The 144,179-nt window shown below is 38.6% G+C and overlaps 4 protein-coding genes across 10 annotated transcripts in view; 1 reads left to right on the top strand and 3 right to left on the bottom strand.

Annotated features, from left to right (window-relative positions):
* Positions 1-42,002, bottom strand: part of LOC108279892 (kinesin-like protein KIF21A) — a 53,229-nt gene extending 11,227 nt beyond the window's left edge. Inside the window, exons 1-25 of one of the 5 annotated variants that reach the window (XM_017494498.2) lie at positions 41,629-42,002; positions 21,086-21,308; positions 18,858-19,040; positions 18,146-18,295; positions 17,674-17,805; positions 16,566-16,733; positions 16,077-16,192; positions 14,512-14,707; positions 14,119-14,308; positions 12,225-12,288; positions 11,808-12,002; positions 10,207-10,254; positions 9,536-9,611; positions 8,809-8,917; positions 8,269-8,457; positions 7,386-7,585; positions 7,049-7,156; positions 6,854-6,922; positions 5,766-5,911; positions 4,776-4,920; positions 4,460-4,654; positions 4,116-4,217; positions 3,648-3,813; positions 3,432-3,452; positions 1,330-1,365 (exon numbers count right to left, since the gene is read on the bottom strand). In XM_017494498.2, coding sequence (XP_017349987.1) covers positions 1,330-1,365; positions 3,432-3,452; positions 3,648-3,813; positions 4,116-4,217; positions 4,460-4,654; positions 4,776-4,920; positions 5,766-5,911; positions 6,854-6,922; positions 7,049-7,156; positions 7,386-7,585; positions 8,269-8,457; positions 8,809-8,917; positions 9,536-9,611; positions 10,207-10,254; positions 11,808-12,002; positions 12,225-12,288; positions 14,119-14,308; positions 14,512-14,707; positions 16,077-16,192; positions 16,566-16,733; positions 17,674-17,805; positions 18,146-18,295; positions 18,858-19,040; positions 21,086-21,308; positions 41,629-41,672 — 3,271 coding nt within the window. In that variant the 5' untranslated portion in view covers positions 41,673-42,002. Of the gene's footprint in view, positions 1-1,329; positions 1,366-3,431; positions 3,453-3,647; positions 3,814-4,115; positions 4,218-4,459; positions 4,655-4,775; positions 4,921-5,765; positions 5,912-6,853; positions 6,923-7,048; positions 7,157-7,385; positions 7,586-8,268; positions 8,458-8,808; positions 8,918-9,535; positions 9,612-10,206; positions 10,255-11,807; positions 12,003-12,224; positions 12,289-14,118; positions 14,309-14,511; positions 14,708-16,076; positions 16,193-16,565; positions 16,734-17,673; positions 17,806-17,987; positions 18,027-18,145; positions 18,296-18,857; positions 19,041-21,085; positions 21,309-41,628 lie in introns of those variants that run through there. The other 4 variants (XM_017494499.2, XM_017494500.2, XM_017494501.2 and 1 more) reach the window with 4 other exon arrangements.
* A 2,494-nt stretch (positions 42,003-44,496) lies between these two features.
* LOC108280146 (ATP-binding cassette sub-family D member 2) lies at positions 44,497-62,933 on the bottom strand. Its single transcript, XM_017494926.3, has 10 exons — positions 60,471-62,933; positions 58,990-59,170; positions 58,426-58,547; positions 52,414-52,582; positions 51,396-51,490; positions 50,944-51,089; positions 49,613-49,758; positions 48,866-48,950; positions 48,641-48,766; positions 44,497-47,200 (listed from the first exon to the last, which is right to left on the bottom strand). The coding sequence occupies exons 1-10, from the start codon at positions 61,422-61,424 to the stop codon at positions 46,984-46,986; spliced, it is 2,241 nt and encodes a 746-aa protein (XP_017350415.1). The 5' UTR covers positions 61,425-62,933; the 3' UTR covers positions 44,497-46,983.
* Positions 62,934-63,327: 394 nt separating this feature from the next.
* Positions 63,328-74,190, top strand: LOC108280144 (uncharacterized). Of its 3 annotated transcripts, none has more exons than XM_017494923.3 (14): positions 63,328-63,639; positions 63,780-63,819; positions 64,975-65,119; positions 65,235-65,367; positions 66,163-66,226; positions 66,403-66,594; positions 67,688-67,791; positions 68,155-68,261; positions 71,267-71,336; positions 71,429-71,480; positions 71,908-71,938; positions 72,018-72,139; positions 72,567-73,236; positions 73,436-74,190. In XM_017494923.3, the coding sequence occupies exons 1-14, from the start codon at positions 63,617-63,619 to the stop codon at positions 73,663-73,665; spliced, it is 1,983 nt and encodes a 660-aa protein (XP_017350412.1). In that variant the 5' UTR covers positions 63,328-63,616; the 3' UTR covers positions 73,666-74,190. The 3 variants fall into 3 exon arrangements, with proteins under 3 accessions (XP_017350412.1, XP_017350410.1, XP_017350413.1); XM_017494921.3 differs by having other exon boundaries at positions 68,155-68,267; XM_017494924.3 differs by lacking the exons at positions 71,267-71,336; positions 71,429-71,480; positions 71,908-71,938 and having other exon boundaries at positions 68,155-68,267.
* Positions 74,191-74,399: 209 nt separating this feature from the next.
* Positions 74,400-136,935, bottom strand: LOC108280145 (proton myo-inositol cotransporter). Its single transcript, XM_017494925.3, has 10 exons — positions 136,073-136,935; positions 124,910-125,069; positions 119,488-119,696; positions 100,673-100,781; positions 81,215-81,378; positions 80,346-80,466; positions 76,864-76,989; positions 76,514-76,632; positions 76,153-76,305; positions 74,400-75,626 (listed from the first exon to the last, which is right to left on the bottom strand). The coding sequence occupies exons 1-10, from the start codon at positions 136,650-136,652 to the stop codon at positions 75,400-75,402; spliced, it is 1,968 nt and encodes a 655-aa protein (XP_017350414.1). The 5' UTR covers positions 136,653-136,935; the 3' UTR covers positions 74,400-75,399.
* Between the last annotated feature and the right edge of the window lie 7,244 nt (positions 136,936-144,179).

Here is a 144,179-nt window from a genome sequence, read left to right as displayed (position 1 = left end):
CAGTTAGCCCAAACACATCCTCATGTATGCACACATTGGCCCACATAGCATTAATTGGTGCATTTTTGAGAATATCCTATTACCATACAATAGCTGGGTCTCAATAACTACCAACTCAGGGATGAAAGCTAATGTGTGGCGGTCTGGGGAAACCTGCCGGATGTCCCTAAAGCTGAATTCTGCTAAATTGATGGCAACTGGGTTTTGACCCAATTTGAGATTTTCTGCCAGTAATATACTTTGAGCACTCTATTTTAAGAAAACCTATAGATATTTTACCAAAATACTCTCTGTATGCAAAGATCATAATGGGTAAGGAGCCAGCTTAACAAATGCTGGTGTGGACGATGCTGCGGACGAACCTGTGATAACTCATTGTTGACCATTTCTGAAAAAGGCCAGTAATGTTTTTCCAGAAGTAGTTTTTACTTTATAAAATGTAGAGGTAGGTGGAGCATCTTGAACTGGAATTGGAATAAAACCTTTCAATGCAAAATTCTCCCTTTTGACTTTTGAGTATTGAGAATTTACAATGCTAGAACTACTATTTGAGACAAAGCCTGCATCTTTTCAAACTGCTTCCCATGCACATCTTAGGTAAGCTGAAGTCAATTGAAGGAGAACACTAACTAAAATCAACAAGAAGAAAAAGGGACCATCCTTCCCAATTTGAGGATAGGGCTAGTTATATTCTATCTATATTCTAACTGTCCATGGATAGCTGTGACATATTTAAGACCGATATTGACAATGAAGCTTAGTTGCATGAGTCAGGATTCCAGCTGGTGCATTTATGAGGTTTGTTATTTTGGGGTAAACATATGGAAAGTTTGAGCAAAACCAAGTTCAAATCCTGCATACATTAAAAGAATTGTTGATAACAGATGTATACAGTTTTACACTTACCTCAAGCCAAGATATGTTTGGAGCTACTTTCTTCACCTGTTATTTGACCCCAGTTTTAACCCCAGTGTAAAACTAAAAACAGCAAACACCAGTCACATCTTGACTGATTGCCTACATTTGGTGGAAGGTAAAAAAGTGTCTATTTTCTAAAATTAATTCCCCCTCTAACGGTGGCTTGGTAGGTAGCATGTTTGCTTTGCATCTCCCTGGTTTGGGGTTTGAATCTCGCCTCTGCCCTGTGTGTGCTAAGTTTGCAAGTTTTCTCCATGCTTCAGGGGGTTTCCTCCAGGTACTCCAGTGTCCTCCCCCCAGTCCAAAAACATGTCCTGTAGGTTGATTCGCACACTACTGACAATTTGGAAATGCTAATGTGTATGTGATTGGATGGCACCCCGTCCAGAGTGCCACCCGCCTTGTACCCACCGTTCCCTGGGATAGGCTCCAGGCTCCCCCACGACCCTGTGTAGGATAAGCGGTATATAAAATGGATGGAAGGATGGATGGATGAAATTCCCCCACTTACAGTATGTTTGGGTGGAGGGGTTGGTATTTGCTGAATTTATTACTTTAATGAGGTTAGCTGCTTTGAGACTGAGTGTTAGCAGAATGTTCAGTTTGAAAGAAAGCAAAGGACATAGAAAGACCATCTAAGTGCTGCATTTATATACATAACACTGAGTCATTGGTAAAGACAGTGGCAGTGAATCTGAATTCAAAATCACTTTGGGGTAACAGTGTCAGCTCATAACATACAGTTGCAATCAAAACTATTCAACCCCCCATTGCAAATAAGGTTGTTTTTTTTTTGGTCAAAATTTACAGACTTTCAGCTGTTTGCAATGAACAAATTAAACAAAAGCAATTGAAATAGTTCAACACAACAAATTCTGCGGTTTCCCCAAATTCAACTGAAAATACAACTCAATGATTTCTCCAGTTTCAAAATTATTCAACTCCCTGAATAGAATCCCTCACAACAGCACAAATATGCAAAACAGGTGTTGTCTCAAGCACACCCGATGCAACTAATCAAGGGCTTCATTAGCTACACCAGGTGTGCTTGAGCTGGAACACATGAAATACCTGAACTGGTTAGGGTCAGAAAATACATGGAATACCTGGATGGGGCAGAAAAAGGAAGCTATTAACGGATGCCACCAGATTTGTGAGAAGGCAGGTTGTGATAAACCTTCGAGTGACTGCAAAAGACCTGCAGCAAGACCTGGTGACAACAGGCACTGAGGTTTCAGTGAGCACAGTAAGGCACGTACTAAACACAGAAGGTTTCCATGCCAGAACTCCAAGACGTTCACCACTACTGACCCAAAAGCACAAGAAAATTCGCTCAAAATCATATAAATAAGTCACAGAAGTTTTGGGATCCTGTTCTTTGGAGCTATGAAACAAAACTGGAACTTTTCAGCACGATGGATCAGCGGTACGTCCGGAGGAAGAAGAATGAAGAAAGAACACTCTGTCCACAGTCAATCATGGTGGTGGCTCGGTGATGCTCTGGGGCTGCTTTGTATCCTCTGGCACTGGAAACCTGCAGCGTGTGGAAGGCAAGATGGATTCAGTGAAGTATCAGAAGTATCCTATGAGAAAACCTCATGCCGTCTGTAAGGAAGCTGAAGCTTGGGCGTCATTGTTCATTCCAACAGGACAATGATCCCAAGCATACCTCAAATTCCACCAAGGCTTGGTTGCAGAAGAAGTCCTGGAGGATTCTACAGGGCCGTCACAGTCACCTGACTGGAACCTCATAAAAAAATCTCTGGTGGGATTTGAAGAAGCCAGTTGCAGCATGCAAACCCAACAATATTACTGAACTGGAGGCCGTTGCTCATGAGGAATGGGATAAGATTCCTCAGCAACACTGCCAGAAGCTATGCATCTCATTTGCAGAAGATCATAACAGCAAAAGGGTGCTCTACTAAGTACTAAAGATGCTTGCCATGAAGGGGTTAAATCATTTTGAAACTGGAGAAATCATATTAAGTTGCATTTTCAGTTGAATTTGGGGAAACCATTTGAAGCATGCGTCGTGTTTTCAACTATTTCAGTTGCTTTTTGTTTGAAGCGTTCATTATAAACAGCAATAAAACCTGATTTTCAATGGGGGTTGAATAATTTTGATAGCAAGTATAAGGGTGCAGATTCAGGTAGTCAAGCCAAGAGAAGCCAGTAACCGTAAAGTTGTTAGAAAGTCACTAAAACATCTACTACACTATGTCCTGTATTGAGTCTCTGAGGGCAAGCATTCTAACCACTGAAAAGAGCTCAGTTGCAAGCACAAGGCAGAAACTATAGCACTTGGACACCCACTAAATCCCAACCATTACCATACTAATAAAGAGCAGAAACTCAGAGCCCCTATAATGTGTTTAGCTGGTTTAAATGGTCTAAAAGGTAAAAATGTGAGGTTTTGGGGAAAGGTAGACTCCATGCACATTAGTACTTTTACAGTTTCTGGTTAGATTGACGGAGATGCATGTACTCACATACAGTTTTGGGGGCTTACTTACCATCTGCTGTGTTACCTAGCTCTGTTTGGGTTTGGGTGAGAAAAAGATAAAAGTAAATCAAGATCAAACTCAAAAAGGGCAGGCTGGAGTGTAGAGTATGAGAGCCATGCTAGGTGCTGGGTGAGGTAAATGCATGAATGAGTGAGAGTGTGTGTGTGTGTGTATGTGTGTGTGTGTGTGTGTGTGTGTGTGTGTGTGTGTGGAGGTGACTTGCACCTTGCAGAGCGTTCCCCAGTAGAGCGTCCAGCTCCGGGTTGAGCTCAGCTTTCTCCTTCAGCATGTGGAAGAGAAGTTGGTTCTGCGTGGCACTGTTGATCTCTGTTTGCTTCAGCCGGCCCTCCATTACTTTGATCTGAGACTCTTTCTGTGCTGCCTGCAGGCCCTGGGGGTGGAAAATGCACTCTCAGTACACATGTGTACACTCTGCCTTTTTTTAAGACACATTTTCCCCCTGAAGCAAATGGCTAATTCCATAAATATTGGCACCCTCAGTAAACCAAAAAAATGTTTCTATCAACATATCTGCATACTATCATTCAACGGCAACATTTATACCTACAGTCTGGTCTAAAATCGAGGTAAAATAAATGACAAGGCCTTGGGAGTTGTCCACATTAGCAACAATCACAATTCCCAAACATGAGAGTGTGTTTTTGAATTAGTATGTTTGTGTGTCTTCTATACCTTATTGATGGCCAAAGAGAGGAAGTGGTCAAGTAGGAAGCGGGCCTCTGATAGAGTGCAGGAGCTGATCACAGCAGCGACATCCACTGTGTCACCCTCCTCCTATAGAACATATATGACACACATATACAAATGTCTACTCATGCCTTAAGCTCCCATACATTATACAGTGACTATTTTGGTAGCCTAGTCTTAGACTTAAACGTTTTAAAAAAAAATTATGCAAAGAAGGTACGATTTGGTCCAAAGCTATAAAGTCAATAAATAAGATTATGCAGATGTTCGCTAATACAACAGCTGACTGACTATAATTATATTTATAACATGATTATAACTGTGTGTACCTTAGCTTCTTCCATTTGCATGATGTTGGCTTGGCATTCAGCAATGCTGTCATTGATGTAGTCAATGTTGGCTGTGAGAGACTCCATCTCCTCATTGAGAGACTGGATGGTCCTGTCTGTGTCAGTGCCCTCTGCTACAGTCTTATCCCTTTTCTTAAACACCTTCTCTTTGCGCTTGGTCAGCTCTTCCCGTTGCTGGAACAAACACACAATCAGTTTAAAGAATAACACAATTTCAGGTCCCCCCCCAACAGTTTGTCATATGAGGATTCTTGAACTGTAGCACAATGACTAAGCAGTCTATTGTAGCGGTCACCTTGAGGAGACGGTTCATATCTGACTCCATGTTGGAGATGGTCATCCTTTGCATGATGATGTCACTGACACGGCGATCCAACGACTGCCATTTGGCCCGTGCTGTTTTGGTTGAGGAAACCGCCCCTGACCGCATTTGGTATTTCCTGTAACAGAGGAATTATGTAATAGTAAGTTCCAGTCATTTTAACCTGAAAGAAACACAATGAAAAATGACAGAAATGCCTGGGGTTTGTAAATTGATCCAAAAAAGGACGTTCAATTCCCTCCATCTCTTATTTACTCTCCCCTGTACACACACACACACACACACACACACAAGCCTTCCATCAAGAGAAACCCCAAGCATGAGAAAGACCTTTGTGGGTCTGAGATGAAGATAAGATACAGGTGGGTAACATATTAAAAGAATAAGCAACAAAATGAGTCTTAAAAAGGTGCTTGGTCAGAAGAAGCCTCCAGAACAGCTTCAATGCACCTTGGAATAGATCCTATACATCTCTGAAACTGTAGAGGACGCATGAAGACCATTCTTCAAGAAATATATTCCCTCAATCTGTGTTTTGATGATGGTGATGGAGTGCGCAATCTAACATCACTCCAAAATCTCCCATAAGTTTTCAATTGGATTTAAATGTCATTCAAGTCAAGGCCTATGGTTTACATAATTTTCATACTCCGAGTCCTCATGCTCTGTGGATTGGGGCGTGGTCATCCTAGAAGAAACCACTGCAGTCAGGGTAGAAATGTTTGATCACAGGATAATGGTGTGCAGTAAGAAGAACTTTGTATTGATTTGTAGTGACTATATCCTCTACGAGAACAAGTGGACCCAAACCATGCCAGCAAAATGCTACAGCATAACAGAGCCAACTGGGCTAATGATTTAACAGGGGAGTTAAAAGTATTATACCAAATACACTTTTGAATCCCGTATTAGAAAGGAGAAAAAGTGGAGAGACTGAATGCTGGTGGACAGTGTGGACAGCACCTTGTTCCGTTAGGTGCACTACTCCCAGCAGTTTGCGTTCGGGTGGGTCCGAAACGTGCAGCAGGCTCGTGTAAAGGCTCAGGCAAGCTGATCTTCCGGTTTACCTTTCCTGAGGCGGGTCGAACCTGCTTCCTCAGAGCAGTCACCTATAGTACACACAGCAAAACAATGAATGATGACGTGTGGTGAAATATTGCAATGTATTATACAGCAGTGCTGAATTCCTGAATCTGATTGGTCAGAAGGTGTTGGTTAATTTGATATAACCAACCAATATGCCGGAGGCATATCTCCCTGCAGTTCTCGCCTGGTTTCCAGGGATGAGCCTGGCCAGTACCTTGATGGGAGACCTCCTAGGGAAAACTACTGCAAGGTTGCTGCTGGAAGTGGTATTAGTGAGGCCAGCAGGGGGCGCTCACCCTGTGGTCTGTGTGGGACCTAATGCCCAAGTATAGCGACGGGGACACTACACTGTAAAACAGCACCGTGTTTCGGATGAGACGTTAAACCGAGGTCCTGACTCTCTGTGGTCACTACAAATCCCAGGGCACTAATTGTAAAAGAGTAGGGGTATATCCCTGGTGTCCTGGCGCAATTCCCCCGTTGGCCCTTCTCCATCATTGCCCACTAATAATCCCCATCTCTGAATTGGCTACATCACTGTCCTCTCCACTAATAGCTGGGGCGTTGTGGGTGTTCTGGCACACTATGGCTGCCATCGCATCATCCAGGTGGACGCTACACACTAGTGGTGGTTCAGGAGATTTTGGAAAGAGTCTCCAGTGTAGGCTCATTATAACATGCAGAGGTAAAGTAAATATTATTCCTCACATATGCATTCATCATGACTTATCGCACAGTACTTCAACTGACCTATATGACTGAAAACCTTCAGAGACGTTGTTGCACTTCAGTACGGTTAATACTATATTTCAAATTTGCAGTGATCTCCACAACTCTATTATAAACCACTGCTATGTCTTGGCTAATCAACTATATTTGAGATGAAAATTGCACAACTTTCGATTTTCATTAAACTATTTTCTGCTCCTCTGTTTTTTTTGTTTTTTTTTTATCATTTCCCTCACCTCTTCTGTTCTCCTGCGCAGGATGAGCTCCTGTTGTCTCTTCTGAGCCTCCAGCTGCCGTAGCAGGTGCTGTACAAGAGAACAGAAATGAAGACAAGATATTCATCTTGAGACCGTACATTTACAAGACTTTGCAAGTTTTTTTTTTAAGCTCTCGTTCTGCGCTTGTATGAAGTGAGAGCAGAGTCTTTATACCTCCTGTCTCCGCTGGTCCTTCTTGAGCGTTGCGATCTCCCGGTTGCGGCGGGTTTCTGAGACACGGCTCCTCTCCTGCTGCTCCTTCATTTGCTTCATCAGCCCAACCTGAGCATGACATTATTAACATGATGCTAAAACACTGCTTAATTCTGAACCCTACTGAAGTATTACTGACTCAATCAGTGTCTTTCACATTCGGCATGTACTTTAGACGTGCACTTTTTATTGACGTTAAACAGACTAAATTAGCTTAGACTGACCACATTTGGGGGAATTTGCAATTGGTTTTTGTTTTGTTATTTCTACACATTAAACCGCATACATGTATACATACCTTCGTCTTCTTCATCTCAGAGACCTCCTGTTGGAGCTTCTTGAGCTGTTTCTCGTACTGTGACTGGTTCTTTAGCAGGCGTGCGTGCTCCTTCTGAGCCGAATGCAGTTTCTGCAGCTCCTTATTCATTGAGCTCAGCTTTCTCTCGTACTCCGCCTTGATCTTCTTCGCCTTCTCCTCCGTGCCCGACTCCACCGAGCCTGCAGGAACATGCCATCTTCAATATAACACTCAAGCGGTGGTACATTCACAGATTCTAATGAGGCTATTGATGAATTAATACCAGCAAACAGATCAAGCAGAGCAGGTAGTAATTAGCACGTAATTAGCAAGCTAGAAATAAATGCCAACTGATGTTTCATTTTTAGTAGTCATGCAGAACTGTGTAAAAAATAAAATAATAAATCTAAAAATATAATTGTTTTCTGTTCACTCTGCGTTGCTTTGTCTATTATAAAACCACTCTAATAAATATGGATGAATGTGTAATTATGGATGAATATGTAAATGTGAATAAATATGCAACACTGAATTCACTAAAGGAATTTTATTGTGCACAGATGCACGCAGCCAGAAGAAATGAAATTACCCCTTGGCATATTATTTGATTTAGCAGAAGAAAAAGACTGACTTTGTATTTGTATCTGGCATGTAATAACAAGCCCCATGTCGCCATATGGGAAGATAGATTAAATTTCAGAGTTTCTGTGCCTGTGGTTTCAAGCAAAGCGATCTGTGGCTTTGCCTGTCTGAAAATAAGAACAGCAACACTGATAACAATGTTGCCTGGATTGCGTTGCTATGCCTCAGTAATAAAATATAAAAACGTTTGTAATTTGATTGTAAATAATCATAATCAGGTGTTGTGGACAGAGTGGCGTACCCATGCCGTGCAGCACCCGGTCTCTCTCCAGTTGCGTGTCTCGGATCTTGTTCTGCAGCATCGTGAGTTTCTGCTCGTACTGCTGTTTCAGTGTGTGTAGACGCCGCTGACTGTTCTCCAGTTCATCGATCAGCTTCTGTTTAATTGCGATCTCACAAGTAATGTTGGCCAGATCTTCTTGGACGCTGTCTGTGAACAATCACACACCATATAATCCATGCTTGGAAAACAGGCACTTCACTGATCAACAGATGTTTTCCAACAGCGCAGGTTAACTGACTTTTTGGTTCAATAAGGACTAAAACACAATGATTAAAAGGAAAAATAGTCAACAACAGGGTGGTGTGATGCAGTCCTTTACCATTCTATTCTACTAAAGAGAGACAAATCATGCTTTTCATTCAATTATGTTGTGGAAACTCGATAACAAACTACACCAACTACGTTTGGTTTTGAGTAAAAAGAAAATTCTAAACTATTTCCTTGGCCAAACTTTGCCTTTAGGGAGATTTGCTTCTAGGAAAATGTGTATGTTTTTACCTTTCTCATCCAGCTCTGAGTCTGACTCATCCGAGCTCTCGTCTGCCTCCATCTCATCCTCCTCTTCCTCTCCCTCACAGTCATCTCCTTCCTCATGATCGCTTCCTTCCTATACAATCAGTCAAAAGTGGCAAAAGTGGCAAATCAAATTAACTTTAGAGATCTTGCAATCATGTGATGCTTAAAGTAATGCAGTCATGCTGCTTCACAAAATGAATATAAATGTATATCAATAGCAAAGATAAAAATTTAAATGCCTAACCCTGTTGTGGAAAAAAACAATAGAAACCATCACAGAAATTCGAATGGTTTCCACTACAAATACCATTACAAACCATCAGATAACCATTACTGGTCCTTAAGGGTAACCACTAGACATAACATGCCACCAATAGAAGTCAATAAATTACCAGTAGAGGCCCATAGGAACCATTACAGTTTCCATTAAAACCAGTATAAATTCTGAGGGTTTCTATTGTTTTTTCAGAAGGGAAATCATTAATACTCATTAATACTAATTAAGTGTTTTTCCCCAACCTAATCCCTAGCTACTACATCTACACTGCATGAGCAACCTATTATGAAATGCATTATTTTCTTTGAATAAGAGAAACATGGTAAATAGGAATTAAACTCCAAAAAATTCTGGAGTATTTATTTAACATATGGTTTAACAGTGGAAGTGTTGAAGAAAAAAAAAAAAAAAAATCAAATCAATCAAACATACTCCCTCTGGCTCCTCAATGGTTCTGTCTGAGGACTCTTTGTCTTGGTCATTGTCAGGCCCCTCCTCTTTAATGACACTGTAAGAGACATAAATATATATGTAACTAAATGAAAAATATACATTTTTAAAACCACAAATCAAATATAACTGGCAATCATGCCCCAACTCTTCTGATTATGGAACAGCACCTGTTTTTTCAATAAATGAAGATGGTTAGTCCATAAATCACCAAAATATACAATACAGGAAATGATTAAAATGATCACTAAGCAAGTTTTAAAGTTGTTTACTGATTTTTTTTTTTTTTTTTTTTAAGTTGTTGTCAATTTCTGTTTTTAGTCTGCATTTTTGTCACAAGTTAACACACTCTAGGAAGTGAAGATCAATCATTCAGCGATTAAACAGTCAGAAACCCGTGGATTCTGAAGAGACACAAATTATATGAAGGTCATTCTGAATGTTAAAGCAATGGAAAATAAGTGAATAAGTTAATCGATAGACCAGAAGCACTCATTTAAGACTATGGATGAAAAGCAGAGTAACTGAAGTTAGAGGTGAATTAGAGTATAAGGGTGGTCTGTTTCTCCCAAGATGGCATCCACCTGCAGGTACAATATACATTCTATAAAAAGTGATGTTAAAGGGTTAGTTGCAAAGTTATGAAATCAAACCTGTCTTTGTCAGGGTCGTCGTAGGCACATTTTGCCATCTGCCGTAGTCTTCAGATGAGGAGAGTGAGTGAAGGTGAGAGAATAGACCAAGAAACACGGGTAAGTGAAAAATTTTTTGCTAGATTATCTGTTTCTGAGGTGTATGTATTATTAAGTTCACATATGCCAGATCTTTGACACTGTTTATTTTTAACCCATACATGAACTCAAAGGCATGTCCTAGAAATATTTCTATTTAGCTGCCTTAACGTGTAGTTTTAAGAAGTTTTCTCAGGTATTCCGTAAAATTTAATTAGATTAGGCAGCTAGCTAGTATTGGCATTAGCAATAAAGATTAAAAACTGAATATAGCTCAAAATCCTCTCAGAAATCCTGTCAGGTTTGCTAGCTAGCTAGTGTTAACAGTAAAGAGTATGAATCTTGACATCCTCTCAAAAATCCTGTCAGGTTAGCTAGCTAGTGGCAATTGTAAAGAGTATGAATTTTAAATTCCTTTCAGAAATCCTGTCATAATTTATGTTTTAATTTATAGTTTAATTTGTTTTAGTCAATTAGATATTCCTCAGATATCCTGTCAGGTTAGATCATGTTAGTTAGCTGGCTATAATATGTCTAAAAATCCTCTCATGAATCTGGTCAAGTTATATCATTAGCAAGCTGGCTAACAAAATTTGTTTTAACTACTTGCAGGGTTGTTATCCTTTCATTGTGTAAGAAAAAATAAAATTTTTCAAGACTTTTCTCAGACTGTTTAGTGTTTAAGTTTTCATGCTCTAGAAAAAACATTCACTGGGATGAGTGCATTAGATAATGTCTGATTCATACTTTTTTTTTTTTTTTTTTTTTGACAACAAAATGTTTGGTAAATTTGCTGAGCTAAGGCCAGTGGTTAAAGTCCACTGCCAGTGAGCAAAAAGGTCCTGTACTTAAATCCTAGGCCAGAGATCCACTTTTAAGCTTTTGAACAAGGCCCCCAAGTCTGAATTGGAGTAGATAATTTCTCATGTGTAAGACAGAAAAAAAACCCCCACATAGCTAATAAAGACATAAACATAGCTATTTATGTCCTGACAATAAGAAGCAGCTAATATTCTGCTTACAGTACATATATCCATTTGGCAGAGACCATAGCAATGTACAAGTGAGACTGTATGCAATATAACATACATGTGAGTTTATGGCCAGAGATCCACTATTAGGCATTTGGTTGGATCGAATAGTGTTGCTATGGTCTCTGTGAAATAAATAAATAAAAACAGTATATTAGTTTTGTATTGTTGTCAAGACAGGAAGTATTCAGGTTGTTAGCTACATTCATTTAGTCTAAACTTTGCAAAGATTACAATGACAACCCTGAATACACATAACCGCTTACTAGGGCTTGTCAAATGAATTCCATGGAGAAAATAATCACTGTCTGGTGTTATAATCACAGCTGTCATTCTCTGTAATGAGGCATTATAAAAGTGACTCCAGCAGGTGTGCACAGAACCTGGAGCTTAGAGGGGCAGGGCACAGAGCTAATAGGTAATTACCCAAAACACACGAAAATAACATGACTCTGAAATCCTGTCAACCTGCAGGTGTGTGAGGAGGCTCACCTTTTCTTTTTCCTCTTCTCTTTCCTCTTGAGTTTTTCCAGGTTCTTCTTGGCGATCTCGATTATGTCAGATGCCTCCTTCTCTGGGCCGAGGGGGAACGGGGTGCTTCCTCCGTATAGAGAGGAACGTGTGGCAGCACGGCTGAGGTTCTTACGCAGGCTCTCACTGACTGCCTCACTCTCTAACAGTTTGGCCCTGGACACCATAAAAATATCAACATACACACATGAAAACAGTTTCAGCTCGATACACAATGATGCCAAAAGGGGGCGGGGGCGGTGGGGGGGGGTTGTCGGTGTAATCACAGACATATAGATAGAGCCCAATACACACACACACACACACAAACACACACACACAGAGTAAAGTTTTGGACTTAAAGTACACCGAGTGATTATAAGATACTATGTACACTACCTGAGCTCCTCAATTTCTTTGATATAATTCTGGATCATGTTGCCAATTTCCTCATTTCCTTCACCTGCAAAACAGCAGAAAATCCCCCCCCCATTCATTTGAATCATTAAAAGCTAGAATGCAGTTGCTAGGATACTTACAGCAATCTCAATCTTAAAAAACACCTTTCATTACGTGACCCCATAATGTACAGTTAAGCACAAGGAATTAGGCACTTTTAAATCACATAAACGAATGCAGTGGAGTTCAGTACAACAGTTTCACGTCAAGTTTAAGCCCAAGTTATTTAAAACCAATGATTATATACCACAGCCCTGTTCAGCTCTTTAATCTGACTGAGGAGAAGGTGTTGATTAATTTACATGGACGTAAACATGGCACTCCATGTAATCCAAGTCTGATGATAAACTGATTAAAACGTGTGTTATTTAACAAAGAAAAACATAAGGTGAAGCCTTATGTAATGAGACATTTTTGGAATGTATTGGAAGTTTCCAATATCAGTGCTTTGTAACAGAGGTAAAGCTGTTTTTAAACATATTTCTCAATCACTGAAAAGTCTTCAGGACTTTTTTTTGTCCGATTGCAAAAGAAAGTGAGGAAACCACTGTTTACAGCTGCCAAACTGCAAGTGATCACAGGAACTGCCTTCTTTTTCAGATGTTTCATATCATTCAATCTAACTATAAGTAGTATGACATGTTCGTTAATAAATAAAAATATAATAAGCCACAATCAATAAACTCCAATATGTACAAAACGCTGCTGCCAGGATCCTGACTGGGACCAGGAAATACACTCATATTACTCCTGTTCTGGAGTCCTTACACTCGCTCCCGGTCAGGTTTCGTGTCGATTTTAAAATTATGATGCTGACATACAAAGCATTACATGGCTTGGCTCCTCATTACTTATCTGCTTTATTAATTCCTTACACCCCAAATCACAGGCTGCGCTCCTCACAGTGTAATTTGATAACTGTTTTTTTTGTAATTTGATAACTGGCTTTTTCTGTCCCTGCTCCTTCCCTCTGGAACTCAGACCTTTGGCATTTTTAAATCTCAACTCAAGACATACTTTTTTAAACTTGCATTTGACTGCTGATGTCTACTTTTATTATTATTCTGATTAACTTTTATAATTCTTTATTTTTTCTGTGTACTGCTTATTTTGTGTATAGCGCTTTGAGAAGCTGCTTTTAAAGGTGCTCTATAAAATAAAGTTTATTATAACTGCTGGCAAAATGGTACAAGAGCAATGAAATACTTCATGATTCATTGTGTTTTATTCCTTACATAATACTACTGGAAACGAAGGACAATTGATAGAAATGACATGTTTAAAATGCAAACCTTTTTTTGAATTTTTTTTTTAATGAACCTCGTATTTAACAATGAAATAATTTTGAGGTAAATTAATAGCTTTAAGGGCTTCAAAATAGGGCGGGGTGAAAATCTCGATATCATGATAATTGTTTATGCGGTACACTTTTCTGAGGTATTGTTGGTATGGTAATGTATTAAATTTATTATTTTTTTTTTTTTTTACATTTTTAATAACTACAAATTAAATGGTACTGAATGGATGCCGTTGATTTGATGTAATTGTTTTTTTTTTTTTAAATGTAATCTTCCTTGTCTTTGTAGGTATTAAAGAAAAGTATCGTCAAACTCAGTCAAACCTATTTTTATTTATTTTACTACTGTTTTGCAGACAGTTTGTTAGCTAAACTATATATCGTGATACACATTGTGCATATTAAGTATGGTATGCCCAGCCCTACTTCAAAAACATTTCAGCTGTCTTCAAAAGCATATGACACCTCTGTATGCTCTTTATGGTTGGGGTGGGTGAGGTGCGAGGTGGTATGGAAAGAGGATCTGTCTCAGGATACCTGCTTTAGCGAGGAACTGGTTGGCCTGTTCAGTCAGCAGCTGTGTTAGTCGAGCTCTCTGAGCATCGATGGTCTCCTGCATGGCCTTAACACGGATACGCAGGTTCTGGTTCTCCGTCTGTAGCATAGTGTTCTCGTGGACCATATCGTTAACACTTTCCAGGCCGTCCTCGCCTATCATGCGCTTACCCTGTCCAAACGTGCAGAACAACAGAGATATTTCTTCACTGACTGCACCAAATCATTTTCTCTATCTTTGAATCAGCTATCATTAACGACACCTAGAACAGAGTATTACAAAAACGCTCAGCTAAGACGTTATTCAGAGCTACACCTTAACAGCCCAAACCCTTCATACTATTTGCTCATGCTTTTTCTTCCCTTCTCTCTCACCGTCTTGTACTCCATGAGCTCCATCTGCAGCCGTGCGATCTCAGTCCTGAGGGCGCTGATCTGCTGGCTGGCTCGGTCCTGATTCACCATGACCTTGTTCTTGATGTTACGTGCCCGGTTAGCATACTTCAGAGTGTTCAGGGTTTCCATGAAGTCCCGGTCCGAGGGGCTGATACAGGCTATCATCACTGTCTGACTGGGGGGGTGGGGGGGGGTGGGACAGACAGACAGACAGAAAGAGAGAGATAAATATAGAGAGATAAAAAAAATATGATTGTAAATTCAGGGGGAAAAAAAGACTCATTCTCACTAAAAAGCTCTTTGAACAAAAAAGCCTCAAGAAAAAAGATGCATAAACTAATATTTAATATTTATATGATGCAGCTTACTTTCTGATTTATTTTTTTTTGCAAATAAAATCTTTGGGATAAATTTTCAGACAAACTTATACAGATGGAGGTGTCTAAGCTGTTCCACTCAGTATTAAAGCTGTGATGAAGCTGCATTAAAGGTGCATTAGGTTAGATTAGTCAAAATAAGTCAAGACTATGTTTCTAGTCATTAAGTATGTGGAGTTTAACAAAGTTTTTAATGTTTTATTTTTTTAAATCCTAGACTTAACAATAGTAAGGACTGTCATGACACCACTTTCAAATGCACTCGGTCATTCAACTGCTCGAAAGCCGATTTATAACACTACAAACATGCAGTATTTGGCTCGCCCCGATTTATGAGAATCAAGAGTCGAGGCTGAGAATGCCTGTGCTGTCCTGTCCTTCGCTTAGGCTGTCTTAGCATTCTTAGCTGCACAAGAGTTAGCTAGCATTATATCCATTTCTGCAAAGATGGTTCAGCCAAAGCACCGCCTTACCTGGCTCGCTAAGTGATAAAACAACGACTGGCAGAAGGGCCATGTAAACACAAAGAAGTGCTCCAGTCCATAACACAGTTTTTTTTCAACCACATAACATACTTGTGCTCAGGACATAGCTTAAACAATATTTAAAAAAAAATTTTTGTGAAAAAATGTTTAACATTGTTAATCCCAGATTAAAATGGCATGAACATAATCTTGATGATATAACTATGATTATTAAAAAAAAATAAAATAAAAAACAAAAAAAAAACATGGCTGGGCAATATGACAAGAATATCATTATGACACTTGAGGACAATACTATGATACACAATGTGCATCACGATATATAATTTAGCTAACAAACTGTCCGCAAAACAGTAATAGATTAAATTAAAAGCGGTAACGACTGACGATACTTTTCTTTAATGCCTACAAACAACAATTTTTTTTTAATGCGTCAAATCAACAGTGTTCTTTCAGTACCGTTTAATTTATAATGATTAAAAACATAAAAAAAAAACATATCACCAAACAAAGGATATCTCAGAAAAGTGTATCAAGTAATCATTTATCAGGATATCGATGTTATATTGATATATCGCCTAGCCCTACTGTACAATGTCCAACTGAGGAGGGGTGATAAAAAAACATTTCACTTTCACTAATCCATAGGCTAGGCATAGTTTAACAATCTTAAAATGCAGACCTGTTCCCTCCCAAAGAGTCCTGCAGGAGACGGGTGAGCTTTGAGTCACGATACGGCACGTGTGTTGAGCGCTTGCTCTTGTCTCCCAGAGCGCTGATGACGTTACCCAGAGCGAGCTGTACAAAACACACCAACGACAACAAAATAAAAACCCCAACTTATCACAGAGGTGAACTGCTGCTGTTTATGTAAAACACCACCAGATGGCGATGTACACCACAACTCTAGGAGCAGGTGACAGCCTGGAATAAAATATCCGGCTTCTCAAAAAAAAGATTCTTATCAGGACTGAACATCATCCCTGGAGAAATATGTGCGCTTTTGTTTAATAAAACAATACATGGCCCAAAACTCGTGGCTCTAAGGAATCTTTAACAGATGGTGGAGTTGTTACTTGATTTCCTTTTTTAATGAAAAATGGTATACATCAGCTTTCTTATCGTTAAAATGTAAAACACAGTTTAAACACTATACCGCCCTGAATCATACCAGTCCACAGTTGATGGAGATGCCCTCTTTAGCTCTATCCCCCGTCGCTCCTGTTCTCTTCAGACGCTCTGAGCCAGCCAAGTCCACAAAGTGAAACTTGGCGGTGAGCGTTTCAAACTCGTTCATTTCTGAGGAGCCATTGGCCAGCCTGTTGTCGGTCTCGGTGTTCTAGAGAAGGGCGGAAAAATTAAGACCCTATCAGATAAAGGAAATCGAAAAGGAGAACACAGTCCATCTATCTAGTATCTAATTATGGGGACTGACTAAAAATAGCACCGTGACATCTATACAAAAGTCCTTGTTATGAATTATGGCTAGGTAACATGACAATGCGATAGTGCTATTGTGGGAAATTACATAATATATGTTTACTGAGGATATCAACAGTACTTTCATAACATTGAACATTGGTAGATATCATTGTTACAGCAATAACTAGATCAATGAAAATCAATATAAATGTTCATACCAAATGTTTCTTTTCCCCAACCTTATCCATGTTAAATCTTTTACTGTTTAACTAAATATTGTTGTAATATTGTGTATCAGAAAAATGTCACAGAAAGTATTGATATGGTGATAGTCATATAATGCTGCCATGAATCAAATTTCCATTAGACTTCAAAATTCTTACATTTAATAGGAAAAATTTTAAAAGGGTGTATAGTGAAATGTTTAGAGGGAGAAGATGAGGTGTAGTGTGGACTCAGTGAGGAGTCCGAGGGAGAAGAAGAGGGTGAACAGTGAGGAGTCTGAGGGAGAAGAAGAGGGTGAACAGTGAGGAGTCTGAGGGAGAAGAAGAAGGAGAACAGTGAGGAGTGTGAGGGAGAAGAAGAAGGAGAACAGTGAGGAGTGTGAGGGAGAAGAAGAAGGAGAACAATGAGGAGTGTGAGGGAGAAGAAGAGGGTGAACAGTGAGGAGTGTGAGGGAGAAGAAGAAGGAGAACAATGAGGAGTGTGAGGGAGAAGAAGAGGGTGAACAGTGAGGAGTCCGAGGGAGAAGAGCGTGAACCGTGAGGAGTCTGAGGGAGAAGAGGGTGAACAGTGAGGAGTCTGAGGGAGAAGAAGAGGGAGATGACTGTTGCTGGTGTGTTAATGGTGCCACCTACATTGCTGGAGGCACAGACCCGGACTTGGCACAGGTGAATGGTGAAGATGGCATGGGAGCGTGAGCTCTGGACGTTCATCTGTGTGCTGGCGGTAGTGCGGGAAAAAGCGCCCAGCTTCAAACACTGCATCATCTGAGCTCACAGAAAAAAAATTTGATAGATTTGCATCTATAAATCCCTAATCTACAACAATGTTAAGACTGTGTGGCCTGTAGTTGCACCAAAAAGTTTTTGTTTTTTTTAAACAGGTTTTTAAAAGTGTATTGATACTCATTATATCAAAAATGGTAAAGAAATCAGCTCTGTTCACTTACTCATGTAAAGATCTTAATTGAACAGTGTTGTAATTATAACTGGAAAAGTAAAAAAATATGAACTAGTAAAAAAAAAAAATAGTCCTGGATGGCCTAATGCAGTAATATACAACAAGAATACACACACTCAGCAGTCATACACACACTGTAACCCTAACCTCAGCTGCAGTGGAGACTGTGCGTGTGCTGACTCCCACTGTGTAGATCCCTCCACTGGCATCCTCATGGATCTTAATGTTCGATTTCTGCTTTCTGGCTTCTACATCCCGTGTAGTGTCAAACAGGTCCAGCACTTCTTCATTATACAACTACAAAACAAAGAAAAGTGTTTGATAAGTGTTTCTAAACCATCGAATGTCAGAAGATTAGCTTGTATCTAACCTCAGGACATTCAGAACAGGCTCACAAGGAGGTATTCAGACATTCAGACATATGGTGAAGGACATATGAGGAGTTGAGGAGGACAGTTGACACGGTTCTCGGTCGAATGCTTCAGATCACCACAGTAACGTAAACGTGCTTCTCAGAATCACATTAAGTGAAAAGATAGTGTTCTGCATACAGTGTGCTTTTACAGAATAAAACACTTTTTATGTGTTTGCCTTTTTTCAACAGTGAAACAAACAACCGAACAAACACATAACTCGACAAATCACTGAACTGACAAAAGGATCAGATTAAAGTCATATTTATATTTGTTACTGCTGAAAAAAAAGTAAAGAACTCCATCTGGGATAAACGTTTTTTTGTTTTTCTGCTAGTCAAGAGCAAAAATGAATGTATAACCAATTTTAAAAACTTCAATGGTCTCCAAAGGACTTATCCAAAGGGCTAATTAGTTTGTGAGGTGAGAAAAATAGCCATGCTCACTTCTAAGAACTGGGCGTTGATCTTGAACTCGGGCACAGGGCATCCCTGCTCCCTTGCGGCTTGCTTCCTCTCCTCGATGCCCCTGAAGAGGTGGCTCACTGCACGTGGGATAATGCCAAGCTCATCTTCGTTGATGCTCACGTCAAAACCCGTGCCCATGGTATAGGTCTTCCCTGAGCCAGTCTGGACCGAGGAAAGATGGAGCAAGCAAAAGTGACTGACCACATTGGCAGGGCTAGCATCAGCTGAATGGTAGCTATGGATGTAGTGTAACTGTACCAATTATTGTAAGCTAATATTTAAATAAACTCTTCTTTTTTTATATATATATATAATCAGTGTACTAGTATTGCATTAACCTTTGTAAGATTTCAAACATTTCTTGTTCTTGAACAACACTGTATTGCTGCCCCTTCAACTGTTTTCACATTTTGTAAGGATAAGAGAATTTGACTAAATGAACTAAAAATGAAAACATTATCTCCAATACAAATATTCATTCATTCATTCATTCATCTTCGGTAAGTGCTTTATCCTGGTCAGGGTTGTGGTGGATCCGGAGCCTATCCCAGGAACACTGTGTGCAAAGCGGGAATACGCCCTGGATTGGATGTCACACACTCATTCACACCTACAGGAAATTATGCATAGTCAAGCCACCTAATGGCATTTTTCTGGGAGGTGGGAGGAAACCAGAGAACCAGGAGGAAACCCACATGGCGAGGGGAACATGCACAGAAACTCCACACAGACTGTAACCCAATCTCAGCATACAATATTTTTAAATTTGGATGATTAATGGAAGCTACCAACTAATAAAGGCTTACACATAATAAAATAATACAGGCTGTCCCAAAAGTCTCTATACATTTGAATTTTTAGCAAAATGTCTTCCAAACTTTTTCCTACTTTATTCAAATTATATAATTTTTCACATGGAGTTTAAGAATGCCTTTGACAAAAGAGGAACGTACTGAATTCATGGATCGGGAAGCTGTCACGAGGTTGTGATGGACTTTAACAGGAAACATGGCAAGCAAATCACACACACACGACAGTGCTGCCGAACTTATTGACAAATTCAAAAAGACTGGAAGTGTTGCGGACTGACCAAGGAGCACAACATCCGCTGACGAAGGCACAACAGACGTGGTGCTGGCAAACATAATCCCCTGTTTATGGAGACTTTTGGGACACCTTTTCTAAAAAATAACTTGATTTTATTTGTATGTTCTATTCTACTTTTAATAAAATAATAATAATAATAATAATAATAATAATAATAATAATAATAATAATAAAGTGAGTCATTTTGACCCAAATGTCAAGGGTTAATGCCTAACTTGCATACTTTTGATTACTCAGATGGTGAAAATCGGCTCTTAGCAGTTTAAACGCAATAACCGTGGTGTCATTAAAGCTTTTTGAGCTGCAAAAAACACAAAACCACACGGTTCTGTCCGTGCTAAACTGAAGCCTACTATGAGCTTGGACACCTCTGCAAGGTCAGACAGTGATTGACGGTTCACTACCATTAGTTTGACATATAAAAAGATGCAAGTAGGAGTGTTTCCTTTGTCTGGCGTGGAGCACTGGCATAACCAGGCAGACACAAAAGGGGCTCGGGAATCGTTGTTGTCATGGCCACAGAGAGAGGAATGTGATGGTGTGTCCAAATTCACAAATCACCCCCCTTAAACCTCCTATGCCCCCCCTTCCCTCTGTGATGAGAGAGGATGAGATTTGGGGAGAGAAGGTAGAGCGTCAGGCTTTCCTCCTGTGGAATTCCTGGGTGCTTTTGTAATTGGGATTTGAAGAGCTCTGTACTTAAGAGAAAGAGGAAAAGTCTATCTGACGGACACGTGACTTCTAAGGAACAGCCTATTTGGTTAATTTATCAGGCCTATAAACACACACCCCACAGGCTCACTGTTGAAACATGTCCGATGTTGCACTGTTGACAGAGGTTTCACGGCTTGTTTGCTTTTCTTTGTGGCTGATATGAAATGAACTGAAAACAAGTAAGCACCTTTTATTGTTAAATGCTGTTAGACATGGAACAGACAAGGCAAAAGAGGAAAAAAAAAGATCCAGGCTTGTCATCTCAATAAAAACGTAGCATATGAAAAAGCTGCAACATTTATGTCATCAATCGCTCATGTAAGTGTTTTAATCTCATGCAGTTTTGTGAGGATTACCCATATTAAACGATGTTTGGCATGCTTTACCTGACCGTATGCGAAGATCGTGGCATTGTAGCCCTCGAAGCAGCCTTCAATGAGCTTCTCAGTGCAGTTGCTGTAGATGGCATCCTGCTGGGAGTCCATGTCAAACACATAGTCGTAGGTGAAGGCTTTGTCCTTTCCCAGAATCACCTGGGGCTCTCCAGGGGTCACAAATGTGCAAATGTGACATCCTTCAATCTTCTCTTTTGCCAGCTGAGGACGGATCCTACAGAAGCAGTGAGAGACAGCGTGAGACAGCGTGAGACAATGAGAAACACGGATGGACAGAGAGAGACATAGACAGAGTGAGAAACATAGTTGGACAGAAAGACACACAGAGAGAAAAAGACACTCAGAGAGAGACAAACCGAGAAAAACAGAGACAAACAGACAGAAGGAGATAGACAGAGTGAGTGTGTGTGTGTGTGTGTGTGTGAGAGAGAGAGAGAGGAGGAGAGAAATAGAGAAATACAGACAAACAGACAGAGGAAAAAAAGATTGTGGCAGAGAGACCAACCGAGAGAGAGAGAGATAGAGAGAGAGACCAACCGAGAGGGAGAGAGAGAGAGAGAGAGAGAGAGAGAGAGAGAGAGAAAGAGACCAACCGAGAGAGAGAGAGAGAGAGAATTAACTACAAAGACAAATTAGAAACAGACAGAGAGAGAAACACTGAGAGGCATAGAAAGAGCAGTATAGAGAGAGAGAGAGAGAGACAGCAATACTGAAGGCATAAATATGAATAGAAAAACAGAACTGAGAGCTTTAGAAATGAAAACGCGTAACACTAGTTTACACGTGCATATGACAGATGTCGGGAGTTTTCACGGTGATGATAACGGCAGTAATCACGTGTTGGTCTGTCAATGAACCTTATTAAACACACTTAACGTGCTGACAGTTTGACTGCAGGTATGCAGCTGTTAGCAGTTATGGGGCTGGGAGATGCCCTGGCAAGGCCTGGCTTGCAGTGGTTTAAGTGCCAGGATCCTCCTGAGCACATTACTGCACATTACACTACACCCTGGACAGAGACACTAACATTACCGATATGCAGACAACCGAAGTGTCTAGTAATAGTCAGCGGCATCGAATATGCCTAGATGTGCGCATGAGTAAACCGAGATGTATATACTCAGCTGCTATTTTATTAGAAACAGCTTCTTTACTTGCCCATGTTATCACATACTGCACACCTTCCATAAAGTCACTTTGTAGATCACTTTGTATAGCCCATGTGTTGCTATCACGATTTGGTGGAATCTCTGCATTTGGTCCATCAGTGTAAAGGCACCATCATAGGAGAACCACTGACTTGATATTTGAATGAGCTGCAGGTACAACTATGCTTATATATGTGTATATGTATATTTATTGTGTGGCTGCATAAATTTCCCTGTCTGCCTACTCGTCAGACATGGAAACTAGCGGGCAGCTGTGGCTCAGGTGGTAGAGCGGGTTGTCCACTAATCGGAGGGTTGGTGGTTCGATTCCCGGCCCACATGACTCCACATGCCGAAGTTTCCTTGGGTTAGCGCCTTGCATGGCAGCTCTGCTACCATTGGTGTGTGTGTGAATGGGTGAATGAGAACCAGTGTAAAGAGCTCTGTATAAAAGCGCTATATAAGTGCAGACCATTTACTAGTCTACTGCAGCAAAAATCTCAATTTGTACTAAAACATTGGTGTAACTCAAGGTGAGTTTTAGTCGAGTTAACTGAACTGTTTAGACTAGCAAAATTCGATAATTCTCTCTTTTTTTTTTTTCAATGCTGTCATCTGATCCCAATGTTACAATGGTAATGTTACAAGTGTAAACATTCATTCATTCATAGACCTTCAGTAACATCTTCAGTACTTCATCCTGGTCAGAGGAGAATTGGGCACAAGGCTGGAATACTGTATACTGTATACTTGAACACCCTGAATGCCACGCCTTCTCGCTTAGGTGTAATTTTGCGTAGCCAGTTCACCTAGTGGCATGTTTTGGTAGATTGAAGGAGAGTCGAAAACCCACAGGAAACCCACATGGACATGGCAGAACATACACACTGCCCGGAGCTCAGGCTTGAACTGGGGATGCAGGAGCTGTGAGATGGCAAAACAACCTGATGTGCCACATCCTCTATTAAAATGTTTTCTTTTCTTTCCTCTGAAGCATAAAGCAATTCTTCCTTTCTGTATTAGTTTTTTTTTTGCAGCATGAAATGTTTAATTCTGTCATTGATCGCAGATTTTTTTGGTCAGCGTAGATACCTCTACAGCCATCCCTGCTTAAAGGCCACATTATTTGGGTGTAAAAGTGTAGGTGTACAGGTAAAAGCGGCAGGGGTAAAATGGACTTCAGTCAGTAATTGTACACTTACAACATAAACTCAGTATACTACATAGTACAGTATATACCTAAAGACTTAGTAAATGCAGGTACACGGCAGTAAACTGACCACTAAGTGTACATATGTGGCATGACTGCGGTCCATGAGACAATACGTCACAGTGCTGCACAGCTAATGTTAACCGGCATATGAACAGAGCATTCACTGTTCTGAGAGTAACATGGAAACTCTGCATATCCGTTGAGTACACAGTCACGCCCTGCCTTTCATTAACTCGTTCTGTTTGTTTTTATTCATCCGTTTTCCTACCAAACTACCCCTACTGTCCATGTTTCTCCGAGCCTAACACTGGCCATCCCAACATCCCAACATCCCCTGTCCATTTTCTGACACTTCATTCATTCCAGTCTGGAAACTGAAGGTCTGATTCACTGACTGCAATAAAGCAGCACACACAAGTAGTATTACCACAAGAGTGTCATTACTACTCACAGCACTCATTCGTCGATAAGCAGTGAACGAAAACTCCAGCATTCACTCTAGACTCTGTGTGAGAGGTTTTATTTAGGAATCAAATGCATTATTCATTTACAGCATAGTATCAGTAACATGTCAGTCTTGATGGCTTGATGCTAGCTGCTAACTGGATAGCAGGTTAGTGTTGCAGGTCCTGGCACTGCTTGGGCACGAGCTACAGTAGTAACAGTTCACTGCCACAGAGCTCTTATTGTGTGCCAGTGACATCAGATCCCAGTTATTTAGCATCGCCGTTCTGAGGACCCTATCACCAAGGCCGTGGATGGGAGGAGAGAAGAAGGATGTATCGGGAGGAGAGCCAACAGAAAGACAGGCTGACACAAAATGAACTTCTTAGAGCGATTACACATTCCACACAAGAGCGAAGGTCCAATAACCTTCTCAGATTAACACCCTTAAGTGAGTTTAAAATCATTGAGTTTCTTATAACCTTGTAAAGTGCTTTTGCAACACTATAGCACTACTTGTGAGAGCAGTGTGGTACCTCAGCTGTGGTGTAATGAAAAGCACAGATGAATGAGTGATTGGAAAGTCATGCATGGTGTTTATTTGACACCTCTCTCTAAAGAACTATGGGGTTGGTGGATACTATGGATTAGTGTATTACGCACAAGGCTTAATTAGCATTAATCTTTTCGCTCTGGTTCCCTGAATGCTATGAGGCCATTGCAGTTTATACAGCATACAGGAACTTCTTTTGGGTAGCTCTTATTCTGGCATCAAACTAGAATTTGATATGTGGTTTTTGTTATGTGTCATGACATGTAATACTCTGTGGGACAGAACTGAATCCCTCAGCTTTAGTGTTGATTCAGATCCACAATTTTATTTTACTGTGTTTTTGAGCATCAATACCCTGGTGCTAAAATGCCAGACTTGCATTATCTAAATACACTACATGGCCAAAAATAAGTGGACACCTGAACATGACCCCCATATCTGGGCCTTTCCCAAACTTTTGCCTCAAAGTTAGATGGACATGATTGTCTAGAATGTATTTGCATGCTGTAAGAGTATGATTTCACTACACTGGAACGAAGGAGCAGAAACATGTTCTAGCATGACAATGCCCCTGTGCCCAAAGCCAGCTCCACGAAGACATGGTTTGCCAAGATTGGAGTAGAAGAACTTGAGTGGCCTGCACAGAGCCCTCAACCCCATTGAACATCTCTGTGATGAATTGAAACACGGGACTGAAGGCCAGGCTTCATCTCCTGACATCAGTGCCCGACCTCATTAATGCTCTTGTTGCTGAATGGACACAACTGCCCAAAGCCATGCTTCAAAATAAAGCGTAAAGTCTTCCCAGAAGAGAAGAGTGGAGGCTGCTATAGGAACAAACAAGGGGACAAACTCTGGAATGGGATGTTCAACAAGCACATATGACTGTGACGGTTAAGTGTCCACATACATTTGGCTATTTAGTGTACATAGTTACACACATGTCCAGGGGACATATAGGGACAGCATGTGGGCCCCGTTGCCACCTCACAGCCCAAGGGTCCCTCCTTGTCAAACCTGAGCTCGGGTTACGGTCTGTGCGGCGTTTCACATTAACATTCTCCACGTGATTGGGTAGGGTTATGTTTTTTGGGTTGGACAGAAACCGGAGAACCTGTTTCCTCCCATCTATAAAAAACCTGAAAGTAGGTGGATTGGCTACTGTGTAAAATACCCCTAGGTGTCAATGTGTGTGTGGATGATGTCTTGGGATGGAGTGATACCCATCCAGGGTGGTGTTGTGCAGTGTCTCTCTTGGTCGATCCTTCAGCCTTTAAACACCTAATAAAACCTCCTGGTCCAGCTCTTAAACTTGGCCTTTAGTTAAAATTCTGAGATGGTAATAAAAATACAGCCATTTCTTGGCCTGACTCTCCACATGGTGTTCATGTAGCAACTCTGGGGCTCAAACACAGGTTTCAGATTTAGGTTTAAATGTAAACAAAACACTGCCAGGACCAGGATAAGGGCTGCCTTCATGGGTCTTTCTATACTTTACCCTGCTGAAAAAGCTGGATTGAGTGAGGCCTTTTCAGTCCTTCTCTTGTATTTCAGTCATCATACTATTTTCATTTAACAACCAGAATTAGTAATAACCATATGCTTTTAACTAAAACATAAAGCACTATTAGCATTTTGCTATAGCAGGTAAACCGATTTGAGGGAAAAGAGGTGAATATTGAGGGAAAAGGTGAGCTGTATAAGGCTCTCAAACCTTCTAACCACTAACCCTGAGATGGGTTTACTAAGTTTTAAGCTACAGGCCTCATTACAACAATTACAGTGACCGCTAACCTCACTGAGCTTCCTCTTCTCAGGGTTTGAGCTGAGCTACAATTCTATAAATGTAATGTTTGTTCTGGATTATCTCATTTACTTGCTGATAACAGATAAAAGTAAAACTCTTTAATAACTTAAAGATGGGATTCCCTGCCCACTTGCTGGTCCAGTGACAATATCATGTTTGTCTTTTTCCCGGAAACAGGAACACGAGTAGGAAGTGCGTATACACAGACGTGCAGGCAGCCAAATAAATCACACCCTTCAAGATCCTAAAATTTGAGGCCAGAAAAGTGTACAAAAGATATCATACCCTCTTATCCCTGAGGAGTGAGGAGTGTCTGATGCTAAGACTACTTACTTACTAACAATATAGTTAATATTCATAGAAATAACTGTGAGATATATTGGGTAATAGAAATAATTTTAAAAACACACTTTATTGCTATACAACTTCTATAGTTTAGGACTGCAGGTACAATCCTTGCGCGCCCAACACGTTGCCCTACCACAGGATGTCTCATGCAAAGTCATTTCCATAAATACATATTTACATATTTAAATCGTCAGCTTGAATCTACAACACAGATATGCTACATTATCCAAGCAACTTCATCATTTGTGTAACAGGCTTTCAGTACAACTCCACCTTCACACAATGGTAGCCTGAGACATGGAATAAAACTCCTTAACTCACTGTGTTTGCATTGCAAATTAAAACAATTTTGCATCTGATGTACAAATGCCACTGAAATGTCATTTCAGTTGTCCAATGTTAAGAGAATAGAAGACTTTATTTGTTAGCAAACATGCAGTGGTGCTTGAATGCTTGTGAATCCTTTACAATTTTCTATATATCTGCTAAAATAATGACCTAAAATATCATCAGATCTTCACAAGTCCTAAAAGTAGACGAAGAGAAACGAATTAAATAAATGAGACAAAAATATTATACTTGGTCATTTAATTATTGACGAAAATGATGCAATATTAAATATCTGTGAGTGGCAAAAGTATGTGAACCTTTGCTTTCAGTATCTGGTGTGACCCCTTTGTGCAGCAATAACTGCAACTAAACATTTTCTGCAGCTGTTGATCAGTCCTGTACATCAGCCTGGAGGAATTTTTCACCCGTTCCTCAGTACATAACTTCAGCTCTGGGATGTTGGTGGGTTTCCTCACATGAACTGATTGCTTCAGATCCTTCCACAACATTTCTAAAGGATTAAGGGCAGGACTTTAACTTGGCCATTCCAAAACATTAACTTTATTCTCCTTTAACCATTCTCCTTTAACCATAGAATGACTTGCAGGGTCATTGTCCCACTGCATGGCCCACTTTCTCTTGAGATTCAGTTCATGGACAGATGTCCTGACATTTTCTTTTATAATTTGCTGTTATAATTCAGAATTCAGTGTTTCATCAATGATGGCAAGTCGTCCTGGCCCAGATGCAGCAAAACAGGCCCAAACCATGATACTACCACCATCATGTTTCACAGATGGGATATGGTTCTTATGCTGGAATCCAGTGTTTTCCTTCTCCAAACATAACACTTCTCATTTAAACCAAAAATTCTATTTTGGTCTTGTCCGTCCACAAAAATGTTTTCCATTAGCCTTCTGGCTTGTGCACATGATTTTTAGCTAACTACAGATGGGCAGTAATGTTCTTTTTGGAGAGCAGTGACATTCTCGTTGCAACCCTGCCATACACACCATTCTGGTTCAGTGTTCTCCTGATGGTGGACTCATGAACATTAGCAATAGCCGATGTGTGAGAGGCCTTTAGTTGCTTAGAAGTTACCCTGGGTTCCTCTGTGACCTCATGGACTACTAAACATCTTGCTCTTGGAGTAATCTTTGTTGGTTGACCAGTCCTGGGGAGGGTAACAATGGTCTTGAATTTATTCCATTTCCAGTCTGGTGGAGTCCAAACTCTTTAGAGATGATTTTTAACCATTTTGAGCATCAACCACTCTTTTTCTGAGGTCCTCAGAAATATCCTTTGATTGTGCCATGATACACTTCCACAAATATGTGTTGTGAAGATCAGACTTTGAAAGATCCCTGTTTTTTAAATAAAACAGGGTGCCCACTCACAACCATTGATTGAAAACACCTGACTAATTTCACCTTTAAATTAAACTGCTAATCCTAGAGGTTCACATACTTTTGCCACATTTGCAAACATTTGATCCTCTTGGAAACTGTGTCTATTAATAAAGTTGATTCTAATTTTAAAAATTTGAAGGTGTGATAAATGTGGGGGTTTACTTATTTTTTCCATGTGACTGATCTTCTTCTTTCATAATATAAATTGTGAAAATTATTACAAAAGGGCAGTGATAATTAATGGGCACTGTTTCAAAGATGATCAAATGTTTGCTTGTCCAAGTATGTCAAAAACGCCAACAATTTCCATGGGGTGTACTTATACATGACTGTATACTTAGGACATGTGGAAAACTGTGTAAATTTGATTTCACCAAAGTGTTCTTTTAAACCCTTACCTCAGCCGTGAAAAGACAGAAATAACTATATCTCCCACTACTGCTGGCTATTTTGACCTTTGCTAATCTCAGGCCTAATGGAGGCTTATCTAGCACCAGGGCTTTAGGTGTCACATGTTAGAGAGGCCAATATGGAAAATAACTTAGAAAGTAACTAAGACTAATCTGCAGGAGCAGTAGCTGTATCATAAGTCTCTGAGTCATGCACATGAATCGATCACAATGATGCTACTGATCTGAAATGGGTCTCTAGAGAGGACATGGACATTATGGGCGATTTGATTTCCTGCTCTCATTAGCAGCTGACTCACTGTCTGTCCCAGAGATGAGAGCTCTTCTGTAGCTGACCTCATCTTGCATCATTTCTACTAAAATGATTTTGTAATTACTATGCATTCCAACATCACATGATCCCTGAAGAACATTTATGAAAAAGGGAGACCAGCTCCTTTTGTCAAAGTGCACTTAAAAGTACCAGAGGAAGGCCTGCTGTTATAGGAAAATCAAATATGTGCTACTGTTAGATGATTCCAGTTATTTCCTGAAGTGTTTGCCAAGGTTAATATATTTGTATTTAACAAATGGCATACATTTGATCCATTTATAGGTATATTTATAGTCATATTTATTGTGACTAAACATCAGCTAAACAAGTTAATTCCTGTCATCACTTATGTTATATGAGCTATAAACATTCTTCCTCAACAGCTTCTTTCTCGGGTTCTTTTTTTCCCCCTCAATGTTGCTGTAATTCTCAGTAATGGGTTTCATAAAGGAATTGCTCAGTCAGTGATAACTATTTTACAAGCAGTACTGAGTGCTTATGAATTTCAACACATCATCTTTTCAGTGTGCTTGCAGCCTCCATGGATGATGACTCATTATAGATTTATTGCTGAGAGGTGCAGTATGAGAACCCTGATGAGCTGTACAAACCCTTAATAATAAGCATGCACACAGCAGCCCATCCAAGTTATTACTTTGTCTAATAAACTAGAATCAAGATATTTATTATCTTAATAAACATCATTGAAATGGCCACTTCTTGATGCACCATTATTTAGTGATAATATGCTTTTCACGATTTACACCTTGCCTTGATCAAACCCTACTTTTAACATAAAACGTTAATGGAACAAAGAGACTGCAGGATGTGTGTGCGTTTTTTTTTTTTTTAAGAACTGTCTTAGATTGCAACAGAAGCTGTACAATGCTGCATAAGTGTTTACCTTACGTGCTTACGTACGATTTAGTCAGGATGAATTTAGGTTATCTAAGACAATCAAACTATTGTGTTTTACATAGTCAAATGTTGGTCTGTATAAAAGTCCTAGACCCATAACTGAGCCAAATCTGTTATGAAAGAGCATGTCTTACATATCGCTTAATGATTTAGGAATTAGAATTATTTGTGGTGGAGAGCTGAGGCTTAATGGGGAATAAAGTCACAAAGGAAATGAAAATTTGTATTTCAGTTTTGATGACTAATTTTCAAGTTAGTTATACTATAAACAGCATAGCAGACCAATTATATGTTTTGTTATTCAATTCCTACACCAATTATACATCTGGTCATTCAGCAACATGTTTGTGGGCATCATCAACCTATGTGTGGTGAAAAAATCATAGTATGTAATAAAAATTGGAAAAAATTGGACCTCTAAGTGAGAAATATATATTCAGAAAATATGTATTAAAATGGAGCAGTACATCTTATACTCTACTGTGCAAAATGTTTGTACTTCTGAGGAAAAAATGTAAAGTAATATGAAAGAAAACCATATAAACTATACTACATAGACACTATATAAATGAATCTATACTTGGTGTAACCAGCATAGTGTATAAAAGTAGTATATTACTTAATATGTTACTTCCTTTAACATACAAAAGAGTGAGGATTATGTATAATACATAATCTCTGGATGCTCCCAAAAGTAAGGGAAACATGATCATGGTTCTCTTTTGTGATATAGTGTTGCTTTCCTCTCCTTTCTCTCACTTCCAGCTGAACGGCAGGGTCACTTTTCATTCATTCATTCAAACACACCAACAGTGGTGTCTCATCTAACCTGCTCCTCTGAACTCAGGAAATGACGGCCACATGAAAAGGAACGGGGGGGGGGGGGGGGGGGGGGGACTGGATGTGAAACTGGCAGAAACTGGATGTGAGAATTTTCCCCTTGTCAGAACATCTGGCCCCGTTTGTCATTCCTACTGTGATTTCAAAAAGCCCTGCTTACCTGTGCGACACCACACGCCCGAGACAAAGGCCTTCTCAAATTTGTGGTGTTTTGAATTGAGGCTAAGCTGCTGTCGACATGTTCAGTGGTTGGTACTCGGGGCAGTTTACCGTTTTTAGTTCAAGGGCCACTATTGTTAAGACGTAGAGGTAATGTCTGGAACGATGACATTCAGGAACAGGTACAAACAAGCCTCTTTCAGCCCTACAGTAAATGTTCAGGGGACATATTACATTCAACTTTCCATGATCCCTTTACAAGGTACAGATTCACAGAGTGCTGATGCTAGATGCCAGACTTCATAAGACAAACCACAGAAGCATGTAGGTCTACACTGATTCCCATTTTTCCATCGTAACACCAATATCAAAGATATGAATCGATCCTATTTTGACAAAAACTGAGGTCATGCTGTCCAAGTGAAATGTCACAAGCATTATGTACAAGTGATGTTCGCATGCATTAGGTACTGTAAGAGATGTTTGAGTATAATCATTTCTCCCCAGTTTGATTTTTTGCCAATTCCCACCCACTAGCAGGCTCTCCCATATTATACAACGGCTACCAATTTTCCTCCAAAACATGTGAAGACAGCACAGCATGTTTTCAAACTGATGCTCATGCTGTGTCACAAGGCAGTGTAATACACTTGGAGGAAAGCACTATCCACCCTCTCAGACATGCATGAGCTTACAGATCCTCACAAATGGCTAGTGTATCTGTGATTGAAAAGGGCGAGACAGTATGCCATCCGTCCCACCCAGACAGCACGGCCGACTTTCCTCTCCTGACTCCAGTGGCTCCCAGCCAGGGTACTTGGACATGGAACGCTTTTCTGTTGCATCACTCAAGAACTTTGAGTATTATTTAATAGTAATCAGAAAAGTTGCATGACTAGTATGACTCTAGGAAAGCATACCATCAAAGAAGGTGTGTGGCTGCTGCTAGGTTATGAAAAGTTGCAATGTTGATTATCTCACTATTATTATTATTATTATTATTATTATTATTAGCAATAGTTGCATTAGAATTATTATCAGTATTATTATATAACATATTTTGTTACTGATTAATTCTATGATTAAATAATAATGATAGCATCACTATGAGCTAAAGTCACACAGGTAGGGAACCGTTTAAGATTTTTTATCGTATCACGGGTGAGTGTGGCTATAGAGTGTTAAAATAAGCTCCTACTGCGTAGTGTCTGAAACACACCGTTTATTTTCAGTCTTTTGCCTAATGCTCAAGTTAAATACCCCAAGGCATTATCTAGCTAACGAACATGAACTGAAATACTATTTTTACAGAGCTGGGAGATAAGATTAAAAGAATGTGTCAAGCTTCAGATCTGCTAATCGTTATGAGCGCTTTTTTGTGGCTGCTTAGTGCTCTTTATAGTGCTGCAATGCCAGCTTTGCAGTCAAATTACATTGCTAATACTACTCTGAAACCCTTGATAAAACCTGTAGAAGAGGGGCGCGTGTGTGTCTCTTCACAACATTTCCGAGTACACAACCAGATTCATGTCCCTGTCTTACTTCAAGGCATAAAACATGTCAGCTGAACAGATCAGAAAATATTGTAAATGTAAAACATTTAGCGATCTGGAATTTTAGACCGACATCAGCCCATATTTGTAATTCTGACTCATATTACTTTCATACTGTTGGCAGGTTGATTGATCGTAGCTTTTTATCAACTATAATGGCAGAAGAGGAACTTTGGCAGAGTCAGCCTCCCTAAAAGCTGCATTCACTTACTCAAAAGAATGCAAGTTAAGTTACCAGTGGTCTCAAAGCACCCTGAATGGTTCACTGATCAGCTCTGACAGCTTCCTCTGTCAAAGGTCATGATGCACACATGAGCGGCGGCAGGAAAAAGGGCAGAGGGCATACGCGGAGCTGTCATATTGCCTCATACTCCGGTCAATGAGTGGAAAGCCAGTAAACACAAGGACGCAAAAACAGGCAGCCACCTCCCCTCCAAAAGCAGTGCGGTTGTTAATGGAAAGGGACTGCTGATTCCAGTGTGATTTGATATTGGCTGACAGTACATAAGGGAAATGCTGAAAACACAAGATAAGGAAAAATGTTGAATCCTGTTGTCATCCTGCACTTATTGGAAGCTGAATATGAGCAGTTTGCTATTCCAACAACAACCAAACAGGATCAGTGTGATTTTAGAGAATTCAAGACACTGACTTATGCTTCTTAAATTAATTGATTTTAAAACACAATGCAAACCAGTTACCCTGAAGTTTACAAAGTTTTTTAGAACCTTATCTAGAACCCTACTGCTCAATCGATATGCAACTTATGCACCTTTAAGAGAAAAGAAGCAAGTAAACATTTTATACCATATTTAGGCATTTTAATAATTTTCAAAAGACAAAAGCCACATCTGACTCCAGCTCTGCATCACAGGAATACACCGATTTCCTAAAAAGACAAGAAATTCTACCCATTTTGCTCTCACTTTTAGGTCTGTCCAATTTGTTTGATGCTTTTGTCCATCTTTCTCTTCTAATCTTTAGCCTTTTACTCTCCCCTCTTTCCTAATCTCTTCCATCTTATACATAGTTTATTTCAATAATCTTTAGACTTTTAAGTTACCTCTGTATAGTATGTTCTTGAATGTGTTCTTGTATGTGATATATAATAAATTTGACTTGACTTCAATAAAATAAAAAACACAAAGAGGAAGGAAAATCTGTTTACAGAATTCTTTAATGATCTTCTAAATCAGAAAGTATATACCAGGGATTTGCAAGGTCTTTCCTCAGACTTCTGTGCACTTCAACTGTGTCATGAGGGCGTTTCAAGCAAAACACACTACAGATAAACACACCACATGGACAACTCGACTGAAGCTCTCCCTGCCATGCATTTAGCTAGAGCAGAAAGGCGATAAGATAAACCTCAAGAGGTTGCGGAAGTCAAGCTCCCGCTCCGATTGCCAGCCACTTTGATAAACGCTTAGAGATTTTCGGCTTTTGCAAAACATGAGGAGTGGATTTTCTGGGTGACTTCATCTAAAATGAGTCAGCGGTTTCTTATGAACCAGATGACAGATGGCTCTCAGAGATGTGGTCCTCTTTCAGCTCTCGACAACTGGCTCATAAATATTGATAAGAAGGTCCACACAATTAGATACGGACGACGGAGCAGGAGGATGTCTCGGGTAGCCTGACTAACAAAAGACCCGGTAACAGGCTTTGATGGACGTTACCAACCAGCCCAAAGATTATGATGACCTTGGACATGAAAAACACATAGCACTCAGCCTCATTCCTATAAAGATTATAAATCCACTAAGGGTCAACCAGCTTGCTCAATAATGGCTGCCCTTCTGACTTTTGGCCCATTTGCTTTCCAAACTGAAGTAAAGTCTTGGATCAAAACAAGACTAGCACTAGAAGAGAAATGAACACAACACTGCAAAGCAACTTGTAACTCCATTGACTGAGTGATGAACGTTACAAAGAGCACCATTGTATGCTCGAAGGCTTTTCATTATTAATGGCTTTGTTTAAGCTTGCATTGTACAGTGGCACTCAAAGGACCAGCAGCTGAGTCCAAGGCAGACACGGTCACGTGTTTCCAATGAGCCCTTCATACAGCACACTCACTTATAGAGATGCTTACGCTAACTGTGTATCAATCATTGAATGAAACTTGGCTGGTGGGTTCATTTCACTGCTGTGTGCAAAAGTCATGGCACAAGAACATCACATTGGCGAACGCCAACTGTGCTGATATGTAGTTGTGACAAGAAACAGATTACTACACATTCTATCTACTATCTCAAATTTCAACGGCTAAAGTTCTGTACAACTGGGAGTTCAAATCCCAACGCTGCAAGAGAGCTACTGTTGAAGCCTTGAGCAAGATTCAAAGGAAACACTAACGTTTCTCAATCCAATCACTATCAACTGCATCTGAAGCAAACCTCTTCATATAAACTCCATTATAATGGGAGTCTATGTAGAAAACATATCTTTCATAAATTCTTCATGCAAAGGCAAAGAATATATGGTTATACGTTCTCGACACAATTAGTTGAGCAATACAAAGTGCTGTTAACAAGTATTTACCCCCATCCTGATTTCTTCTGTTTTTGTGTACATCTCGTACTAAATTGTTTCAGAAATTCTAACAAAATCTAAGATAAAACAAAGGCAACCTGAGTAAACACAAAATACAGCTTTTAAATGATAATGTTATTTATTGAAGCAAAAACGTTATCCAATACTTTGCATAGCTGGGTCTGTGTGAAAATTTATTTGCCCCCCGGTAGTTACTAATTCCCCAAATCTATGAAACTGCACTCATAATGGGGTTCAGCTGGACTAGACACAACCAGACCTGATTACTGCAAACCCTGTTCAATCACATCAACACTTAAATAGAACTTTTTCAACAGCATGAAGTTGGTTAAAAGGTCTTACACAGTAACACACTATGCCAAAGTTGAAAGAAATTCCAGAAATGATGAGGAAGAAGGTGATTGAAATACATCAGTCTGGAAAAGGTTACAAAGCTATTTAAAAGGCTCTGGGACTCCAAAGAACCACAGTGAGAGCTATTATCTCTAAATGGAAAAACTCAGCACAATAGTGAACCTTCCCAGAAGTGGCCGACCTTCCAAGATTCCTCCAAGAGCACAGCAACTACTCATCCAGGAAGCAACAAAAGAGCCAAATACAGCATCAAAGGACCTACAGTCCTCTCTTGCATCAATAAAGGTCACTGTTCATGACTCCACTATCAGAAAGACACTGGGCAAAAATGGCCTCCATGGAAGAGTGGTGAGGTGAAAACCACTGCTAACCCAGAAGAACATTAAGGCTCGTCTAAATTTTGCCAAAACACACCTTGATGATCCTCAAACCTTTTGGGAGAATGTTCTGTGGACTGATGAGTTGAAAGTGGAACTGTTTGGAAGACAGGAGTCCTGTTACATCTGGCATAAACCAAACACAGAATTATACAAAAAGCTCATCATACCTACAGTCAAGCAAAAACTTTTTCACAGCACTGTAGTCGGTGTCCATCTGAACACACATCGATGCAATAAAACCAGAAAATTGAACATCACTGGAATTGCTGTTTACTATAGGATAAAACATCACCTTTAGTAAAATATCCTGCCTATAATGTCTTTATTGTTAGTGTTTAATGAGCGTTCGATTCATGTTACGTAACTGTGTATGGTGGCTTTTGGTCTTGGAAAACACATCAGATGCTGCTTTTGCTGAATTCTGACAAATAGATAAAAATGAAGGTTTTTGGCCAAAATTAGGTTTTTTGGCTATGGCTTCTGCTTAATAGGAATAAAAACTGCACCCACAACAGCCCTTTGTGGATAAGCTTGGACACCCCTGATCTATAAGCTACGTTGACATCTTTACTTTATTGACTTTATAATCTTGTCTAGGCTTCCTGCAGAGATCAGGCTAGGTAAGGAGTCAGTTTAACAACAACAAAAAAATCTGTAATAAAAGCAATCAGGCTCCATAAAGACGTCTAATATCTGTGATTCCCTCACACAGTGAATGTAAGACATTGATCAAGTTGTTGGTTAGCCATGTGCATATGTGCCTATTCAATTCACTTAGTAATCAGATATGTCAAAATATTCATGATGCTTTTCTGAAATGAAATGAAACCTTTAAAAAAGATTTTCTCCAATCTCACTTTTGGACGCCACCAAATGTTTAAAATGATATAACCTCTGGGTGTGATGCATGTAAAAGAGAAAAAAAAAAAAACATATCAGGCCAGGAAAGCCTGTAGTTTTCAGTAAGATTCATTTTATTTCCGTAATATATAACATTAAAACCACTGAGAGGTGAAGTGAATAGCATTGATTACCTCGTTACAACGTCACCTGTCAAGGGGTGGGATATATTAGACAGCAAGTGAACAGACAGTTCTCGAAGTTGATGTGTTTGAAGTGGAAGCAGGAAAAATGGGCAAGCTGTAAGGATCTGAGCGACTTTGACAAAGGCCAAATTGTGAAGGCTAGACGACTGGGACAGAGAATCTCCAAAACAGCAGGTCTTGTTGGGTGTTCCCAGCATGCAGTGGTTACCAAAATGGTCCAAGGAAATACAACCGGTAAACCATCAACAGGCTCATGTGCGCCCAAGGCTCACTGATGCCCGTGGGGTGTGAAGGCTTGCCCAACTGGTCCGATCCCACAGAAGAACTACTGTAGCAAATATTTCACTGCGTTTCTCAGGTCACCACACATTTTCAATCCATACCGATTAAGCTTAACTGTCCTTATATTGTATAATAAGTGTGTTTTGAGTCAGAATGTATTCATTTTTCTCGTAATTGCACATACCCTGCCGATGCAGTAGACTGACATCAGATTGAAAATGCCGGTATGATCCTTTAACTCTCATCTGCTCCACCTGTACATTCTTGAATCTATGCTCTGACCTCAACTTCCTTCCATGTTGTGTGATATGAAGAAAGCTCTTTACTCTACTGTGCATGTGTATTTATATAATGGCAATGCCACCTTTTATTTCAGTCCACTAGGTTTGAGAAAAGCCCTGACTACAGTACATGATCCTCAAAGGCAGGAAGAGAGCTTCTAAACATATTTCCTGCATTAAGGACATAATACCTTGATGAATTTCAAAGTCTGTCATTTAACCCAACATGAATGAGGTGATGTCAACACATGGCATAGGTCCAGCAACTACAGACAGGTGTGTGAATGAAGTGTGGATTATCAGTACAAGCCCAGTACGTCCAAAGTCCCTGGCAGGTTTCTTTACCAGCATCAGCACCACTAATTAACAGGCTGCCTTGGCTTTGCAAACAAACACTCAATGACAACTTGAGTTCACTGAACGTTGGACATGTTGACTATAATGACATTATGTACTGATGTATAATAGTTCTGAACGCTATTTAAAAAGTGACCGGACAAACAAAACTCAATATGAAGAAAAGAAATGCTGCTATAACCAGGAAATGAAGTAATTCTCCAAGGAAACCTGTTCTGATACCCTAAACAGACAAACAGTGCAATGCCACCAAGACAAAAAGACTGAGCTTCAGGAATTAAAATAAAATGATGTGGTTTAGGTCTTGAGTTAAAGCTGCATTAATGAGGCCACAGCTTAATCTACTGTTCTTTATCATGTCCTACATGCCTTCGAGCTTATTTGTACAAGTAAGGAATAATAAAATTAAACAAATACATTAAAAAAACGACTATTGCACCTGTAAGTGTTGATCTACTTCTTTCTAAGTATTAGACAAGGTCCCAGAAGGATTAGGACTTGACACACAGGTCACAGGACGTGTATGTCTCATTGTATTGCCACAAATGCAAATCAGGCTCAAGATAGCATAAAGATGACTCAACTATTAGATCGTTTGTTAGAAAAATGTGCACCCACTGTTTTATCGAAAGAAACCCTGTGTCATGTCAAAATACAGTTTTGTCCTATGACTAATTTTTCATGTACAAGAACACTGAAAGCACTAAAGCTAGCACAAATATCCTATATATTTTTATTAATAAATGAGCACAAGAGCACATGCAATTGCAATCCACTGCATGTTTTTTTTTTAAACTGTGTGCACCTGCCAACACTATTCTTTCTCTTGCCATTTATTTTCCTGGTGTTTGCTATGCAAAGAGGATGTTTCCATACGAACGCCCAAGTATTTACTAGACACAGAGCGCGCACTAGGTGACATTAGGCCCAAGCTGAAAACAATCAGTAAACTGCATGCTGGGTCAGACTCTGGTAACTGGAGCTGAAACAGTCATGCTAGAATAAAGTAACCTGAGCCAGGCTACGAGGCTTTTGTCCTGAACAGTGCCTTCTTCAATGACAAAAGCACACAATATATGCCTCTACCTGCTTCCTGTTTTAGTACCAGCGTCATTCAGCTGCTTTCAGAACGTCATTTTCTCTCTTTACATCACAGGTGTTTTCAAAGGTGGCTTTGTGCAACATTTCTTCTCTTATTCACCTGTGACATATTGTACATATATACAGTACATACATACAAAACTCACAACCCCTTATGATTGGTGTGCGTAACATCCTACAGCGTAATATCCAGGAACAACTGGCATATTAATCTTATTAATCCAAGAGTTGATTCTTCTTTTCCCATTAACATCCTTCAGGAACATGGTTTGTGCTCTCTTTGGTTAACAGTTTCCTACCATAATCGTGCACACCTGACCATCTAATCATTGCCTTAAGAAGTTCTTAATCAACTAAAACAGGTGTGTTACGATTTTGGTTGGAAATGAAACCTGCAGTGAGGGAGATCTCGAGGAGGAGGATTGGTCAGCACTGCTATAAAAGTAAATACTTGTGTATATACAGTACAACTAATTTAAACGTAAGAAGTACTGCTTTGTTTACGTCCAATGCTGTGAGCGGCCATGTTTATGATGGCCCACCATAAACTGGAAAGGACCTCGCGTTTGAGAATTACAGTACCCCAAGCTGACGAGTAAGAATTTCAAGTTTTCATGGGCTTTTCCTGGTTGGAGGCTGGGAATTACAAGTCACAACCTTGAGTCGAATGCAGCATTATTTGAAGCCCTTGCTTCAAATCATCAATGCAGCAATGCTTCAATCTGTCCAGTTCTCTCACATCCTCATCTGTACACTCTGCTCAAACAGATGATGTTTCAAAGCTTTAACCTTCGTGGTAATGCCATCTTGGGCTAGTCATCTCATAAACTGATGACCTGAACCGAGCTGAGTTGTAACTCAGCACAAGCGCGTCCAGAGTCCAGCGTTTGCGGTGTCCACCCTTTCTACTGGGTTTCACATTAACCCTTTACTGCATGCTGTTGCAATTTGGCAACAATTAATCCATCTCCATTAGGGATGGGCGATATATTATGGTTTGTGATATACCGGTAGAAATTCTCCCCACAATAAGAATGAGTCTTCCCGTGATAATAACAATAAAGCCTAGTTGATGATGTATTTCTGTGTGCGACGGTGTGTGACCCGTTCGCAGCTCACGTGCAGAGTGAAAACAAGTACGGCGGAAGGCGGACGTGAAGCTGAGGAGGAGTTTATCGCTAAACGAGGAGCTAGCTCTACAATCTGGAACTGGATTGGTTACCGAAAATCAGCTTTATTTTTAGATCAGTGTTTGTGTTTCACAGCTATCACTTGTAGCTAAAAACAGTGGTGCACGGTACTATATTTATATCATCACTGATATCGTTATCACAATAAATACCAGAAAATATCCTGATATAGTTTCATGTCCATATCACCCATCCTTAATCTCCAAATTTTTGATACAATGATACAAAACGACCATCTTTCCATGTAATTAGAAAAAGGGGGTTTTCACTTGGACATAACAAAATCATGCCATGCCACATGACCAATTCATAATAAATTTGATTAAGTTTTCAATATTTAGGCAAAACTATTTAAAGGAAAACATTTCAACACTTTTACATGCTTACTAAGTGGTAAAAAAAATCCCTCAGCCTGGAAAATGCAGTAATTGGAATTGTAATCTCATACAGGTGTTATTCCTGACTATATGATATATTAATCCGTTAATCGAGAACCACAAATAATTCAAGTAATAAAAATAATTTTCTTTTTTTATGTAAATGTAATCATTCATGCAGTACAGGGTTAATATGGCATTGAATATCGCTAAAGTGGTGAAAGAAATTGCTTGTTTTTTTGTTCTCAGGAGCTAAAAACTGACAGTCATTCCTTATTTTCCTCCTATTGAACACCACTGTAGAAATGTCCCGCTGTGACGTCCAGCTTCTCAAATACAGCATGGACCAGAAAAGTTAATCGCATCACAAATATTTCAACATGAAGACATTTCATATATTTCAGGGAGACCGATTCCTTCAAGTTTAACTCTTCAGGAAGTAGTTAAGGCCTGTACTTATGATCTGACCTCTTGTTCCAAACACAGTTGTCCACACAGCAAGTGCTTTTCACAACATTTAATCCACTGGCTACATTTCTAAAATGGACTACATCCAAGATACAACACACCAAACACCACAATGCCTGCAAAAGAGTCATTACAGTGCATGCTGTGAATGATGGGAGTCAAATCTTCTCCGTCTTTCTTTCAGTCTCATGTGCATAGGAAGCCAGTAGTTAAGGTTATGGGAAGATTATGACTTTCATTTCAGCAAGCAAATGAACCCTAAACTGCTTGAATCTTTTCTGCCCTGTCTATTGCTGTATAAAGGTAGATGCACTGTCTCGGGATATTTGGCCAGCTAAGTAGGTCAGGATGTATTATGCTATGAAATCAATACAAATGAGAATTATTCAAATTAGCTACATGTTTTTACTGTAAAGGAACTCCCTCATTATCATAAATTGCAGAATACAAAGCTTTAGGCTGGATCCCATATGGCGCCCTACTACCTATAGAAGTGCACTACATGCAGTCCACAATAAAGCTCGTCTACACCCTATGTAGTGCACGACAGTCCGAATAAAAGGCGATTCAGGATGCGGCTCGAGCCCAGTCCTCCATACCAGGCTTTGTGGCCAAATAACAGGTACATGGCGAAGAGGCGGTGCCTAAATGAGCATCAGTGGACAAGAGAGCGGACATGTAGAGACTACAGGCCTACCTTAAAGCCACTCGTACAGAACTTTCATCCTGTCCGGTCGTCATGATGTAAAAACAGCAGAATCAACGCGCATATATTCGGCACGCGCGTCCTTCTCTCTCTCGCTTGCTTGCTTTCTCTCTCTCTCTCTCGCGCGCGCGCGCGTGCGTGCGTGCGATCGGCTTAAACAGGTAGCTACAGCGGCAGCGTCGCTCCTCTTATTCTGCCATGCTGCTCCTCCTTTTCATGAGTCGGCTCGTTTTATAGTTTTCTTACAAAATAAATCTTGATTCATTCATGTTCCGCCCTCCTGTGCGCTGAGAGCTTTTATCCTAGCTGTATTTTTCTATACATTCCCAATACCGCGTATCCAGGCAGCAGCAGCTGAACCTTGCACTGCATTCGAGCGGACTCATTTGGCCCAGTGGGCGTGTCTCCACGAGAGGTAAGCGTCATTAGGCCACACCTTCCGATCTGCTCGGTCACGATAAAAAAAAAAAAAGCTGTCGATTGAATGGCCAATGGTTAGACATAATGTGTACTTGTTAGGGTGCAAAAAAAAATTAAAAAACACTCTTTCATGCCCTGTGTAGTCCACGTGTGTAGGGAGCATGGAGGCATTTGAGATTCAGCAGCTCTTTGTGTCAATTTCTAATTGTAGCCCTATTGTAAAAGCAAAGTATAGGGTATTATGTATCATATTAAATTAGGATTTCTACTGGACCCTTAGGAACATTCTCCCGATTTATCATGTATCTTTTATGTAGGAGGAACAGTTCTTCTTCCTCCTATTATTATTATTATTATTATTATTATTATTATTATTATTATTATACTAGTAGTATTAATAGTAGTAATATTTTTCGAAAAGCTCTTTAAAAGGATCCATCCATCTTCTATACCACTTCATATTTTTCAGGGTCATGGGGAACCTGGAGCCTATCCCAGGGAGCATCAGGCGGGGTACACCCTGGACAGGGTGCCAGTCCATCACAGGGCACAATCACATAGACATTCACACACCCATTCATACACTTTGGACATGCCAATCAGCCTACCATGCATGTCTTTGGACTGGGGGAGGAAACCGGAGTAACCCGAAGGAAACCCCCGCAGCACAGGGAGAACCTGCAAACTCCGCACACACATGGCCACAGTGGAAATCGAACCCCCAACCCCGGCTGGGTGAGGTGAACGTGCTAAAAAAATATAATAATGATAATAATAATAATGATGATAATAATAATCAGAAGTAGAAGAAGAGGAAGAATACATACAGACATACAAACGTAAGTAATAAGTAAAAGTAAAGTAAAGCAAATAAAGCAAGCTCTCAAAAACAAAACCCCTTCAAAATGTTAAATGCAGTAATAAAAGGAAATTGGCAGAACAACAACGCCGCTTGGTGACCATCATGTAGTACTGCACACATAGTACTGCAGCGGAGTCATCTCTTGCACTTCTTTGCGCGTGCCCAAACTGAGAAATAGGATAGCACGGGGACGCGCAAACGAGGATCACGAAATTCTAAGTGCGACATTTTCGGGAATGACATTAGAGCTTTAAGTCACTTTCTCTTTATGAATTTGTCTTCAAACAGCATTAGAATAATAGCTTATGTGAAACAAATCCTGTAAACAAATAGGCCTATTAAACCAAGTCTGAACAGTTACCTAATTTATGTTTATAGTCTACAAACACTTTATGGTCAAAAGTACATAGACACTGACAATCACACAAGGTTTTACTTAAATCAATTAAATTTTTATACACAATTTAAAAAAAAATAAAAACTATTATTTTCAAACTATTACATTGGATCCAAAATGTAATCCAAAAAGTTCTCCCTATAATTACAAGAAAATAGAACATTCATAGAAAATTCAAGAAAGATATGTCTTTTATTTTGTCATTTAGTGCAAAATGCCATTGTCAGTGCATAGACCTAAGTACTAAATTAATTCAGTTTGAAGCAATCTTACAGCATGACTAGCTTGATTACTCTCCCTTCAAAGTACCCTTCGGAGGGTGTTATACCATTTGGAATGCAGAGACTGTCACCATGAGAAAATTAATGATCTGTGTATTTTGACCTTTTTGAGTTGCTCTAGTTTGCTGTAGTTCTCAAGCAGTGATGGGTAATGATGGGTAAGGTAGTCTTCCAGTGAGCACCGGCGGTAACAAAACCCCCATGTATAGATGCAATTTAACAAATAAACTTGGATATTATGTGCATATGGTAGCTAACACATAGATGAAAAGGACATGGAAATATTTGTACTTCTTGAAAATGGATAGCAAGCGAGTGTAACACCGCTGCTTCAATTGGGATTAATTGATTGCTTTTCAAATTAAATGAATCAAAGATTATCACAAGGTAAGACTTGGCTATATTGTTATTGTTTGTTGTTCATTTATATAACAGCACTTTTCCAATAGGTGATGAGCATGCGCCTTCAGATGCGTCACATGTGTATTTAATAATGCTGGCTTGGTGTGCTTAGAAGTGAATTGTTGTGATATATGTTGCTGCAGCACATACTGATAGGGAATAAATGAATGAGGAAGGAATAGACAAATGTGGTGTTTGATTCTGTCATGTGGGGTAGTAAAAAGAGAACGTAATCGAGAATGCCAAACCAAAATGACGTGTTTTTCATGAGTCTCTGTCTTCAAGTCCAAGTCAAGTCTCGAGTCAGTTCTTCACAAATCCAAGTCAAGTCTCGAGACAGTTCTTCACGAATCCAAGTCAAGTCGCAAGTCTTTTTCTTTTGTGACTTGAGAGTCCAAGTCGCAGACTCGAGTTTCCATCTCTGATTATAGGTGCCTTAAATGTTGACAAAGAATTACAATAAAGTAACAGTTACTTTCAGTATGAAGTACAGGCTTTTAATAATACTTCAATAAGACAATCTGTACACACGTTAATGCTTAACTGCTTATTTACTGGTTACTCAACTGGGTACTTCTGCTCTGTTTAGATACTTAACAGGCAACTTTCAGACCTTACATAGTCCTATGTTAGACAAAATATAGGAGTATTATGACATGCAAAATGACTGCTTGTACATTCCAGATATACAGTAAAGTATTTGCATTTGTGCGGGAGTAAAAAAATGAAGAACTTGCTTGAAAAAGTCTTTGCAAAAACATGCTGACTGTATCCAGGTACCAATCATTGTAGTAAATTGTAAATTCATCACATCAGAAAAATGATTTCTGATACTCCTGTGTAGGTAAAATATAAGCCAGTCAAAATATAGGATATCACGTCAGTTTCAAACATATAAAACCCTGCCTATTTACAATTCCAGAATTACATATTTGAAATAAATGTTACGTAAATATAATGTCTTACTGAAGAGATTGAAACAGGCCCTGATACAGATACTGAAACCAGAAATAAAGAAATGAAGATCGTATCTAATAATGTTTCTGGCATCCAACATGTTTCATATGACCGAAACAGTTACTCAGTAAAGAAATAAGCACCTAGACATTTCTAAAATTGTGAGTTTCCAGTGCAAAGCAGAAAATGTTTCTAAACTACAGAATATGATCAAGCCTATCGAAGTCCAACCACGTAATGTTTGGCTTGAGAGTAATGTATTAAAAAGCATTTGCTCATAGGTCACAGACTGGTAATCTTCAAATCAACACAGACAAAATTCACAGTATATTAGTCCATCAAGGGACAGACATGTTTGAGCAATTCATGATGATGATGATAATAATAATAATAATAATAATAATAAAAATTTAAATTGTGACCTTACTATTATAAGCTTCTATATGTATTAAGAATGAAAGGGAGACAGAAGATTATAATACTAAGGTCACAAAATGTCCATAACTAGTCTGCAGTCTATTAAAGTCTATCATGTTGTCCAGACTATAAGACACATTTTTGTCTTCTCGCAGGTCCTGCTAATTCTAGACTAAATCAATAATTTGGCAAGCAATCATTTGATCAGGCTTGTTGTCAGGAAAACATTAAAGTAAAAGAACTATTTGGTTCTCTGTGTTATTGCCATAGTGCTTCTGGACTATTTTTATCTGTGTGAATTGTATTTATTTATTTCTCAGAGTGTCCGTGCCAGTGCTGGCCATGGACTTGGCAAAACAGTTCTCCATCCCTGCCATGCTGGAGTTCAGAACACAATTATATTATCATAACAGGCTTGCAGATAATGTATGTATTACATATAATGATAAGTATTTGGGGCTTGTGCGGCCCAGTGGAGCAGCGAGTAGTGTTGCTGCCTCACAGGTCAAGGGTCCCTGGTTTGAGCCTGAGCTAGGCTTACTCAGGACTTAACCAAGTTCCTCTGGGTTCTCCAGTTTCCTCCCACCCCTTAAAAACATGCTGGTAGGTGGATTGGCTATGATAAATTTCCCTCTAGATGTGAATGCGTGTGTGCATGGTGCCTTGTAATGGACTGGCAGCCGATGGTATATTCTCGCTTCATGCCCAGTGTTCCTGATAGGATAGGATAAAGTGCTTACTCAAGATGAATGAATAAATATTTGTTGATTTTGAGAAACTAAGTCTCTTTTGTCAAACCAGAACCCATAAAAGCTTAAAGTCTAACAATGAAACTGAAAAAGGACGCTTACTAATAGAACCGATCACTGACACAAGCAGATTATAAATTATAGCACCAATTAGTCACTGAATTAGCTGGTACTAAACAAATATCAAACTAGACTTCGGAATTTAGGGCGAGAAATCAGCTGTTAACGGTAAAGTATTTGATTAACATAAGCCCAAATCACATACTTTCTAGTGTCACTAGAAAGAAACAAAACAATAAGCAGCATCATAGCAGGTACAGATATTTCCTAAAAGAAGCAGAGATAGCTGTCATTGCCACATGTACATCAATAAAAACACAAAAGTCACTAAAATGTTACAATCAATCCCATTTTCTGAAGCAGCAAATTATACTCTGATAATTACAAACAGCTTAACTAAAATTATCTCTGGACTCTGAGATAAAAGATAGCTAATATACAGATGAAATCTGCATAAGGGAAAAGAAGACATAAAAAGGCTTCTTTTTTTTTTTTAGAAAGAGACAAACTTTGAAAATCACTGTTTAACACTGCAGGAACTGCAGCTAGTTTTGAGGATGGTGTAAGGATGCGTGCACACTGCAACTTCCCTCCTGTTCATTTTCAGTGTGGAGTAGTTAGTAAATGTACAAGGGATTGCGATTGGGATTGTAGGATAGTGAGTGGCGAGAACCTAACTCACACTGTAATGGATAAAGTTGAGCTGCAGCCTCAAAGCGCTCACCAATCGGGACTTGGTGGGAAAAGTTGCTGTTGTCAGGCGTGCAGCTTGCATGTGCTGTAACCCGAGCTCTCTGTCTCTCATTCCCCCTCACTGGACTCAGTTGTCTTCAGCACTGAGTCCTCACCCAGGATCTTACACAGTTCATTCAGTCTCTGCTGCATCTTGGGAATGCCGGCGAGCTGAGCCTCCAGACGCTGCTTCTCCTCAGTGAGAGAAAGCCGAGTAGCTGTATCCAACTGCTCGAACCGCCAACCTCCCTCGCCATCAAATTGCAGCAGGTGTGTGTGGTACTTCCTGTACCATGCGACAAGAATGAGCACAACAAAGTGAGGGAATGTGGGTCACGAGTTATTAATGAAATCAGCCAGACATCTATTTATGAATGACTTTATATAATAATAGAACACAGTAGGGCTGCCACAAGTGATAGACAAATTTCAATAATAAAAAAAGTTTCGAATGGTTCGTCTATGTTATGAAGCTCTCTGTGGGACACTCTACCTCACGTCACACCACAAATGGCAAAGCTATGTGAATCAGTTAACTTATTTCTTCAAACCAATAGTGTTGATAAACAGTGTGGTGGTGATGAAGTGCTACACTGTTTAATTTCCTTATGTACAAAACTTATGTACACTTTGAATAAAGTGTGTAAAGTCATCAAGTTGCCATCTGCTTTCGGTTCACATTAAAGGTGCTGGGAGTCGATTCCAAAAAGAGTCGAGTCCCTGATTTGTAGGCATGTAAGTGTCAAGTCCAAAGCTTTGGAGTCCATTCCACACACTGAATATGACTCACTTCATGCATACCTTGTAAGTGAAAAGAATGTAGCATCTCAGTGTTTCATTGAGTGAGACAGCCAGTGGATACCAGCCTTTAATTAAACCTTGAATTTGATTGGTCGAAATTGAATGACTTGGGGCTCAAAATGAAACGAAGACCCTCTCCCAGTGAAGGAGACCATCAGTTACACTAACATATCGTAGCAAAAATGTGTGTGAAACCAATAAAAAATGTATGGAATACATTGACCTTATGTTAGATTGGGTGTCTGATTGATTTTAAAACAGTGACTGATATAAGCACTTATTCTTATGCTGTGACAGATCGTCTGATAAATGTCAGTAATTCTGTATTTTACTCAGTGACCTGTTATTTAATTAAGCCTAGTTAAGAGCTCTATAGTTAGCTAGAAAAAATATTATATAGCTAGATAAAAATATAGCTAGAAAGACATATTTTTTGATAATCTTTTTTGGCATTATCTAACCAAAGAAACAAAAAAATAAAGAATCATTAATTGCGGCCCTAAAACAGAATGCGAGTGAGTGCCGTTAACGTTTGTATTCACACTATAGGAAAACTGAGAAGGCATAATCAATTCCAATAAACTGTAATATCCCAATAAACTGTAATATTCAGTAATCTTTAAGCCTTTCTCACAGTACCCCAGCGTTCCATAACACTGGCAAAATGGGAATCAATCAACTTATCGGACATTTTCAATCAGTATAAACAAATTCATTATTTTATCACCACAAGTCTGTTATAAGATTAGTCAGGACACTGTTGGGTTTCTGTGTGTAGAGTATCGTGACTCTGTTTAGCTGTGAGAGCAGGGTGATGTGAAAGGAAAGGGGTGTGAGGGAACCACCAAAACTCCATTTTTTGGCCTCATAAGATAATTTGTTGCTCAAAAATCTTCAGTACAACCGTGACGTGTTTATGCCTTACCATAGAGAGGGCCTATGAGTAATAGACAGCAAGGAGATCCCAGCATCCTTTGCAGCCTGGAATATTTTACCCTCCACATCAATACTGACAGCACTTGTGCATTCATCCAGCAGGGCGTACTTGGGCCTAAAGAGATGAATGATAGAGAGAGAGGTTCAGATGTTAAGACAAATCTAAGGCGCACAGTGATGATCTTGCCCACGGCATGGGCTGCATATATCTTACTTGTGATAGAACATGCGAGCCATGCCCATCCGCTGCTTCTCTCCTCCTGACAGCACATCTTTCCAGTCCACCTCTGCTTCCCAACCTGCAAACACAAACAGAAATCACGTAATCATATTTATATGCAACGTGTTTATATTGTATGTTTTGCAGAAATACTTGACTATGCATTCGGATAGTCATATAACTCGGATAGTCATACTCCATAAAGTACAAGTTGCATTATAAGAGGGATGGATTTGCATTGGTTGGTAAACATATACAGTATATGGAGGCTGATGCTTTTTTTTTTAGTTTTGCACTGAAGCTACGAGGCTAATATTTTTAATGCTAATTAACTACAACAATTAACTACTTTTTTTTTTTTTTTACTGATCTTTACCAAGGGTGCCAATAATTCTGGAGCTGACTGTAAAGTTCCGCCCAGCTCAAATCATTCAGAAGAAAATAGCAGAAAAAAGACATTTAGAAAATTCACAACAGAAATTATTATTAAAATGGTCACAGTCATCCTGGTAAAAGTCACATTACGTATTAAGCATTCGTAATACTGTGGTTAAATTGCCTCTAGCTAGAAAACACCCATTCTCTATTCTCTCTCACATCCAGACATATCCGTATCCCATTCACTGACTCTGAACAACCTCATTAAGCTTCAGTCTCATTACAAAAGGCCTTTTGCGGATCAGAAGGCTTTTTTAAGTGGAGTTGAGTAAAAGTTATTCAGGAGTGGCGCGGCCAGCGTACCTCCTTCTCGGGTGACGATGTGTTTGAGGTTGACAATATCCAGAATGTCTTCCAGGTCTTTGTCTCTATAGCCCTTCTCATGCATGTCCTCCACAGAGTCGGGGTAGGTCACTTGATCTCGTAGTGTCCCAATAGACATGTAAGGCCTGTAAAGAGGATGCACATTCTAGCACAGTGTGACGGCTGCTCTACTGAGTCTGTTCCTTACTTGAGCTGAGGAATGTTTGAATTAGCGAATGTGACCCTGTCAGTACTGATAACATAAAAATAAACTGGAATAATTAAATCAAACCTCATTTCTATTTTGTGCTGATATTCACAATACTGTTAATACATGATTAATTAAATAATAATTAAAATTAGAATATAATAATAGTAATAATAATAATAATAATAAGGATATTAGTATAAAATATTAGTACAATAGATCCAAAATTCTAATAATGCTTCTTCCTTTACTTCCTGTTTCATCTTGAATATTCACTGTACTACAGAGTGAAATGTGTGAGCCTGATAAATATTTCAGCAGTAAGAGCTCAAGTTTCCTGTTCTCAGCAGAATCTTCCAGCTTCAGTTACCGTCTCACTCCTGTTACACTGCATGGACTACGCCCCTGGTGTGGTGGAGTATCTGTCACAATGTGTGTATAGGTGGGTAGGTGGGTGTATGTTGCAGTGAATTGGTGTGGATGGCTGTGTGACTAGACATGTGTGTTTTGTCTGTGCAAGTAAATGGACAATACACCGAACAGCCATAACATTAAAACCACCGCCTGTTTTGTGCCGCAAAAACAGTTCAGACCCGTCGAGGCATGGACTCTACAAGACCTCTGAAGGTGTGCTGTGGGATCCGGCACCAAGACGTTTGCACCAGATCCTTTAAGTCCTGTAAGTTATGAGGTGGGGCCTCCATGGATCAGACTTGTTTGTCCAACACGTCCAACAGATACTCGATCGGATTGAGATCTGGGGAATTTGGAGGCAACATCTTGAACTCTTTGTCATGTTCCTCAAACCGTTCCTGAACATTTTCTGCAGTGTGTCAGGGCGCATTAGCCTGCTGAAAGAGGACACTGACATTTCGTTTAAGAGATTCTCTAACCCAGTCTTCCAGCCATCACAATTTGGCCATTGTCAAAGTTGCTCAGATCCTTACGCTTGCCCAACACATCAAACTTGAGAGCGGACTTTTCACTTGCTGCCTAATATATCCCACCCTTTGACTGGTCCCGTGTTATTCACGTCAACTTTCAGTGGTTTTAATGTTATGGCTGATCGGTATATGTCTGAATGACTGTGTGTGTGTGTGTGTGTGTGTGTGTGTGTGCTCACCTCTGTGGGATGTAGAACATGTGCTGTGGAGCAGGTTTGTACAACATGCCACTGTACACAGGCCAGAGACCGCTAAGGATGCGGAAGAGAGAGCTTTTACCACAGCCGTTAGGTCCTGTGATCAGCAGGTGCATACCCTCCTCGACCTACACACCATACATCACAAACACACACACACACACACACACACACACTTTCATAAACACATTCCTGCAATGTTTTTAACAACCAAAGTGATGAAGTAAATGCTCTTATTTTTTTTATTCAAACATGTTTCTACTACTCTTGTCAGGCTGTTTTCACTGGTGCAGTCCTAAATCTATTTTGCTTAGGTGTTATCAAGTGCTATACTTATCTCACAGATCTGAAATAGCAATGACTGATGCTTTAAAGTAAACCATTATATACAAATCATGTGCTTTATAAAACAAGGGACATGTCCTACTTCTTACCTTAAAGTTCAGGCTGGAAACAACCACATCTGCATTTGGAGTGATGATGGGAACATTCTCACACACTATACCCTTGTCCACATCAATCACTTTTCCTAAGAAGGAAAAAAAAAAAGGCTAAATCAGAAGTTTTAAAAATATATAATATTTTTGAGAATCATTTTGTTGTTGGGAAAAAGTTTTATTTATGTTAGAATACAGGAATAAAAAAAAAAAAAAGATAATGAAGTGGCTAGCTGTAAAATGAACTGGACCACATCAACAGATCCAGTTACTGTCCCTGGATGCTCATCTAAATCGCAAATTAGCTAATGTCTGATGGTTCAACTGTTAGTTTTTTCTCACAGAATGCTTTTGGAGAGCCAATCGATTAAACACTGCTTACAATTTAGCAAATACTGCTGAAAATTATAATCCTTACATCTAAGTATTCCTATAAGAAGCACTGTATGAAACAGGCTGTATGTGTCGCCTTCTAGTAGCAAAATAGTAGAGCATCTACTGTAACTATGGTCAGTTTAAAAAAAGCATGTCTAATGTTTCAGAAACCATGAAAATACCAGCAGAATATGTGTCGCATGTTCAGGCTAGCAAAATGGAAAATGCAGGCATGCAAAATCTGAGCGGGTGTATGCTTCTGTGTTGTCTATCATTCAGTCTGCATATGAGAATTCATGTATTATGTAGAAGCAAATTCTCTAATTGCATCTGAAGGATCAGTTTTTAGTTGGTATTGCTCTGTTGCATCATCCTACTGATATTTTATTTCTCCTGTCCCTCAACCATAAAAAGGTTATAGGGATATTTTTTGTTTGCTGCTTACATATTTTCTGAATATATTAGCTCGAATATTTCTTCGTGCCATGCTGGACCTTGCTACTTGATTCTGAATCCTGCTGCCATCTGTACTAGAAAATATAAAGACAAGCTTTATAATATTTCCGATGGGTTTTTAACTAGTCTATTTAAGTCAGGGTTGTAGCTCCATGCGCACTATTCCCCTGTGTTAATGCTGTACCTTTGATCTCTAATGGACCATCAATGTGCAGTTCAGGCCTCCCGCCACCGTTCTCTCCAGCTGCTGCTGTCACGGAGACCAACGCACGCTTATACACTCCCCTCTGCACCTCCTCAAACACCAGGAACATGTTGTGGACGCGGGCTGTGTATCCGGCCAGCTCAGTGACCTGCAGAACACAGGAAGAGTCTGGTCAGTGGGGTTAAGTCAATCCAACCCTGTATTTATCCGAGGCTGGCTTAGTTCATTTTCCAAGAACTGATATTTATTAAACCTGAGCCAATATTATAAAAAGGGGTTTTCTGCACATGATTAATTTATCGCCTTCGAAGATTTAAGGGAGCAAAAATGATACTTTTGATTTGTTAGCTATTTGGTTTGGATTTGGTTTGGTTGCACACTGCACATAATTAAACAAACAAACAAACAAACAAACAAAATAGGCAGAGGGGCATGTATGACAGAAAATGCACAGTACTCGTAATTTTCATTCATGAATTAATTGGTCTGAAATATGACAATGGAAGAATGTAAACAAACTTTTTCCAAGTGCTTGCAGGAATCTCAAAATCACCCAAGCTATCAATAATCGATTACTGTATATACATATAAATTAATACTGTAACCAGCATGTTCTTTTTTTGTTCATCAGTCTTAAATATGCAGAACAGATTGCATTTTTGCAGAGCTACAGCTCTGTCCTTTGGCTCAGTTTGTGCCTCGTGGATTGGTTTGGCAGCTACAGAATTTTTGTTTACTATTTACTATTTAGCACTACCAAAAAGAAAACATACTATTACTATTTAGCACTACCTACTATTTAGTTCACTACCTGTGATTGGGTCAATTTAGGGTCAAATGATTTTTTTTTCACTGTGTCCAACCATGCTGGAGTTCATTTGGAACTGGACTAGCACATCAATTAGACGGTTTCAAACTGTTTTGGTCTACACTTCTTAACTGACAAAGGGGGAAAATGCACCAGGGTTTGATTAAATCTGACTAAATGCTGCATATGTGAAAGGCCATAAAGTAACCAAGTCAGCTCTGCTGATCTTACTGATTCACTCTGAAAACTCACGGGAATATTTAGCAAGAGTTGTGTTTAGAGAAGCATAGATATACTGCCTTCCTCAGACTCATGCAGGGGAAGTCCTTTGCAGTCTTCAGGGACAACAACAAGTGTCAACAAATCTGGATGCTGCTGCCATAGTGATGAGCTCTACCCATGAGATTAAGGATATGCATTGATTGAAAATGGTTGAGTCAGGGAGCCTCTCCATAATGGTCTTTAGGACAGCAGAATGCCTGAGCTTGAGCATTTGTGATGTAAGACTAACTGCTGCTAATCAACAGATGGTAGATTTAATCTCTCACTTAATCACTAAGACTCACAGTGGTACACTAGAGCCAAAACACATGGCCAAAGCCATCTTTCAGTGAGATATCCAGATGCCAAAGCTATATAGGAACAGAGGGAAGTGTGATCTAGGAGCTGTAATGTCACATACGTTATTGCTAATGATGTTTGAAAGCAGGAAAGGTCCAATGCTATGATCAGGACTATGATTATTCTTGTATTACTTAGCATACTTCCATTCGCATGTTGTATAGGTTACATACCAATGTAGTCTCACCCTCTAATAGGCCTGTAATTGTGCTTGTTATGTATCTTGCATATTGTAATCTCTGTGTATTGTGAGACTCTGCAAGGTATGTCACTTTTTTTGCTAGAGTGATGAACTACCATTTCCCACTGCTTCACATATCTGCTTTTTTGCCCACAAGCCCCATGAAACCATCTTGTGCTATCAAAATAAAGCCTAGTGTTACTACAGAGTCTGGTCCAAGGTGTATTCCCGGTTTGTGCCTGGTGTTCCTGTGATAGGCTCCAGATCCACCATGACACTGACCAAGACACAACAGAAGATGAATGCATGAATAGTGTTACAGTGTGAATCACCAGCCTAATCTCTGAAGAGAGTTAAATGTATGTTATGATCTTTGATGGCTTACCAGAAAAACATTTCATGGATACCCAGTTTATGAGTCAGTCAAAGAGTTAAGCAAATATTGAAAGTCCCTGACGCTGTGAATGTAGTGGGTAGTGGTGTTAGAATTGTTGTTGGAGGTATGAAACCACCTTTGTGTCCCATGCAGTTAGTCAGTTTGCCCAACAACATGAGCATGAGCATCTCTGAGACCACCACGAATGCCTATCCTAAGGACGCCATACTACCAGTCTATGGTGAGTGGCTCTGTATACCCTGTTCTGAGGCAAACATACATAGCAGTCTATGTTTGGTAATGTTTTCATCTCAAACTGGGTTCCTTTTTTCCATCAAGGTTGATGGTTGCCCCAGACTCACTGGTGTGCAAATTAACAGACTTACTGATGCTCAAGTTTCCTGACCTGCCAGCATGCTTCACTGACCCATCTCTACTCGAGTTCCTTGACCCAACAGCGTGCTTTACAAATTAGTTTGCACTTGACTTTCCAGATATGCTGAAACCTTTTCTCACATTGATGAGGGCAACATTCTGTGTGGAGGAGCTGCAGCAGCAAGTCCATTGTTTGTACAACCCCAATTCTGAAAAAGTTGGGACAGTATCGAAAATGCAAACAAACAAAAAAGAGTCACTCGAAAATTCAGTTCACTCTGTTCTATATTGAAACACACATTATTAACAAATTATTTTATGTTTTACTTTGTGAAATTAATTTATTTTTGAAAACATACACTCATTTAAAATCTGATGACTGCAACAAACAGTCGACAGTAGACTGTTTACCACTGTGTAACATCACCTTTTCTTTTACTAACACTTATTAAGCGTTTGGGTGCTGAGTGAAGACACCAGTTGGTTAAGTTTAGCAAGCAGAATTTCCGCCCATTCATCCATTATGCATTTCTTCAGCTGCATAACTGTACAGGGCCTTCGTTGCTTTATTTTATGCTTCATAATGCGCCACACATTCTCAATCAGAGACAGATCAGGACTGCAGGCAGGCCATGCTAGCATCCACACTCTCCGTTTACGCAACCATGCGCTTGTAATCCGGACAGAATATGGTTTGGCGTTGTCCTGCTCTGGATGGCAGCATATGTTGCTGCAAAATGTTTACATATTTTTCTGTATTAATGCTGCCCGCACATATAACCATGCCATGTGCACTGACACACCCACATACCCCCATACACACCCCCATACCATGACAGATGCTGGCTTTTGGACCCGACACTGATAACAGCTTGGATGGTCTTTTTCCTCTTTGGCCCTGAGAGCACAACGGCTCTTTTGTCCAAAACCTAATCGAAATGATGATTCATCAGACCACAAAACACAATTCCACTGTGCTGCTGTCCATCTCAGATGAGACCGAACCCAGAGAAGTTGGCTGTGCTTCTGGACAGTGTTGATGTAGGGCTTCTGCTTTGCATAGTGAAGCCTTAACTTGCATCTGTGGATGCAGCTGCGAATGGTGTTGACTGACAAAGGTTTACCAAAGTATTCCCGAGCCCATGTTAGGATATCCATTACAATGGTTTTGAAGACAGTGACGTCTGAGGGATCGGAGATCACGGACATTCAGAAGTGGTTTTCAGCCTTGCCCTTTAAGCACCGAGATTAGACCGGATTCCTTGAATCTTTTAATTATATTGTGCACTGTATAAGGTGAAATGCCCCAAATCCTACCAATTTGTTTTTGGGGAATGCTGTTCTCAAAGTGTTGGATTATTCGCTGACGCATCTGTTGGTAGATTTGGAGCCTCAACCCATCTTTGCTCTTGAAGGACTAGGCATTTTTTGGTGGTTCCTTATATACTATGATTAGACGATTGCCTCACCTGTTTCACATCACCTTCTTATTTCAACTTGTCACATCGCTATTAGTCCTAAATTGCCCCTGTCCCAACTTTTTTGGAATGTGTTACATGCATCCATTAAAAAAAATAAAATAAACGTTTATCTTCAAAAAACTATGCAGTTGATTAGGTAAAACATAAAATACCTTGTCTTTATACAATTTTTGTTCAAAGTACATTTACAAATCGCTCCTCTTTGTTTTTATTAGCATAATTCACAGCTTTTCAAGAAATGGCATTTCAAACAGGGATCTAGCAAAACATGCAAACTAGCCAAAGTAGAAAAGCTCAAATTCATGTAGAAACATTTGCTATGAAGTTGTGTTTCTAAGTGTACTGTGAGTTATATTCAAGCACAATAGGGAGCTTCCCATTTACCCTTTTTACATACTGTATCTTTCTTTATGTATAACTCTCATATCCCAAAGGATTCTTCAGACCTCAGATGGCTCTAAATGTCTCAGAAGTCTTTAACACATCTATCTCTCTCTCTCTCTCTCTCTCTCTCTCTCTCTCTCTCTCTCTCTCTCTCTCTCTCTCTCAACCTCTGTATACTTATTAGCCAAATTGTTGCTATTGCTATTATTTGTGAGTGTCAAGATGAAGCAATTCAACTTGGTATTGGGAGGCAACAGTGAATGAAATTCTGTACAATTCATTTTCATTCTATAGTTTTAACAAATTAACAACTTTCAACAATAGACAATGTCACAATGCAGCTTTAGTAGAATCTGGATGTTACTGTAGGTTTACAGATTCCTTGAGCAATGAGCAATGAGTAAGCCAGAGCTGCCAGTGGCAAGGAAAACTCCCTGAGATGACATTAGGAAGAAGCCTTGAGAGGAAACAGACTCAAAAAGGAACCCATATTCTTCTGGGATTATATAGTGGGATTATAAATCACTGTATACTGTAAAGTCAAACAGTACTACGTGCTTTGAACAGATGTTTAGTATGAGCATATTGTGAATTATACGGTTATATAATACAATACAACACAACATACATTTTTTTTTATTACTGCTATATTATAATTGAGAAAAATGACCAAATTGATTTATTTTATTTCCTGGTTCTCTTTCTCGACCATGTTTTTATGAGCCCTTCAGTCCAGGAAAGGAGGGAACGGTCCCTGTAAGGAAGGTATGACTTCTGAACCTGTCAGCCCCAGTGAGGGAGATGTGGACACTATGCTTGTCAGTGTCAAGGAAGTAGACCTGGTCTCTGTTAAATTCAGTCCCACCTACTGTACAGTAATTGTCAATGGCAGCAAAAGAGGCATAGACTCTGTGCCTATCGGTCCCAAGTAACCCAGTTATGGCCTCAAACTCCTTAAACACCTTTTCCCATTAAAACTGACCTGTTTTTACAATACTGAATTGTTCTGGATTGCATCAAATCTATTATTATTTTTCACTGAATTACAAGTTTAAATGTGGCTTTCATAGGTTAAACGTATAAAAACGTGCATCATAGTGTCTTACTATTAAAAAAAAATAATTTTCATTCAAAAAATTTTGTAGCACCTATATTTATTGTACTGTTTTATTATACTGTATTTAGGGATGCATTGATACCGATACTGGTATTGATCTGATACAGTGCTCACTTATACTCGTACAAAATTCAGATGCACCAAAAACAATAAAACATAGTTTACTTAAAGCTATATAAAAGCCTTTTTCTGAAGTGAAACTAAACTTTCTCCACAAGCACCCTACTTGCTAGCTAAAGCACTTAATTTAGTCAGCGTTAAAAAGAACGAACCTAGTAGCCTACATACATGTGTGCAATTTTATTTAAATGAATGAGTCTTTATTGATCACATATATATTGCAGAACAGTGAAATTCTTTTCTTCACATACCCCAACATATTAGGAAGTTAGGGTCAGAGTGCAAGGTCAGCCATGATACAGTGCCCCTGGAGCAGAGAGGGTTAAGGGCCTTGCTCAAGGGTCCAACAGTGGCAGCACTGGGGCTTGAACCCCCGACCTTCCGATCAGTAACCCAGAGCCTTAACCCCCAAGCCACCATTGCCCACCATTGTTCTGTGATTTCCCTGATTAATTAATACTAAGTAGGTTACTAATTTCAGTATCAAAAAAAAAAAAACAACAAACAGGAACTCGTACTCGGTCTTACCTCTTTGTAGGAGGACATGATCCTCTCAATGGCGTCTGCCCCTGATGCTAGAAGATTACGTGCAGTCGTGAAGGCTTCTGTCCTCTCGCTCACTAACACCTGCGTTTGGCCATCTGCAAGTTCTATAAAGAAGGATGTAATGTTAAGTTTCAAACTCTAATCAACTTTCACAATAGTACACACTTCGCAATTACAGTGCTGTTGTAATTCTGAAATCATGATAATTAGTAGTCATCTGTTTGTGTTTCAACTCTATCAGAAGACACTCGTTTGATTATGTCTGGGAAAAGAATGGAAAGGAAATGCATAAAACCCAGGGATCTTTGTGTCTGTTTACTGGCACAGCATTGATAATGAGCTCACTGCATTTCAACATACTGCATAATTCTTCCGTGTCTTTTATGAATGGATTCCTTTCATTAAGAATTCTAATAAACGGACTTCCCGAACCACATGCTTTCTACAGTAACGGTAAAACTTCACAGTATTCACAGTTATGTATCCACAGAAATCCTGAACCCTACTGAAACAATAACAGTAAGTGAAATTGCTTAAGATGCTTACCGTTGTCAGCAAAGCCGGTGGCAGTGATGATGGGCACTGCCACCATAACAAGGCCACATGCACTCCAAACGTACTTCATGAGGAACTGCTCGATCATGATGTACCACAAGCGCTTGGACAGGATCAGATTCATCTGCTCAGCCAGAGCCTTGTAGCACTTCTGCAGTTGCAGCATCTCTACCTGTCCCATAGAAAAGAAAAAAAGGTGCAGAATTTTATATCATACATGAAGCAGGGGTGTAGCAACATCCTCAGCAATTAATTAATAGCTAGTGTGCTGAATTAACACACAAAGCTGTTACAGTAGTGCTGAAACTACTATTATGTGCTTGAATGAATTATTATAGTTTTTAATGATCTCTTCCAGAGATTGAATTACTTCTGTGAACATTTAACACCTACAATAGTAAAAAAAAAAAAAAATTACTTGCACGGCTGTCTAACAGCTCCAGGGTTTCTGGTTCAGTTCTGAGCTCGGGTTACTGTCTGTGTAGAGTTTCTGTACATGTCTGCATAGGTTTCCTCCAGGTTCTCCAGTTTCCATCCACCTGACAAATTCATGCCACTAGGTGGACAGGTAATGCTAAATTACTATTAAAAGTGTGAATTTTATGTACAGTATAGATGGTAGAGGTCGACCAATTGTTTGGTTTTGGCAATTAATCAGCACAGAGAACCGATTGCTGGGAGTTCCGGTTATTAGCAAAAATCCACACTGGTAGTTTTTCCCGGTTGCATTCGTTGTGGGAGCGGCTGAAAAGAGTCTGCTGTCATTATACAGTACGAGAAAGGCGTGAAATAAAAACTAGCACTGACAAAATTTGTTGTGTTATTTGAAGTGTTTTTTTTGTTTGTTTGTTTTTAAAAAAAATTTTTTTATTCATTTTGGATGTCTCTATTTTTATTTGTTATTTGGGGTGTTACTTTTTGGCTCAGTTTGGATGTATATCTTAGTTACTTTTATCATTTTTACTAGTTAATGCATATTCATATTTATATATTTATTTCATTTAAGAAAAAGTACTGTACATTTTCATGGTACAGTCAGTACTGTTTATTTTCGTGATAAAGTTCGGCAATATTTTACTTTGAGTGTTATGTTTTTAATCAGTATCAATTTTTAAAACTTCGGTATCCGTAAAATCCACTGTGGGTCGACCTTTAATAGATGGTGCCATGTGATGGACTGGTGTCCCAATCAGGGTGTGTCCATGGCATGCCTCATACCCAGATTCACTGCAACCCTGACCAGGATAAAGCAGGTAGCCTATTGAAGATGAATGAATGAATGAATAATATCCAATAAGATCCCTAATGCAGCCCAAACTAAGTTCTGAAAAAACTTGAGGCACACATATCTTCGTTAAAAGCCACTGTAACTATCTTTACGATGTTTCTGGATAAGAGAAATGCGCGTGATGCGCAATGCATACTACACACTGCAACTGCTCCAAAATTCAACACTTTAGACAAGGACTCACCTTGTGTCCTCCGTAGAAGGCAATCTCCTCCGCATGTGCGATAATCCTCGAGTGGGCGTGGCGCAGATGCCCCTTCCTGCGCGCCTCCTCAGCCACCAGTTGGCCGAACGTCGGGGAACACCAGCGCAGCACTTTAGCGGTGATGAACACCACCAGGCCGGCTAGCAGCGTGGGCCCCGTGGCCCCGGCGCCGCGCGACCTCGCGGTCTGGATGAGCGTGTATGAGGTGAGGATAACGTCTAGCACTGGCTTGGTGAGGTTGGAGTAGAGGCGCGCGACAGACTGAGCAAACATCGCTACGTCCTCCGTGAGCGAGTGATCGGGATTGGCCAGCCTCGCGTCCATGTTCGCCACACGGTAGTAAGTCTGGCCGGCGAAGTAGGTCGCGTAGGCGTGCTGCACGAGGCGCGTGCGCAAGGCCAGCGCGAGCTTTCCCTCTAGGTAGCGGATCGCGCTGTTTACGAATGTGGCAGGCACGGCCACGAGCAGCCACTTCATCAGCTTGGCGATGAAGCTGCGCGGCCGCTTCTCCACGATGCTCTTGACGATCTTGCCATCCAAGCCGGCCACGTAGATGGACAGGAATGTCCGCGAGACCAGAGCCGCCGAGTGTAAGGAGAGCAAGGCTAGTTCTCGGGTCGCGAGCTTCGGAAAAATGATTCTGATCAGATCGAGGATCTGTCTAAAGAACCGCGCGTCCACGCCGGGCGTCCTGGGATTCTCATCAGGACCGGAAACGGTTTCTAATGCAGATCTATGCGTCGGCACCAGTCCATTCTGCTCTCGTTGTCCGTTAGCGGTGCTTTTGCGCTCTGTGCGTTTACCGAGCCGTTTGTAGATGACAGGGTAAAGGGTTTTTAAGCCGTATGCAGCTGCTGCGAGGATCACGGCTCGTCTGGCCGCTGCGCTCTTATTCCATTTCACCTCAGACGCTGCATGCAATATGCTGCTCATTTTTACCCCCTATATTCACCGCCGGAGCTCTCTAATCCGCATCCATCGGGTTATGCAAATCCTTATTCACTCTTCTTGGTGAGCCGGTTTGCTGCAGCACCGTTTTTTGCTTCTTTCCGTCACTCCGGTTACGATGCGGCGTTTCGCGTTTGCCACGCCTCCGAGGAATACGATTGGTCACATCAGTGATATGACTGTGCACGAGCTGTGCTCTTAGATGTTATTGATGGGAATTCCGGCTGAGCCAAAGAATCAGTGAGTCAGATCATTTGACTCAGCTCAAGGATAAGAGCCGACTCGTTCGACTCCCAGATGCCTTTCTTTTCTAAACCGAGACACCGTTTGCCATATTTTGCCACCATGATATTCATCTTTGCCTAACTATAACTGGTATTATTTCTCAGGATATTACTTTACCTTCTTATGAAAATGCACTATATGGGCTCCATTTAAATAATCCATAAATAAGCAAGTGTATACAAGCCTATACAGTAAACATTTCCGCATTAATATTACTGTGCCTCCTGTGTTTGTGCTTTTAAGAAGATCCATTTCCATGTATCCAGAATGAAATAAATATTGAGGCCTACACTCCTGGTTAAAAAAAAAAGACCAAATGGCAAAATATAAGAAATTTAATGGTCTTATAAACAAATCATTATCCAGGAAATTAGTAAGAATTGAACCAATCGTAACTTAGTATGGGATAGCTTGTCCCTTTGATTTGTTTAAATGTTTAATCGTTGTGGGTAAACTTGCGGACAACTTTTTATTTTAATTTTTTTAAATACTTTGTATTATTTGTTTTATTTCTTTTTACTTTGTAAGTTATTTACATTTTGTACATAGAGACGTGTGTTAGTTTTAATTTTATATCAAACACTTGCAAATGGTATCAAATGGTGGCACAGGGGGTCTCAGGAGTGCATTTGTTTAATTCTTGCTAATTTTATTACCAGTGATTTGTTGTTAAGACCATTAGAACTTTAATATGTTGCCATTTTGGGTTTGGCCCATTTTTTTTTCTTTTGCCCGGGAGTGTCCATACAGTTCTCCCTGTCATTTCTGTCTCATACACACAGCTGGGAGTCAAACACTCACCTCATCATTCACACTAAGCAACAGCTCGGATGTTGAAAGGAGGTTTCCATGGAAACATTTCGATTCAATTACACTGCAAGAGTTTGCATGCCTCGCCGACATCTCCACAAAAATGTGAGTCGGTTCCCAGCGTTCACTGCAGAATTGACTCTTTGGCTTACGACACATCACAGTGAATTGACACAGTATACATATCTCATAGGCAGGTAGCTGTCTGATCCTTGGTGGCTATCGGGATGAGTAAAGAGTGTTTCATGAGGCAGACTGTCTGAATGCACCCTATAGGCCTAGATTAAACAGATTTAGTTTGAGAGCCGAACTCTAGAGGACCGTCATCCGGTGGAACATTTTTTTTTCAAAGATACACAATACAAAATAATGAACTATAAATATTTTAGCCTAATGAATTTCCTGCAGTGACACCATAACGTGAAATCTAGGCCTAATAAAAAATAGTTGAATGGCCTAACAAGCAGCTTTCTAGCTACCACTCGGCTCATAACATAGTCCCATTTTCTAAACGAAACAAATTTGTGAGATCAACAGGGTGGAATATAGGCAAAACGATCAATGATATCTTGATCCAGTTAATTCAGTTCAAAATATATTCGTCATTTTAGCGTTTGGCTTTACAGGTATTAACATTTAATAACAGTGACATTAATAAAATAAAAATGCTTATCAAATTCTTATTGATAATTGTCATATTTCAGCATTTAATACTACTTACAATATCCAATAATATTTATTGTATTCAAGATTAATATTAAATGGATCATGCGTCACTTCCTTTCAATATTTGCATACGTCAGCAACCGATTTGTAACTACTGCCTGAGCGCGTGCACTGTGCTCGCGGTTATTATGACTGCTAATTGGCTAGCATTAATGTAGGGCTAGCGCTGCTAGTTGACATTAATCTATAGCTAAAGGTACTAATTAACTCCTGTCAGGACCTAGGAAGCCAGTTATTTAACTGACAATAGATATTAATTACTGAGACATTGAAAATTTACTGTCTTTATTAATTAATTTACTTCAAGAGAAGATATAATATATTTAGCAAGTCAGCTAGCTGACGAGTTTCTGAACATGAATTGGGTAGGAGGCTGGCGGTACGTCGACGACTCTATATGAACACAACAACATAAACATTCACATTTCTGTTCATTCTGTGTAGTAAGCTTTTCTTTACTTATTGAAATCAGAAAGTACTGACATAAGGGCTACAATTTAACGTCATCTTGTTCTACAGAAGTCGTGTTATGAAAAACAGTGACACGAGAAAACAAAAGGTAATAAATATATGCTACATACAATGGCATTAAATTCCCCTTTATACAGCTTTGGCAGCGTTGACTTTAGTTTTGTTCAAAAACAAAAATGTACCATATTTAAATGTGTTTGTAAATATTAAAACTAGTTGGAACAGGCTGTTTTGCTGACTACAGTATATAATAAGGCTGTGTATTGCGACCAATTTGACGATTCTTATGTATATGATTTCGAGTTGATTCGATTCTTATATGGTGTTGATTTGATTCATATATGTGTGTGTGTGTGTGTGTGTGTGTGTGTGTGTGTGTATATATATATATATATATATATATATATATATATATGTATATGTATATATATATATATGTATGTGTATATACATGGTTTTGATTCGATTCTTATATATGGTTCGATTCTCTCTCTCTCTCTCTCTCTCTCTCTCTCTCTCTCTCTCTATATATATATATATATATATATATATATATATATATATATATATATACACACACACACACACACACATATGGTTTCGATTCGATTCTTATATAAATGTATGGTTTAGATCCGATATCGATTAGTTATCAATATTTCATTTAAAATGTTAGTTTTGCAGACTAAAATCCTTATTTTAATATAAATGCTGGTAACTGAAACCCTCCTACTTATCTATATTACTGAAATACACATCTACATTAACAATATGGCTCACACAATTATGTTCAATTACTTTTTACTTTCACTTTGTGTAACAAAAAAAAAAACCTACATGCAGTGCACACAAGGTAAGCACAAACTGCACAATGCACATTGTTTTAAAAATGTTGTAAATGTGCAACAGTGAAATTCATTAACAACTTGAAATGTTTAAGAAATAAAACTGTTTTCAAAATTCAAAACATGAAAGATGGTGACATGTTCAGGAAGAGAGGCGAACTACAGATAACATTCACATCTTCTCAAGTAAAGCACGCGCATTAAGAATCGATTCGGGGATTTCCCGATATTGATATCGTTTTGTTAAATTGAAGATTGATTAAAATCACAGAATTAATATTTTTTTACCCAGCCCTAGTCTATAAATTATGTACTTTGGGAGATATCTAGACCTCTAAAGTCTTTATAGCTAACTATATCTGCTGTGTAGTGCTTGTATGGCTTATTTTGTTTTCAAGGAGTTTTTTGAAAAGAAAAGGATGCAAGACAGGCATAATCTCATCAGACCACCACTGGCATCACCTAAAAAAGGCAATGTTGGCAACATGGATTTGCTTACAATGTTTATTGTAAACCAAATCGCATTGAAGAAAGAACACACTGGTAAATTAAAAAGTACACATTACTGAAAATTTATTTAAGATTGGGAAAAATATTTTTGTACATTTATTGTTGTGTTGACTGGTCAAAATAAGAAGTGCTGTCATTTTTATTTTAGGTATCTCTAAAAGAAGACATTTGCCTAAATCAAAAGGAATTGATAAATCTATGCGTGGGGAGTCTTTAGAGCTGCCCATGAGTCCTTGTTCTCCATCACGCTTGATCCTGGCAGAGTGCGAATCGCATTACAGGTACTGATTATTCCATCTACAGCCCACAGGCAAATAACCCACAAAAAAAAGCTAAAACTTTTTCACTGTTTCAGCAGAGGGACAAAGAAGCCTGTATTAAAAATAATAATAATAATAATAATAATAATTATTATTATTAATTTTATTATTATACATTTTCTGGGTTTTTCCCCCTAAAACTTCGTATGACAAAATACACTATCTGGCCAAATGTTTGTGGACACATGACCGTCACACCCATATATGGGCCTTCCCTAAACTATTGCCACAAACCTGTAAGCACATAATTGTATAGAATGTATTTTTATGCTGTAACATTACAATTTCCCATCAGAGGAACTAAGAGGCCCAAATCTGTTCCATCATGACAATGCCCCTGTGCACAAAGCGATGGTTTGCCAAACTCGAGTGTCCTGCACAGAGCCCTGACTTCAACCCCTCTGAACACCTTTGGGATGAACTGGAACGCTGTGTACACCCCAGGCCTCCTCACCCAACAACGCTGGCTGACCTCACTAATGCTCTTGTAGCTGAATAAACACAAATCCCCACAGTCATGCTCCAAAATCTAGTGAAGGCCTTCCCAGAAGAGTTGAGGTTATTATAACAGCAAAGGGACTAAATCTGGAATGTTCAGAATCACACATGGGTGTGATGGTCAGATGTCCAAAAATGTATGGCCATATATTGTATGCAAAAGTTTTCTTAATGATGCTAGGTTTTGGCAGGCTATAAGGCAATTAATATTAGAATGTCGATAATGCTGTAATCATTACTCTATCTATGTTTTTGTAGTGACCAAACACTGGGTGTGAAGAAGAGAAAACATAGCTTCCTAGATGAATTCAAGTTCAAGACGGTGAGAGTCAAAATGAAACAAGTTAATCGGACAGGCACTATTACCATAGTTATTACTTTATCAGTGCTTATCATGCTTTATTAGTGCTTATCATGCTAATTTTCTACACATTTTATAAAACATATAAAAATCTTGTATAAGGATAACACAACATATAATGTCTTATTTGGCCTAAGCTGTCACCGCTGCTGGAAACCAACCTGACTGACAAAAGTACATCAGTGTGTCAGCACCGGGTTCAGGGCAGTGTCGGTTCCTTTTCTTCAGCCTCACCATCCTCATCAGAGGCCTTCAACATCCAGTCCAGGCCCACTGTACACATCTCCCCTCCGCCACCACCAGAATCACACTGCACAAAAAATGCCCAGGTAAATCCTGACATATTAGGCTGTCAGGTAAATGTAGATGCAAAGAAGCACAAATATTAGGCTCATTGTAACCCACTCACTCAGTTTTATTCACTTACATTTAGAAGGCAGTAGATTCTCCTCAAGGGGGAGCAATTACTCTGTATATTTGTCACTATCGAAAGGGAGAAAACTGGTAGAAATCTGTACCAGCAGGATTAGATGACTGCATGCATGTTTGTGTTCACAAATTGTGTGTGTATATGGTTAAAAGCCGTAAACACAAATCCTAAATACAGGCTATAGTTTGTTATTTTATTGAACTTGGTTGAAGTAGCCTAATGATAAAAGCTTCATCTGAGCTGTTTACATACAGTGCGTCAGGCCATGAATAAATACACATATTGTGTACAGTCCTATTTGCTCACCTGCCATTTCCCACGCACAAGCCAGCTCTCCCCATCCATACGACAGCTACTGTACCAGCCGGGAAGGGGAACATGTGCTTCCTCCAAGACACCTGAAGCCAGCCAACTACATCTTTTCATGCCTCTCTGGGTAGCGTAACACACTCGGAGTGCCCTGCATACATCTGTGTACATGAGCTCACAGATGCCCATGATTGGCATGTGTCGTTGTGATTGACAAGGGAGAGAGAGTGTCCCATCACTCACACCCAGAGAGCATGGCCATTGGCACGGTTGGGATTCAAATATGTGATCTCCTGACAATAGGGTGAAAATACACATTTGTGTATTCCAAGTGACACTACTCATTTTCTTCACGCTTCAACCAAATGCCTAGGGCAAGGATAGATTTTCATATTTTAGATGTTGTCAGTCCACCTACATGCATGTTTTCGGGAAGAACATGCAAAACTGCACAGGCTGTAACAAATACACATCTTCATATTTCAGCCTGAGCATGGAGCTGAACACTGCAAAAAAGCATCATGGTGTTCTTGTAAGAGTGCTGATTTACATCAGTAGCACCATATGTCCCTATTTTCTAAAATATCTCATTCTGCTCACTTCATATAGAGGTAAATGTGCAGATATCTTACATTGAGGTTCTCCAGATTTTAAAATCACTCATGCAAAAAATTGTTTCCTAGCCAGTGGGGGTGTGTGAGTATAATCTTTGGACAGTGCCTTATCAAACAGAGACCTCCCAGACCAGCTATGCGGATGGAGTCCAGTTTAGGAGCACCTTTCATAGGTGAGATGAACTTCAAACATAAGCTCCCCAGGCTAAAAAAAATAGTAGCATCCACCAGTAGCAGTACATATTGTACAGGGTCAGTAGGGCTGGACAACTAACAAGCAGGATGAACCTGTATGGTGTGTCTTGTTAAACTAGTTAAAATGTGTGTGTCTTTTTAAACTAGTATGATGGAACACTTCGAACACATTGGATCATTAAATTGAGCATAACCAGGTATTAGGAAAGAAATAATTTTTAGTCTGGGGGGCTTAGCAATATATTTTTACTTTATCATTATAATTAGTGGTAAGCACTTTTTCATGTATGTAATTAAATATACTGAGTCAATAATTGTCTCCAATAATTGTCTTAAAATAGCAGAGAAAGCGGTGGGCTGTCCATACACTCTGCTGAGAACCCATTTAATGATTTAGAGATGAATGACCAAGAAGACAAGACTCACTTTTTTGGACTCATCAGTGGAGGTGAAGGTACAGGAACCGTTTGTCAGGAATGTATTTGGTTTTGCCATGCCTGATATACAGTGCCTTCACTAATATTGGCACCCTTGGTAAATATGAGCAAAAATTGTCTTTATTGTTTAACTTTTAGATCTTTTGTTAGAAAAATCACAAAAATACTCTGCTCTCATGGATATCAAACAATTGCAAACAGAACACAGGTTTATCAAATAAATATATTTGTTAAATATAGGTGTGAAAAAATTATTTGCAATCTTTTAGTCAATACACTGTTCTACCTCCCTTTGCCAAGATAACAGCTCTGAGTCTTCTCCTATAATGCCTGATGAGGTTGGAGAATACATGGCAAGGGATCTGAGACCATTCCTCCATACAGAATCTCTCCAGAGCCTTCAAATGTTGAGGTCCACACTGGTGGACTCTCCTCTTCAGTTCACCACACAGGTTTTTGATGGGTTTCAGGTCAGGGGACTGGGATGGCCATGGCAGGACCTTGATTTTGTGGTCAGTAAACCATTTTTGTGTTGATTTTGATGTATGATTTGGATCATTGTCCTGCTGGAAGATCCAACCATGGCCCATTTGAAGCTTTCTGGCAGAGACAGTCGGGTTTTCATTTAATATCTGTTGATATTTGACAGTGTCCATGATGCCATGTATCCAAACAAAATGTCCAGGACCTCTGGCAGAAAAACAGCCTCAAAACATAAAAGAGTCACCTCCATATTTAACCGTGGGCATGAGGTACTTTTCCATATGGCTACCTCTCTGTGTGCACCAAAACCACCTCTGGTGTTTATTGCCAAAAAGCTGTATTTTGGTTTCATCTGACCATAGAATCTGATCCCATTTGAAGTTCCTGTGGTGTCTGAAAAACTGAAGATGCTTGAGTTTGTTTTTGGATGAGAGTAGAGACTTTTTCTTGAAACCTTCCAAATAACTTGGTGATATAGTGATTTCCAGTTGACTGGAACTTCTTAAGTATTGCCCTGATGGTGGAAATGGGCATTTTCAATCCCTGTGTTATTTTCTTATAGCCACTTCCCATTTTGTGAAGCTCAACAACCTTTTGCCACACATCACAACTATATTCCTTGGTCTTACCCATTGTTATGAATGATTAAGGGAATTTTACTTATGTATTACCTCATATTTATACCCCTGTGGAACAGGAAGTCATGGTTGAACAATTTCCTGTTCCTAGTCACCCAGGTGTACTAAAAAATGTAAAATATCAATGGGAATATACTTCAAATAGATTTTTCTCATATGAATTCATAGGGGTGCCAATAATTGTTGCAAACCTATATTTAACAAACATTTCTTTTGGATAAACCTGTGTTTTGTTTGCAATTGATATCCATGAGAGCAGAGTATTTTTCTGTTTTTTTTTTTTTTTAACAAAAGATCAAAAGGTTAAACATTAAAGACAATTTTTCACAGCCTTCTATTCTCATATTTTCCAAAGGTGCCAATATTAGTGGAGTGCACTGTACATTAAATATTATAAATTAAAAAATAAATGTTAAACCTGTCTTCAGCAACAGTAAACAAACACCTGATTCTTAATTTGAACGAGTGCATGTTATGGGTTTTTAAATTTAAAAAATTACTAAGAATGAATTTTACTTAAAATAGTTTCTACAAAAAAAAAACACAGTAATTTTATTTGATGTTAAAGGTGCAAAAGAGCAAAAATATATTTTTCTTTCAATCATCACACATTATTTATATATAAATGTAAATAATTGGGATTATAATGTATGTCATGAATCTATACAAAATAGCTCATCATATTAGAGTGGGGGGGAAGCTTGTCATTGCACAAATAATTAACCATGGGTCTTTGCCATCAGAAGTCATGTAAGTAGTTGAATTTTTCCACATGTTTGCAAATGTTTGCAAGTGTCACCTGATCTCAGTATAAATAAACCCGCCCCTGGAATGCCCCAGTTCTTTAGAGAGCATGTCTAAACAAATAGCACCAAGTTGCTATCAAAACAAGTCCAGGACAAAGTTCTAGAAAAGGTTCAATCAGGGTTTATCTCTTAAAAATGATCCCACACTGCTTGGAGAACACAATAATTCTTGAGAATCATGGTGTTGATAGTGATCATGTCAAGAATTAGCATTGGCCTCTTGATTGATTGTCTGATGACTGCCCTCCTTACATGGTCATTGACATTTGGTGATCGGCCTCCTCTAGTCCTCCAGGACTGTTATTTATTGTGTTCAATGGGATGTTCAAAGATTGGGATGTATTTTCTATGACAATGATTGATACTTTTCCAGATCTTTGTGCTGGATTTGGTTTCGTAGCTCTTAGGTCTTTACGATGCTGTTCGGATATCTCTCTGGGGCTTTCCAGAAACAGGTATTTTTATATTGAGATTATGTAACACTTCAGTTACTCATTTGCGAACTCCATATTCAACTAATTGTGTGACTTCTCTTGGGAACAATCTAGAAGTTTCAGCACTACTTATGCACACACAACTTTTACATTTGTAAATAATTTTACTTGCTATATTGATATTTCCCCCAATTCAGGAGTTTGTGCCATTTCTGCTATTTTGTGTAGATTCAAGACATATAATCCTGATAAAAGTTCAGTTGCAGGTTATAACACCACAAAATGTGGAAAAGTTCAAGAGGCATGCATACTTACACAATGCACTGTACACTAAAGGTGTATGTGGTGTCCATAGTGGTGCACCACCGCACTGTGCATGGCATCTCTCAGGGGGAACATAATGTTATTACAAGCTTTCTGAAAGGAGTAAGGAGCCATTGTCAGCTATACTCCCCTAAGAGCCCATAATACAGGTCTGCTGCTGGCCAGATCACTCGGGGGACACCTTGGGGGTTCCTGTTCACGGTTTTGTCACCAAATTTTTATAGCCAATCAAGTGATTTTTGCAGTGTTCCATCACAATATCAGTGACTAAAGCTTTTTAATATACACTGGATATCGGGTAATTTATTTTCTTTTCTTCTATGTATTGTAGATATTTCTAGTAAGAGAACAACAAAGCTCCATCTTCAAAAGGAGACACCACATCCCCCGACACGATCTCCGTTAGTAGCCCGATTTAGCAAAAACATATTGTCTTAAATTATAAAATATGTTTTATGCTGTATTTGTAATGAGGGTTATTTATTCTTGAAAGTGATTTCACTGAATCCTACAACAAAGACCGCAGTATTGATTTCTTATCTCAGGTAATACAGTGCTGTTCAGTTTGTTTCATTTATTTAAATTAATTTATTCATGTTGATTCATTTAATCCTCTTGGAAGCAAGCTCAGTATTTGAGCATATTAACTTAATGTTAACATGTTGACTTTCAGATATATGTCCAGTAATCATGGGACTTGACTAGTTGAAATGCTTACAAAGTAAAGGGCATTCTTTTTTTATTTTTATTTTTTTTAAATAAACCATCACTTATCAATTGTGAAATGTCAAAATGTAAACTCAAAAACAGAGCATCTTTGTTCACAGAGCCACTTAGTATATCTGCAATTCAGTAGCATCTGCTTCCAGTTTATAATGTACTGCACTAGCTGAGTTGTATTTTTTTTGTTAAAAGGTGGTTTCTTTGAAGGCTGATGTTTGATGTTCTCTTTTTTACCCTCTTGTTTAAAAGCATGTGTCTAGATGCGTTGACTGTAGACCCTGTGAGTTTTATACTTTTATCTTAGACTTATTGTACCTGACTGTCTTTTAATAGACTCTAAATTAAGTTTCTTGCCAAAGGCAGGGTTCACAGAATTGTCTCAGAGCATGCCTGTGAATCACCAGTAGCCTGTTCTCAAGGAGAGGGCTATGTCAGCTCAGACGATGTAACAAACTCTGTTCCATCACTCAAATACATTTTAGTAAGTTGTTTCATGATCCTTAACACAATATATTTGTGTTCAGCAAATATCACTGTGTAAAATTGAATCATTTGATGACATTCTCTGTTTTTGAACTGTACACTGAGTTGCCTGTGTATTAGGTATACCATGGGATTGAAAAAAATAAATAAAGAAACGTTAATCTCACTGTGGCATGTACACAAAATCCCATCAAGACCAGCTAGTTTATATAGATATACTGACTAAAACTGGTTTCTCATACAGTATATATATATATATATATATATATATATATATATATATATATATATACACCTTTAAGAAGTTAGTTAGCAGTTAGCTGTATGTCAGCTTGGATTAATCAATTAATTTATGTTTTATTTATTCTGATTTTTAATGTTAGTTCCTTTATCCTGAATGCTGTGCTTTTTTTGTATTTACATAGTCACAGGAAAAGGGAAAAAAGCAGGATGGTGATTCCTACGTGCACATGTGCCACTTTAAGGACATTCTGACAAGCCATCAGGGATGTTGTCCATCAGGGATGAGTGCTCCAACAAGCGTTATGTCCTTCAACCAGAAGATGATGTGTAACCATGAACATAGAGAGAGGAAGAGTAATGCCCATGGGATTTCAAAAACCTTGAGAGGGCTCAATCAAGAACTGACCTGTGAGGAGGATCAGTTTGTTCTCTCTTGTTTGCAGACTAAGACACAAAGTGGTATAATGCATAAAAAAGCATCTCCCAGGACACAAGACAAGGCGACACAGATTGCAGGTTTTTCCAGTCTGACTTTGCAAGATGCCTCAGTGCAGTGTTGTCTTTTGAAAGCAGCAGATAGGATGAGTATTTTCACTGAACCCACAGCTCACGTTCACCACATTAGAAGACACAAAGCTCCCACCACTAGGAGGCAGACTCATCACAGCAGTAAAAATCATGTTACTAGTCAGTTTGCTCTATCAAAAATCCAAGAGGTGGAGTTGAACACCTGCCGGATGACGTCAAAAATGGAGCCTGCAATTACAGGACATGAAAGTTTGAGCAGATCTGAGAGCCAGGCATGCATGAAAAAACATCCATTACTGCACTTCTCTCACACAAATGCCCCAGGTATTAATAACTAACTGATTACAACATCACATGAAATACAGATTTCTTAAACTCTTATTATGATTAGTGTGAATCGGATCTCAGTGATACATGGTAACCTCAGTAATAGTGGAGTGGAATATATATATATATACACACATACAATGGAGCCTATACTCGAAGCTGTGTAGTTGATAACAGACATACTTTCCTTTCGTAGAGCTAAAGGAGCAAGCATCAGAGAACATGATGTTGAGAGGCGAAAGGTGTGAAGGTCATGAGGAGAAGAGTGTGAATCAAAACCCCACTGAGAACTCAAGCCGCACAGAGGAACACGACAATGCCTTCACTGCTGAAACAGGTGGAGACAGGGTATCTGAGGGAAAGGGAAATCTTAAAGAAATTGCAGACATTCTGCTCATGCTGAAGCAGAAAAATAAGCATCCATGAAGTGAGAGAAAATGTGAGATGACTATTGTATGTTGAAAGTTAGCATCTGTCATCAGAAACTTTATAGTTGTACGTGTTACACTGGCTTAGTTTTGCATGGTTGAGTTACAGTGCAGTACACTGGAAATCAATACTTAACACCAAAAGCTTATTTCAAACAGTGGACAACGTTTTATTGTTTAAATATTCAAATGTGATGAATATTTCTTTTCATAGAATATAAATCTAGCAAAACATTTAGCGCAACAATAATCAAATGAACACTATACACATATTTATATTCACTATTTTATCGTTGATCGTAAAAACACTGGTTTATAATAATAGTAATAAAAGTACCAATTTTACATAGAAAACACTCACCCACACCCACTAGATAGATCTGGTTAGATCTCGCTCCTCAAAGTAACACAATGACTTGTTGACTTTGAAGCATTCTCCAGTGTCAAATACATTCTAAAACATGTGGCACACCCTAACATCTGGTCAATAAAGCTCTGTCCTAATAAACTGGCATTTAGTATACTTTCCTGAAGCATTCTCTCCCTCACTGCAATAATCAGAACTGATATGAGCATACCTGATTAAAACTTGACTGTCACCCTATAGTGTGCTTCTCCCTTTGGGAAACTCAGTGTACTTCAGTGTTAAACATGAAAATACAATTATGTGCTAACAGTGAACAAACACAATACACACTCAACAGTAATAGTATTAAAACAAGCTTGTGTTAGTTTGCTTGATATTGTTGCTTTTACAATACCCATCAACTGCTTTTGTTACACATATAGCCACAATATATCTGCTTGGCAATTTTCTATGTGTACCATACTACCAAGGTGTATACTCACAGCAGTACGATATAAACATAACATTGGATATTACACTACTTGTCAAAACATATTCCACTCTGTTACATGGACGAGAGCTATGAGATGCAAAGCCATTTGTACACAAGGCTGTGAAGGAAGACTAAATTAAAGTGAGTCAAATAATAAACATGGGTATGAGTTGAGTACAGATATAATGAAAAACAGATTAAGGAGGTCATCACACACTATAAAGGAATGAGAAATAATTTTGGTTAATCTAAAATAGACTTCTGAGACTAATCAGTTCCAACACTCTCAGCTATAAATACAATTTTGTGATAAAAGGGCTGCTCCAGGAAACAGCATAAGCCAAAATCCAGGTTACAACCCATGTGTGGCATGCTACAAAATTTAAACTATTTAATTTGTCCAACTGAAAATACTGTTGACAGAAATGAACTGAACATTGTGGTGAGAACAAGTTGCCAATGCCAAAGCCTAGCATCTTCACAAAAACCTAAGACTACCATAGTCGAATTACTATTGTTCTGTATAGCGCACACCTCATTCTACTGTAGTGAGCACAAAAACAGTTGTATAACATCTGTCAGTAAACTGTCAGTATCTGTGAGCACTGCAGTTTCAAACTGTAGTGTACCACGACTCAAAAACTTTTAAATGACATCTCACAAAATCAGGCTTTGCATTGTTTTTTTTTTTTGTTTTTTTTGTATGTTTGGATATGTCAGTTCCATTTTCCTTTAAAGTGAAGTGCAGTATTTGTTAGATGCAGCCTGACTGCTACTGATGGGCCTGGTGTCATGGTGGGGTGAAGCTGAAAAGTGATTCCTTTTCTACTCTCTTCATAAGCCATGTGCAGAGCTGAGAGAGGATCTACGTTCTTTGAACTTTCACCTGAGGTTTATTCCACGTCTGAACCATCATTGTCCGACAGGTGGTAATTTGATCCTTTAACCCGGATGTACTCCACCTGCCGGCCCTCATCTGAGTCTGATGCACCACAGGAACACAGGCGGCTTTCAAACAGTGACTCGATCTCCTCTAGTCGGCGGCCTTTGGTTTCAGGGAGACATCCATAAACAAAGAAGAAGCCCAGCAGAGCAAGACTCGAATACAGAAAGAATGCACCTGGAAGACAACAGAGAAATCTCACTCTAAGCTGAGAAATGAGACCTATAAGTGCAAAATGAACTGCAAGAAATTGACTTTTTTAAATCTATTTAAATCTTCTTTTAGGATCATACAACTATGGTAGTTTAAAATGAACCAGTTGTAAATATAAAATAAAGCTGAAATGCAGTTGGGGAGACAGAATATTCGATAGATGACGAGAGATCAGATTTGTAGGATGTTAATATAATTTAATATTTAACATTCCAAAAATGGCTTAACAATAATTATGTCTGCGAGTGAAAACCTAAAAGTATGCATATGCTTGCCACAGTAAATATTTTTTAGTGTGAACTGTTTGGAAAATTTAAAACTAATACGTTAGATATGTGATGAATCAAACATGAACACTATCGCACCAAGATATCTGTCACTTACTGTAGATATCATATGAAGTGTAGGTCATTTCAAGTTTTAGTGTCAGCAATGAGTGCAAGGGCTTGGGCTCTTATGGCCTATATTTAATTTAGAATTATAATTGTACCATAGTAGGTGAGGTATTGGGCTATGTGTAGAAAGGTCAGGGACACCAGCACGTTGAAGGTCCAATTCACTCCGGCTGAGCAGGCGTTGCCTGTGCTTCTCGCCCACAGTGGGTAAATCTCTGAGTTAACGGTCCATGGCATTGGGCCCAGTCCTAAAAGACATGCTTTTGTTTAGGATTTAAAAACCAAAATCAGTAAGAAATACATTTAGCTAAACAACCAAAATGAAACCAAGGACAAACTGCTGGGAGAAAATCAAAAGTAAATTATACCTAATAAGTATTCAAATATTAGTTTAAATTGATCCAACATGGGACATCAGTAGTTCAAATCAACTGGTTTTGACCTTGGACCTCTTACCTGGAGCAAAGAAAGCCAAGTAAAGAATAAGACCCAGGAGAACCAGCCAAGAGTAGGAGGTTGGGCAGAAATTATAAGCCCAAAAACTGTGATATGGAGACTGTGTTGAGTTGGAGCACCTGCAGGACAGTTGTAAGTGATATCAGCTTGCAGACTACAAGATAAATACAAAATACTGCGACTCTGACAGAAAAGGGAAAATGAGTCACGTCTTGCTTAAAAAGAAAGGGGATTATGTGATATCTAGTTTCATCTAATGTCACTGTAGCATGCTGCTGAGCTTTAGTGGAAAATCTCAACATGCAAAGGCAAACTCACGCTCACACTCTCGGATGCCGATTATGACTCACCTGCCCCATGCTGCTCTCTCTGTGGAGGCCTGATTGACTGGCACGCAGGAGGAAGCGAACACAGCAGTGCTGTTCTGCTGGTAGCAAAAGCCACAGCCTGGATCCAGCATACAAAGTTCACATGACCTGGAGCAAAAGTGAGGACAAGACTATGCTTTTAGGGAGTACGGAATCTCTGAACTAGAAATTGTGAAAATAAATGTGCTGTGTCTTTAATTCTGACTTAATAACATGTTGTTTCAAGGTGTTATATTGTTATTTGGACTTTATATCTTATTTCAACTTCCACATGAGGTTTCACTTATGTCAGCCAAGAGCAGGAATCAGAGGTGCACTAACTCACCAATATTGACAGTTGAAAATGAGAAAAAGACCAGGTGATGGTTTTATCCAGTGTTCTGTCCAGTTTTGGTGAGTGCCACTACAAAATTAAAACTTTTACAAGTGAATCTTACTTGGCCAATGAAATTCTGATGAAATAATCTGTGGTAAGAAGTTTTGTAAAAACAATCTGAGAAAAATGCGTCCTGCGTCAAGCATAATATCTACAGGTGCATCTAAAAAAATTTGAGTGTTGTGAAAAAGTGTTTTTTTTCCATAATTTAATTTAAAAAGCGGAACTTTCATATATTCTATATTCATTACACATAAAGTGAAATATTTTAAGCCTTTTTTTCCCTTTGTTTTAATCTTGATGATTACGGCTTACAGCTCATGGAAATCAAAAGTCCAGTATCTCAAAATATTAGACGAAAGAATTTATAATGCAGAAATGTCGAACTTCTGAAAAATATGTTAATTTATGCACTCAGTACTCATCGGGGCTTTAATCCTTTTGAATGAATTACTGCATCAATGTGGCGTGGCATGGAGGCAATCAGCCTGTGGCACTGCTGAGGTGTTCTGGAAGCCCAGGTTGCTTTGATATCGGCCTTCAGCTCGTCCGTATTGTTGGGTCTGGCGTCTCTCATGGATTCTCTATGGGGTTCAGGTCAGGCGAGCTGGCTGGTCAATCAAGTACAGTAATACCATGGTCAGTAAACCAGTTATTAGTAGTTTTGGCACTGTGGGCAGGTGCCAAGTCCTGCTGGAAAAGGAAATCAGCATCTCCATAAAGCTCGTCAGCAGATGGAATCATGAAGTGCTCTAAAATCTCCTGATAGACATTGACTCTCGACTTGAGAAAACACAGTGGACCAACACCAGCAGATGACATGGCACCCCAAATCATCACTGACTGTGGAAACTTCACACTGGACTTCAAGCTACAAGGATTCTGTGCCTCTCCACTCTTCTCCAGACTCTGGGACCTTGATTTCCAAATGAAATGCAACATTTACTTTCATCTTCCCCGTGATTGTGGTTGTGTGTACTGAACCAGACTGAGAGATGAAAGGCTCAGGAAACCTTTGCAGGTGTTTTGAGTTAATTAGCTGATTAGAGCTCTTCTCAGGTTGACATTTCTGTATTATTAATTCTTTATTCGAATACTGTGAGATCCTGGATTTTTTATTTCCATGAGTTATTTCCGAACAAAAAAAGGCTTGAAATATTTCACTTTGTGTTATGAATGCAGAATATCCGAAAGTTCCACTTTTTGAATTAAATTGCGTAAAAAATTTAACTTTTCCATGATATTCGAATTTTTTGGGATGCACCTGTATGTAAAGGAGACAGAGCAGAGAGTGGACTGAACATCAACGAGAAAACATGCTTGCCCAGATTGGCTTGTTTTCATGATGACAGCAGAGCCATTCAGCCTCCATTATGGCATAATGAACTAGTGTTGTATCAGCAGCTGGGTAGTATGGGAATAAATTGGGACAGAGAGAGCAGCCACTCTCTCTCTCGCGCTCTCTGAGATGATATGGCTTCAGGTTGCAGGGTCACATGCTGCGGAGGCCCTTTTACAACAGCATGAAGAGACCAAAGGAAGCACACTGGCCATGTTTTATATTTACTACACAGAGGGAAGTCCATTAACACAACACTTTACATCACATCCATCACAGACTCAAGGGAAAGATTCTGTCATGTTCAGCTTGAAGGCGTTTTAGCAAAATACAACACATTTCTTATGTCCCATTTCAGGATTGGAGTTGATTAACCTGAGCATGTATTTTTTTTGTTTTTTGTGTTTTTTTTTTTTTTTTGAGTGATAAATAATTCATAAACCATGATTGGGCACTAGACTAGCCCATTTCAGCCAGCAATCTGTGCAGCACCAGCACACCTGATGCCACTTGTCAGCTAATCAACCCTTGATTAGATGATTCAGTTGTGTTGTAAGGAGATTAACAGAAATCCATGCAAAGAACATTTGTTTTCAGTCAATGTGAATTTTGAGAGGCAAGAAATTACCTCATTATTTTAATTTGCACACTATAAGCAGCAAGCCTTTATATTTCCAGAGAAAGTAAAGTTTGAACTTTTTCTCCTGAAACTGGCTTCACCTCCTACAGCAGGGCTATTCAACTAAATCTTCTAAAGGTCTAGTTACATAAAATTATTTACAAAGGTCCAGATAAGTAACCATCCATCCTTCCATCCATCCATTTTCTGTACCGCTTATCCTACACAGTGTTGCGGACAGCCTGGAGCCTATCCCAGGGAACTCGGGGCACGAGGCGGGGGACACCCTAGACGAGGGGGGCAATCCATTGCAGGGCACAAAGGCACACACACTTACACACTACGGACAATTTGGAAAGTCCAGTCTGCCTACAACACATGTCTTTGGACTGGGGGAGGTTACCAGATAACCCGGAGGAAACCCCTGAAGCACAGGGAGAACATGAAAACTCCACACACACAGGGCAGAGGCAGGATTCGAAAACCCCAACCCCAGAGGTGTGAGGCAAATGTGCTAACCACTAAGCCCAAATAAATAACTAACATGGCTGAATGGAGACTAGAGTTAGTTTTTAATGTTTAACCATTGACGATCAGTTTATGGATATATAAAACTGTATAGACAATTTGAAGTGATTGTCCTGTTTAGTAGCACCATGGACTCTGCAGACATGAGACGCATCTATTTTGAACTTGAAGTGAAGTACTTTGTCCAATCATCTCTAAACATCCTGTATTCCTCTCTGACTTTTTTTTTTTAACAGACATGTTTTCAGTAAGCTAATCAGACCACAGAAGGTAAATAAAATGAAAAATCTGTGAAAACTCATTTTCTGACCAAGTGGCTCTCACCCTGTAGTTAGTTTCTGGTCTGATTCTGGCATGTGATTGGATATACAGCAACTACTGTACATGCAGCATCTACTACTGTACATAGCAGGTTTATGAACGCACTGATTCATGTTTAAAAACTAAACTTGCTAAACTATGGGCAGTACTTGTTTAGGTCTGCTGAAATACTTTGCTAGGTCCGCACCTGAACTGTGGTCCACCAGTTCACAACCTCTGCCCTAGACCCTGTATAATCTATAAAAGACTAGAAGAACACGCCCAGCGAGTACTATACTCACAGATATGTAGAGCAGCTGGTGTTGGCCAGAGCGTGGTCAGCATTGTGAAGGGTGACAGGGGGAGAGTGCTGAGCAGAGAGCAGGAACCCAACAGCCAGGAGACACAGACTCAAACAAGTCCCTGCACAGGGAGAAGGAAACATAGGGAGTAATGCATAGAACAGATATTCTTCTGATACCACAATAAGTCATTTAATTTTTATTAAATAAAACAGTGTCAAACATGGGCCAGGTATTCTAGATAAAAAAGTGCTTCCATAAATGACCTTGTTTAATGTTGTAATAATTCCTTAGATTCATATAGCGCTAGGCACTCAAAATGCTTTACATTGTATGGGGGAAATCACCTCAACAACCATCCACCTGGATGATACGACGGCAGCCATAGTGCGCCAGAACGCCCACCACACACCAGCTACTGGTGGAGAGGAGAGGAGAGTGATGTAGCCAAATCAGGGGTGGAGATTATTAGGAGGCCATGATAGATAAGGACCAATGGGGGAAATTCGTATATATATTTTCATATGCCGGGAATTTCGTATGTACGTTTATGAAATGACTGAAAAAAAATCAAATACTTGCTCATGAAAATGGTCCTTTAATCTTAGATCAATCCCAACATTCCCGCAGTGAATTTATTTTAGCCTTGAACACCAGGCATTCACTTAACATAAATTACTTACAAGATAATGCAGAACATTTTCTTTTCTGCAAAGTCATTCTTTCTCATCACTCCTTGTCTCCTAGCTAATCACCAAGGTCTCCAGTTTCCACAGTTGCTTGGCAATGTTCCACTTTTTAAATACTTCATAGTCTCTAAGCCACCAATACAGCAAAAAACAGATGTGAGACATGCTGTGTGTACTCACCAACGATGCTGCCAAGAGTCAGTTTCCGTCTGCCCACCCTTTCCACCATCCACACACCCAGCAGCGTGAACAGAAAGTTAGTAAAGGCGGTCAATGAGGACAGCCAGATTGCCAGCTTATCATCCCGCACTCCGGACATCTGCAAAATGGTGGCGCTGTAGTACCTGCAGGAAGGGGGAAAAGTGGAATCCTGAACAAAATACTAACATAGCTTGGTGTCAGCAGAACCTGAGGAGGTCAAAAGAACTAAGGAAGTGTCAAATTCGTATTAATTCCTAATGAATGATGGACTTTTGATATACATGTATGTGTTTTGGTTTAATACACAAACACATAATACACCTCAAATCAAATGTTACCAGGTATTTCCATAAATGACAGTAATTATTGGCATGTTTAATACATTTCAAAAACTTGTACAATGATATACAGAACAAAGCTCTTTCAAATTTATATTCAAGAAAACTCTAGTGCTTAGTGACCATTTTTAATATACAGATTGTAAATTGAAAAATTTCCTTTTAAAAGAAAAATGACATGACTAAAATATTCATTGATTATCATAATGGCATTTTAAGTCATTACATAACTTTGTGGCCATTGACCCTTTGAAGTACTTATGGAATCATTGTTGTATTGAACATCAAACACACTCTTTATGTGGATGTATTTCTTCAGTACAAACTCGGCTATAAATTAGGCAGATTTCTTGACAATTACATGAACTACCATGTAGCGACCAACAGCCAAAAATTGAAGTGTCCTTAGAAATGTTCATATATTTACTAAGGGACATTTAAAAACGATACTGCAAAGAATTATGAATACATTGGGTAAACAGTTGTGAATAAATTCCAAACAATAAACATGAAGGCGTTCACTCAGATAGATCTTCCTGAGTTCTGTGAGCTACAACCAGGAAATAATCAATATAAAATCATTAAAATCCTGACTTCTTTTCACCAGGACTAAATGTGATTTCCAAGAGTGAAAACACCTCTGAAATGTTCCCTGTATCTGCAGACAGTAACTGCAAACTCTCAATACAGTTACATTGCATCATATTTTCTATTCTCTTTAGATTTTTCAGTTATGTGTTTGAATTATGTATGCACTATGGCTTGAAATTGTTCTTTTGTTACTGGTTCAAGCAAAACCGCCCACTTTTTTAGGAATATCTTTACGCCTGCTCATTCATGCAATCAGCCAATCACATGGCAGTAGAAACTGGGCAGTTCAGGTGATCAGGTGATCAGATTCCTGTTCTTGGCTGACAGGAGTGGACCCTGATGAGATCATCTGCTGTTGTATCCCACCTGCCTCAGTGTTCAGTGTGTTGTGTTCTGAGATGCTTTTCTACACAACATGGTTGTAAAGAGTAGTTATTTGAGTTACTGTAGCCTTTCTGTCAGCTTGAACCAGTCTACCCATTTCCCTCATCAAGGAGTTTCTGCCCACAGAATTTTTTTTTTTTGGAATTTCACACAATTATGTGTAAATTCTAGAGACTGTTGTGTGTGAAAATCCCAGGAAATCAACAGTTTCTGAAATACTCAAACTAGCCCATCTGGCACCAACAAGCATGCCACAGTCAAAGTCACTGAGCTCATACTTCTGAGGTTAGATGTGAACATTAACTGAAGTTTTGACCTGTATCTGCATGATTTATACACTGCCCTGCTGCCACACGATTGGTGGATTGGATAATTCCACAAATGAGCAGGAACAAAAGCTCTTTTTTAATGAGTGTTTGTCCTCAGCAGTGTTCCCTCATTTTTCTAGCCAATCAGAGACACTCACCTCATCCTCATTGATTAAAATGCTCAATTCATATTGAGCATGCACACTAAACTGATTGCCCTTCAAAGCTAACAACATAATAACATCCATCAGGGACAGACAAAAAAAAAAACATTTAATACTCCCATAGTCTTTACAAACTGCTATTGCAGAAGATGCAGCACACACATTCTCACAGTGCATGTGCTTCCTTCATCCAAAGCTTTCTTGCAGGTAAGAGAGAATTATGTCTAGGTTATGTGAGGATTCATACTAAAATATTGAATATAGTGAAATGTTAAGAGTATTACTTGTATTTTGATTTATTCGGATTTTCAGAGGAGGATCCAATACCCAGTCAGTAATTTTTCAACCTTTTCAAAAGAGTGATCAAGTAAAATTAAGATTTCATTCAGTTCATTAAGACTGTCAAAGAAAAATGAAACCCCTGGCTCTCTCCCCCAAACAAGGTTCTATTCAAAATTATCAACTTAAGTCCAAAAGTCAACATCTAGAAGTTCCTTGTATTTACATTTGGTTTACGCGTGTACTTAAGCTGATTTTTCTGGGCGTCTTATTTGAGATTATTAAAATGACCTGCAGAGAGCCTGTGTTTGTCAGATTTTCTTCAGAAGAAGTGTCCAATACAGAGTATTTCAATAGCATCTAGACCACTACTTTTAAACACAAGCGCTTGTTTTTAAGCCTGAAAAAATCTGGGATAGAAAATGTGAACTGACATTTTCCATCCATCCATTTTCTGTATCACTTATCCTACAAATAATACACTTATCCACCCATCCTCCCCGGGTTGCGGGGAGCCAGGAGTCTGTACCAGGGGACTCAAGGCACAGACAATTTGTAGATGCCAATCAGCCTACAACACATGTCTTTGGACTCAGGGAGAAAACCAGAGTACCTAGGGGAAACATGTAAACTCTGCACACACAGGGAGGCAGGATTTGAACCCCCAAGCCCTGTGGTGTGAGGCAAATGTGCTAACCACTAAGCCACCGTGCCCCCTGAACTGGCCAGACACACTTTACAATAGGAAATAGAAAAGATGTATTAATGAGAAATTGGTAAGCATTGAAAGAAACATCTAGTAGGAATTTAGTATATTTCCAATATATTGCTGCATGAATACCCCTAGTTGTAATTCTCACATTAATCACTGAACATTTGGTTTACTTTAACAGTATGACCCTCATTATTTGGCATATTATAAAATAGCACTTGCTCCAGCAGTTTAATTGTATTAATTTTTCATGTGCCAGCAGCACACAACCTAATGTAGTCACAAGATACGACGAAGTAAATTGAGGTCATAAAATCGTTGCGTTTGTGGGATGTAGGCTATTTTATCATACTTTTAATTTACTATTTTGGCTTGTCAAGAAAAACAGATTTACTCTTCTATAAAAGACAAAAAAACATTTTCATGGACTTTAAAGGGACAATACTATTCCTTAATTGTATCATATTTATGTATTTAATATTGGCCACATATTTCATTCCATCATTTTTAGTGTATTTTTAGCCCAAATAATACATTTCCGTGTGACGTATTGTACTTACATCTATACAGTGTCACCATGCATGCACAACTGTCTAAGAAGCACTGAAGTCCGTAGTTACATCTGAGGTAATACTTATATGTGAAATTGTGGTGTAAAATCCTCTCTGAATATGGCCTTAAAATGTTTATCCTTTTCTCAAAGCAAACTAGTGTCAAGAAATAATTCACTCGGTCCACACAAATCATCTTCGACCAGACAGTTACATAAAGTGTATAATAACTGAAAGGATAGTGTAAATCTGTCAAAACATTTTAACAATACTAAATTAATAGACATACATTTTGTTCTGTTTTTGTCTCTCATTTTGATATTTTGTTTGTCACTTTTCTAGCACTAGCTGACAAATTACAGAGTGTGCTTCACAGCTACTTTTAGACATTTTTTGACATTTTGTGTTGCTCAGCATGTGATATCAAAGTGCTTTTCAAAAATAATTATACAGCATTGTTTTGTTAATTACATATCTTACAGTAATTACACCATGACGGTTTTGTTGGACATGCTTGGCACGTTGGTATTGGCAAATTGTTCAAAGCAAACAGACTGAGGAAAAAATGTACAGATTAGTGGAGGGAAATGAGGTCACGGATCACTAGACTTGTACTTAAGTACTAAAATACTCAGACATTTTCAGGCAAGAATATAACATCGAATTATACCTTAATTATAACTTAGTTTTGAATGATTTCCACAATAATATGTAATGTCTTTGAATTCCATTTCATGTTATCAGAATGTGTTAAGCTCATATAAGTCAAGCTCATATACTCTCCTGAAGCTACATGTCATGTCAATGTTTGTCATTAGACCTGCTTAAAAACATACCAACCTACAATACATTCATGCAATTTCAGGCTTAAAATGCCAAAGACGCAGCCTGGAAATCAAACTAGAAAGCATAGAGTTTTATTACAAGTGCAACAGTCATGATATTACAAAAAGCACACAAATGCAATAAATCTGCACTTGCACCAGGAAAAATAAGGCCACATGTGGCCTTTTATAATGTTACAAGCAATTGGAAACAAAGTTGTCTGATTTAAACCTCCCCATCGCGAAGCTCTGATTCAGAGAACTGTGGCTTTAAATACATCTAGTTTGCGTTTCCTCTCGAGCATCAAGCTGTGTGTCGTAGATGGAGAATGAGCTTGATTAGGTGAGAAACCATAGTTTAGACATGCCTGCACTTTTAGTCACTCCTGCTGCTGCTAAATTATCAGGAAACAGCAGCCTCAAGCATTTGCACCAAGTTTGTCCCTCTATGATTAATCAACCAAATGAAAGTGTGAGAAATGTAGTGGGGGCTCAGTGAGTATGCTTTTGAGCTAGTGATCGCAAGATTTTGAGTTCAATTTCCAGTACTGCATAATGTTTGCACTTAAAACTTCAAAGCCCCTAACTGCTCAATTGTATTTCTGTAACAACTGTAAGTAAATAACAATATATTAAATGAAAATATTGAGATATTAAGTGGGAATAACAACACAGTCCAACTTCCATAGACTGCCACAAGCCAGGGAGAAATAAACAACATGAATAAATGAAAAACTGTTGGTAAAGATATCTTGCTGTGAGGATTGTACTTACAAAACAATAAGCATCTAAAAAATCACTAGCCAGACTGCGACCCTCGCCCCAGTTGCTTCAATTAGTGCAGCTTTTTATACTGCCTGTATGAGAGCAAGGCTCAGCTGTGTGTCTGAAGAGACCCCTCACTGCTGCATGATGCGGAACAATATTGAAATGTTCTTATTTCTTTATCTTTTGGACATAATTAAAAAATCATTTCGAACATTTAATGTGGATTTCAGGTCATAAAAAAGGAAATGTTATTCCTCTGATATTAAAGTGGTGCATCAGACTGTATATTAAAACCTGATTATACTACAGCCCTGTTGAATTCTCAATTTTGATTGGTCAGGTGTGGGTTAGTTTTCTATAATAGCAGCCCATACAGTAGTCCAGCTGCAGGCAAATCATAGGCTTAGCTCCTTCTAATATGCTATAATTTCTATGGCAAACAGGTACAGAGGAACTAGAATGATAGACATGTCACATAAGTGGATTATAAAAAAATGTGTAGTTGTTGATATGGTGAAGCTGTTCACCATAAACGATGAATAGCTCTGAACATCTACTTGTAGTTTTAGTCTCCAGTTTCACCTGATAAGACTGCATTTGTTGTTAAAAAGGATAAGGCAACATGAAGCTAACATGGCAATGCCCAATGTTGCGCATTGCCAATACAACAATTTTAAATGACCTGAAAAAGAAAGAAACCACTGGTGTACTGAGCAACAGACACCGAAAGGGCCGGCCAAGGAAAACAACAACAGCAGATGACAGAAACATTGTGAGAACTGTGAAGAAAAACCCAAAAACAACAGTCAGTGACATCACCAACAGCTTCCACAGGGCAGGGGTGAAGGTATCACAATCGACCGTTTGAAGAAGACTTTGAGAGCAGAAATATAGAGGCTATACCACAAGATGTAACCCACTCATCAGCCTTAAGAATCAGAAAGCCAGATTGGAATTCACAAAGAAATACAGAGATGATCCATAAAAGTTCTGGAACCACAATTAACCTCTACCAAAGTGATGGAAAGGCCAAAGTGTGGAGAAAGAAAGCTCATGATCCAAAACATACAAGCTCATCAGTCAAGCACAGTGGAGGTAGTGCCATTGGCTTGGGCTTACATGGCTGCTTCTGGAACAGGATCACTAATCATTATTGATGATGTAACTCATGCTGGTAGCAGCAAAATGAATTCAGAGGTTTACAGAAACATTTTGTCTGCCAAGTTACAGAGAAATGCATCTGATCTAATTGGGAGGAACTTTATCATGCAGCAAGATAATGACCCAAAACACACTGACAACTCGCACACAAAACACACTACCGACTTTAACAAGGGGAAAAAGTGGAAGGTTTTAGACTGGCCAAGTCCATCACCAGACCTTAACCCAGTTGAGCAGCATTTCACCCCCTGAAGAGGAGACTGAAGGGAGAAACCCCTGAAACAAACAACTGAAGAGGCTGTGGTACAAGTCTGGATAAGCATCATAAGAGAAGAAACCAACAGTTTACTGATGTCAGTGAGTCATAGTCTTGATGCAGTTATTGGCAGCAATAGATACACAACCAAATATTAAGTGTTATTTATTTCAATTTACTTCAAGACTTATTTGATCCTATACTTTTGCTCACCTAAAAATTGGGTGGTCGGATACAAAAGTTTCTATGTTTCATGTCGTTTAACACATCTAGTTGTAAATACCAGGAAATAAAAGCTGAAATCCTAAACTCTCGTCTCATAGCCATCTTTAGTGTATAGCATGAAAAAAATGAATTGGTCTTGCCGTTCCAATTGTTTCAGAAGGGACTGTATAGTGACAGTTAGAAAGAAAGTCTTATTGGAAAATCAGCAGCTCATGCAAAAGGAATGATCCTTTTCAGAATTGTCTTGAGAGGGCTGTGAGTTGAGCAGACTTCATAACTAATATTGTTTTCATGTTTTGCTGTGGACTATTGTTGAACTGCTGACTCATTAAAATGTATAGCATAACATTATTTAAATGTTACAATGCCGTTTATGCCATGACATTCAACTGTCAAAGAGGCACAAATGCGGCAAAGTGTGATTCTTTTCATGAGTGAGAGGTCTTTAGGCTTGATTTATTTCACAAAGCTGATAAAAGTCAGAGAAGGAGGTGGCATATTTGAGTCTGAGTTGTGATATCGTTGCAGTTTCCAGACCTATTTTAAAAATCATTGGTACTCCAGCTCCAGAGAAGTAAGTAAAAGAGATAGACTGAAAAAGAGAAAGAAAATTGCACTGCAGGTTTCAAAGCCCTGGTCTGGTTCCTGAGGGTCAGACTGCAGTGAATACCAAGAACCTGTGGTGACCCTTGTCAAATCTCTTGGAAAAAAACCCTCTCACTCTCTAATTGGCTCTGTCTCTGTGAGAGGCCCACAGGAACATGATTGCTGTAAAAGCTACTGGTTGAAGAAGACGTATGAAGAGAAATAGAGGAATACATTAGAACAAAGCCTTCAGCTTGGCAGTGGGTGAAGGCAGCTCTCTCCCTTCTGGACGGTGGGTGGAGGGAGCTAAGATGAAAACAGACAACATACAGCAGAATTTTTAAGCCAATTAAGCTATATACTTTATAAAGCTGCGCTCATGGCGAATAATATCATATAACAAATAAGCACAGATTTCATAAATAAACATACAGATTTTGGAGGACATAAAACTTGAGTTATTAGTAAAAAAATCATTAAAAACCCATTGACTAAGGAGGGAAAAGGTATTTCAGTTTGAAAAAGAAACGCCTACTAACCCAGTCCTGTCTAAAAGTCTAAATATGATAGAATGGGCAGGTTACTGTGATGAAACAACTAAGATAAAGAATAATCAATAATCACCTTTACACCTTTAAATACGACTTTTTACACATGGTGTATCAGTGTGAAAATTCATTCAGTGCATTAAATCTTAAATTTACTCTCTGGTAATTCTGACCAACATATACCACAGCATGGCTGAATTCGTGAATCGAACTGTTAAAAGGTATTGATTAATTTTCTTTAACAGAGAGACAGAAAGAGAAATCACAGATGTATATTAATGCACTCATTCTAATACTATCATGGTTCCTGTAGTAACAACTCATTAACCAGTCCCTCCAGGACTTTACAATCTCGGAAATTAACACAAAATCAAGCAAACTCCACAAAATTTGGAGGAGCCTACAAATTTTCTAAATTACCGCAAATTTTCTGCACATTTGGGTCAAGATGCGTTATGTGGCATCATCACAGCAGGCATTCAGCCAAAGCCCTCTTCAATTCACATGCATGGAATATGAGTCCAGCTAAAAGGTCTCATTTACCAACAAACATCACTGTGAAAGACTTTGAAAGACTTTCATGCATCGGGATTTTGCCAATTCCTTAAAAATGACAAAAACACGGCACAAAAAAGCATTTTTCGCTGCAACAATCAAAATAAACTCCACAAACTCCTGGGTGGACTGATTAACCATCAACAGACTTACATGGCAGATGATCCAAACCTAATAAACCGGTTAAAAAATAGGTTTTTTATCTGACAAAAAAACCCCTTAATTTTGATATGAAATTTTCTGTAACAAGATGTTTATGGAACATTTCAGTGCTTTGTAGCAGTCAGAAGCCGTTCCTTTAAGATTTCCTCCAAGGAAACGTCTAAGGACACAGTTCTAAGTAGCATACCTCAGGAAGAATTCTTAACTACTAAAAGAACCCTTGAGGAACCTTTTATAAGAGTGTACCCATTTTTCAAATGAGGTGCTCTAGTAGGACTTTGCAGAGACACACAGCATGTGCATCTCAGTTCAAGTGTCATGAGCTGGACATTGTCCAGGACAAAATGTTCTGTGGCTGAACACTCTCCTAGCAGACAGAAGAAAAGGCCAAAGATCATTGTGAACGCCTACTAATGCTTTTCTGTGAGGCTTACTGGAGATGAGCAGGCTGAGCATGGAGAGAGAAAGGGACAGGATTTTGCTCACACAAGAGGAGACTGGGAGAGCTCTGGCTTAGCATAACAATGACTGAAATTCCAGTGAATTACTATGGCTGAGGAGGCGGTGATCTGATGGCATAAAATGTCATGATGACGGTGTGTGTGAGCCTGTAAGTAAGATTAATATGACATCTGCGAGTGACGTTCTAGGTCTGAGAACAATAATATTTCTCCTGAGTATGCCTGTTTAATATTGCACTGATTTACAAGTACAACATAAGTCATAAGGACCAGCCTTGAAAAGAATGCTGTATTTATTTCATTCGTTTGTCTCTCATTGTGAAAAAGAACAAGAGGTTGTTCTTTGCTCTCAGGGATATCAAACAATTGCAAAAGGTTTATCCAAAAAAATATATTTGTTACATATAGTTGTGCAACAATTACTGGCACCACTATGAATTCATATGAGAAAGATATATTTCAAGTATATTCCCATTGATATTTCACATTTTTTAGTATACCTTTGTGACAAGGAACAGGAAAATGTTCAACCATCACTTCCTTTTTCACAGGGGTATAAAATCGAGGTAACACATAGGCCAATTTCCCTTACTCATTCATAACAATGGGTAAGATGAAGGAATATAGCTGTGTTGTGCAGCAAAAGGTTGTTGAGCTTCACAAAATGGGAAATGGTTATAAGAAAATAGCACAAGCATTGAAAATGCCCATTTCCACCATCAGGGCAATAATTAAGAAGTTCCAGACGACTGGAGATATTATGAATCATCCTGGAATTGGACGTGTGTCTATATTGTCTCAACGCACTGTGAAGAGGACGGTTCGAGTGGCTAAAAAATCTCCAAGGATCACAGCTTCAGAAGTTAGTTGTGACTTGGGGTCAGAAAGTCTCCAAAACTACAATCCGAAGTCACCTGCATCACCACAAGTTGTTTGGAAGGGTTTCAAGAAAAAAGTCTCTACTCTCATCCAAAAACAAACTCAAGTTCTTCAGTTTGCCAGACGCTACTGGAACTTCAAATGGGATCGGGTTCTATAGTCAGATGAAACCAAAATTTCATATTTTGAAAAATATTGCTTTTTGGCAATAAACACAAGAGGTGGTTTTGGTGCACACAGAGAGGTAGCCATATGGAAAAGTACCTCATGCCCACAGTTAAATATGGTGGTGGCTCTTTAATGTTTTGGGGCTGTTTTTCTGCCAGAGGACCTGGACAGTTTTTTAGGATACATGGCATCATGGACTCTATATTAAATGAAAACCTGACTGTCTCTTCCAGAAAGCTTAAAATGGACCGTGGTTGTATCTTCCAGCAGGACAATGATCCAAAACATAAATCAAAATCAACACAAAAATGGTTTACTGACCACAAAATCAAGGTCCTGCCATGGCCATCCCAGTCCTCTGACTTAAAAACTATAGAAAACCTGTGGAGTGAACTGAAGAGGAGAGTCCACCAGTGTGGACCTCGAAATTTCAAGGATCTAGAGAGATTCTATATGTAGGAACGGTCTCAGATCCCTTGCCATGTATTCTCCAACCTTATCAGGCATTATAGGAGAAGACTCAGAGCTGTTATCTTGGCAAAGGGAGGTAGCACAAAGTATTGACTAAAAGGGTGACAATAATTGTTGCACACAATTGTTTGATATCCATGAGGGTAGAGAATTTTTGTGAATTTTTTTAACAAAAGATCTAAAAGTTAAACAATAAAGACAATTTTTCACAGCCTTCTTTGCTCATATTTACCAAGGGTGCCAATATTAGTGGAGGCCACTGTATTTAGATGTGGTTAGGGGAAACTGCATGCACTAATCTGATTACACGTACAAGGATTTTGTAAGCAAGATGTCAGGTAGACATCAGTGACAGACATTTCATTGGAGAAGAGGTTGGTTCTTATACTAAAGAGAGAATACATAGGAAAGATATATTCAGACAAGGCTGCTTTATTTCTTTTATTCCTTCCTGGATACCTTAGATTAATTCAAATGATACAGAATACATATCGCATACCATTACATATTAAATAACATTAGAAACATAATCCTAACCAGTGGTGGCTTGGCAGTTAAGGCTCTGGGTTACTGATCGGAAGGGCGGGGGTTCAAGCCCCAGCACTGCCAGGCTGCCACTGTTGTGCCCTTGAGCAAGGCCCTTAACGCTCTCTGCTCCAGGGGTGCTGTATCATGGTTGACCCTGACATTCTGGGGTATGCAAAGAAAAGAATTTCACTGTGCTGTAATGTATATGTGATCAATAAAGACTCATTATCATTAAATATTTGTGGATTTTCTTAATCGGTCACTCTTATATCCCAATAGCTGAACTGTTTCAGGCCTTCTTGTCTAACATCAGTGCCTGACCTCACTTATGCTCTTGTGGCTGAATCGGAAATTCCAACAGCCACAGTCCACATACTTTTGGCAATATATTAAATAATCTTGATTAGTCATTTCTCAATTTACTAATAATAAACATTTGATCAAGTTTTACCCAATTAATTTTTCCCTAAGATGTCCTGTTTCTCTGCAAACTTTGTATAATAACCTTGACTATGTCTATTACATGTACTATTCTTCAACTACAAGATTATTCCAGGTCAACTGAGTCAACAAACTCCACTTCCCAGCAGATATCACGCCTACAAACAGGGCCGCTCCGGACTACACTCCAAACCTTCGATTGTGCTGTGTATGAAATGTATTCAATGAAACCTTTCTATGATGATGGGAGTGGTCTGTTCCAGGGTCACCCTTTCCCCGTCCACAAAGCACAAGGGATCACTGAATAGTTTGATGAGTATGAAAATTATGTACGTCATATACTATGGCTGTCACGGTCACCAGATCTCAACCCAAATGAAAACATATGGGAGATTTATGACTAACATTTTAGTGCTCTTTGCTAATCTCTAATCTAATTTTATAAGAATGGTGTTCATCCCTCCAGTACAGTTCCAGAGACTTGAAGAATCTATGACAAGGCATGCTTAAGCTGTTCAACTCCTTAAAGGCTCAACTCCTTCCTAAGGCATGTATGATTTCCCTTTAATTTGTCATCTGTTCACACACACACACACACACACACACACATTTTATATATATATATATATATATATATATATATATATATATATATATATATATATATATATATATATATATATATATATATATATACACATTAATATTTATACTCTCCGTCCACTTTAATTGGAACACCTGCACATTTATGCAGCTACCAATCAGCCAGAAAATATTATACTTTAATATTTTTTGTTTGACAATACTTTTCTCATCTTTCATCCATTCAATACTATTTAACTCTTTACAAAGAAAAACGTTAAAAAATATATCACCATACCAACGATAACTGTATATGTATGCAAACTGAGTAGGCAACACCAAGCACACTAAGACTGAGGGAAAGGTTTGAGAGAACAAAGAGAGAGAGAGAGAGAGACAGACACACAGACAGGGAGCAAGAGAGAGAAGCCTTGCCCCCTTGGGATCTGACCCATTTCTCTAATGAAAGGGAATGAGCACAGCACCACACACAGATGCTACACAGGACCACAGAGACCCACAGTAATCTGCACCTATTTTGCTGTGTTCACAGACAAGTACACTTGCACAAACACACAAACCAAAGTCACAGCAAAGTCAATACAAAATCATGGATTTTAAATGCACTATAGTTAGTGCACCCCATTATAATCCGTTATGTTAAGGGTTAACATGGCTGCCACATGGCAAATAGTGTAGAAGCAACAACTGGCCAGAATAAGCTTCGGAAAGTATAAAAACAGGACTCGATTTGGGGCCAGGACGTGAGCTGAACCAAGAGGGTGTAAGACACATATTGCTCTCAATCAGTCTCACTGATGCCCAAGAGCCAATCTGTCATGTCTGAGCATTTGCAGTCTTTAAACAGACCAACAAACCGACTCTTTTTTACTCTGGCTCTTCAGTAAAAACACAAGCAACACTTTCATGCAAGGTTATGTTGTAAAACATAAAGACGGAGGAACATTTTAAAGAATGGAAGAGACAAACATTTATTAATAACCTAAATGTTTATTCTATTTTTGAATATAAGCTGACAAGAGATACAAATCTGAGCGTGTTTGCACACAGACTAATAAATCAATCATTATCTTACTTAAGTAGATAATGCAAACAGCACAGTACACTATGTTATGGAGACCTCTTAAAGTTACAGCTTTTTTATGAGTTATTTATATTAAAGCATAGTATTCACTATAACTATTAATTCTTCAGAAAGTTACAAAAGTAAGGAAACCAAGTCTAGACACACCAGTGGCTCGTAAATGAATAAAGCTGTTAAAGACACCCAAATTTTATATTAATATTTAAGCTTACTCAGTGCATGTATATCATTAATCGGATATCTAGTTTTTCTACATTTGTACTGACTGACTCATATACACCTGGAATTGTCCAATTATAAGATTAATTAAGTGCAACTGTCTAAATTGTCATACAGTGTATTCAGAAAGTATTGCAAACTTTGGATAAAAACTTTAAAACCACTGACTCTATTGTTGTCAGAGCTATTATGATGTACTGCTTGAGGTATAATTAGTTGGTCTGAATTTCATGCTGAAGGCTTCTGAATACTTTTTCATATGTTGTAGATTCATTGTAACAATTTCTTCAATATGTAAGTACAGACTCTTACAGTACTTTAAAACACATTATGTGGCCAAAGGTTTGTGAACACCTCAGCATCACACCCATATGAGGGCCTTCCGTAAACTGCTGCCATAAAATTGGAAGCTCACAGTTGTTTAAAATGTATTTGTAGGAGGTAGCATTACAATTTCTCTTCACTGGAACTAAGAGGCCCAAAAATTATCCAGCATGACAATGCCCCAGTGCACAAAGTGTGCTCCATGAAGGCTGGAGTGGAACTTGAGCGGTCTGCACAGAGCCCTGACCTCAACCCCACTGAACACCTTTAGGATTTAGAACGCTGACTGTACACCAGGTCTCCTCGCCTGACATCACTGCCTGACCTCACTAATGCTCTTGTGGCTGAATGAACACAAATCCCTACAGTCACATTCCAAAATCTAGTGGAAAGCCTTCCCAGAAGGGTGGAGGTTATTATAACAGCAAAGGGGGACTACATCTGGAATGGGATGTTTAAAAAGCACATATGGGTGTTATGGTCAGGTGTCCATGTTGCCATATGCCAAGTGCATATAGTGTATGCACTTAAAATATTGACAGCATGTCCATATAGGCCAGAGGCGTTCAACTAAAATGAAACGTTTCAGTTACATAAATTACTTGCTTACAAAGCTCTGGTGGTGCTGGTGGATGACAGATGGCATTAGCACTAGCCAATACTGCCCCATTTATACAGCTTCACCAATTATGCTAAATGACAAAATAGTTTGGAAACCAGAGAGAATGGCATCCACAGGAACAACAGCCTATTTTGTCCCAAACCTTTCAGTCATACTTTGTATCTTTAGTATAGAAGCATTCTTGCCTGATGTGTCAGCCATTTCCATACCTCAGCAGCCTATGATGGCCCTGACCCTTCTGCTATGTACAGCATTTATGCCTACTAAATATATTTAAATATGTGCGTGTAAAAAGTGTCCTGTGTTCCATATTCGAGTATTAATAGGTTCTACTACATCATCCAGGTATAAGCAATACACTGCAATGTTACTGATCTGCAGTATGAACATACTACTTGCATAAGGTCTTCACGAAGTACATGATTTGTGACACAGCTATGATCTCATCACGAATGATAAACACAGAGGATGCCACGGCAACCCAAACAATGAGCTCACAGGGGTGTAGAGCAAATATGCTGATGATGGCCTGAGGTGGCAATAAGCGTGTGCTATTGAGCAGAATAAGACAATAAATAAGCAATCATGGCATGGGGCTTAAGGTTTAGCAGGAGATTATTGGACAGGAGTGTGCTTGTCAGAGTCTGATTAGAGGGAACATTACCATAGTCTAATTACACTGGTATTCTGTGTTCACCTATGAGCTAAAGAGGGATAAGGATAAAGGAAGCCCACTGAGTGTGTCTGTGGAACCAGCAAAGCCACACTGTTACTGTGGCTATAAATCATTTGCCATGTCCACATTAAGAAATGCCAGCCAGTTGAGACAGAGAGCGAGAGAAGGTTTAAGAAATTCAGAGAAAAAAAAGAAAGGAAAGAAAGAAAGAAAGAAGAGTAGAGCGAGATAAAGTGTGTGGAAGGCAGGAAGGAATATAGACAGAGAGATTAAAAAAGAACGAGAAAGAGAGAGAGATAGGAGACGAGTGTGCTGCTCAGCATCAGTAATGATTAAAATGATGTGCAGTGTTCTTTGCAATAGCTGTCTTATGCACAAAGGGGGAGTAGGTTCTCTTGCTCAAGGCCTTTACACGTGTGCGTGTTTAAATATGAGAAGAGAAAGGAAGTGAGAAAGAGAGAGAGAGAGAGAGAGAGAGAGAGAGAGAATTGAGTGGAGATGAGGAGATTGTGAGCGACATACTGAATTAGAGAGTACTGTCCTGTGTTAGAGGAAATTGTTGTCTTTAGATAACATTTATAGCTTCCACACAGATTATAAAAACTGTCTATGTCTAGATCAGCCTCATCCCTTACATGTCTCAAACTGACATCCACAAAAGCCCCCGAGAGCTGTGCTTCATGACACAGGCTGATGGAGGGATCTCTTGGACAGCTGAGCCTGACAGATTATGAGATGACGAGATGCTTGCGTGAGAGTTTGACATGTTACAGCATTCGGAGAGAATGACCACAAAGACCCTTGGATAAAAACTGTAAATCCACTGATGCTGCTATGTTTTCAGTGCAATTGTGGTGTACTGATTACTCTCTGTGTGTGTGTGTGTGTAAGTTACAGGGGTAACACATAACAGTGTTGTGTGTGTATGTTTGTTCCACTAGACTGATACTACACACGTTGAGAGATAAAGTGTTTTTTTTTTCAGACCTGCCTGCAAAGCCCTCTCACTTTCCAAAATAAGAGCTGAGGCAAAGTAAACACGCATCTACGCGTGCACACGCACATATTCATTTCTCCTTTTGCTAGTGACACCAGTGGTTGCCTAGCAACGGCACATATCCCATGACTATGTAAAGCTTTTGTTGAGTAGTTCGTCGCAGAAGGTGGAGCAGAAGAAATGAAAGGAATGAAGAGAGGTTATGAAAATGAAACAATGAGCCACACATCATTGGTCTACAGTGTTAAAAAGTGTTAATATAGAGTTAATAATCTCCACCCATGTATAAATGCGTGTGGCCAGCTAGTGTATACCGTACCACTGTGCACTGGTTTCCAATAGGAAAACAAAGTTTGAACACCATAGCATAATGAGCTTTTGGAGTCAGCTTGTCATTGAATTGAAAAAAAAAGCTCCCAGAATCCCATCTTTAAACACTTTGTTTGAAGCAGTTAGAGACAAGTAAACAAGATACCCTTGTGTGTTTGCCAACAGGCTAGTCTGTGCTTATTTGTTTTAAATGTCTATCAAATGGTCTTTGAAAGCAGATAGTTTTTTGAGATGATTACAATGAAAAGTACCAGGCACATAAACAACAGAAGACTGCCTTGCAAGGCTATAGCAGTGTTTCCCATACATAGGCTCTACTTGGGCGGCACGCCCAGATAGATTAAGAAAATGTGAATTTCCATTTTTCTTTTCAATCAAGATGCAGTTCATAATGAACATAAACCAGCCAACCGTTAAACATTAACGCTACACATATTTTAACTTGTTTTCAACCAGCCCAAAAGGACCCGTGTCACACCCCTCTTCATCTCCTTCCACTGGCTTCCTGTAGCCGCCCGTATCAAATTCAAGGCCTTGATACTCACGTACAAGACCTTGTCTGGAAGAACACCGTCCTACCTCAACACTCTCCTGAAGGCTTACGTTCCCTCACGGTTAACGACTGAAGCTTAGTAGTACCTACTCAGCGTGGCTCAAGGTCCCTTTCCAGAACCTTCACACTAACTGTCCCTCAGTGGTGGAATGAACTTCCAACCTCAATCCGGACCGCAGAATCTGTCACTATCTTCAAAAAAACAACTAAAGACCCACCTCTTCAGTGAACACTTAACTAACCCTGACTCTTACACCTATATTCTGCGCACTTCTTGTATGGTAGCATTACTTAATATAATAATATTGTTCTCCGCTTGATATATCACTTTGCTTGTATTTCCTCATTTGTAAGTCGCTTTGGAAAAAAGCATCTGTTACATGAATAAAGTTAAATGTAAATGTACGAGGGTACAGTAACGTTAGCTGGTCTGGCTAGCTAGCTGTCTAGTAATGGTAGAGCTAGCCTTGACACTGAACTGAACACTCAGTGCAAAGTGAAGTAGCTCTCGAAGAGTTAAGACAACAGCTTACTAAAGTTAGGTAACATTATCAAGAGTGTACAATTACCAACTTTTGTGTACATTTCATTTCTCCCATTCACCGGCTTTCTCGCTACCACCGCTCGTTCTCTTTCTTCGCTGTCAAGCTCGCTTGCTGCTCTCGCTCTCTCTGCTCTCTCTTGCTCCATGCTGTCAGCTCGCTCTCTCGTCTTTTTAAAAACGAGTCGGGAATACGACAGCAAGCCTGACTTTACTTTTAATGTTATCAAACAAAGAGAGATGTCCTCCCTTCGTCCTAGTAACGTCTTTTTACTCGTGGCAGGGTTGTACAGCTCTGATCAGTCTGATTGCTAAACTCTGCTGTGACTGATGCTGCGGATAGTCATGGAGCAGACACTTTGTTTATAATTGTGTAACACGCTTCAATAAGCATACCCCTACAGACAGGCATTGATAACACACTTCAATAAGCATACCCCTACAGACAGGCATTGATAACACACTTCAATAAGCATACCCCTAAAGTTTATTTTCCATGCTAAGGAAAAGTAAATGTTCCAACAAGCAACGTCAACTGTGCAAACAGGCACGTTTGAAAATGTATTCCATAATATAAATAGTTATTTATTTTAATATGTTCATCAAAAATCACAGTCTGTGTTTTGCTCTTTAATATATTTTGAAAATGGAAAATGTATTGTAATATGTAGTTATTTATTTATTAATAGTTACTTATGTTGACCTATAGATAGTTATTTATTTTGAGTAGTTATTTGCTTGCAATAAATAGTTTATTCATAAACCTTTGTTTGACTAGTTTATTACTGAACCTGCACAGTCACACGCTGAGTCAACCACCACCACAAGTAAATTTTCAACCTGTGGGAAACACTGCATAATCTGAATAACTAACCAGGGCAACTAAACTGAAAACACGTCCAATGTTGTTTTCTGCAATTAAAATGAGTGTGAATTCTGTAATGGCAAGCAGTCTACTTGGTCAATCTTCTCGTATCCAATAAGTGTGTTCCCTCAGGTCCTCCTATATCATCTCACTCACTATCCTTCATTGAATTCCATGACTGTCCAGCTTACTAATAATCGACTTAACCTTCTCTACAAGGCTGATCATTATCCCATCATCCAATCTCATCTTTCAACCTGGTCACCATTCCATTACCCAACCTACTCTTCCAGCCTGGTCACCACTCTATCATCCAATCTCCTATTTCAGTCTGGTCAGCACCCCATCATCAAACCTCATCTTCCAGTCTGGTAACCATTCCATTATCAAATCTCGTCATTCGGCCTGGTCACCACCCCGTCATCAAACCCCATCTTCCAGTCTGGTAACCATTCCATTATCATATCTCGTCTTTCAGCCTGGTCACCACCCCATCATCAAACCCCATCTTCCAGTCTAGTAACCATCCCATTATCCGATCTCCTCTTTCAGCCTGGTCAACATTTCATTATCCAGCTTCCTCTTTAAGTCTGGTCACCATCTCATCATCCAACCTCCCCTTGTAGACTGATCACCAACCCATTATCCAACCTCCTCTTCCACCCTCATCACCATCCCATTATTGAACCTCCTCTTTCAGCATGAACAACCCATCATCCACCCTCTTGTATCAGCTTGGTAACTATGCCACATTATGTATCTCTAATGTTCTGCTCAATATCCATCCATTGTACTTTTTCTGATGGCCGTGTCATCTCTATTATTTACTTCTCCGTCAATTACCTTTTTATTAGCCTACTTACCATCCATCCCACCATCCAATCTTCTCTACAGATCTATTTCCAAACTGTCCATCCATTCTCTTGATTTGCTCACTATCCCTCTAGTCAGCTTCCACTACCACTACTCACCAACTATCCATCCATCAATCTTCCATCTTGTTCATTATCCTTCTTCTCCCCTTCCTCTACTTGCCTCTCACACTATTTATACCCCATTTGTAACGGTTCACAGGTGACTCCATGCACAAACACAATCTCCCTCCATAACTATACTATTTGAGTTTATATTGTTTTTATTCTTCTCTGCAAGGGGGTTTATATATGTTAAGAACTATACAAAGGAAAATTATTTATAAATATATAATTAATATTAGTACAGTGATGCAGAAAGAAGGGGTGTGGTAGAGAGGAACGATGCCTACATTACTGTGTTGATGCCAGAGAGCTGCTGGAACATGTGGAGTCCGCAGCCTACAATGAGAGCACGCCGGGCAGGAGGATAGGTCAGCATGCGCCACAGCACTGGGCCATCTGCAGGGAAAATAACACACAAAATGACCTTGTCATGACACCCCCTCCATATATACATATACAATGACATGGGAGATTGTGTCTACAGGGTCAATATACTATGACAGAAGGCAGTTAAAGTGATCCAAACACACAACTGCATAAAGTACCCCACTTTAACTTATTTACCGATTTTACATGATATACTTTTTCTAACTTTTTTTACATTGTCTAATTTGCATATGACCAGGAAAAGACACTGTTCTGTCACAGTCTAAGACAGCATTATGAAATGTTTGCATGTTTGTAGTCTTGCATAATTGTGTGGTGCTCATTAAGCTCTAGCTGCATATTGTGCTGCTTACAATCCAACTTCTTAAATTAATTCAAAGTTCAGCAGTGCAAAAAAAGAAGAAAAAAGATTCTGTGTGGCTTCAGAGTGAAGGCATTCTTAATTAACAGAGAGAGGCATCTGAATGACAGCTCTGAATCTATTGTTATCTTGAATGTTTTCTCGAATGTTTGCCCCACTGTTTTTAATGCTTTCTGATAAGGCTTTGGTAACATTTTCCTTTACCAACCTAACTGATTTAGAAAGCTTTATTCATTCCCATTTACCACATTCCACTCCAGAATACCAAAACAGCTTGCTCCTATGAGTGGAAAATACAAAGAGATCAAAGAGTGGAGGGTTTAGCAATTAGCAGAAGGTTGTGAGTTCAAAACACACTGTTGCCAGAGAGTCACAATATTTACCCTTCAGCAAGACCTGAAACTATATGTTTGTATTGTATGCTGCCTAATTTCAATAAAAGCATTTAAAAGCACAACAAATAAATAGGGACTTTATGAATCAACTGTATTTCATGGTTCCATCAACTATGGCAAGTCGCCCAGCCCCCGAAGCAGCAAAGCATCCCCACGTCACCACACTACCACCACCATGTTTGACTGTTGGTATGATGTTATTGATGTGGAATGCTGTGTTAGTTTTACACCAGATGTTACAAGACCCATGTCTTCCAAAAACTCATCAGTTCAGAGAACATGAACATCAAGGGTTTGAGACTCTGCCTTTTGTAAATAAATATATCTCTGTGTCAGATCGAATGAGCCCAAACAGGATTCATTTAACTACACAGTAGCTGCACACATTGTAAAGTGATGTGTTCATACACAACGATATGGCTTTAAACCACCATATATGATAAACAACTTCCCTTTAAAAAGCACAGTAGTCTGCTCACGGTGCTGCTTGTTTCAGACAACATGGAACATGAAAAACAGAAATGGTTTGGCACTTTTATGAGTAGTTTGTCTAATAAGCAATTAACAAGCAATAAAAAAGTAATGTACTGCAGTGTGAGCGATGTGAATCTAGGTAAGACTTGTCATTCTCTGACTCGTAGTTGGGAAATGCCAGTACCATCTCTTTGAAATGTACCCATAGCTAAAAGCCCCAGAATATAACTCAACTAAAACTGCACTAGGCAAATGAAATAAAATTATCCACTCAGCATAGAGTTTCCAGTGGTGCTAAAATCACATTTCCTCCGCAAAGCTGCATTAGCCAAATCCCCCCCCCCCCAAAAAAAAGCATAATCCAAATCGATCTTTAAATGTTCCTTTTGTGTGATTGTACTTTACTTTAATTCCAGATTGCTGGGACTACGGCTGCTTCTAAGGCCAAACAGACTTCATATAAATCCATAATGAACTTTTTCACATTATCTGTTGTTACCCAGATGAGGATGGGTTCCCTTCTGAGTTTGGTTTCTCTCAAGGTTTCTTCCTCTTAACACCTTAGGGAGTTTTTCCTTGCCACCATCACCACTCAATGGCTTGCTCAGCTGGGATATATTTGCACCTTTAATATCTATATACCGTGTTGATATCTCTGTAAAGCTGCTTTGAGACAATGTCTATTGTAAAAAGCGCTATACAAATAAAATTGAATTGAATTGAATTGAATAACATGCAAACTCTGCACTCACAATGTGGAGGCGGGAATCAAACCCCCCAACCCCGGAGGTGTGAGGCAACGTGCTAACTACTAAGTCAAAGTCAAAAGTACCATTTTTTTACTTTGTCTTTAACCACTAAGGTCAAAGTTAAAAACAATACTAATATTTTGACCTAGAAACACCTTCCAGCCTTCATCAAGGCAGAAAATCTTGGCTTTGTTTTTAACTTTGACATGGCCTAATACAGCAGTATCACAGATTCATTATTCATTGTATTATTGTTGCTTATATATATATATATATATATATATATATATATATATATATATATATATATATATATATATATATATATATTTGGGGTTATTCTACTGTATTAACAGAAATATGAATTTGAGGCAATTTGTAGGTTGCGGAATGTGGATGCATTATTTATAGCTTTTTACAAATGTATGCTCTATGACTTGTGAATAATTCACTCTTTCAGACCTTCCATAATCAAATTCTGTTCCCTTATCACTATCATCTATCATCTATTGAACCATCCATCCATCCATCAGCTATCCATCCATCCATCCATCCATCCATCCATCCCCAATCCATAAAATGAGGCAGGGATAGCAAGAAGGCAGAGGTTACTACAGAGGGAAATACTTAATCTGTGATGTTTCATCAGTGCAGTGTGATGTTGTCAGAGGAAGCTGCTCATATGCCACATGGTGAATGATCACTGCCTGGTCCCTTGAGACAAGTGCTACAGACCCTAACTCAATTTCAGTCCCAAACACAGATTCATGGAGTGCTGTGAACCAGGCCACCAGTGAAACAACTCTAATAATGAAGCGCTAACTTCATTCTCTCAGACGGACAATCTCCACTTCCTAACAGCTGCTCCAGCATGTGCATTGTCCCTTATCTTAATCCAATCAGAGCCAGAATGGTATCCTCCCTACAAGTAGACACTTTTGGACTTCACATGTTTTGATTTTCTCCCTAATATAGTCTTTGCTAATTCCCACCCACTAGTTAAATCTCCCCAATCATACAACAGCTACTAAACCAGGAGGGAGAAGGCTGCCACATGCTCCCTCTGAGACACGTGAAGCCAAGCAACTGTATCTTGATTTCACATTTTACATACAGTGTAAGCTCTTGTGCATCACCACTGTAACACCTTGTGACTACGTTGATCTTTTTGCATCACCATTCCTTGTTCATACTATTGCTTATTGTTTGATTGTTTGATGTGCTTAATGATATTCCTTGTTCTTTTTTTTTTTTTTTAATGTTTAATCAAGTTCACAGTTTATGTATTCTACCTTAGTTGCTATTCAGACACTTCCAGGTTCTCTGGTGTAGTTTGCTACCTTAGTTGGCATGATATTTTTGTTCTTGCTTATTTTAGTATTTCAGTATTCTTATTAAGCACTGTTTTATTACAAACTGCTAAAGTCAGCCAGACAAAAGGTAGACATTTTTAAATACAGTGGATCTGCAGCTCTGCTAGAAAGTGCTACTAATGAAAAGTTCCCATCTTGACAGTAAAGTAATATCCATTTATCCCATTATACTGCAGGATTAGCTGACACCATTTTTTTCACCTGTGAAATCATCTTCTTTAAAGGTTTCTATTTTATTATGTTCAAGCCAATGTGTATTCTGCAAGAGAGAGAATCATTCATTCACTGCTATATCCTGGTAAGTGTTGCGTTGGATCCAGACCTTGTTTTGGTTACAGTGGGTAGAGACATGCACACTCTGGATGGGATGCAAGTCCATCGCATTGCACCATGTACACACATTTGTACATGCATCTACACTTAGGAGCATTTTTGCATAGTCAGTCCACCTACTGCCATATTTTTCTGAGGTGAGAGGAACCCAAAGAACCCCCAAGGAAAACCCTACAAACACAGGAAGAATCTATGTAAATCTATATAACATTTTTGCAAATAGCAATCAGTCAAACTATCATTATATCAGTGATTACACTAGTGACATTGCCTGGAATAAATACATAGCCTACAGTAGAGGCATTGAGGTGGCACAAACAGAGATGAAATAAAATGAATATGCCATTAATTAGACTATTATTTCTCATATGGCGATGAAGCTCCAGCTGGACCGGCTCCCATGCCAGTCTACACATTACTGAGTCTGGCTCACACTTTTAGAGCTTGGCTCTGTGTTTTGTGGTCTCCACAGATGTGCCAGAGCAGCTGGATAGTTATGCAAAGGGCTCCAAGGGCCGCTGGTTGCTAGGTTCCTAAAGCGAGGTCTGACCAGACAGATGGACCCAGGCGTGATGAATAGTATCCCACTTTTTCCTTGCCGTCATGCAGTATCATTAATCACAGTATATGGTAAATACTAGGGCTGCAACTAACGATTATTTTCATAATCGATTAGTTAGCCGATTATTTTTCCGATTAATCGATTAATCAGATGGCTCTGGGTATTAGGCTAAAGCTAGCGGTGTCGCATTACGTGCGTATGACGTCATGCGCCGTCGACTAAGAAGCGACTTTTACTTCGGTTAGTAAAAAGAAAAAAAGGGGTTCCTTCTGAGAAGATATTACCTTTCTAAAATTCATACACTAGACGGTAGAGTACATAGTGCGTAGTGTAAGTGTGTAGTACGTCATTTTGGACAACTTTAATATTTACTCTCTGAAGCGTGTTTTCAGAAGAGAAGTAACGTACTGGGTAAATCTCCCCCGTGCCACGCATAGACCGACTAATTGATAATGAGATTCGTTGACGAATTTTCATAATTGACTATTACCAATTTTATCCATTAGTTGTTGCAGCTCTAGTAAATACTCTGTAAAACTATACATAGCAAAATCACCAGTGTTGATTTAACACCCACAGTGTTGAATTCACACCCTGCAGTGTTTATATAAGTCCACTGGACTCAAATACACACTCTGGTTGTTAATTCAACACTAGGGATTTTACTGTGTAGGGAAGGCAACTCATAAGGGTTTCTGTATCTCCTTTTACCTGTTGCGGCTTATAAAATGGAACCTGATGAGTGGTACTGAGCGTTACTGAACGTATAACATAGCATAGTGCTTATGCTCAGTATGCTACTGAGATCTACATGATGTAATGAACTGTGTAATGAGAGGATTACCTCAAAATCTGTGAAAATAAACCCCACAGTTACTCTGTCAACTGTTGTATAGCCTTTTCATCAGTCATGAGGGGAGACATACATACAAAAATAGGCAGAGACACTGAAGAGCAGAGATAGTGGGCTGGCAACAAAGCAAAAAGCAAGAGCATATTGTTGCTTGATGGCACTCTTTGCCCCTGCAAAGAAACACTTCACGCATTCAAAAGAGGAAATGAGATTAAGAGGCAATGCTGAAAGCCAACTAAAGGCCTCTCAGAAGAGGAGAGAAATTATGAAGGCATGGGAAGGGTAGAGGAGGTTTTTCATGGTTAGAAGAAATATAGACAAGATAGATACATTAAAAAAATACATATGTAAGTAAGAGTAAATGCATATGCATTGATAATCAGTTATAATCTTTTCATGAATCATTTTGTAAAGAAATGATAATGTGATATTATTGATATTACTATTATGATAATGTGATATTACAAACCTTGATATGTTTTATATGAAAATTTAATATCTGCACATACAAGTAGGCTATATATTAAAGAAATATATATATATATATATATATATATATATATATATATATATATATATATATATATATATATATATATAATAACTGAAAAAAAAAGATTATAACTGATTATCAATGCATATGCTCCGCATTTTTTGGCTTTGTGGTTAGCAGGTTCGATTCCTACTGTGGTCCTGTGTATGCGGAGTTTGCATGTTCTCTCCGTGCTGTGGGGGTTTCCTCCCACAGTCCAAAGACATGCATGGTAGACTGACTGTCATGTCTAAAGTGCCCATAGTTTATGAATGGGTGCGTGAGTGTGTATGTGATTGTGCCCTGCGATGGATTGGCATCCTGTCCAGGGTGTACCCCGCCTTGTTCCCGATGCTCCCTGGGATAGGCTCCAGGTTTCCCTGTGACCCTGAAAAGGATAAGCTGTATAGAAGATGGGTGGATGGATGGATGGAGATATATATATATATATATATATATATATATATATATATATATATATATATATATATATATATATATAGCTTGTACTGTTTAAAAGTGTTAGCCTTGTCATGATAATAGACGCATTAGAAATATGTTACATACAATATCGTCATACCATTCTTCTGGTTTATTCATTTAAGCCTTATAATAAACCCTGCCACCAATTTCGAAGTTGTCCAGCCCTGCCCATTTTCTTCCAAAGGCCACTCGCAAGGCATATGCAGTTTCAACAGAGATATAGAGGTCACTGGCATAAAGAGAAGGCTTGTGAATGTTTTCCTTTGAGTTGCAAACTACCTTGCAGGCAACAAAGGGCATAAAAAATTCGAAATTGTTCTTTTAATACATACCGGCCTCATGAAGGCCTAATGAACCTGTTACTTATGCAGATGCTAGCTGCATTGCTGTACAGCTCCATAACAGACAGAATATATTCATATGCATGGTTTCCTCCCATAAGCATCTCATTCATTCAGCTAGCACTGGGACAAGCCAGGCTTTTTAATTATACTCCAGCACCCTCCTTTATTTGCTGAAATCTTGTATGGTTCAGCTGGAAGTGCAGCAGCCTGGATTGTGCTGCTCCACTATGATGTTCATTCCTTATTACAAACCTGCAGGGTGAAGCAGAGCGCTCATTCTTTTGCCCCTTCCATTATTTAGCACAAGAATATGAAATGATTTCATTTTCGAACACACATGCACAGATGCACACTCTGTCATCTTCTCTCTCTCTTATGCACACAGAGCTGTCGCTACCTATCAAAATCTGTTCATCTGATCTGTGAAGCTCAAGACTGAAGATGCAGCCATCTGCTCCTGCTTATGTCTCGCTTTGTGATATACTGTAGCTGCATTTGTAAACAGTGAAAGACACATGGTGTGGCTCTGCATTTGGATTCTCAGAGAAGCATCAAGTGCAATATAGGACATATAAACTGGATTACAAGGTCTCCATGCAAACAAATCCAGTGTAACACAGCGCATTGGAAAAAGCCTTCAGGCTGTACATAATAAATGACATGGACAGAGACCTGAACCTTGAACAGCAAAGACTGCAGTGCAAAAAAGACTAGAACATAGAAAACGATTGCTTTCAATTGACCTATTGCATTCTGAACCATGTCATTAAAGTGGTAAATGCTTAATGAACTATTTTAAAACATCCTCAATTTCAAGGAACCTAGACATTTTACCTGAAGGTAATTTTCAAGACTGTTGTCATTGGAAACAGGCAGAAAAAACTGTAGTTTTGCATATTTCATCAGACAAACTACAAAAGACTAGAAGATTAGTGTGAATCAAAATTAATAATGATCATTAATGATGTATAACAATATAATCTTAAAATACATTGTCATCACAGAGAGATTTTCCTTGCCACTGTCGCCTCTGGCTTGCTCATTCATGATCTAAATCTACATATGGGTTTCTATAAAGTAGCTTTGTGGCAATGATTATTGCTAAAATCCTTGTTTAACCAAAGCTAACAGAAAGAATAGCAAATGTATGTTTTGCATTTACGGTTAAAGTGATTTCATTTTTTAATCACTTCAGTTTAGGGCTGGAGCAATATAAGAGATATACAGGAATAAAATCATTATACCAAATATCACAGTTTCAGTACATCATAGTTCCTAACTGTTTGCATACACATTTTCAAACACCAAGGTACAGTACAGAATTATAACACTTCTTTGGCAGGGCAGGTCATCAAGTGTTGGTTTGGAGTTTGGAAAATGATGCTAGAATATATATATATATATATATATATATATATATATATATATATATATATATATATATATATAATTTTATTGTTTTGCTTTTAAAGCTGATTGATATAGGGGCTAGAAGCCCTTTCAGGTAGAAAAAAATGCAATTGCAAGCTACTCAGTGTGACATATAGACAGACAGCATACTATATTGCTGTATTGACATAATGTTTGGTATGGTAGTGTAACGTCTAAGCCTATAATTTCCCCATGTTATTTAGATTATATTATGTAAATTCAGCTGCTTTCTAAGGTTCACACACGGTGGTGCATGATGTCTCTGATCTGACATGTGACATATGCATCCAAATATTTTCACCAAATCATACCATTAAATCATATAGTTCTGACTGTAATTTACTATTACAAGCCTGACAGGATAACTCATATGAGCTCAGTTTTATAGTATCCCCCAGAATAGAATTTTTTTTAAATGCACTTTTTAAGTGGATATGGTATATTAAAAGTAGTAAATTTTTTTTTTTTTTTTTAATCTTCTAGTTCATGTTCAAGTGGGTTTGATTGACATTTCGCTGCATAACTTGTATAATTGGAACAAAATGTTTCATCTGGATGATGTGTAAGACGAGTGTAAAATATTTAATAAATACTCAGGACAATCAACAGACAAGACAGTGCATACTAATTCGACAGGACAACAGCACAACAGAATAATTCTAGCATATTTTAAATGATGATTTGTTTATAAATATACATTTTTAATTATCCATGCCATTAAAGTACACTCTTCTGTCAGTCAAAATGATTTCATTATACCTTGCCTCAGGCCAGCTTACGGCATGCAATCAAAGATCCTCTGTTGTTGTGAGATGAAAGATTTCATCTGAACACAATGAACAAGTATCTACACCCCAACACCCCTAGTTTTAATTATATCTGCACTATTACTCACTATGGGCTTTGTTGTAGTGCAGGCCAATGAACAGATTCTGAATAACAGCAGTACAAATGTAAATGTTCAATTCTACCTAAAGAAATGAAATGATGATGTGGTGGAGTGGTGCAGCATAGGGTGTAACAGCTGAAATCCACCAACACAGTGGAATTGGTTGAACCCACTCCCAAACTGTGCTCTGGTTACCACCTACTGAGACCACGTTAAATGGTATTTTCCAACCTTAGAAATTCTGTTCCATTTCTTACAATTCAGTTTTGTGGCCATACTTTCATTTATTTCAACACTATTATTTCATTTATTTTAACCACCCTACTAACTAAACACAGCTGAACGAGTTATTGTATTAATAACAAGTAGAAATAAGGACCACCACCTACAACATCACATGAGAAGATAGAAAACACATCACATTGCTATCACAAAAGCTATGTCAGAGTGCAGGCTTCCAGAAAAATATGTACAGTATAATTGAAATTGAATTGGATATTATTATGAAAATGTTACTGCGATGCACTGCAGACAGTTTTGAAGAGAATGAGAGGAGCTGATATGATTGGATATCACCTAACCACACCTCCTGTTAATGTATTCTTTCTAACCCAACCCCTTTTTATAATTACGACACTCTGCACCACCACGCTACCACCTGCACTGATGGTCATGTAAGTACCAGGAACATATCAGCTACACGACACACAGTGTTGGCTTTTCAACATTGTGATTGTGTACCTTATATTTGCTTATGTTATTATCACAAAGAGAGGTCCCTACTTTGTATGTTCTGTGTCGCAATTACCTTTGTTACTATAGCACACAATTGTATAAGATGTCTTTGTATGCTATAGGATTACAGTTTCCCTTCACTGGAATTAAGGGGTCCAAACATGTTCCAGCATGACAATGCCCCTGTGCACAAAGCGAGCTCCACAAAGACAAAGATTGCGGAGATTAGAGTGGAAGAGCTCGAATGACCTCCACAGAGCCCTAACCTCAACCCCACTGAACACCTTTGGGATGAACTGAAACACTGAATGCACCCCAGACCTCCTCACCTAGCATCAATAACTGACCTCACTAATGCTATTGTGGCTGAATAAGCACAAATCCCCACAGTTACACTACAATATCTAGTGGAAAGCCTTCCCAGAAGAATGGAGGTTATTATAACAGCAGAGGAGACTAAATCTAGACTGGAATGTTCTATAAGCACATGTTGGTGTAATGGTCAGGTGTCCAAAACTCTTTGGCCATATAGTCTACCTATTGGAGTTTTTTTTTTTCATTGTGAACTATTAATTTCCTTATAAATCTCAACCAGAGTGTCAGGATTATTGAAAGAGAACTTCATCTTATCTTAAGGTGTCATCTCTGTGAACACCAACACCCTAATGGATGGTTTTGAGTAAACAAAATCCCCAAAGTATGTCTGTAATAACATTGCCATCCTTCCTGATGCTGTGTACATGAGTATGTACGTGTTTTTAAAGCCAGTGAGTTCAAAGAGTTGTTTAATTAACTGTCATGTCTACTTGTACCCAGGCACAAAGCAGTGTGTTCTGCCTTTAATCCTCACTATTGCTCATTTTGGTTTTGCTCATTTGCCACTGCGAGTGATTACTACAAAATAGAGACTCTGGGCAGATTCTGATTACATTTCAAAGAGAGCAGTCAATCTGGCGTCCTTCTGTAGGCTTGTGCTGGAGTCTAGAAGGCTGAATTGGAGAATTCCAAACCAAATGTCCAGAAAGTAATGGTAACATTTCTGAAATATGAACCTAGCTATGCCCATCAAAGCTTAATGATGGCAGGCACTGAGTGGACGTCAGATGGCTCCACCTAACTCGCTCTGGCTAAAAAGACTCCTATCCACTTGCATTAAGCTTTCATCTGCATGGTAAATGATCCTCTGCCTCATGCTTTAATTCCCCACTAATGAGAGTTCATATAAGGGAAGTGGTGAATACTCTTTATTACATTTGACCAATGTCCTTTCATATAATCGGCTAAATAGGACAATTGAAGCATCACGGAAAAGGAATACCTACAGATGTCAAAAACACAAATGAAAATTTAAAACACTGATTAAAAGGCAGTCTCAAAACCGTCTATTCGTCTTTTATCTCTGTAGGGTCCATAAAACTGAGATGGGACAGAGACAGAGAGACAGAGAAAATTATCCTTTTAAATTGTATTAACTGAAATGAATTAGACTACAATGCTTCATGCATCCTACTATTCAATTACAGTGTGCTCAGTGTACAACTTGCAAATCTTATGAGAGACAGACTAATAGTGTTGAGCAAGGAACACAGAAGTGTTTAGGGTGTTAAAAATGTGTCACACTGTAAGGAACAATCAGTATTTATCAAACTAGACTGTAAACAGGTGAGACAATTATACTGATAAATGCCAGAGAAACATTCACACACACACACACACACACACACACACACACACACACACACACACACACTGTTTTCAGCAGACCTTGAGCTCTGAAAGAGTTTCATAAAATCCTAAAACTGTGAATTATTAATTCGCTGAGCAAATTCATTAATACAGCCTCCATTTCTCCAATGTTCATGCTTCATTGTGCAAGCTTCAAGAGAAGCTGCCTGACTCATAGCTGGCATATAAATATAAGGACCTAAAAAATGAGATATTGTGTTTATCATTGTATTAAAATAGACAGCATCATTAAACCCCAAAGAGATCAAAATACCCATGAAATGAATGACTGCTCAGATGAACACGGTTTATGACCCAGGGAAATCGCTTTTAAATTGTATCAGCCAAAAGAAGGCATAGAGGATGGTGCAGTAATGGGAGGTTGCTCTCTATTTTTACCAAACAAATTTAAGTACATATAAAATCATTGTGCAAAACAACAATTAAGTATGTTCAGTCTTCTTTATGTAATAATAATTCAGGTGAGATCAAATAAGCTAAGCAAAGCAATAATAGCTATTAATTCCCTCTATTCCAATGTTCATCTCTCTCGCTTTGTTTCTTAAAGAATTTGACACAGATTGCATGCTGGTTGTACTGCACTATGAACCAGCAATTTCAGATAATATCTTCCCTGCATTTTTTTTGCACACATCATCTCAACATCTTTGAAAACAGTCTAAAACCTGCTTTATTTTAAGTGCATGCAAAATAATTAAGGGAATTTATATTCAACTGTATATCACAGTATATTCAACTCCAAATCAAATTTGATTATTCAGAATTAACGTTTATAGAGATAGAGATAAATCGAGAGTACTTTTTTGATCCCTAAGGGGAAATTTGGTGTCACAACAGCCACAACACAAGAGCAACATGGAGGACTAAGACTTAACAGTTCACAAGACTTTAACTGATGATAATGTGGTCATATTTTCTTTGGCTTGAATCTATGATACCAAATTCCAATGCATGCTACAGTATACATAGAAAATTTGGCTGTATGATGGATGTCAAATACTGTTTGTATTTTTTGTGTGTAGTGTCAAAATAACCATATGCATGGCGGCCTGGGAAAACTCTCCATATAGAAAAAATTTTGACATTTTCTACTACACTTACATTTGCAGCGTTTTACAGATGCCCTTTTCCAGCGCAACTTACTTAAGATTCAGAATTACTACAGGCTGTCCTGAATTGAAATATGTTTCTCATTTGTATGTATCTTAACCACAAGTGAAGTTTTAGCATTTAGACATTGTCTTTCAAGATTAGGTTGAAAGAAGGCGTATACGGGGCTTGAGAGTCACTGCTGTTGAATCGACTTAATCACAAAGAAGGCTCAGCAGAGGATTGAACTTTTGAGTCTATTAAAATGCATCCATGCAATCCATACCGGTCTTGTTGGACTGATGATACACTGATAAAGTAAGGGTCAAACTAAAGCTAGGGATGGGCAAAAATACACCAGTATGCATTTGGATGCACAACCCAATGAAACTCCAATGATGTGTCAAGATAAATTACTATACATTGATATCAAAGATGTATGAAGTAAGATACAGTATTTTGTATTAAGAAAATACTGGAGTAAGTTTGAAGGGATATGGACGATTAATTCTCATATACTCCCAAGGGTACATAGTGGAACTATAATTATATATTTCCTAATAATGTTTCCAAATAATATCTTCATTTTCAATTTATTTATTAAACTTATTTGACTATGCATGAACACACAGGCATGTTATTTTAAGAACACAAAATCACACACATTTTTTTTTTTTTTTACCACCATCATTAAACGCAAATCACAGAATGGTATTTTGTATTTCAAATAAATATTTTAGATACACGTATCACATATAATGCACATCACTCCACATCATCCAATGTGAAAATAATTAACAGAGAAAAGAATTAGCTGTAACTTGCCCACCCTCCAGAAACTATACACTCACCAGGGAGTGAGAAAGCAAAATATTTGTTCACCCTCTTCACCCTAGAGACAACATTCTCAGAGTCCTCCCTTCTGGGAAACAATTCAGAGCAATTAAAACCAGGACCACAAGAAACAGCAACAGCTTCTACCCCCAAGCTGTGTCTCTCATCAATCATACCAAACTCTGATCTGTACAGGCATTAAACAGTTTGCTGCTTGAGTTATATAAATGTACACACAAAGTGTTCAGTGCTCAAGAGCAACCATGCCTATATAAAAATATTATTCTTTGTATGACTGCTCTTTAACAATCTCCTGCTGCCTATTAAACCTAGACCTGTACACATTGCATGCATGTGTTTTGGGGTGGGTTTTGGAGAAAACTAAATGGAGGAGCTGATTTTTAATTCTTTATTATATTTTGCATGGTCATTGTAACTTCCTGGATTTGTCTGAGAACTCATTAATTTCTTCATCTTCAATAACCGCCTTGTCCTGGTCAGGGGTTCAGAGGTTCTGAAGTCTATCCTGGGAACTCCAAGAATGAGATGGGAATACAACCCGGATGGGGCGCCAGTCACCATGAAGGCACACACACACACACACACACACACACACACACACACACACACACACACACACACACACACACACACACACACACACACACACACTTATTCACACACTCATTTTCACCTATGGTCAATTTAGTATAGCTATCCAACATGTTTTTAGGAGGTGGGAGGAAACCGGAGAATCTGGAGGACACCCATGGGGAGAACATGTGAAACTCCATACAGACAGTAACATGACCTCAGGATTGAACCAGGACTTGGCTGCTGTGAGGCAACAATATTTCCTGCTGTACCACTGTGCTCCCCTGTGTGAGAACCCTACTGTAGCAAATTACTTGGTTAATGTACTTGGCTAATAATGTTTAGAAAATACAGAAAGAAAGCATTTTTTGTCATATATTGCAATACAGCTATATTATTTTCTTTGCGTATACCAGCTTCTTCAACAGTCGAGGTCAGAACTCAGGGTTAGCCATGTTACAGTGCCACTGAAGAAGAGAGGGTTACAGGCATTACTCAAGGGCCCAATAGTGGCAGGCTGTCTGTGCTGGTGCTTGAACCCCCAACCTTCTGATAAGTAATCCAGCGCCTTAAACTGTTTAAGCTATAATGAAGCTTCTCTTGGTGTGTATATCTTCAATATAAAATGTTATGTCATTGAAGTGAAGTCAAGCACAATCTGATTTGGTGAAAGAAAACAAAACTGAGGAAGATTTCTTATTGTTATAGCAATGGGTTTGACATGTCCAGGCAGTGGTGTTTACTTCTCCACTCCCTTGTTTGAAGGCAATAACCAGTGACATTACATGTCTGAAAGGTGAGGGCTGCAACATTTGTGTGTGTGTGTGTGTGTGTGTGTGTGTGTGTGTGTGTGTGTGTGTGAGTGATAGCCCTAAGGCCTCTGTCTTATAGCAGTCCCCTCAATTACATGGTCAGAGTGAAAGACCTTTAGCTTCCACTACTACTAGATGACCTTCCATTTTTCATAGAGTTACTTTTAAAAACAGTCTTTGTCTCACACAAATGGCTCAATTTAGACAGCGGTCATAATTGTTGGTAGCTAATTGTGATGCTTTTAGACCAAAGTTAAAAGCAATTTACTGATTTTTTTTTTTAAATCAGTGCCAATTGTACAGAAAAATTAGCTGTTTCATTACTCAATCAGGCACCATTTAAACATTTGAATATTATGGGTGCGTCTCAATCAGCTCCCTATGTCGTGAATCAGTATATTGTGTACACAAGTTCTGTCACTGGTAAGGACCCTGGCTCACCACACATTGGGACAATGATTACTCAATTTCCACTGACATGACTATGTACTCGCGTTACCACTGGTATTTATCAACAACAGTCTGGACCAATGTGTTTGACATTATATGTCATAAATTTGTTAGCTTAATCGCACATGTTTGTGTCATGGTACTTCAAGCAGGATTGTAGGCTAGTTAGTGAATTTAAAAAAATCATTAAATACTTTAAAGTCGTTAAACTAAAATAAAAATAAAAATGGTATAAACAGTGCTGTGCTTCTTCTGTTTTTGTGTATATCTCATACTAAATTGTTTATTAAACAGTCTGTTTATTGTAATATATCTAATTTAAGAAAACACTCCTGTGTGAATATGCAAAATATAGCCCACATTATGGAAGTGGGGATTCATATAGTTTATAAATTATTTACAAATAAAAAAACATTAAATTGCATAAGTGATTGCATAAGTATTCACTCTGATTGCTGTGAAACTCAATTAAATTAGCTCTGGTGTAACCAGAAGTCACATACTGTATCATGAATATCAAAAGTCTACACACCCCTGTTAAAACTGCAAGTTTTTCTGATTTTAAAAAATTAAACAAATATCAGTGATGTCAGCTCTTTTTCCATAGCAGCCAACAACATTCAAGTGAAAAAACAAATAGAATCATTATAAGGGGAAAAAGTAGAAAAAGAAAAAAACTTACAACAACCTGGTTTCATAAGTGTGCACACCATTTTATAACATGGCATGTGACTGTGCTCAGAATTAGCCAATCACATTCAAACTCATATTCAAAAGTCATTTGGATAAAAGCGTCTGCTAAATGAATAAATGTAAATGTAAATGCAAAAGTAATTATCATACACCTGTCATAAATTAAGCGATTCTGATTAACCCCAAATAAACACCAACTGTTTCTGTAGGATTTTCTTGACATCTTCTCGGTTTCAACTGAGTGCTGAAGCCGTGGTCCACAAAGAGCTTACAAAGCATAAACAGAATCTCTCTTGTCAAAAGGTATCAATCAGGAAAGGGGTACAAAAGCATTTCTAAAACAATAGATGTACCATGGAACACCATGAAGGCCATAATCAAAAGTGGTGAAAATAAGGCACCACACTGACATTCTAGAGAACATCTCTCCAAAAGGACACGAACAACCGGTGTTGGGTAAGTTACTCAAAAAACGTAATCCACTACAGATTACTAATTACTACTTTCAAATTATAATATGATTACATTACTGATTACTGCATATAAATAATAATCAGATTACTAATTAATTTACTTTCACGTTACTTTCAAAACATATCAAACCTACAAAAATACACTACAGAGTGAAACTCGTAGTTCTTTCAGTCATTTTAGCGCAAGTCAATGTATGACATGATCAGAAAAATTTGGATTTATCATGACACTTGCCTTGGGTGTTGTCACTGTTTGTAGGACTAATAGAAGGATTAAATATAAAACTTTTCTAACTAGTCTAGTTTGGTGTCACTAGCCACGGGGAGGCACAGCTAAGCTATCACTGAATGGGTTTAGCTGCTACAGAGCCATGCAAAGTACATTATCGTTCCTTATGCTCTGCTCATATCATATTCACGTAAACTGGAACTCACTTAGACATTTACACACCTTCTTTTCCTGCTTGCACAAAATGTGATTTATTTTTAAAATGCATTTTACTTAATATTGTTTTCTTAACAATAAATTTGTAACACAAGTAACCTAATTTTATTGACATCAGTAACTGTAAGCAAATTACATACATTTAAAATGTAATGCGTTACATTACGGTATTATCAGAAAAAGTCATTAGATCACAGTATATTATACCCAACCAAATTTTTGCAATGAAGGCTGGAATAAAATTGCTGAGTCAAGATGTGCTGAAAAGGTAGACTCTTAAAAAGACTGAGTGCTGTATTACAAAGAAAAGGTGCCTTAACAGTAAATATCTGTTTAGGAATGTTCACACATATGCAACCAGCTTATTACGTGTTTTTCTTTTGCTTTTCTTTCTAAAATGTTTTTCACATGAATTTATTATTAATGGTATATTAAAGGTGCGAACGATTTATATTGATTTAATTCTTTGTACATCACAAAAACCTGCAATTTTAACAGATTTGTGTAGACATTTTATAAACACTTTAATTGATGGCTGTAATTAACTTGTATGCAATTAAAGTGTCAAGTAATTTCAATATAATATACCTCTTCCTGGATACCCCCAGAGTTTTTAGAGAACATACCTAAACAGAAAGCATTAATAACACAAAAGACAAGACAGTAACAAAACAACACCAAGTATCAATCAGGATTTGGTCATAAAAAAATATGGAAAAGTTCAAGGGGGTGAATACATATGCAAGGCACCATATCTAGTGGAAGATAACTTGTGCCGGGGATCCTTCAGTAACCAGTGAAATAGGAAGGAAGAATCAATTAATGCTTACTGTACCACATACTGTGTCAACCTGCTATTATGTGTTGGTGAGAGCTCAACCTAACTTCAGTACAAGATGATAGCAACTATGCCTGCCAGCTAGCATCCAGACTACGGGCAAATATTTAAACAATACTGGCATCAAACTGTCTAGCAGCACAACAAGGCAACCTTGCGGATGTGAATGCTTAAACTGCCTTATACTAGCAATGAGGACAAATGGTGCAGGTACTGCAGCACAGGGCCTCCAGAGGATCACTGCTACTATAGAGCTCTCTATCAGGGCTAATGACTCACAAAGCACATCCAATTTCCACAGCTCCTCTTGACCCTCTGTGTGACCTTGCATTGGCTTTGCTCAAAGCTCAGAACATTTCTGCTCAGGAAATAGGATCATTCTGTCAGACATGAGTGGCTTTTCTGTGCACAGCTGATGATGATTACTGCCTAATGTCTGAGCTCACAGAGAGTAATGAAAGGTTTTCAGGATTGATCAACAGCAACGAGAACAGCAGTAACAATGATTATGACAATAGCAACAACAACAACAACAACAATGATAATAATAAAAATAAAAAGAAGAAGAAGATTTTTTTCTTACATGAGGAATAAAACAGAGAACAGAATGGAAAGTTACACCCAGTTGTGAGACATCCACGAAGAAATATCATTTGATTAGTCTACCGAAAGTATATTATAGAAATGTAGTTCTGTATCATCAGCACAGCTGTGAAAATTAATCTAATCTTTCCTGATTATATTTTCTAGCTAACAGAACATGTTTGATATTTCCCAAAGCAACAAGAAACTATCTATCAAATATGACTTACGGCATTCTAATACTGTCCCTGACAGACCTACCCAATTTTCAAGATAAAAGATAAGGATCTTCTGATCAAGTGTAAAATGCTACAATGAGATCTGTTGAGATTCAAATAGATATTTTATGCGTGTGTTGATGCTAAGCCTCGGGTCATTCACAACATGTATTAATTCCGTCTCTGTCCTATAATAAGAGATCCATCAGTTCTTCCTGAAATTAGATGGTAAGCGTAAAGCCGGCACTTCACTGTTCACTGAGGTTGAGAATAGAAAAAAACAAAATAAATAACAACTATCCATCCATTCATCTTCTACCGCTTACTCCTTTTCAGGGTCACGGGGAACCTGGACAGGGTAAAATAACAACTACAAATAATAAAATACATGTGTTTGTTTGTTGTATGGCTCAGATGTATTACTCACCTCCTGCTCTGTCTTTCTCCTCTTCCTCGATGCTGCTCTTGATGCTGTCATACTCCTCGTCAATGTTCTGGTTGCCTCGGATCTGGCTGAGCACACGCCGAGCCTTCTGGGTAAGACCCTTTTGGATGAGCCAGCGAGGACTCTCAGGCAAAAAGAGGAATCCCAGGAACTGCACCAGAGCAGGCAAGGTTGACAGACCCAGCATGTATCTGTGCCAGAAGAGAGTGATAGCCATAAATTGCCAAGAAAGATATGCACTACCAAGTAACATGGTTATTTAATTCTATCACATCAATTATAGTATTATAAATCTTAAGATCATCATAGTATTCTATAATTCTGTCTTTTATTACCAGCATTTCTCAAATTAAACATTTGCATTGACACTGCATTTACATGCATTTACTGATTTTGTAGATAACTTTTCCCTAAAGCATGTTAGGGTGTTTTTAAAAAAAATGTATATTAAAATACAAAACAAACAAAAATGTTGATAGAAATTATCCTTGGATTCTATGAATGGTGCACTTAAAAACCCCACAACTGGAACGTTTGGTAATAGATCAATGACCAATGGGAAAACCACAGTTCCAGTTGACCGGTTGGCGGCAATTCCACCTCACACCCAGTGAATGGAAGGTGGAAAGAGATTGACTTATCCAACTTCTCCAAAACAGACAACTGACTTCGGTCTGTCTTTTAAATCCACAGAACAAATCTACTGTACTGCAATTACTGCTGAAATCATTAGATTAAAATAATTCTGATACTAATTATTGTATATTCTTTGCAATTTAGATTTAATAAAAGCTTAATTAATAAATGATCAGTAATTTATTTGCTTAGGCAATACATGGGCGTCACTTTGTTTTGAAAAATGGTGGGGATAAAGACATGGGGATGGAAAGTAATGATATAGATATCAGAAGGAATGACGTGCATGAGCTGCATGAGCTGAGCGAATGAAAACCAGTAAACTAAAGCACTTTACTACTGGTTGATTAACTCACCCAAATGCATATAAGAGATTAATCAGATTCATACACAATATAAATGCAATATTACAACCTGCAGCTGCACAAAATTACACGAATAAACAACTATCTGTGATAGTCAGGCTGTGTAAATCATGTTGTGAACATGATTGATAAATGTTGCCACATGTTAAATTAATACACAAAATGTTTGAATATTAATTTTGATCGATTCACACAGTACAGGTACTATAACTATTGTATTTAAATGAACATTTGTAAAGTGTGTGTGGTAGAATTACGCAGTGGTAAAACATTGCTGTTGTTAAATGTAGATAACTGGGGTTAATTTTATTAAAGACATTGAAAATATATGATCAAATCATGTTTGATGTATGAAAACAAATTATTTTAATGTGACTCAATTCAATCACGTGGAACTGATGTACGCATTTGAATTAAGTAAACTCAATATGCATTTTTTTTCAGTGTGTGGACTTCTGTGTTCACTTTAAACCAGTTTTTTCAATATTGAAACTTTAAATTCATGCACATGCAAATTGACTTTCTACAATGGAAAAAAAATGTGTATTAAATCAAAACACTCAACCAAGCTGAGGCTCAGCTGGACTGTCTGGCCCAGAGGGGACCACCACATCCGGTCCACAACACGCCACATCATAACAGACTGGCTCATTGATGATTAGACCAATTTTTAACACCAGTTACCAGAATAAAAATATAACATAATACAGAAACATAAAATGCTATTTAAACATATTTATTTGGATTACTGAACAGACATCAAGTCATATTTGTAAAATAGGCAAACAGAAACAGAATAATAGTGTGACAAAGACTATAAAACAATCAAGACAGCATGTTAGCTAGTCAGGGGGCATCATCTGAGTGCAGTGTAGTAGAGCTGCACCACTCAGCTGAGCAAATCCTGAATCAGGACTGAAACTTTATATTTTAGCACTAACAATAATCCACATCTAAACATTTTACGCCCTATAAATAGACCACTACTACTACGACTACCACTACTTTTACTACTACTATAATAACATAATAATAATAATGTATTTTATTGTCTAATAATAATATTATTAAATTAATCTTGATATTAAGCCTATATTAATAAATGGGTCTATTTCACTATGACCACTAACCAAGAGCAAACAATAAGACACTGTATGGTACAGTAGGACAGCAGCTTATTAAAATATTTTTCTTTTTACTAAATTAGAGTAATATTTAGACATATTTATTTGAAGTATGATTCAGAATGCAGCAACGCCTCGTCTTCAACGAGCCTAAAAGAACCAATGTCACATCCCACTTTATCTCCCGCCCGTTTCAAATTCAAGGCCTTGATGTTCATGTACAAGACCTTGTCTGGGACAGCACCCCTCTACCTCAACACTCTCCTGAAGCTTACAGTCCCTCACGCAATCTGCGATCGATTAATGACCGACGCTTAGTAGTACCTACTCAGTGTGGCTCAAGGTCCCTTTCCAGAACCTTCACACTAACTGTCCCTCAGTGGTGGAATGAACTTCCAACCTCAATCCGGACCACAGAATCTGTCACTATCTTCAAGAAACAGCTAAAGACCCACCTCTTCCGTGAACACCTAATTAACCCATAAAACGGCAACCCCCACATTATCCTTAAAAAAAAAATAAAAAAAATACTCTGGCACTTACACCTATACTCTGCACACTTTGCTTTTCGAGAACTCAATTAAAAGATCTTGTACGGTAGCACTACTTGTATTGTTCTCCGCTTGATATATCACTTTGCTTGTATTTCCTCATTTGTAAGTCACTTTGGATAAAAGCGTCTGCTAAATGAATAAATGTAATGCAAGTAGCACTGAACATGAATCCACATCTGAATTGCACACATCATGTGACATTAAACTCACATATGATCGAGTCTGCAGAGCTGTTTCATTTGGAGAGAAAGAAAGAGAGAAAGAAATAGATAGATAGATAGATAGATAGATAGAGAGATAATGAACCCTGCTGAGATATATATATATATATATATATATATATATATATATATATATATATATATATATAGAGAGAGAGAGAGAGAGAGAGAGAGAGAGAGAGAATAAAACTCTCTAAACCCTGCTGCCTGTCTCAGCCTCGCTGTTCTTTGGCTGTAATGCTGGAGGCATCAGCACCTGCAAAACTACAACTTGCCTCCATGCCAAAGGCAAAATCTGTTAATTAAAACACTTCACAGGCTTTGATAAAAACATTTTTATGCTTTCTCCTTTTTTTCAGCACCGCTGCTCCGCTTCATTTCTGCTCTGTCTGTACACTACACGTGACGCCACTGACGTTTGCATGAGCTGGCTACTTCATGAAACATTTCCGCAGATGCGCAGTAAAATTGTGGAATAGTGCATGTGTGTGTGGGGGGGTGTTTACTCATAAATTAAGCATTCTGATGGCATTTTAGCTTATGGATTTTTAGATAAACATAATTAATTAGCGAAAAAAATAAAACTTTAACAATAAGTTTATGCAGCGCTCTGGGGGCCCTTGGTAGCTCGGGGCCAAAGGCAATTGCCGACCTTTGTCTAACGGTAAAGTCTGCCCCTAGCACACAGGTTGTAGCCATCTTAATTTATTCAATTCTATAGTTATTGTGCCTGTACCATGTGATTCGATCACACGTACTTTGTATAATTGAATATATTAATTAGAAACTTGTTTAAATTAGGTTTATCATTAGTTTTGATGAGAAACGTAATGTTTTTATGTAAACTATAAGAAATATTTTTTTCTTAAATCTAACCAACCACACATTCCATTGTTTTCAGGCTCGACAATGGTTAATGTGCTCCGCTGCTTGTTGTAAAATGGTTCTGAGAGAGGTTCACAGATCCGCGGTCCAAGCACAAGCAGATCATGGGCTTCAGTACAAGAAACAGCACCGTTTGGTTTGTAAAAGAACATATGTGTATACAGTATATGTCCAGGCAGAACTACTCTTATCTACTAGCAATCTACTGCCCCCTATTGGTCTTGTATTTCCTGTGCCCGAAGCAAATGTGTGATTCCGCGTGATACCGCATTGAAATAGTAGGATCCCGTTTCCTTTGACGTGCATTTTCAGTGGCCACATCTGTATAAAGGTTCTTGTACACTGGTACTCTGGTACTACTGGCCCACACTATTAGCATAGAATACAATCCACACATAAGTAGTTGCAGGTTAAAGACATTGATAACGGGCTCAACAGTGGCTATCTGGCAGTGCTAAGAATAAAACCCGCAATCCTTCAGAACCTTACCAACTGATCTTAACAATTTCACTATTTGTACTTACTATCTGTATTTTAATGATAAATTGGTATCATTACATTGCAGTTGACAAAGGCAGAAACACTATAATTTGGAAGAATCCTATAAATGCAGTGAATTTTTTGTGGTTCAGAGATTCAACAAACAACCCATCCTGTATAGTAATTCATGACTCATTTCAGAAACCAAGGCTGAATTGAATTATTTCTGATAAATTAAAACTGTCAAAATGTATTATATATTTAGTCTTTTCAGTGAACCACAAGAGAATGTAGGAGAGCAGTGTTGTATTTTCATTTTAAGGGACACAACCACAAAAAAAAAAAAAAAAAAGAGCAACTTCCTGTATTATGGAGAAATGCTAGAGACTGTAATGTGAGTACACAGGACTGCTGGAGTACCAGCTGCTCAGCCCTGTCACTGGATTCTGCCTCACTTTGCATAAAAGAATTCGACTGATGAATACATGTCCACAATCCTAGGACACCTAGGATTATTTCTGAACCTCACACGCAATAATCAGAATGTCATTCATTATGCAACACACTATTTCTGCCCATATAGGTTTTGGCATATATGCCGCACATAAAATAAAAGAATATAGTAGCACCCTTTTCACTCCTGCAGAAAACTTGATTGTGGTTATATTGCACATCACACAAACCTATGCTGCAGAAAGAGCTCTTATTGCATGAGTCATCCATTCACCACAAACCATGACAGCTTCATTTTCGTTATCAGGAAAGCCAGCCGAGTGCCAGGCTCGGAGCACAGGCAGACGAGGTAAATCTCAGTCTCTTTCAATTCATAACTTGCATTCACTCCCATATATTAGAGTAGATTCAACTGAATCACTATAATAAATCACCTGAGAGAGACAGTAACAAACAGAGGGTGTGTATGTGAGAAAGAGTGACAAACAGTGAGTCAGAGAACCTAAAGGACACAATTGATTGTGAACTTGAAATGACCCCTATTAGCCATTCTCATCATGTGAAACCAAATCCAAAGTATTTAGCCCATTTGAACTGTCTTGGCTAGAGTGCAGTGCTAATGAGATCGTCATAGCGCTGTTGAGCAGTGCAGAACCAGTGAATATGAATATTTGTGGAGCCCAAACCTCCATCCTCCATGTTGTACGTAGCTGAATGCTCCGTCAATGAGGCTGGCCACGAACTGGCCTGCTGTGATGAAGAGCGTGTTGATGGTGACCAGCTGCCCTCTCATTTGCGGTGGTGAAGACTCAGCAATATATACAGGAACAGTCATGGAGCCGATCCCTGCATGAGCGTAAAGATGGAAATTAATGGAAAATATCATGGATGTAGGGTCATGAATTACAGAGTTCCAATATAAAACAAACTAAGATTTATGATACACTGGAGACGTTGTTTAGATGCTTGCTTCCCTCCTAAAATTCCACTGCAAAATTCTCAATACAAGCAACAAGTGGTTATAAACAATCACCCTTAAATACTTTACATATTTCATGAACAGCTGTGCTCATAAATTTCCATTCCCCTTGCAGAATCTGAAAAATGTTAATAATTAAAATAAAGAGAGATAATTAAAATTGCATTTTGTTTATTATTTAGTACTGCCCTGAATAAGCTATTTCACATAACAGATGTTAACATATAGTTAACAAGACACAATAATAACTGAATTTACACAAATTAACTAGTTCAAAAGTTTACATACCCTTCATTCTTAATACTGTGTGTTGTTACCTGGATGATCAACGACTGCTTTTATGTTTTGTGAGAGTTGTTCAAGTTTCCCTTGTTTGTCCTGAGCAGTTAAACTGCCCACTGTTCTTCAGATAAAATTCTCCAGGTCCTGCAAATTCTTTGGTTTTCTAGCATCATCTGCATATTTGACCCCTTTCTAACAGTGGCTATCCACCTTTTTCCTGTGAGCGCTGTTGTAAAAACGATTATGGGTATAACTTCTGGCGGAAGTAGTATCGCAGCGTTGACTGGCTTGCTCTGATGGCAGTTGGTGTTGTTCATATCATAAAAACAAATACTGTTTGTTGCTTCAGGTGGGAATATCATTACGGAATGATATCACAAAGCTCAGGAACAACTTATGCTGTTCATGGCTGCACTTACAACCAGGCGAAACTTAATTTGTGGCCTAAAGAAAATTGCTACATATACAGACCTAAAGTGAAGGCGGACTGTTCCTGTGAGCGATTGTACAATCATGCCTGTCTTGCTTTGCCTGACTGCATTCTCTATCTTTATAGAAGAAATAACAGTCTTTCTTACTCCTTATTAACTTACCTCCCTAGGGCTGGAGCTATAAAACACTTTTAGAGTTCAGATAATGCCACTACTACTAGCCTAATACTAATACTAATACTAGTAATAATAATAAAAAGAATATTAATAATAATAATCATCATAACCTTTTTGATCCTTAGTTTACAGACCTTCCACAATATTGCAGCTGGGAGACTACAAGAGCACCCTGGACCTGCACCTGATGTCTGTATGACACCTGACGTTGACGCTAAAACACAAGCTTTATGGTGTGACACCTTCAGGCTTTGCCTTGGCTCCACGTCAGCTTTTAAGTACACAAAATTATTTCCCACAACCTTCAGTAACACATGACTGACTTTATTACTGTGAAGGTAATTGCCTTACCGTCACAAGCAACTGAATCAACAAAATAGCTAAATATGCTACTGTAAATGATCCATGGTCACTTTTTAAATTATCCTCACATTCCTCTATTAAGGAAGGGACGGGTATGCTGATGTCCTTTATAAGCTCTGTCAGCGTGTGATTCCACATCTTGCTACAAATGAATGACTAGCGACACAGCAGCAAAAGGTTTGTTTACAAACCTTATACACACACATACACACACACACACACGATACAATATATACAATATACAAAACAAAAAGGTGGATATGATGTTGTCATCTATCTTTTCACACTGAGGACAACTGAGGGACTCGTACACAACTATTACAAAAGGTGAAAACATTCACTGATGATCAAGAAAGCAACACGATACATTTAGAGCCATTATTTCGTCTTCTGGGAAACATGCAATTATTTTATGCAGCTTCAGAAGGGTAGTACTAAATTTAAAAAAAAAAAGGATCTTTAAACAAAATAATAACAAATTACACCAATCATCTTGTTCAAAAGGTTACACCCCCCTGGCTCTTAATGTAGTGTGTTACCTTCTGGAGGATCAGTGAATGTTTGCACCTTTTGTAATAGGTGTGTACGAGTCCCTCAATTGTCCTCAGTGTGGAAAAGATGGGTCTCAATATCATATAGTCATTGCTGGAAAGCGGTCAAATATGCAGAAGATGCAGGAAAAGCAAAGAATGTGCAGGACCTGGAGGATTTTTCTGAAGAACAGTGGGCAGTTTAACTGCGCAGGACAAACAAGGGACTCATGAACAACTATCATAAGTACAGTCACTGATCATCCAGGTAACGACACATGGTATAAGCAACCAAGGGTATGCAAACTTTTGAACTGGTTCATATGTGTAAATTCAGTTATTATTGTGTCTTGTGGACTATATGTAAACATCTGTTATGTGAAATAGCTTATTCAGGGCAGAACAAAATAAAAAAAAAAACAATGCAATTTTAATGATCACTCTTATTTTATTTTATTTTTTAAATTATTGACATTTTGCTGATTCAGCAAGGGGTATGTAAACTATATTTCACATCTATATATTACCTCAACTATATATTGTTTAGTTGATTGGTATATTCTTTGATTATTTTATATCCATTATTTTAGATACAACAGTTAAACCTATTTTGGTCAGTAGGTTTAACTGTTGGATCTAAAAAAAATAAATCGCATACAGTAGCTTTAAATCATTTCTGTACAAGCTATGGCATGCTAAATGTGACGAAAATGGTTAATGATAATACAAATGATAATACAAGTGACTCAGCTTTTCTAATCAGCACTCAGTTTTCCTCTCTATAATAACCCAGTTACTTTTAATCACCCGACATCATTTTCCCTTTCCTGTTTTTCATAGTCTATAATCACTCAGTGTATAACCACCCACTTTCTAATCACACAGTGTTTAATCACCAACTTTCTAATCACACAGTGTTTAATCACCCACTATGTGTCACCCAGTCCCTTATATGTTAATAATATGGGCTTATTTTTGGACACCATTGGCTGTTCAAGGACAAAGCACAATGGTCAAATTGATTAGACTGGTGTATAATATTGTTTGCTAAAACACCATTCATGAAGCAGGGTACGTATAAAGAAACTAATCAAGCATTAATAAAGAACAGGTGAGCATGACTGGGTAACAAGCAAATGACATGACCGGGGCTGAGACAGGACTTGAAAAAAAAACAGTAGCTCAATGCCATGGGAACAACGTTTCAAAGAGAGAGAAAGAGAGAAAGAAATAAACCCTATTGAAAACCTATGGGAGATTTTGGACTGATGTGTTAGGCATTGTTCGCCAATAGAAGTAATATTGTTTAGAAAAATGTTGTTCATACCCCAGTGCAGTTCCAGAGACTTGTAGAATCTCTGCTAAGGCATATTGAAGCTTCTCTGGCAGCTTGTGCACACCAATAAATGGACATACTGAGATAAATATAACAAAATGCTGTTTACAACCAATTTCACACAAGTATTTTGTCAATCATAGAAATTGCATAGAAGCAGGAAACTAAAGTTTATCTGTAAGCAATAACTGCCTACAAAATCCCAGGTTTCTATTTTGAAGTAATGAAAGGCTTTATTTAAAAGAAACCACATTAAAAAATTATGAGGACATAGTGCAAGGCCCAGGTGGAATATAAATGTGATTTATCCCAAAATGAAAGCCATCACTTCAAGCACAATGCCAAAGTGTAATTCTGGCTCTTATTAAAGCGGCCACTTCTGAGACGTGTCCTTTGGTTAAAGACGTGAGAACTGGGCAGGCAACATTTATGAGACAGTGCACAGCTTCTTGTGGCAATCTATAAATCACATTCAATTTAGTTCAGCCATGCACCTGCCCATAAATCTTTGGAACATTGAAATTGTTTCATGAACTTGAGTGTGCGCCTCTGTGCTCCGAAGGAAGGGGCTTTTGTGATACCAATATAAGGACTGACTAGCATAGGAGACGCTTGCATTAATGTTGCCCCTTAAGTGGCAATTAGGAGTTCAGCCCTTTGGCTTTATGAGACCGTGCTCATAAAATAAATGATGTTTTGCAGTGTGATATAGTATTGACAGCAAATATTTTTTCATCAGTTTTACGTCAATCTGTATAATAAACCATGAATATTTATTCACTTAGCATGCCTCGAAACACATCGCTACACATCAATGTACAATATATCAATTATTTCATATCAGTTATCTATCTATGGTTACAACCCTCTTGTCAATCAGACAGCCCTTGAGAGTGCTTTGATGTGTCAGGCCAGCCAGTCATGCTCATCCTTAGCCAGTTACAGCACCGAGGTATCATATTGTGCAAATGATATTTGAGAAAAGAGCTTGGATATGAACAAAAACACACCCTTTTACTTCCTATAAACTGGGATAAAGATGTAATCCGAGGGCAGAACAAATGTCTACATGATATTTACGCAGGAGAACAAACAACATGTGTTTGCAGATTCATATGACAAGGGCCACGGAATCATTGCTTGCTGTAAAGTCTATTAATAGCTGCTGCTCACTGCTTCCTGACGCTCCCGTTGCTCGGCCGACAACTCACCTGTTGCCATGGGAACCCCTCGCTCCCTGCTCATATGAGGTTAATCAATACTCTGCGTCGACGACTCTTATTGATGTGTCATTAGACTTTTAAAAAGCATGTGCTCAACTCAGACACATCTACTCATCCAATAGAGCTGTGACTGTTTTATATACATCATGTTTTGATAATGATGATGATTGCACCATTCTGTGTAAACATTTTATGTTTTCTGAGAAAATACTCAAATCAGCCCATCTGATACCAACAATCATTCCATGATCAAAGTCACAGAGATCACACTTATTCTTCATTCTGATATCTGATGTGACTGATATATATATATATATATATATATATATATATATATATATATATATATATATATATATATACACACACATACACACATACACACACACACGATACAATATATACAATATACACACAAACACACACACACACACACACACACACACACACACACACACACACACACACACACACACACACACACACAATGTGCAGTCCTGCACATCGGCTTGGAGGAATTTCAGCCCATTCCTCCGTACAGAACAGCTTCGACTCTGGGATGATGGTGGGTTTCCTCACATGAACTGCTTGCTTCAGATCCTTCCACAACATTTCTATTGGAGTAAGGTCAGGCCATTCCAAAACATTACCTTTATTCTTCTTTAACCATTGTTTGGTAGAATGACTTGTGAGTTTAAGATCATTGTCTTACTGCATGACCCACTTTCTCATGAGATTAAGTTTATGGACAGATGTCCTGACATTTTCCTTTATAATTCGCTGGTATAATTCAGAATTCAGTGATCCATCGAAGATGACAAGTTGTCCAGATGCCGCAAAACAGGCCCAAACCATGATACTACCACCCCCATGTTTCACAGATGGGATAATGTCCTTATGCTGGAATGCAGTGTTTTCCTTTCTCCAAACCTAACACTTCTCATTTAAACCAAAAAGTTCTATTTTGGTGTCAGCCACACTGTCTTTAGCAAACTGCAGAAGGGCAGCAATGTTCTTTTTGGAGAGCAGTGGTTTTCTCCTTTCAACCCTGCCATGCACACCAGTGTTGTTCATTGTTCTCCTGATGGTGGACTTATGAACATTACCATTAGCCAATGTGAGAGAGGCCTTTAATTGCTTAGAAGTTCCTCTGGGTTCCTCTGTGACCTCCAGACTATTACATGTCTTGCTCTTGGAGTGATCTTTGTTGGTCGACCACTTCTGGGGACGGTAACAGTGTTCTAGAATTTCCTCAATTTATACACAATCTATCCATCAAGAACTCTTTTTCTGAAGTCCTCAGAAATCTCCTTTGTTCCTGCCATGATACATGTCCACAAACATGTGTTGTGAAGATCAGACTTTGATAGCTCCCTGTTCTTTAAATAAAATGGTCACTCATTCACACCTTATTTTCATCCCATTAATCGAGAACACCTGCCTTTAATTTCACCTTCAAATTAATTGCTAATCCTAGAAGTTCGCATACTTTTTCCACTCACATATGAGATATTGGATCATTTTCCTTAGTAAATAAATGAATAAATAAATGAAAAGTATAATATTTTTGTCTCAATTCTTTAATTAGGTTCTCATTGTCTACTTTTAGTAAAATTAGTAAAATTAAAAGTAGTAGAAATCTGATGTTTTAGGTCATTAGGCTTAGAACTTTGAAGTACCACTGTGTGTGTGTGTGTGTTATATATCTTCTGCAGTGTCACTTGTATGAAAGTGAGACTAAACTATGAGGTGTAAGTAGGGAGGAAAACAATTACTCTGCCTCTCATTATTACTGACAGTGAATTAAATCTTTGCTACACTATAAGAAACTGGTCTTAACAATTGTGCTTTGTTCAAGCCAAAGTGACCTATTTAAAATTTAATGGCCAAAATTGATTAGCCTGTGATTGCTATAAAATTGAAAGATACAGTGGCCTCCACTAATATTGGCACCCTTGGTAAATATGAGCAAAGAAGGCTGTGAAAAATTGTCTTTAATCTTTAACCTTTTGATCATTTGTTTAAAAAAAAAATCACAAAAACACTATGCTCTCCTGGATATCGAACAATTGCAAACAAAACACAGGTTTATAAAAAATATCTTTGTTAAATATACGTGTGCAACAATTATTGTCACCCTTTTAGTCAATACTCTGTGCTACCTCCCTTTGCCAAGATAACAGCTCTGAGTCTTCTCCTATAATGCCTGATGAGGTTGGAGAATACATCGCAAGGGATCTGAGACCGTTCCTCCATAGAGAATCTCTCCAGATCCTTCAATTTTCAAGGTCCATGCTGGTAGACTCTCCTCTTCAGTTCACCCCACAGGTTTTCTATGGGTTTCAACTCAGGGGATTAGGACGGCCATGGCAGGACCTTGATCTTGTGGTCATCCATCCATTCATTTTCTGTACCGCTTATCCTTACAGGGTCTCAGGGAATCCGGAGCCTATCCCAAGGAGCATGGGGCACTAGGTAGGGGACATCCTGGATGGGGTGCCAATACATCACAGGGCACAATCGCACGCACATTCACACACCCATTCATACACTACGGACACTTTTTTGGACATGCCAATCAGCCTACAATGCATGTCTTTGGACTGGGGGAGGAAATCGGAGTACCCGGAGGAGACCCCCAAAGCACGACCCCCAAAGGAGAACATGCAAACTCCATACACACAGGGCCGTGGCAATCAGGTTTTCATTTAATATCCGTTGATATTTGATAGTGTCCATGATGCCATGTATCCTAACAAAATGTCCAAGTCCTCTGGCAGAAAAACAGACCTGAAATATTAAAGAGCCACCATCATATTTAACCGTGGGCATGAGGAACTTTTCCATATGGCTACCTCTCTGTGTGTGCCAAAACCACCTCTGGTGTTTATTGCCAAAAAGCTGTATTTTGGTTTCATCTGACCACAGAACCCGATCCCATTTGAAGTCCCAGTAGTGTCTGGCAAACTGCTTGAGATTGTTTTTGGATGAGAGTAGAGGCTTTTCCTTGACACCCTTCCAAACAACTTGTAGTGATGTAGGTGACTTCGGATGGTAGTTTTGGAGATTTTCTGACCCCAAGATGCAACTAACTTCTGCAGTTCTCCAGCTGTGCTCCTTGGAGATTTTTTGGCCACTCGAACCATCCTCTGCACAGCGCGGCGAGGCAATATAGACACACGTCCAATTCCAGGATGATTCATAACATCTCCAGTTGACTGGAACTTCTTAATCATTGCACTGCTGCTGAAAATGGGTATTTTCAATGCTTTTGCTATTTTCTTATAGCCACTTCCCATTTTATGAAGCTCAACAACCTTTTCCCACACATCACAGCTACATTTTACCTCATATTTCCTGTTCAATTTCCTGTTCACCCAGGTGTACTAAATAAATGTAAAATATCAATGGGAATATACTTCAAATATATTTTTCTCATATGAATTCATAGGGGTGCCAATAATTGTTGCACACCCATATTTAAAAAAGTTATTTTTTGACAAACCTGCGTTTTGTTTGCAATTGTTTGATATCTATGAGAGCAGAGTATTTTTGTGATTTTTTAAAAACAAAAGATCAAAAGGTTAAACAATAAAGACAAATTTTCACAGCCTTCATTTCTCATATTGACCAAAGCTGCCAATATTAGTCGAGGCCACTATATGTTCTGACTTAATAGTAAAGGTCAATATTGCTTTTAATGACTTCTCCCTGTGGACACATTAAGACAGAGAGCTTAACCTCTCCTCTTAGATGCCATAGGAGACCTAAGAGAACTTTTTCTACTGTCTACTGTTGAGCAAAGATCTTTCAGCTGTTATAAGGGTCTTTTAATGGCAGCATTTTTCAGACAACACAGCTAATTGTTTGTGGAGCAGAAACTGTTATATATACATTAAGAACTGGACTTGGGCATGAAATAAGCTTTAGAGAACAAATTGTAAGCATTTTGCCATTCTTTTTTTTTCTGAAATCTTCATGCTGAACGATGACAATGGCTAAAGGTCATTTATTCTCATGGCTAAAGTGGCTCTGGTTCACCATGAACCACTCACTGGTGTGTTTACACAAAGGGCAACTCACGAATAATTGGGCTAAACCGCTCAAATTGGAAGACAGCAATGTCAACGGGAAGGTATGACATTTATTTGCTTGACAAACAGACAGATTTGACCTTTTGCTAACAGAAAATACTAAGCAATTTGTTAATGAGTGCCAATATGTTGATTACGACAGACCGGCAGAATATGTGGGCAAAATAATTAGTGAGAAAGGCTACGCAAATACCTTCCTAATTAGACGTAGATATCAAGGTGATGATTAGGTCTCAGTGTGCAGTGGGTCACTCAGTTGGAAAAGGACAAGTCATTATACTTTATCAGTGCCATGTTATGTTATATCACAAAAGCAGGCATTATTCTCCACTGCAAAGACAATTTATTCCATTTTGTTAGTGAAACAGGATGTTATTCTCTCTTACTTCAATAGAAGGTGTTAAAAGGTCTGACACAATATATAGTGGATGAGCCACAGCAAACTGTGATCATACATTTAGTATATAGAGATTAAAAAAGACCACATAATCCTACACTCAATAAATGCTTCACTCTCAATCACATCCATGATTATTCGTGAGATTTAGCACAAGAATGAGTTTATCTCTACTATCTGCCAGGGTTCTGGCTATGGTTTCTAACACTGGGCCTTGACATAAATTGTGCCTGATTAGAGGACTTAAAAATAGGCTTGGATTCTGATGGAAAAGACACTACAGGACATACTGTCAATGCCTGTCACGCCATGCTTGATCCTAATTACCCAAAGCAATAAACCAGCAGAAGATAAGAAATCTCTAACCACAAATGTGCATGTGAGACTTGAGAGTGCAGTGTTTAATATAAAAATTGCTCGTAACATTGTGCATGTTATAAGAAATATAGCCTAGTTTTTTTTCTGATCCTTGGTAATCTCTGAATGTTGCTTTGATACTATGTCAATACAGAGGGCAATGCATTCTTATTATCGAGACCACATGGGTTACAGCAGAATATCGGCATCTTTATCGATTTCACTTGGCCAACACAGGTGTTCCATAATGCTTTCTGTTTGGTCTATACTTTGCACAGGTGAAATGCTACTTTAAAATCTAGAAAATTCACTTTCAGAAAAGAAAACTGACTTTCGTGACAGTTACAATGGTGGAACCAAAATGCCTATCCATCCTCAAGATGCTTCGGATATTATGTTTAAAATAAACAAACATTCATATAAATGCTATGCTATGTTAATATTTGTCTTTTCTTTACAATGTGAAATGAAATGAAAAATCATAGTGTGCCGTTATAGGTATATTTTGTAAGGGCATGTACCTCTCCTATGCATTGTTTACATTTTAAGCATTTTATATCATATAGGCACGACATAATGAATGATTGATTAGCTATTAATTAGCTAATAAAAGTTAAATACTTAACTGTAAGAGTCTTAATTTTTATATGGTACACAAATACTTTCATACTCACCATCTTCCATAAAAAGGCAAGCAGAGCCACAATTTCTTATTTATTTACAGTATCATACTATACGTAACATTTGTAGCTCTGTAAAGCAGACTTGCTAGCTAGTCATGCTAGCTAATCATGTTTATTATTTGTGAAAATTAAAAAAAGATTGTACTGTAAACTGTACCACTGAAGTGATATCCCCTAGGGCAACGGTTCTCAAACTGGGGTCCACTAACTCTCAGGGTTCTATGCAATGTCAGAGGGATCAGGACATTTTTATTATTATTATTATTATTGTTGTTTTTTTTCTTTCTTCAATTGTGTCACAAACCACCATTTTCAAAGTTATTCTATTTATTATTGACATCTTATAGTTATTAGCTGGTATGATTGGTTCCTTGAATTGACTGGGTTTAGTGTAAACACCTTAAAAACAAAAGAAAAAATATTATAGTAACATATATAGCCTAACATTTAAATAATGTTAGTGGGATAAAATTGTACTGAGGTGGCCCATGGGACCTTTTATTATTATTATTATTATTATTATTATTATTATTATTATTATTATTATTATACACTTAAAGGGTTCCTGGATATGAAACTTTTGAGAACCTCTATTCAAGGTACATAACTGGATAGTGTAACTGGGAACACAATGTGTGCTTATTGTTTAGAAATAGTACAATTTTGGATCTATCCATTATACGTCTTGTTATTGTGTAGAAAACGCGTGTTTGCGTTTCTACAACAAGAATGCAACGCTTAACATTGCCCAACTAGTGTAAACTGTTATTCCGAATCTCATGTAGCCTATGAAGAACAGAAGCCTGAGAACTGCTGGCATCCTCAGGAGATACCAAGCCACAGCGTTTTGGAGTAAAGTTTTCCAGTGTGCACTTGGATGTGTAAATAAAATTATAATCTGTGTTTTCTAGGGTATTTATAGCCTACATATTAACCTGGCTGGATGTGACTTGTTTTCCCATCATAGACTAGTAAACACAAACACAGCGCTTCTTACCGATCCCGACTCCGACAATAAGCCGGCCAATTAAAACAGTCTCCTTATTCGGCGCAGAGCCCATCACGATCCCGCCGATGAAGAAGGCGAAGCTGGCGAGCAGCACACACGCTCTCCTACCGAACACGTCGTTCAGAAAAGCGCCCGCGAGAGCGGAGAGAGCCGCGGCGGCCACGGTGCCCGAGACGAGCAGCTCGTGCCACGGTAGCGTGATGTTGTGCTCCCGCTTGAGGAGCAGCATGGCCCCGGACACCACGCCGGCGTCGTATCCGGACAGGAAGCCGCCGAGCGCGGAGAGCAGCGCCAGCACGCGCACGAAGGCCGGCGCGCCATCACGCTGGAAGTTCTTCCGGGCGGCGCGCTCCAAGTCCCCGGTGGTGGAGGTAGCGCACGCGGCGTCGGAGGAGGCGCGCGAGGAGGCGGAGGCGGCCAGGCTCGTAAGGCTGGTGTTGGACGGAGCGGTGATGAGAGTCCGTTCTCCGCTGTCATCGCCGCCTCCTCCCGCTTTCTTCCTCCTCTCGCCCATCAGGTTGGTCATGCTGCGGAGGGTGTAGTCATGCTCGGAGGATTTGCGGGACATAAGGGGGGAAACAAATGTTTAAAAGAGTTGCAAATCGGCTAACGGTCGTTTAGTTGTGGAAAAAAAAGTGTGTTTCCCGAATCTGTTGAGTCTCTTTTTATATATATTTATTTGCAGACGTATTATTATTATTATTGTTGTTGTTGTTATTATTGTTGTTGTTATTATTATTGTAAATAACCTCCTGTTTTCGACACGTTTGTCTTCTCTTATTGAGCTCAGATCTTTGCATCAAGCAGAAACAGCATCAGCATCATTATCATCGTAAACATCCTGGTGGTCCAAAGTCGCGCGTGCGGACTGTTAAGAGATGCGGGCTCGGGGGTGGAGAAGGGCAGGGGTGGGGAGTGTTCACGCAAAGTGAGGCGTCGACTGTTTTCGTCATCACCGGCGTTTTTTCGTGACGTGAAACCGTGACTGACATCAACGCGCGCGCGCGCACACACACACACACACGCACGCATGGATGTCTGAAGTGTCTCTCTCACTTTTGAAAGGTCTTACTAATGCAATATTGTTAAGCATTTGTCTAATTGTTAAGCATTTGTCTTCAGTGTGTTAATTGTTTGGATGTCGTTGTACTGTAGCATTACAATTTCTTAACTAAACCCTAACTTGCCCCCACTCAAAAATCTGCACGTACGCTGGCTCTTACACCTCTATTCTGTGCACTTTACTCCTCTAGCACTCAATTAAAAATCTTGTTTGGTCACACTTGTAGTTCTTCATTTGTAAGTCACTTTGTATAAAAGCGTCTGCTAAATGAATAAATGTAAATGTAAATTTCCATTCACTGGAATTAAGAGACCCAAACCTGTTACAATGCCCCTTTCACAAAGTGAGATCCATGAAGACATGGTTTGCCAAGGTTGGTGTTGAAGAACTCGAGCAACCAGCACAGAACCACTGACCTCAACCTAACTGAACACCTTTGAGATTTCACCCGCCCTTCATGCAAAACATCTGTGCCCGACCTCTTGTGCTCTTATGGTTAAATGAGCACAAATCCCAACAGCCACAAACAAACAAACAAACAAACAAACAAAACAACAGTGAAAAGCTTTCTAAGAAGAGTGAAGCAAAAGCAGCAAAAGGTGAACAACTTAATATTAATGCCTATGGTTTAGGAATAAGATGTTCAGTGGTCAGGTGTCCACATACTTTTGGTCTTATAGTGTACATAATAATGGTACAAGACGTGTTGTAATAAGGCATGGTACAGGTTAGTATTGTTTTTGTCTTTCTTTCTGAGAGTGCACTTAACATTAACCTTTGAAAATCAAGTACATCCATAACTCCAGTCATGTCATTTTGCAGAGTTAACTCTATAATATCCACATATGACATTAAGGTTAATTATGTATTTGTGCTCTGAGACATGTCCTGTACATGTCTCCATTATTATGCCAAAGGCATAAATGACTCATTATTAATCTTTTTACAAAAAGCATTTAACATTAAAATAATAATAATAATAATAATAATAATAATAATAATAATAATAATAATAATTAATGCTTCATGTCAAAGCTCCTTTCCTCCATTTCTGCCCACTTTGGTTTTGGTTTGTGAAGTATGATGCTGTTTCATTTAACCAGCAAGCCTATTAAATAGTTTAGTAGAATGCATGCATAGTCATGATATTATGTTCGTTAGATGCTGGTGGCATTTCAACATGATTTAGAGACAAATCCTCTATGACATGGCTCATGACTATTTACATAAAAAAGATACCTTAGAATGTCAACTGAGCTTTTTGCACGGTTTGCACTGTGTTTGCACTGTGTCCTGTGTGATTAATAGTGTGTTATGTTTACATTGTAAAATGTCACGTGGTTGCTGTCAATAGGGTTTTATATTACTCTATGTCTTGTTTTATGTCCAGCACTGTAGTGTAGTGTTTGTATGTGTAAGTGTGTGCTGTAGGATCACTATAAACCAGCAACAACTTGCTGGTTTATAGTGTCTAGTGTAGCAAGTGTCTAGTGTTAGACTATACAGGAAGAGACTCGGTGCTGTTATACTCAGTAGTTGCTGTTTTTTGGTGGTGGTGGTGATGGGGGTGGGGGCAGGGGGGGCTGTATTACTTGAAATATTTTTGTTTGTGTGTGTAAATAAACCAATACTTATCTAATGAGTTAAAATTGATATTTCTAAAGAAACTTAAATTTAATTGCTGATAATTTGTATGCATTGTCAGAGGTGTAACTCACATACTTCCTCTTCTTTAATTGAAAACTAATCACTAAACAGTCTGCTAATATGTTATGAGCCAAGCAAAAGAGCCATTTCTGGATCCTGAAAGTGGCTTTTGTTTGTGCTGCAAAGAACTGAAGAATCATTTCCCACAATAAATGCTGTTATTATGGGGAATGATTATTCTACTCACTGAACCAATAAATCATCAAATATTGTTAAAGAACGGTTCTAGAATCGAATTTCTCCAAATAATCTTTTTGACACTTTTTATAGTATTATGTTCAATATGGCACAAACACTATGTTAGTTATGCTTAATGATTAATGGACTCAAAAAGGTTTGGAGTGGATTACAACTGGTCTCATCAAGACCGGAGACCATGTCCCCCTACACCCCCCATTGGTGTTATGTTAGTTTATTTAACAAATAATTAAATATGTATAGAAGTGTACCAGGACCAAGTGATAAGACGGGATATATCACCATCTGCTGGCCTTATGAGTAAACACAGCAGCCAACTGTAACAAAATTATAAAACAGAGTTTAAGTAAGTTTAACTTTACTGACATACAAACATTTTTCTGTAACATTTAATTTTGTGCTGGCAAACTAATGTTTGGGAATCTAAAATGTTTTGTACTGACTCGATAATGTAGGTTTCATAAAATAAAAATCTATAACAAAGAAGTTTGTACTAAAAAAATAGGGTGTCTAAGACTTTTGCACAGTACTGTATATATTCACAGTTGGTATAAGGTGCTTCACCTTAAAACCTGTCTTTGGTCAGCACCAAACATGTCTGCTGTTACTGTGGCCAAACAACTCTATCTTTGATTCATCTGTCCAGAGCACATTAATCCAAAAGGCCTGGTATTTGCCTATATGTTCAATGATAAACTGTAGTCTTGCTGTAATGTTCTTTTTAGACAGCAAAGGCTTTTTCCTGGCATGCCTCCCATGCAGGTCAGATTTGTTCAATCTCTTTCTGATTGTAGAAGCATGCACTTTGACACCAAAATTTGCAAGACTTACTAGCAGATCTTGTGATGAAATTTTGGGGTTTTTAGAGACTTCTTTTTGCATCAGACGGTCTGCTCGTGAGCTGAATTTGCTGGGACAGCCAGTTCTGTACAAATTGGCCGCCGTTTGAAATCTGCAACCTTTGTAGATTATTTCCCTTAAAGTGGAATGATGTAATTCAAATAATTTGGAGATCTTTTTAAATCCCTTTCCAGATTCATAGACATCCACAACCTTTTTTTCTGAAGGCCTTGCAGAACTCTTTAGATCTTGGCATAAAAACACCACACACCTCAAAAGCAGGGAACATATGAGAGTTATAAATAGGGCAGGTTCCACCTGCACTCTCTAAACAGGTTCTAATCATTGGCACCCAATCTTCAACACCTGATTCTAATTTTACGGTTTTGAAGGTGTGATAAATGTAGGGGTATACTTCTTTCTCCATGTGACTGATCTGTGTTTTTTTTTTGTTGTTGTTAATTTAAATTGTGAAAATTACTACAAAATATAAATTTTATGTGTCATTTGATAGAGTTTATCACCTTTATTAATAGGCACTGTTTCAAAGAGGATAAAATGTTTGCTTGTCCAAATATGTGTAAAAAAACAACAACAACAACAACAACAAAAAAAACATTTTCCACGAGGTGTACCCCCCCCCCCCCCCCCACATGACTGCTTTTTGACAGCAGAAATTTTTACAAAGAATCTCTACATCTAAGATGAAATTTACATTGGCAAGAAAAAAGAACATTAGGAAGAAATATTGAGAAGAATCAAGAATTATAAATGAATATAAAAATGCCGAATGAACATTAGGTTTTTATGAACAAGAAGAAAGAACATTAGGAAGAAATATTGAGAGGACTCAAGAATTATAAATTAATATGAAAATGACAAATAAACAATTCAGAAAAGGTTTAAATTTCATGCACAGATGTGCAGTCAAGGTAATAAGTTATTTCATCATCATAAATCACAACATAGAAGAAGGCTAAAAGTAGCTCATATTTGGCTAAATTTGAAAAAAAAAAGTTTTTATATTATTTATTTTATATATATATACACACACACACACACACACACACACACACACACATATATATATAAACATATATATATATATGTTTGCCTTGGTTTCAACCCCACTGGGACTCGGTCTTGCCTTGGTCTCAGCTAGTCCTGGTCTTGGACCTGTCTTGATCCAATACAGTCCTAGTTCCCATATAAAAAGAAACATACTATAACAACACAAATGACTGCAATACATATTTACTAATGCATATGCAATTCACTACAGTACATATTTGTTGATACAAATACATTTTACTGTTGTGTGACTAATTATGTACATAATTATTTGCTTTAATATTTGCTAATAAATATTTATATTTCTTGGCCTCCGAGATGTGACTAACCCTATCACTCCCATCATAATTTTTTTCAGGAATAGCTAAATGCCTTTCTTACAAGAAACATGTTCAAACCTGATTCAAGACTAAATGTGAATGAACCTATAGTCTGAAGGCTGGTTATAAACATTTGAAAGGTCCCTTTATTGACAGCTAATTGGAGGCAACTCCAGTTATATTAGCTGCCTACAGTGGTGCTTGAAAGTTTGTGAACCCTTTAGAATTTTCTATATTTCTGAATAAATGTGACCTATAACATCATCAGATTTCCACAAAAGTCCTAAAAAGTAGACAAAGAGAACCCTATTAAACAAATGAGACAAAATATTATATTTATTCATTATTAATTTACTTATTTAGGGAAAATTATCCAATATTAAATATCTGTGAGTGGCAAAAGTATGTGAACCTTTGCTTTCAGTATCTGGTGTGACACCCTTGTGCAGCAATAACAGCAACCAAACATTTCCGGTAATATCTGTTTTTATTTTATTTTATGGCCAATCTGGGCTCAGCCTCGGATGAGTAACAGTTTACCTTACGCCCCTGGTCCTGACATTTTCCTATAGATTTCACTGGTATGATGGCAAGCCATCCTCACCCAGATGCAGCAAAACAGGACCAAACCATGATACTACCACCACCTTCATGTTTTACAGATGGGATAATGTCCTTATGCTGGAATGCAGTGTTTTCCTTTCTCCAAACATAACACTGCTCATCGTCCGTCCACAAAACATTTTTACAATAGCCTTCTGGCTTGTCCATGTGATTGTTAGCAAACTGCAGAAGGGCAGCCATGTTCTTTTTGGAGAGCAATGGTTTTCTCCTTGCAAACCTGCCATGCACATCATTCTGGTTCAGTGTTTTTATGATAGTGGACTCATAAATATTAACATTAGCCAATGTGAGAGAGGCCTTTAGTTGCTTAAAAGTTACTCTGGGTTCCATTGTGACCTCATGGACTATTAAACGTCTTGCTCTTGGAGTGATCGTTGTTGGTTGACCAGTCCTGAGGAGGATAACAATGGTCTTGAATTTCCTCCCTTTGTACACAGTCTGGTGGAGAACAAACTCTTTAGAGATGATTTTGTCATCTACTTGAGCATCAAGAACTCTTTTTCTGAGGTCCTGAGGTCCTTTGCGCCATGATACACTTCCACAAACAAGTGTTTTGAAGATCTGACTTTGATAGCTCCCTGTTCTTTAAATATAACAAGGCACTCACTCACACCTGATTGTCATCCCATTGATTGAAAACACCTGACTCTAATTTCACCTTCAAATTACCTGTTAATGCAGAGGTTCACATACTTTGTCATGTACAGATATGACATGTTGGATAATTTTCCATAAATAAATGACCAAGTATGTTTTGTCTCATTTCTTTAATTAGATTCTCATCATAAATAATCTAACTAAAAATAAATAATGTAATCATCAATAAATAAATGACCAAGTATAATATTATCATCTCATTTGTGTAATTAAGTTCTCTTTGTCTATTTTTAGAATTTGTGTGAAAATCTCATGATGTTTAGGCCATATTTATGCAGACAAATTCTAAAGGGTTCACAAACATTCAAGTACCACTGTATTTGAATGTTTTAGCCACATGAACACATGAACCTCTGAATGTTTTCATCCCATAAACCTATCCAGGAAGTCTCAAACCGGTCATTTGCCTACTTAAGATTGTTCAAATCATCCACTGATGTATAACTACATCTAAACTTTTTTTCTGTTAACAGCTTTTGCTCTGTATCCAAACATTTCCCACCAAACTTATAGTTAGTTACACAACATCCAAGCTCCTGAAAGAAACCCAACTCTGTTTGTTAAAGCTTTGCTTCAGGAGAAACTGTAGGAACAAAGCAGGAGGGACGGTACCTTGCTACTCATTGACTCAACAGAAAGCAGTAAAATTACAGTGCAGTCTTTGGTCGATTTCTCATAAAAGGTAAATTTTTTTTTACTGGACTCCATCTAAGATGTTTGCTGAATAGCAAGGGGAGCAGGGTGAATGACTATGCCTGTTCTTTTTTATTTTCTGGCAAACAATTCCAGTTTCCATATTTTATGGCACACCGAGTGTTACTTTGCAAAGAGTCTGTGTATATGTGGCGTGAATGTGATTGAGAACAGATGAACAATTCAGAAAAGGTTTAAATTTCATGCGGGGATGTGCAGTCAATGTAATATGTTATTTCATTATCATAAATCATAAAAATCAAAATGTATTGCCATGAAAACATGTAAAATGGTGCACAGTGGCTTAGTGGTTAGCACTTTCACCTCACACCTCCAAGTTGGGGGTTCAATTTCTGCCACAGCCCTGAGTGTGCGGAGTTTGCATGTTCTCCCCGTGCTGTGAAGGTTTCCTCCCCCAGTCTAAAGATTGGCATGTCCAATGTGTCTGTAGTGTGTGAATGTGAATGTGTAATGGGTGTGTGAATGTGTATAATTGGAACCCCATCCAGGGTATACCCTGCCTTGTGCCCCATGCTCCCAGGGATAGGCTCCAGGTTCCCCGCGACCCAGTAGGATAAGCAGTATAGAAGATGGATAGATGGATGCCTTTTCATTATTTGATTATTTTTAAAAGTTAATGCAAAGGTTAATCTTTCCCTTGGTAAGTGTTTTAGATATTGATAATATATAGAATCAGGGAAGAAGAGAACTGCAGGCAGGTAACGAATGCTAATGGGAGAAATGGGCAGCCGCCACCGCCTTTTGAGTCAACCTGCCATTCCTTCATCTGCTACGAGCCACAACCCTCTTGTTGAACGACTGGTTTTAGTGCCTAGAGAGAGGAGTATTGCTATTTTCATGTGCTATCGGTATTACCATAAATACGAGTTTCCCATTAGGAGAAGTTGCACATAAATGACCC

The sequence above is a fragment of the Ictalurus punctatus genome, chromosome 19, assembly GCF_001660625.3.
Source record: "Ictalurus punctatus breed USDA103 chromosome 19, Coco_2.0, whole genome shotgun sequence".
Lineage (NCBI taxonomy): Eukaryota > Metazoa > Chordata > Actinopteri > Siluriformes > Ictaluridae > Ictalurus > Ictalurus punctatus.
This window is presented reverse-complemented; position numbering and strand designations above follow the sequence as displayed.

Bases quoted from the DNA above. Each gene is read 5' to 3' on its own strand.
- LOC108280146 (XM_017494926.3), bottom strand. From the start codon at position 61,424: ATGAGCAGCATATTGCATGCAGCGTCTGAGGTGAAATGGAATAAGAGC. The intron at 48,951-49,612 runs GTACGCTGGCCG...TTGTGTTTGCAG, and splicing joins CATCGTCACCCGAGAAGGAG to GTTGGGAAGCAGAGGTGGAC. The intron at 48,767-48,865 runs GTAAGATATATG...TCATCTCTTTAG, and splicing joins GCTCGCATGTTCTATCACAA to GCCCAAGTACGCCCTGCTGG.
- LOC108280144 (XM_017494921.3), top strand. From the start codon at position 63,617: ATGAATTGGGTAGGAGGCTGGCG. The intron at 65,120-65,234 runs GTAAATTAAAAA...TTTTTATTTTAG, and splicing joins ATTGAAGAAAGAACACACTG to GTATCTCTAAAAGAAGACAT. The intron at 72,140-72,566 runs GTAAGTTGTTTC...GTATTTACATAG, and splicing joins CATCACTCAAATACATTTTA to TCACAGGAAAAGGGAAAAAA.
- LOC108280145 (XM_017494925.3), bottom strand. From the start codon at position 136,652: ATGTCCCGCAAATCCTCCGAGCATGACTACACCCTCCGCAGCATGACC. The intron at 100,782-119,487 runs GTGAGTAATACA...TTTTCCCTGCAG, and splicing joins GGAGAAAGACAGAGCAGGAG to ATGGCCCAGTGCTGTGGCGC. The intron at 80,467-81,214 runs GTGAGTACACAC...CTCCCTGTGCAG, and splicing joins GACTCTTGGCAGCATCGTTG to GGACTTGTTTGAGTCTGTGT.